Source organism: Trachypithecus francoisi, unplaced genomic scaffold (assembly GCF_009764315.1).
Source record: "Trachypithecus francoisi isolate TF-2019V2 unplaced genomic scaffold, Tfra_2.0 Lachesis_group20, whole genome shotgun sequence".
Lineage (NCBI taxonomy): Eukaryota > Metazoa > Chordata > Mammalia > Primates > Cercopithecidae > Trachypithecus > Trachypithecus francoisi.
In genome coordinates this window covers 65,679,597-65,814,510 of record NW_022681466.1, presented here as the reverse complement: position 1 = coordinate 65,814,510, position 134,914 = coordinate 65,679,597, and the positions used below count along the sequence as shown (strand labels likewise).

General features: G+C 46.4%; 5 protein-coding genes across 15 annotated transcripts in view; 2 read left to right on the top strand and 3 right to left on the bottom strand.

The window, feature by feature from the left end:
• The window catches only part of PITPNM3 (PITPNM family member 3), a 107,896-nt gene extending 96,874 nt beyond the window's left edge, over positions 1 to 11,022 (bottom strand). The window contains exon 1 of one of the 2 annotated variants that reach the window (XM_033184882.1): positions 10,866 to 11,022. In XM_033184882.1, coding sequence (XP_033040773.1) covers positions 10,866 to 10,887 — 22 coding nt within the window. In that variant the 5' untranslated portion in view covers positions 10,888 to 11,022. Of the gene's footprint in view, positions 1 to 10,769; positions 10,840 to 10,865 lie in introns of those variants that run through there. The other variant, XM_033184881.1, reaches the window with a different exon arrangement.
• Positions 11,023 to 30,255: 19,233 nt separating this feature from the next.
• Positions 30,256 to 95,288, bottom strand: KIAA0753 (KIAA0753 ortholog). Of its 6 annotated transcripts, none has more exons than XM_033184872.1 (19): positions 95,153 to 95,288; positions 89,589 to 89,749; positions 82,403 to 83,027; positions 78,683 to 78,789; positions 77,453 to 77,515; positions 76,833 to 77,048; positions 74,658 to 74,868; positions 63,905 to 64,134; positions 62,004 to 62,170; positions 60,369 to 60,485; positions 59,203 to 59,292; positions 58,876 to 58,965; positions 52,406 to 52,484; positions 51,264 to 51,347; positions 48,202 to 48,387; positions 47,014 to 47,095; positions 43,148 to 43,268; positions 42,417 to 42,641; positions 30,256 to 30,854 (listed from the first exon to the last, which is right to left on the bottom strand). In XM_033184872.1, the coding sequence occupies exons 2-19, from the start codon at positions 89,682 to 89,684 to the stop codon at positions 30,836 to 30,838; spliced, it is 2,808 nt and encodes a 935-aa protein (XP_033040763.1). In that variant the 5' UTR covers positions 89,685 to 89,749; positions 95,153 to 95,288; the 3' UTR covers positions 30,256 to 30,835. The 6 variants fall into 6 exon arrangements, with proteins under 6 accessions (XP_033040763.1, XP_033040762.1, XP_033040758.1 ...); XM_033184871.1 differs by lacking the exon at positions 30,256 to 30,854 and adding an exon at positions 31,671 to 32,122; XM_033184867.1 differs by lacking the exon at positions 30,256 to 30,854 and adding an exon at positions 37,887 to 38,576.
• On the top strand, positions 95,278 to 97,665 carry TXNDC17 (thioredoxin domain containing 17). The gene is made up of 4 exons (XM_033184880.1): positions 95,278 to 95,728; positions 96,244 to 96,325; positions 96,738 to 96,813; positions 97,446 to 97,665. The coding sequence occupies exons 1-4, from the start codon at positions 95,584 to 95,586 to the stop codon at positions 97,512 to 97,514; spliced, it is 372 nt and encodes a 123-aa protein (XP_033040771.1). The 5' UTR covers positions 95,278 to 95,583; the 3' UTR covers positions 97,515 to 97,665.
• A 1,095-nt stretch (positions 97,666 to 98,760) lies between these two features.
• MED31 (mediator complex subunit 31) lies at positions 98,761 to 106,107 on the bottom strand. The gene is made up of 4 exons (XM_033184874.1): positions 105,910 to 106,107; positions 105,013 to 105,090; positions 104,630 to 104,726; positions 98,761 to 99,136 (listed from the first exon to the last, which is right to left on the bottom strand). Exons 1-4 carry the CDS (start codon positions 106,070 to 106,072, stop codon positions 98,944 to 98,946), a joined length of 531 nt encoding a protein of 176 aa, XP_033040765.1. The 5' UTR covers positions 106,073 to 106,107; the 3' UTR covers positions 98,761 to 98,943.
• A 29-nt stretch (positions 106,108 to 106,136) lies between these two features.
• On the top strand, positions 106,137 to 115,586 carry CUNH17orf100 (chromosome unknown C17orf100 homolog). 5 transcript variants are annotated; one of them, XM_033184875.1, is made up of 4 exons: positions 106,860 to 107,023; positions 111,667 to 111,868; positions 112,145 to 112,225; positions 112,304 to 112,688. In XM_033184875.1, the coding sequence occupies exons 1-4, from the start codon at positions 106,990 to 106,992 to the stop codon at positions 112,428 to 112,430; spliced, it is 444 nt and encodes a 147-aa protein (XP_033040766.1). In that variant the 5' UTR covers positions 106,860 to 106,989; the 3' UTR covers positions 112,431 to 112,688. The 5 variants fall into 5 exon arrangements, 4 of the variants coding, with proteins under 4 accessions (XP_033040768.1, XP_033040767.1, XP_033040769.1 ...); XM_033184877.1 differs by having other exon boundaries at positions 106,137 to 107,023; positions 112,145 to 112,687; XM_033184876.1 differs by having other exon boundaries at positions 106,137 to 107,023; positions 112,087 to 112,687.
• Positions 115,587 to 134,914: the final 19,328 nt, after the last annotated feature.

Here is a 134,914-nt window from a genome sequence, read left to right as displayed (position 1 = left end):
TACATAGTGTCGCAGTGAGGATTACATGAACCAACACTTTAAAAGGTTCAGCAGAGTGCCTGAGACTCCATCAGTGCTAGAAAAGGGTGTGTTAAATAAAATGATAAATCGTAATTCTCCAAGAGCTTTTCGTTGGTTCTTTCATCCGTGGTAGCTTCCAAGGGCAGGCCCCTCTCCTTCTTCTCAGGCCCCTGGAATGGGAGCCTCTCCACTCCCCAAAGGCTGGAAATGCTTGCCCCTGCCCACACTCATGGGGCCCATCCCTCTCGCCTCCCTCCCATCGCAGCTCCCTGGGGCTTGCCTTGTCTGTCCCCTAAACTTGAACTACTGCAGGCCAGGACTTGCTCTCCCCTCCCAGCCTCTCCTTCCAGCAGCCTGGGCTTCAGCAGCACATTGCCACCAGGAGGGCCTTCACACCATGCTCTTCTTCCTCCCCGGGCCTTTCCTCCTGCAGGTCCTGAAGCCTGAAATGTCTTCTATCTCCCCATCCCACCCCCAATTCCTATTGATGCTTGAAGTATCAGCTGGAAGTCTTTCTTGGCTCCTGAGGCCAGCCTGGGCGCCTGTCTCCTTGTGTGTCCTTCATGTCCAGCATCTGTGTCCCTCAGAGTCCCTATTTACAGACTGGGTCCAGGCCTGCCTGCTCCACTGGGCTGTGGGTTTCCCCTGGGCAGACACCTGGTAGGAATCCTCTCTAGGCTCCTATCCTCCGCCAGGTCAGGGCTGGGCAAGGCTCTTGTCATGCTCAGTGTGGCCCAGCACAGGGGAGATCTTAGCAAGGCCCCCTTTCAGGGGAGCATCCCTGAGGGAACGTCCTCAGGCTTCCTCTCTGGATCAGGGTGAATTTGGAGACCGGATCAGTCCAGGGCCAGCCAGCTCATCCTCAGCCTTGAAGTAGGGCTGTCCAGGGAGAGATGAGAGGCCAGGAGAAGCTGCTTCCAGAAAAAGGCATTATTGAAGGAAACCAGTGCTGGTTGGGGGTTGGTTGCTATAGAAACATGTCCTAACTATCTCCCAAACTGCTATATGTGCTACCGATGAGCTCATGTGCTCGTCTGTTTCAGGGGACACGCCAGGAGCCCTGGAAGGGCCTATCCACCCGAGTACGCAGCATCTGGAGCCAACATCCTGGAGGAGCCAGGAAGAAATCCAGCTTCCAGGGCAACCTGGCAGGTCCATCCACCCACCAGTAACGCGCTTAAAGACTGAGGCTGACTTCAGGTTGCAGAATTGTCCTGAGGGCAGCTCAGGTCTGAGACTAGCCGTGGCCCAAACCTCAACCTCAACCACAGCCTCGACTTCGGCTCGGCCATAGACTGAGTTATGACCATGGCCACAGGCCGTGCCACAACTCCTGTCTCAAACCACACCACGCACCTGACCACAGACCCAGCTTGACTCAGTCACAGACCAACAACACTACTAGCCACAGACCAAGCCCTGACCCTGGCCACAGAATGGCACCCAGCACAATCAAGGACTTGTATCAAATAACGTGAAAGATACGTTCACTGTAAAGTCCGTACAGGGCGGCCACGGCGGCTCACGCCTGTAAATCCCAGCACTTTGGGAGGCGGAGGCAGGTGGATCACCTGAAGTCAGGAGTTGGAGACCAACCTGGCCAACAGGGCGAAACCCCGTCTCTACTAAAAATTACAAAAATTAGCCAGGCATGGTGGCGCATGCCAGTAATCCTAGCTACTCGGGAGGCTGAGTCAGGGAGAATTGCTTGAACCAGGGAGGTGGAGGTTGCAGTGGGCTGAGATCGCGCCACTGCCCTCCAGCCTGGGTGACAGAGCAAGACTCCGTCTCAAAAGAGAAAGAAAAACTCTGTATGGCATTGCATACAGTTGCCTGGGATTTCCACAGCCTCCGCTGCCTGTTGTCATCATGATAACCCAGGGAGGTCAGTAAGAAAGGACTCAGGATTCTTGTTGACAGATGAGAAAACTGAAGCTCAGAGAAGAAAACTGATGTGCCTCCTGTCACGCCACCTGCTTCTAGGGGTAAGGGGGGTCTCCAAGCAGGGCACAGTTGGCCAAACCAGTTGCTTTGGGGAAAATGTGCTTTTTGAAGACCTGCTGGTATGTCATAAATATGCCACTGAAATACCCATTAATTACCTTATTTAGGAGATAATTAGTGATTAATAGCTTTGGCTATCTATTGTACTTTCATTTGCTCTGCCAATTAGGCTCCCAACAGTTCTGAATTATTTGGAACAATTCTCCCAAGGCCCAGCTGTCCCCCCTATGTCCCGCCAGACTCTTGTTCCATAAGGAAGAGGCTCTCTCCTCCCTCTAAAACGAGTTCCCCATAGCACCTGCCACTGTGCCACGACAGGCTCTGCCACCTGCAGGCTCCCCAGGAAGGCAGCCCGAAAGACAGGACAGCGGGAGGCATTCCTTCTGCTCAACCCAGGACCCCCTTGCGGAGAGCTGAGAACAGGGGCTCAAGGTCCAGGCACCTACCCAGGCAACGGGAGGCCAGGTTGGAATCAGACTCCTCAAAGGACGCTGTTTTTTTTTTTTTTTTTAAACTGAGTTTCACTCTTGTTGCCCAGGCTGGAGTGCAATGGTGTGATCTCGGCTCACCGCAACCTCCGCCTCCCGGGTTCAAGCAATTCTCCTGCCTCGGCCTCCTGAGTAGCTGGGATTACAGGCATGTGCCACCACGCCCGGCTAGTTTTGTATTTTTAGTAGAGACAGGGTTTCTCCACGTTGGTCACATTGGTCTCAAACTCCCGACCTCAGGAGATGCACCCGCCTCGGCCTCCCAAAGTGCTGGGATTACAGGCGTGAGCCACCGCGCCTGTCTGGGGTCTCTTTCAAAGACCACCACCTCAATGAAACGGCCACAGCTTTTTGAGAAGCGCATCAGAGGCTGCCATTAGCTTGGAGTGAACAGTAGGAAGGTAGCAGCTCCCCACCCCATGCCAGCAAGGGCCAGCGTGACCCCTGCAGGTGATTCGACTCATACCACCTGCCACTCCTGAACTGCAACTGAGCAAAGATGGGGCCCAAGGTTGCCCCTGCCCCCAGGCCCCTCCATTTGGTGCCAAAGCACAGTGCCAGGAATTGCCAGCCAGAGCCCCAGAGGCGGAGCTCTCATCGCTGCTCCAGATTATACTACGCAAGAAGGAAACACAGAGGCTGTGAGGGATAAACACACACACACACCCGAACTGGGCAGTAATGGCAAAGCTGAAAATAGCTCTTTTTACCACAAGGGATGATTCCAGAGTTGCTCGGCTGGGACTAGCCTCATGGGGGGCAGGAAGTAGGAGCAAGGGGAAGAGAAGGAACCCACAGGGGCGACATCAGGGTCAAAAGGAGTTCTGTTGAGGGTGGTCATCTGCACCAACCCGGAACAATCAGAAAAGGTCAGTGGTGCATGAGTGAGGCGCGGCCCCAGACACTAAGAATCTCTGAAAGACAGACCCTGAAACAAGTGAAAGCCTTCCAGCTGCCAGCCCCGAGCGCTCACAGTCCCACATCCTGCACACCTAGGTCTGTCCCCGAGGAGGGCAGGAGTGCAGGACGTGACGTGCTCTGCAAACACCCAGAGCCAAGCAAACATGGTGTCAGCAGCAGACAGCTCAGAAGAGGCCTCTCGGATCCAGCAGAACTCAACGCCCCTCCCAGACAGAGCCCAGCGCGTTTCTATTTTTGCTTTCAACCCTTGTTTGGCATCCCTGCTACCAGCTAACAGACGGCTACTTCCCCTCCTTCCAGAAGAATGGGTCATCTGGGAAGAGGAACACCTCCTCTCTCGCCTCCCATGTCCCAGGTCTTCTAACAAACAGGCTGACCCTCCCAGAGAGAGACGAGGCTCCCAACACCCCCAGGAACCTTCCCCTGGTAGGTGGTTCGCTCCAAGCTGTCTTGCTCACCAGCCCTGGAGAAGAGTTTCACCAAGACACCTAGAGAGAGCGGCTTCACAAAACCTGAGACGCCTGCTTTCCAGAGGCAGATGCAAACCCCCGCAGCCCTGGCCACACAGACTACACCCCATGGAGCCCCAAATTCACTCACACTGTGCCAACGGCAGCCACAGACTGAACCCCAAGATGCTACACCCTGCACCCCATCTCTAGCCTCAAATCGAGCACTGACAGTTACCACACGGGCTTCCAGCCTGGCCCAGTCTGAGCTGTGGCCCCACGAACATGTGAGCCTCACAAATCCAGCCCTGGGAGAGCCTGGAGGAAGCAGGTTGCCTGGGTAGGGCCCCAGTGCTGGGACCCAGCTCCCACTCCAGAGTCGTGGACAGAGAAGAGGCTCCTGCACCCCTGTCTACCCTCGCCACACACATACCCTGTGGAAGCTGGTGGCCACACAGCTGTGCAGGCCTCCACAGGCACACGTGGGACCCTGGAGGTGGCATTTACCTCCAGAGTGACTCACTAAGCCTCCTATTCCGTTTGCAAAAGGGGGTGCAATTTAGCATTTTCTTTCTCTTTAGAAAACAGGAATTTCAAAAGAGAGAGAGTAGAGAGAGATTTGAGGGAGTGGGTGGGGAGCTCAGATCTCATTTGATTTCCAAACTCACTTGTTATGCATTCTCTCCTCCCCCCTCCCACACCAAGTCCTTCCCCTGGGGACCCTGGCCACCTGCTTCCAGGCTCCTGGCTGCAGACCTGGTGATGGCCTGCCAGGAGGCACGTGCTCTCCACATCCACGTCCTCAGCTCCCCACTGATTCACTGACCCTCAAATCTGGGAGGATCAATGCAAGGTCAGAGTTGAGAAGGGGCAAGGCCTCTTCAGGGCACAGTAAAACCCACAGCCAGGGAGGCCACCAAAAAGGAGAGAGCAGGGATGGAGCTGGAAAGAGCCTGAAGCTCATCCTGACCCCCAAACTCTTCCCTTCCACTTTTACAGATAAGGAAACTGAGGCCCAAAGAGGGCAATTCAAGGTCAACCAGTGCCAGAGCCAGGGCTCTGCTTTGTGAGACAAGTTAGCTCCCAGGAATACTGACTCCAACAGTAGAAGAGACATAAGCTCTAATTCCAGCTTTGCCTCTAACTTTACGTGTGATTCTAGAACTAGACAGTTAACCCTTCTGGGCCTTAGTTTCTCATTCATAAAATGAGAATAACATTGGCTCTACCTCAGACATGCTGTTGAGCCATTGGGCAGAAAAGCATGCTGAGAGCTGCTATAAGATCGGTTCCAGCATGCAAACTCCCAATCCTAGGATCTCAGAATTCCTGGAAGGCAGCTGGGTCCTACCAGGAAGTCCCCAATCCCTAAGGCCTCCGTGGTCTCTGAAAGTTCACTCTCTCTGTCCTTGAAGGGGAAAGGATGCCGGACCTCAGAGAAGGACCCTTGAATGAAAGGGTCTGGTCTCTGTCTCCCAACCTGCTTAACAGGTAGAACTGAGAGATCACCAGGCCACCTCCAGCCATGAAGTCTCATATGAAGATGTACGTGAGAAAACATCACAGCTTCTGGCCAGTCTGACCCAGACATGGCCCAGGCAAGTGGCTGGGGCAGGGACACTGTCCAGCCATGTCCTCGTATTCTGTGTCCTGCCACACTGGACTTCCAAACACAGGTCAAGTCATAGAGGCCTCAAATGAGAGATAAGGGGTTCCAGGCCCAGGGTCACAGGCTTGAGGTGGAACCTCTCTGAGCTGCACCCTCCTTGGCTCAAACAGGGACACCACAGCCAGAACTGAGAGGCAACACACATCTCAGGCTAGGACCTGCCGGATCTGCTGCTGTGACAGGTGACTTCACAGAGGCCGGCGTATTTGCATAGGAACATGAGGCACATCCAAGCTCTAGCACACACCAGACTGCAAAAGAAAGCTTTTGAAAAGCCTGGAGTCTGGACACTGGCGTATGATTTGACCATAGCCTTCCCACTGGGGACCAGAGAAAGTGAGTTTACCATCTCCTTGCAGAATGCAATGCCTGTCCCAAGATACACAGTAAAGCAATCAGTGCCCTAGGCCTGGGAGTTTCTCAGAGTCATGCCTCAAATCCCCTGGCACCTCCCCAAAGATTTAAGAATCCCAGCGTTGTCCAGTTGTGATGGCTCATGCCTGTAATCCCAGCATTTTGGGAAGTCAAAGCAGGAAGGATTACTTGAGGCCCAGAGTTTGAGACCAGTCTGGGCAACATGATGAGACCCTGTTTCTACGAAAAAAAAAAAGTATTAAAAAATGTTAAAAAAAAAAAAAATCTGCACTAGTCCCCTTTCCAAGCTTCCAGATGTTTCCTCCTCTGAGTGGAAACCAAGCTTCCTGATGTTTCCTCCCAGCCACTAGTCCCTGCCCCTGGGAGCCACAGAGTAAGGGGCCCAGGAGAAGGTCTGGCTTTGGGAGGATGTGACAGCACACGCCCCACTCCAGGAGGACCCCAAAAGAGGCTGACTCAGCAGAGCAAAGTCCACACTCTGGAAACCCAGGCTCTGCCGTCACCTTCTTCTGTGACGTTGGCCAAATACCTACCCCTCACAGGCCCTCAGCGACCCATTGTTAAGAAGGACTTGGAACATGAGTATGGAAATGTTCGCTTCCATCCTAACACTGTAGGATCGGTACTTTACTGACTCAAATTACTAGGTTTGCCACATGGAAGCCTGCCAGCTATACCCCTCAGAGCAGAGGCTAACACCTGAGAGGAGAATAAACTGGTTCCTCCGGCCCGGGAGGCCCAGCCCTGTGGCCTCGGCTCTGTCTCTGCAGACATTCCTGCCCCAGCCTGAGAGGTGCCAAGACCCTCTAGGCTGCTCACTCTGCTCCTGCCTAGTCTGAGGACCTGCCCCCACCCCAAAACTCGCATTCTCCCAGTGGGAGAGAGGGGCAGCCTGTTGGGGTGCAGAGGGAGGGGCACAGGGAGGTAGACAGGAAGGGAGGGGCAGTGTGGCTGGCAGGCATCAGAACCAACCCTTCCCAACAAAGGCAGCTCCACCCGGCTGGCCTCTCTCCAGCTTCCCAGGAGCCCTCGCGTCCCAGCCAGAGGGATCTGTCGAAACACCCAAGTCGTACCCCAGCACTCCTGTCTTCACGCTCTTTGGAGTTCCTTTTGACCCTCTGCACTCTTCCACTCCAGCCAGACAGATTTCTTTACTCTTGGGCCCTTCCTGCCCACCCTCCACGCCTACCCATAGCAGTCCTTCCACATTTACACATGTGCCTCCTCCCTTCCATCCTCCTAGCCTTTGTTCAAGCCATTACCCCCACCTCTTTTCTTTTCTTTTCTTTTCGAGATGGAGTCTTGCTCTGTTGCCCAGGCTGGAGTGCAGTGGCACGATCTCGGCTCACTGCAAGCTCTGATTCCTGGGTTCACGCCATTCTCTCACCTCAGCCTCTCGAGTAGCTGGGACTAAAGGCACCCACCACCATGCCCGGCTAATTTTGTTTTTGTGTTTTTAGTAGACACGTGTTACTACTAAACGTGTCTACTAAACACGGGGTTTCACTGTGTTAGCCAGGATGGTCTCAATCTCTTGACCTCGTGATCCCCCCGCCTCGACCTCCCAAAGTTCTGGGATTACAGGCGTGAGCCACCGTGCCCAGCCCCCTGGCCACCTTTCTATCCAAACTCTGCTAGCTTTTAGGGCCCATCTCCCAGAGAAACCCAGCCTTCATTGTCTCAAGCCACTCACTGGCCTCTCTGCTCCATGGGGAGCTTTGTACTGTAAATTAGCCCTTCCTACACAGAGCTTCTGAATCCTTCCCCCACCGGCCCCCCGCCACCTCCCTGTCGCTGGCTAGACCAGGGCCACCATAAATGATGCCTGTCTGTGTAACTGAAATCTCCCCTAGAGATTGAGAACTGATAATAACCTATCTGGATTCATCTTCTGAAGATTTATCTCATCCTCTCTGGGCCCTGATAACAATTTCTCTTGTACCTGGATTTTCCTGGCAGTGTGAAAGTCCTTTCACTGCCTCCCTTTAGCTCTTGTCTGACACAAGCCGTGCCACAAATCTGGCACAGCCATGACCTGCTGCTCAGGCTGTGCACTGCACAACTCCAGGGATATTATTCACTAGACCACATGTGATGACCTAAAGTCAGGTACCATGGCAGCCCTGGGGCCCAAAGCTCTGTCTTTTCTCTCTGTGGGTGATCTACTAGCCAGATTTTAGAGGGAACACCTCGAAGGTCACGGCGCAGACCCCTCACTCACAGGCCAGGTGCCACAGCCTCCACTCCTGGCCTTCAGCCACCCTTTGTTCCCATGTCACCCCCCAGAGTGAAGGCCTGATCATTCCTGCCCATCAGTCTGCCCATCCGAGGCAGGTGGTACTGAACAGCCACCCCTCTCTCTGTTACATGGTCTCCTTGGGCCTCAGTTTCCCCAGCTGTGAAGAAAGAGACAGGTTCCTGACCTCCAAGGGATCCCTCTCTTCTGAAGCTCACCCATCTATTCTTCACAGATGTTGCCAATGCGGAATATGTGATTCTCATGCTCACATTACTATGTGTTGTTTTCGATTCGATGGGCTTAGAAGCCTCAAGAAGAGAAGGTAGGCCGGGCACAGTGGCTCACACTTGTAATCCCAGCACTTTGGGAGGCTAAGGTGGGCGGATCATTTGCGGTCAGGTGTTCAAAACCAGCCTGGCCAACATGGTGAAACCCCATCTCTACTAAAAACACAAAAATTAGCTGGGCGTGGTGGTAGGTATCTGTAATACCAGTTACTTGGGAGGCTGAGGCAGGAGAATCGCTTCAGCCTAGGAGGTGGAGGTTGCAGTGAGCCGAGATCAAGCCACTGCCCTCCAGCCTGGGAGACAGACCGAGACTCTGTCTCAAAAAAAAAAAAAAAAGAAAAAGAAAAAAGAAGAAGAAGAAGAAAGAAAAAGAGAAGGGGCATTTACAAAATGCAGACAAGCCTGGGATAGCTGAGAAGGGAGAGGTAACCAGTCTCCTTGGGGTGACTGCTGAGTGTGGGGGGCAGGAGCCCAGGCACTGGATCCACAGACGTGGTGAATCTGTGTTGCCTGGAGGGAAAGGGCCAAGCGTGAAATTGCAGCAGAAAAAAAAATGTTAGAACAGCACGAGGCATCGATGCTCAGAGCAGGGCAGTTTTTCCACCTGTCACTGGAACAAATTCCCACAGACTGTCAGCCCAGGGACCAAAGGGCCCATAGGCTCAGGCAGAGGGACTGAGACTGGTACCCCCATTTGGTAAGGGGGTCACTTATCAGGGCAGTGACGGAGAGAGTCCTTCAAGTCCAATAGACCTGGCTGTGAGTCCAGGCTCTGCTCAGACCCTCTGAGCCACCTTGAGACTGCTATTTCTCTGAGTATCTGTTTCTAGATGTTTTAAAAGGGGGAGAGTCGCAATTCCTTGCTCCCAGGATCACAGTGCAGTAAAGAGCTTAGCACCCTGCCTAGTACATAGAACAAGCAGCGACTGTTCACTGCTGTTGTGAAGACAGTGTCCTGGCAGGTGACCTGTGCTCACGGTGTCCAGGTGCGTGCACGCGCGCGCACACACACACACACACACACACAGGGTAGGGCAGCAGACAGAACACACACCCTGCTACGGGCCATTTTAAGGAGTCGGGGTGGGTGAGGACCCAGGCATGGTGGAGGGAAGAGGGAGGCAAGAAGCCTTTTTCAGCCTCCCTGGCGTCATCTCACAGTGCCTCCCTCAGGAGGGGAAAAGGGAGGGGAGTGAGAAGGCTGTTTAGCTGTGTTCCATACTGGCTGTGTCTCACACAACCGGCCCCACCCCGACAGGGGTGACTCCTCGGGGACAGAATGGGAGTGCATTCTCAGGCACCTAAATCTTACAGACTCAGTGCCTGCACAGGGAGACGGGTCCCCAGCCCAGGGTCCCAGGCAGCTTTCGTGCGTGGGGGTGGATTGACACACAGCCTGATGGTATTCACGCCCAGTGTGCAGACGGGTGAATTCACACCCATTCCTTCACCGTCGAACCCGGTCCTGGGGGACAGCATGGCACCTGCCAACGTCACGGGTTGGGTGTGAGTTCACGGTAGATTCTCACACACCAGCCTCACAAGAGGCACTGCCGAAACCAGGCTTGCTGCCGCCTACTGTATGGCCGGCCCTGTGGGCACAGCTGTCCTCTATCCGCCTCCTAAGGCACCATCGGGCCCAGAGTGTGCCCGATGAGTCACGGGCCTGGGTCTCCCCAGCATGGGCGCAGCAGGGGGGCTGAGTCCGCCTGAGTCCCGGTGCCCAGCTCAGGGTCTGGCACAGAGCAGATGCTAGTGAATGAACGTCGGGCTGGATGAATGAACGAATGACTAATGCCAGCTCCCTCAAACCACGGGCTACACCGTCTGAGCCTGGGGGAGGCAGAGCCCACGGGACCCCAGAAAAGGCCTCCACAGCCGAGGCTTTGGGTCCCAGGGTCAATGGGGGAGGGGGCGGGGCGGCCAGCTGCCGGGGCGGCGCGGGGCTCCCCTTCTTCCCGAGAAGGAATCTGGGTCTCCGGACTGAGCTGGTGACGGGGGCTGGGGCGGGGGGTTGTGGCGTCCTGGATGGAGAGAGCTGCAGGACTAGGGGCGCGTCCCGGTTTGCGTTGGGGGTGTGAGACAAAGCGGCGGCCGCGGGACATCCCCTTTGGTGCACAGGACTCCCAACGGCGGGACTGGCCCGGGGCGCCGCAGACCTGGCCCTTTCCGGCGGAGCGGTGGAGAGGGGGACGCGGTGTTCCGCGAGGTGACCGGGGGCGCAGGAAGGACTGGGGGCACGCACAGCCCCCTCTCCACGCGCAGGAGGTCCAGCCCCGCCACCGCCCCCTCCGCCCTCCCAGGACCTCCGCCTACCTGCGTGAGGGGCTCACCTGGGCCGGCGGCCCCTCCTCGAGACGCGCGAGTCCCTCCCCCGGGCCCCGGCCCTGCCCTCCCCGCGCCCGCCCTCACCTGCACGGCCCGCCTTAGCCATGTCCCGGGCGGCGGGCTCCGGCTGCGCTGCCCGCGCTCCTCGCGCCTCCCGGGCCCGGCCCCGGCCCCGAACGGACTCCGAGCGCCGCGCCCGCGCCCCCGCCCCGCTCGCCTCGGCTGCCGCCACCGCAGCCGCCGCCGCCTCGCAGCTCCCTCCCGCTCCCTTAAAGGCGCCGAGCGGCGGCCGCGCCCCCCCCCCCCCCCCCCCTCCGCGCCGCCGGGGAGGGACTGACGAAGGAAGGCGCCCAACGCCGCCCCCGCGGGCCCGCACCGCCGCCCCGGGCCGCGGCCGCCGCGCTCCAGCCCGCTCCGCTCCGGCCCGCGCGGCCACCGCAGCGCGCGAGGGGCGGCAGCCCAGGGGCGCAGAGCCGCGGAGACAGCCCGAGACACTGCGGGCCGGACAGAGACGGGGCCCTGGACTGGGAGAGGGGCGCAGAGACTGTGAGACAGCACTGGAGAGAGACGCTCCTAGGGCCGGAACGCCGAGGGAGAGGAGCAGAGAAATTCAGAGACCAGAGACCCAGAGCCCGGCTCCGGGAGAGAGGGACAGAGGGAACGGGGAGAGGAAGGAGGACAGGGACCCAGGGAGGCTCCCACGAAGCGAAGAGGAAAGTCGCTGTGGCACCAGAGACAAGAGAGGGACCCCCTCCATCAGCCCCCACTCCAGGGGCTCTGAATCATTTATAGCGTCTGACCTAACCTCAAAAGAGAAGGGATTCCTGTGATTTTAACCCTCAAGGGGTAAGTAAAACACTTGCACATCCACCTGGGGTTCCAGGCTGGGGCAGGCTTTGTGGACCCCAGTGGCCTGGTGGTGAGCAGTACCCGCCTTCCACTTCCCAAACCGGGATGCAGAGATTCTAGTGGACAGGCCTCGTGGGCCGCGAAGATTTGGGTTACGACCTCTGCTTAGGGGCAGCAGGGATCCACAGTCCAGCCCCAACAGAGGGCAGGAGATGGCCAATCGTATTTGGTGGTGCCTGAGAGGTAGCAACCTTCCACTGAGACGGTGCCCTGCCTCCCCCCGGAAATTGGTAAGGCTGAAGCCCAGTTACCATCTATATAGCCAGGCACCCAACCCACCCTGTCCCACTCCACTTAACAGGGAAAAGGTCAACTGGAGAATTTCATCCATGGTCCAGGCTCCAGGGTCGCGCAAACTCCTCTATGGAAACAGAGCACACATGGGGTTAGATGGAGCCTCTCAGTCCAGAGCCTCCTCTCCTCCTCTGGGGCTTTGACTCCATTCACAAGATTCGTGCTAAGCAGTCCTTCAGCTCCTGGTTGGTTACCTCCAAGGACAGGAAGCTCAGTATCTTAAGAGAGAGTTCTTCCTTTTTTAAATTTTTTAATTTTATTACTATTATTATTATTATTATTTTGGCCAGTGCTGGCCTTAAGAATGTTCTTACTCACTTGAGCTGAAATCTGTATCCATGTCCCATCCATGAGTTCTGCTCTGCCTTCTGACAGCTCACCCAACAAAACCAGGGCTTCCCAGGGCCCTCTACCCAAACTCCCTAGTACGGCTTCACCCAGGGAGAACAACCATCCACATTTGCCAGGGTTCACCTCCCAGGAAACCCAAGAGTTCCAAGAGCTCTGGATCCTAGAGCCAGATGACAGCACCAACTCCAATAGATGTGGAATTTCCGAAGCTCTGGGCTCCTGGATCCAACGCTGTTCACCGGCACCTGCCATTGGTTACCAGCTAGGAGAGCAGGAATGGACTCTGCAGCCTTTCCCCACTACGAGGATGGGAGTGGGGATGAGAATAGCAAGGACTATTGATTGGACAGGTGGTATTTACCCTTATGTACTCTCTCAGCTACACTGCATTATGGTCAGTGTACACATAAGGAAGTGGGGGCTGAGAAAGTTCGGTGCTTGCGGTCATGGGGGATTCAATTTCAGGCCCCTGTGCTTTGTCTGCTGGGCCTCACTAGCCTCACCCTCCCCTGAAGCAGGAAGCACCTCAGAGGCCTGATAGCCTGGACAATGTCCAGGCTTGGCCAGGCTTGGCCACCTGGTCTATAGGCGTGAGTGGTCATGCAGGAGACAGAACACTGGCTGCAGAAGCAATGCGCCTGCCACAGAGGGGACACGCCCGGGCCTGAGCTCCTCCCTAGCCCTGGCTCACAGCAGCAGCAGTGACCAGAGGGCATCAGGGGCCCTCCTGTTTCTGGGCACAGCTTCATGTCGTGTTTGTGTGTGTGCCTGGGTATGTGTGCATGGGATGTATGCATGTGTGCTTGTGTGTGCTCAGGGAAGCATGCATGGGTGTGTGTAGGCACACTTGTACACACAGACACGGGCAAACACCTGCTGACAGATGCTTCCTGGGTGGGCACCCAGACCCCTTCCCCTCCCACCACTTAGTCCTCACAAACCCTAAACTAGTCACCCAGGAGGGCCTGGGTGGAGCGGTTAAGGGGAGGTGCCAAGTTGATGGGAGTTTCAGAAATCGTCTCTCCAGACCACTCCACACCCCATTTCTCAGATGGGAAGACAGTGAGCCAGATCTGTCCCCTGAAAACCATGACTCAGAGGCCCAGATCCATGGTTCCCCTCTTTAAACCTTCACCCCAGCCTCTGTCTGCCCCCAAGGCAGCTCCTGAAGGCACTGACTGTTACCAGCTGCCAAGGAAGTTCCAGCCCAGCCTTCTGACAGAGCAAACACATCAGGACTCAAGGCCATTAGATTAACTGATGGGAGTTAACTTCCTGCGTCAGAAGAATTGTCCTTAATTGAAGAAAGGGATAACTAGCAATTTAGCCACGCTGACCTCTGCTGCCCGGAAGAAAGAGAGGCAGGAGCCAGCCAGGGCCTCCAGGGCCTCCCAGCTCTCAGTGACCAGAGTTACTGTGCCAGGAGTCCAGACCGAATCCCTTCTCTGAGACCTGGCACCCAGGCCCTTTCCTCTGACCATAGCTTGTTCTGCTCCTGCCTTCACAGTGGCCAGCTGCTCCCAGGCCCAGGCAAGCATTCTAACCCAGAGAACCAGTAAAAGTGAGCGGAGGCCATCGTGTCAATGGCCATGGAGGACGTGTGCAGAGATGTGAACAGGTTGGAGAGCTCCAGGCAGGCAGGAAGTGGGAGCTGGCTGCAAGACAACTCCTCGACATGACAGACCCCAGGCCTGGCTATCCAGCCTGGACAGCTGGTGTCAGCACTTGGAAAGCTAAGTGACAGTTCTTAGGAGCCAGCATGGCCCCCCTGAAAGCTAGTCATGCCAGGCAAAGCTCGTTTCCTATTTGGACACAGTTATAACGACTAGTGGAGTTGGGTATTGCCCTGCCTTCTGGGTCTGGGTTGGGGCACAGCTGCTGCCCAGCTCTCTGATGGTAACTTTGTAAACAACAAAGGGAGTCAGGAGCAAGATGATAGCCTGGTCCAGCAGCTTACCCCAGTCCACTCCCTGATGGACTCCAGTGGATGGGGCCTCCACCTCCCTCCAGGACTTGAGCTATGTCAAGCATCTCAGCAAAAGTGCTCACAACAGAGAATAAGCTGCATAAGAAGGATGCTGCTCATGTAGACTGGACAGAAGCACAGCCATTCACCATGGCCTTGACGAGCTGGGACCATGGGCCAAAGTCATTCACCATGGCCTTGACGAGCTGGGACCATGGGCCAAAGTCATTCACCATGGCCTTGACGAGCTGGGACCATGGGCCAAAGTCATTCACCATGGCCTTGACGAGCTGGGACCATGGGCCAAAGTCATTCACCATGGCCTTGACGAGCTGGGACCATGGGCCAAAGCCAAGAGGATGAGATAAACATGGACAAGCAAGAGAAGCCATCCTCCCAGGCCAAACACAAACACCCAGCTAGGAGTGTTCACTCCCACTTCAAAATTTCCACAGCCCCTTCCATCCTTGAGTCTCACTCCCCGGCCAATATCACATCACTATGTCTCACCTGGGCCACTGGAAGCACCTCTTCCTGAGGTGCTCCCAGCCTGACTCTGCACCCTTCTTCACCCCCTCCTTTCTGGTTCCTATGCTTTGTAGTCTCATGGTTGCTGTCCACTGCCACGGGAACCACCTCTAATCACAAAAGTAGTCCCAGACACAGTTGCTCTTCCTTGGAGCCTTCCAGAATCGCTCTGAGAGTAGCTGGTTTCTTCTCACCAACTCCTTCTTGCCCCAGGATGCCCCCAGTTCCACCCAGCATCCAGAACACTGAGTGGAACATGCCCTTCCATCCAGAGCTACTACTCTGCTCCTCCTTCTCATCCTCCCCCTTCTCCTCCTCCTCTTCCTCCTTCTCCTCCTCTCCTCCTCCTCTTCTCCTTCTCCTCCTCTTCCTCCTCCTCCTCTTCCTCCTCCTCCTCTTCTCCTCCTTCTCCTCCTTTTCCTCCTCTTCCTCTTTCTCCTCCTCATTCTCCTTCTCTTCCTCCTCCTCCTCTTCCTCCTCCTCCTCCTCTTCCTCCTCCTTCTCCTCCTTTTCCCCCTCTTCCTCTTTCTCCTCCTCATTCTCCTTCTCCTCTTCTTCCTCCTCATTCTCCTCCTTCTCCTCCTCCTCTTCCTCTTTCTCCTTCTCATTTTCCTCCTCTTCCTCTTCCTCCTCCTCCTTCTCATTCTCCTCCTTCTCCTCCTCTTCCTCCTCGTCCTTTTCCTCCTCTTCCTCCCCCTCATCCTCTTCTTCCTCCTCCCCTCCTCCTTTTCCTCCTCCTCATCCCCTCTTCCTCCTCCCCTCCTTTTCCTCTCCTCTTCCTTCTCCTCCTCCTCCTCATCCCCTCCTCTTCCTTCTCCTCCTTGCTCTACTTCCTCCCCTCCTCTTCCTCCTTCTCCCCTCTTCCTCTTCCCCCTCCCCTCCTCCCTTCCTCTTCCTCGTTCTCCTCTTCCTTCTCCCCTCCTCTTCCTCTTCCTCCCTTCTTCCTCCTGCTTCTCCTCCTCCTCCTCCTCCTTCCTCTTCCTCCTCCTGCTTCTCCTCCTCCTCCTCCCCCCTTCCTCTTCCTCCTCCTGCTTCTCCTCCTCCTCCTCCCCCCTTCCTCTTCCTCCTCCTGCTTCTCCTCCTCCTCCTCCCCCTTCCTCTTCCTCCTCCTGCTTCTCCTCCTCCTCCTCCCCCCTTCCTCTTCCTCCTCCTCCTCCTCTCCTCTTCCTCTTCGTGCTCCTCCTTCTCCCCTCCTCTTCCTCTTCCTCCTCTCCTCTTCCTCCTCCTCTTTCTCCCTCCTCCTCCCCTCCTCTTCCTCCTCCTCTTTCTCCCTCCTCCTCCTCCTCTTCCTCCTCTCCTCTTCTCCTCCTCCTCCTCCTCCCCTCCTGTTCCTCTTCCTCCTTCTCCTCCTCCTTTTCCTTCTCCCTGCTGGTGGCTGTGGCTTATCTAGTGTGTGCTTCTTTTTTTTTTTTTTTTTTTTACTTTTCTTTGAGATGGAGTCCCACTCTGTCACCCAGGCTGGAGTGCAGGGGCACAATCGTGGCTCACTACAACCTCCACCTCTGGGGTTCAAGTGATTCTCCTGCCCCAGCCTCTCGGGTAGCTGGGAATACATGCCCGGCTAATATTTGTATTTTTAGTAGAGACAGGGTTTCACCATATTGGGGCAGGTTGGGCTTGAACTCCTGACCTCAAGTGATCTGCCCACTTCAAGGAACACCTGGCCCAGGGCAGAAAACCGCTTAAAGGCGTTCTTAAGCCACAAACAATAGCATGAGCAATCTGTACCTTAAGGACATGCTCCTGCTGCAGATAACTAACCCAACCCATCCCTTTATTTTGGCCCATCCCTTTGTTTCCTGTAAGAAATACCTTCAGGTAATCTATAATCTATAGAAACAATGCTTATCTCTGGCTTGCTGTCAATAAATAAGTGGGTAAATGTCTGTTTGAGGCTCTCAGCTGTGAAGGCTGTGAGACCCCTGATTTCCCACTCCACACTCTGTATTTCTGTGTGTGTGCCTTTAATTCCTCTAGCACTGCTGGGTTAGGGTCTCCCCGACCGAGCTGCTCTTGGCATGTATGTGTCTGCTGTGTTTTCAAAACATGTCTGGAGACATCTGCAGAATCTGTTGAATTGGACTTCATCAGATTATTTATTTATTTATTTATTTAATTTTTAATTTTTAATTTGAGACGGAGTCTTGCTCTGTCACCCAGAGAAAGTCACCATCTATTTTTTTTTTTTTGAGATGGAGTCTTGCACTGTCACCCAGACTGGAGTACAGTGGCCCTATCTCAGCTCACTACAACCTCTGCCTCTCAGGTTCAAGCCATTCTCCTGCCTCAGCCTCCCAAGTAGCTGAGATTACAGGCGCCCGCCACCACACCCAGCTAATTTTTGTATTTTTAGTAGAGACGGGGTTTCACCGTGTTGACCAGGCTGGTCTCGAACTCCTGACCTCAAGTGATCCACCCACCTCCGCCTCCCAAAGTGCTGGGATTGCAGGCGTGAGCCACCGTGTCTGGCCCAGATTTTTATATGAGATGCTGAAACAAGTTGAGACCCAAGCCTAGATTGCGTTTCCTCAGTTGCTGTTCAGCTTTCTTTTGCCTTATTGAATGGGGTGTGCTGGTAGATGGGATTTTGGAGAGGGGATCTAGAGAGGCTGAGGGGTGGTAGGGTAGAGGCAAGGAGAGATCTACCAGCTGCTAGAAGGAGAGGAATTATGGAGAAAGAGCTTAATCAGGCTGCCCAATAGGTTCTGCTGTGGACCCCTCCTATCTGCCCCCAAAAATGTCAGCAACCATTTATCTCGCTCATGAAGCTTTTGCAGTTGGATCTGCGTTTTGCCCTTGTTGGCTGTCAAGACTTGAGATTGGCCCCAAGCAAGCCCAGTTGTCTTCAAGTTACACTTAGACCAAATTAAAATTAGAAACTGGGTGAAAATCTAAACCTCTCTGCAGGATGGGCTCTTGGTGTCTGCATTCCTGCAAATTCCCATCAGCACCGGGGACCCAGGAACAAGCAAATCCAGAGGCTCTGACCTCAGCCGTGCCCCTCCCCTGCCCCAGCCTCACACACAATATTGTTTGTTTCTGACAGATTCCAAAACTCAGAAAATCAAATACAGTGGTAGATGATAAGGCAGACAGATCAAGGGGGGAAAGCTGCCCAATTACTAACAGTGTTGGACAAAAAACACAATCAGATCATGTAAAACAATGATATAATAGATGATGGCCGGGCACTGTGGCTCACGCCCATAATCCCAGAACTTTGGGAGGCGGAGGCGGGTGGATCATGAGGTCAGGAGTTCGAGACCAGCCTGGCCAACATGGTGAAACCCCATCTCTACTAAAAATACAAAAATTATCTGGGCATGGTGGCAGGCACCTGTAATCCCAGCTACTTGGGAGGCTGAGGCAGGAGAATCGCTTGAACCTGGGAGGCGGAGGTTGCAGTGAGCCGAGATCACAGCACTGCACTCCAGCTTGGGTGACAGAGCAAGACTCTGTCTCAAAAAACAAAAACAAAACAACAACAAAAAAGGGTCATTCTGTCCTTCCCTCCTTCTCCCCGATTCCGGACTTTGTAAAAACCTTCAGACCTCTGCTGGCTTAAAGCTTGTAGGGGAGAAACCCCTTCACTTATTAGGCCATTCCAGTTCTTTAACTCTACCAGCTGAGAAGCTCTTCCTGCTGACTCTACTTCTCTCCTGCTGTACCGCAGCAAGCTAAGAAAAATACCAACCAGAAGAATAACAGGAATATATATTCGCTGAGTGACTATTATGTGCCTGGAAGTGTTTTAAGTGCTTTTCATGTGTTTCCTCTTTGAATCCTTATAGCAACATTAGGAGCGGAGGATTCTTAGAACCATTCCCATTTTACAGATAAGGAAACAGGCTTAGAGAGGTCTCACAGCTAATAAGTGGAAGAGCAAGTATTTAGGTCACACAGCTAATAAATAGTACAGCAGGTATTCAAACCCCCTAATGTCCACACTCCTGCCTTAGCCACGAGAGAAGAAGAAGACAGGAAAAAAAAAGACAAAAACCAGACACAGAAAACCAAGAGGCTGAGGCTCTGCCACTAAGTGCTGGTGCAACCTCAGGCAGTTCACCAAAGCAAGCCCCTCCTTTTCTATATGGTGAACCTGCTAGACTCACCAGTGTCCCAGAGCCTTTGCGGCTTGGCTACGATGCTATGGTTTTCCTAATCCCTGTACGAGGTGCCCTGGCAAGTAGAGGAGGCAAGGGAGGAGCTGAGTTGGCAGGATTCTCCAGGGCCCAGAGGCAGCTGCCTTGGCCTGGGCAGGGCCTCCTGAGGCTATCAATGCCTCCCTCCTCTGTGGCTGCCAACTTAGTATCCCGGGCAGATCACTCAGTGCTGCGGGGGCTATCTATTCATATTGCAATTTGAATGCTTCTGGTCAGAATGACTAAAAGGCTGAATTTTACAAGGGTTTTGAAACTGAATTGACTCCACTTATTAAAGATATACTAGATTACACGCTGAGTGAAAGGACACTCTGGGGACTCCAGGCATCACAGCCTTTCATGAAGATGGAAACGTCCCTTTCTGGGCTGCTCCTGGTAAACCACAGTGGGAGACGTTGCACCAAGCAGGTGCCGATTAAATTACCGGCTGAAGGCCACAGTCCATCAAGGAAACCTCTTGGCCCAGAAGGGCCGCTGGTGAATGAAGAGGCAGTTCCAGAAATCGACTCTGGTTGTTTTATGTAAATCGATTTCTACAGGCAGGAAGGCAAAGGCGAAAAGGAAAGTATGCCTGGGAAGCCCTGACCTTCAGTCATGCAAGAGAGGGAGAGAGGTGTAAGGGGTAGAGAAAGTGATGGACCGGGAGGGGCACACAACTTCTCTCTGTTTTCAGGTTCAGAGCACCTGGGGAGGGAGTCTCAAATGGCTGGGGGCTTCCTTTGTGCAGATGAGGAAGCAGAATAGCTGGAAGGATTTCCTGGACTTGGAACCTGGCATGGAGGAAGGCCCTCCCGAACCTGCTCACGGGATCCAACCCCAGCACCTCACTGTACTGACGGGGAAGCTCAGCGCTGGGTAATGGGGGTGGGAAGGTCAAAAACAGGGCATTTGGTGGTATAACTGGGACTGAAAGAGGGTTCAGGCTCTTAACTCAAGGCTCCCTCCTCCCACCCTCCCATGGAGATGTAGGCAGCTGTCCCTGGCTTGTGTCAGTAAGTCTTTTCTTTCTCTCTGTGTCCCCCTGAGAATCATTCCCTTCCAGCCGTCACTGTCAAGAGAAGGAACAGCATGTAGCGGGTACACAGACCGCAGTTGCTTGCAGATGTCATAGAAGGTCCGGGCAATGTCTATACAACACCGGTTGCTTCCCTTTGTAAGTAACAGAAACAGACTCCGTCTCTCCGAAGCAGAAAGGGAGTTTACTGGCAGGTTATCAGGGTCTCAGAGAATCAGAGGAGCCTGCAGGGATAGGCTAGAAAAGCAGATGGGGCCAGGTGCGGTGGCTCAGGCCTATAACCCCAGAACTTGGCGAGCCCGAGGTGAGCGGATCACTTAAGGTCAGGAGTTCGAGACCAGCCTGGCCAACATGGTGAAACCCCATCTTTACCAAACAACAACAACAACAACAACAAAAGATTAGCTGGGTGTGGTGGTGCATGCCTGTAGCCCCAGCTACCCGGGAGGCTGAGGCCAGAGAATCGCTTGAACCTGGACGGCAGAGGTTGCAGTGGGCAGAGATCACGGCACTGCACTCCAGCCTGGACAACAGAGCAAGACTCTGTCTCAAAAACAACAACAACCAAAAAGAAAAGCAGATGGGAACTGAGGCTGCTGGAGAAGGCCAAGAATTTTCTAGAAAGCACAGCAGTCACCTTTTAGCAGAAGGACTTTAGTCTGATGGCCATTCTCTTCACTGTAGACACCAGCCCCTGAATGAATGGGTTCTAAAGAAACATCACTTTTGGCCGGGCGCGGTGGCTCAAGCCTGTAATCCCAGCACTTTGGGAGGCCGAGACGGGCGGATCACGAGGTCAGGAGATCGAGACCATCCTGGCTAACACTGTGAAACCCCGTCTCTACTAAAAACTACAAAAAACTAGCCGGGCGAGGTGGCGGGCGCCTGTAGTCCCAGCTACTCGGGAGGCTGAGGCAGGAGAATGGTGTAAACCCGGAAGGCGGAGCTTGCAGTGAGCTGAGATCCGGCCACTGCACTCCAGCCCAGGCGACAGAGCGAGACTCCGTCTCAAAAAAAAAAAAAAAAAAAAAAAAGAAACATCACTTTTGAATCACTCATTCCAGCCAAGCATGATTAGGCAAAGCTGGGACATGCATGCCCCAGCTTCCAGGTGTGGGAGACAAAGATTGGAGGGTCCTGTCTTGGGAGGCAGGGCCCTGTATCCACATAACCATATTCCAAGGGCATGGAGAGTGCAATAGACTTCTGAGGGTTGGACACTTCTCGTGAGGGATTGCATCATGAATTCCAAATGGCTTCAACAGTAGGGGCTGTGTCATCACGCCTACCCAGGAATTCCCCCAGAACTCACCCCGAGACCCCGGCCAAAATTAAGGGTTCCAGAAACTTCCAGAAGGGTGCAGCTGCCTTTATTTAGGGGTGTGTGAGTGAGGGACTTTTTGGCCAGCTGTGATGAGCAGTCCTCCGGGCATGAGGATGTGAGAACATCCTCTGCAGGAAACTGCACAGAAGGGGTTGGGGGGTCTCCCATATCGATCCCTCCCCCCCTCCCGGGGAGGAAGAGGCTGCTGGTCCTCCCGTCGTGCTTTTTTGTTGGGGCTGCCGCAGGCTGTGTGCTTTTCAATGTTTCGACATTGCAATATTTCATACTTGGGAAGTAAGAACCACCATTATTTTCAGAGTTCTATTTCTTGACATTCTATTTCAAGCTGCAGAAAGTAATACTTAACAAAAGCCTTCTGAGCCTAAGATGCAGTGAGGCTCCACTTGGGGAAGTGGATTTCTGCTCCCCTCCACACACACTGGGGAAGAGTTACTGGACATTCCTGGGGTGGGGGGATGAGGTTTTCTGTTTTGGTTTGTTTGGGGTTTTTTTCATGCATCAAAAGGGAACACAGGCTAAAAAAGCAAGAGGAAACAGTGATGCAGCCCAGTGAGCACCAGACTGGGAATCAGAAGACCTTAGGTCTAATCCCAGTTTTGCTCCTGATTTCCTGTGAGACCTGTTTCCACTTTGGGTTTTTGCTCTCATTCACAGAAAAAGGGGTAGTAAATCCTTCTCTGCCTGCCTCAGAGATTGGAGAGTGCATTGTGACGGGGACACTGCTATGTACATGAACTGTTGCAGATAGTTGTTTTTGTTTTTGTTTTTTTTTTGAGATGGAGTCTCGCTGTGTTGCCCCGGCTGGAGTACAATGGTGCGATCTCGGCTCACTGCAACCTCCGCCTCCCGGGTTCAAGTCATTCTCCTACCTCAGCCTCCTGAGTAGCTGGGATTACAGGCACGCGCCACCACGCCCAGCTAATTTTTGTATTTTTAGTAGAGATGGGGTTTCACCATATTGGCCAGGCTGGTCTTGAGCTCCCGACCTCAGGTGATCCACCCTCCTCAGGCTCCTGAAGTGCTGGGATTACAGGCGTGAGCCGCCACCCCCGGCCCCTGTGTGTGTGTCTTTATTGATCCAGGTTTTTAAAGGGGTCCTGACCCTTCAAAATAGCAAGAACTCCAGTTTTAGTCAATTCCTTTGTTCGGATGGGAAACAGGCCCCCTAAGTCAGTGTGAGGAGCCTGGGGCTTGTTCATGCCTAAAGCTGTGAACAATTATCTGAGTTAATTAAAAGCTCTGGCAGCCAAGCCAGCAACTCCCCCCACTCACGCCCAGGCAGCCTCTGTCACACATGCTGCAGGTCACAAGTGATGCATGCCAGCCCGAGGCCCCAGCCCGGAATGGGGAGTCCACTACTTGCTCCTCCAGAGGTTAGACCACGATCAACATGGACAGAAAGAGCCCAGGTCCCCAGGCCCTGCCTGAATTGTCCTCACAAAGACCCAGCCGCCCAATGGGCCCCATATCTGTTTCAGATCCCATGCCTGGGATTTCTTCTTGACATTAAAGTAAATGTTGGCCAGAGAGCCACCTACAAGGGTGATGAAGGCTGCCGGCTTCTCATTGGAGGGCTGGGAGGAGATTCTGTAGGTCTTTGAGAACTGCCAAGACTCCTTCATCACACTGAGCAGATATAAAATCCATTACCAAGAGCTAATAAAGGTGGGGAGGCCGGCAGAGGACGTGCCCGGCTTGCTGGGAGGGCACATACTCAGGCCAAGAACAGCAGGCTCTCCAGGCACAGCCGCTCGCCTTCCGGTATTTGCCCCTCCTGCACGCACCTCTCTCAGAGTCCCATTGTTCTTGATTCAGTCGTTCGGGCCCCAATGCTGCTTCTCTTTGACTATAAAGCCCATGCTTGCAGACCTCTCTGCACATGTATTGTGCGGCTGGAATTTATGACGGATTGGATTTCAGAGGAGGGATTGATTAAATACAGATGGAGCACTTGGCAAGGGCCTGGGGCTCCCGGTAGACTCCCCCATTTAGAAACAGAATAAAAATTAGAAAGCGTGAGCAAGGGCAATCCGAGGTAAGTCTTGCTTTCAAAGGGAGGGAGGGAGGACAGGATGGGGGACGCTGTCTATTCCTACTCAAGAGCATCTTCTTGAAGCTGAACAAAATTCTTTGCCTGGTGGAGTAATGAGCTGTTGAGGCCACTCCTCACTGCCTCCAATGCATTCAGCCTCCTCGGGTACAGGGTGCTCTCCTGCTCACCTGTGTAGGGCTGAGACGGCTGTGTGGACCTACCAGCTCTGGTAAATCCCACCAGCGCCTCTGCTGTCTCATCACACTGTGTTCACACGTATGTCCTCCACTTTCCAGACTTCATGCTTTGAAAGAGCATCAAGTATCTTTCAAGGCCTAATTCAAATGTTACCTCGTCCATGAAGACCATCAAAACCACAACCCTCACTAACAGTGACTAGCGCCTTTCAATGTACAACCACAGTACGCTAGCTTCCCTCTCCTCCCGCTTTGTGTTTATGCTGCTTTGAAAAGGTCTGTGTCTAAACTCTCTTTGCATTTCTTTTCTTTTTTTTTTTTTTTTTTTTTTTTTTTTTTTTTTGAGACGGAGTCTCGGTCTGTCGCCCGGGCTGGAGTGCAGTGGCCGGATCTCAGCTCACTGCAAGCTCCACCTCCCAGGTTCGCGCCATTCTCCTGCCTCAGCCTCCCGAGTAGCTGGGACTACAGGCGCCTGCCACCTCGCCCGGCTAGTTTTTTGTATTTTTTAGTAGAGACAGGGTTTCACAGTGTTAGCCAGGATGGTCTCGATCTCCTGACCTCGTGATCCGCCCGTCTCGGCCTCCCAAAGTGCTGGGATTACAGGCTTGAGCCACCACGCCCGGCCTGCATTTCTTTTCTTTCTCTTTTTTTTTTTGAGACAGTCTCACTCTGTCACCCAGGCTGGAGTGCGGAGTGCAGTGACACGATCTCAACTCACTGCAACCTCCACCTCCCAGATTCAAGTGATTCTCCTGCCTCAGCCTCCTGAGTAGCTAGGACTACAGGTGTGTACCACCATGCCAGGCTAATTTTTGTATTTTTAGTAGAGACAGGGTTTCACCATGTTGGCCAGGCTGGTCTCAAACTCCTGACCTCAAGTAATCCGTCCGCCTCGGCCTCCCAAAGTGCTGGGATGACAGGCGTGAGCCACCGCGCCCGGCCTCTCTGCACTTCTGTAGTCTGTAGTGAACCTTAAATGAATGGTAATGCAAATTGAAAACTGTCTATGACTAGGCACGCTCTTTTTTATATGTGCAGTGGCAGTTTGTGCCTGTCCAGCGTCAACTCCCTCCGCTTCAGGTACAGGGCCCCCATCTTCCTCGGAGGAGCTGCCTGCCCCTTGTTCAGTAGCTAAGATGATGCTGATCCGTCCCCTTTTCCGGGGGTGGACATATGACTCCCATGTGACCCATCAGAACATAGGGATTCGTTGGGAAATGGGCTTGTTACTCAAGTTGGGCTAATCAGAGGCAGAGAGCAGTAACCCAGGGGCATTGGCTGGCCCTCTTGGGGATCACGGGTTCTTCTTTTCTACTGTGATTGCTAAATAGAAAGAACATCAGGCTGAGGCTGCTGGGCCCATTTTGCCACCACATGGGGAGAGGCTGCCTGAGAATGCTGCCTTTGGGAGGCAGGGGAGGAAACTAGACAGGAGCACTGGGGATGCTGGCTTTGCGGAGGCTGGCCTGGGTGCAGCAGAAAGTCATCTGGGGAACAGCACTGCATGGGCACAGCCGGCCCAGAGACAGCCCAGGCTAGGGCTGGTACTGGCACATCCAATTCACAGTCACCTGGCCCAGGTGGGCAAGGCCACAGGTGAGACCACAGCACAGCATGCAGCCGCTAGTTGACTTGTGCCTTCAGAGCAGAGCCCCAGCTCCTGGCAGGAGACTCTGAGAAGGGCGGGCCTGGCCAGCAGCAGGCTGGATGCCAGGGCCCAGGGAGCAGCACTGAAGTATGCTGGGAAGAATATCAAATCTGTAACGAGAGCCGGTGACAACCACTTTCCAGATGGGAAAATCTGCACTTTGCTTGGTTTTCGTTTCATCCGTAAAATGGGATGATACTCTGTATCTCAATACTAGTGTGAGATTCAGATGAGGTGATGTAAATAAAGCACCTAGGACATAGCACCCAAGCAGTGGGGTGATCGCTACTCTGTGGGCAGGGTTTCTAGCCCCAGCAGGAGTGTAGGGGCTCAGGAAAGCAGACCCTGATGGAGTGGCTGGAAACTGAGCCTACAGCTCAGTTCTGACCTGGTCACTGTGCTAGGCCGTGTTAGGAAGTGAAGCAAGGGTGTGGTAGACGCCTGTAATCCCTGATACACAGGAGGCTGAGGCCAGAGAATCGCCTGAATCCGGGAGGCAGAGGTTGCAGTAAGTTGAGATCACACCACTGCACTCCAGCCTGGGGGACAGAGCGAGATTCCATCTCAAAAAAAAAAAAAAAAAAAAAAAAAGAAAGTGAAGACAGATATGTCAGTCCTCTTTATACGCCCAGAACTAAGTACCATCGTGCCTGGCAAAGAGCGGGACCACAGAAAATATTTGCTGATTTTTTAAAAATTGGAGACTGCCCTTATGTTTGACATCTGCTAAGATTTCCTAGGCCATCTAAGAATCATCTACTTGGCAGAAAGATCAAACTGTGTGGCAGAATGGAAAGGCTACTAGACTTGAAGTCAAAGGATCCAGGTTGAGTTCTAGCCCTGTCCCCATGTCTGCGTGACACGGAGCAAGCCCCTTAATTTCTACAAACCTCAGTCTCTTCATCTGTAAAATGGGGCTAATACTTCAACTACTCCATAAGGATGTGGTCCAGTTTAGAAAGTTCTGGTGGCACCGGAAGCCCTAGAGCAAGGGCGTCCATCTGAGGCAGCCCAGGCAGACCAGCTGGAGGGGGGGAAGCCAGGTGTGTGTGTGACTCAGGGCAGCCAAAGGCCAGGCCAGGAAAAGTGTTGCCGAGTGTCCGGTGTGACAGGCGAGACGAGGAAAGAGACAGGATTGTGAGCAGGAGAGAGAACGCAATGGGTGGAAGAAGGCCAGGGACACACTTCGGAACCAAGCCTGTGGGAACAAGCTGAAAGGGTCCCTCTTATGAGGCTCTCAGCGGGGAGTCTAATAGGTAACATTTATTGAGCACTTACTGTCTGCCCAGCGCGATTCTAAGTGGTTTCATGGGTGTTTCCCTTAATCCTCACCAAAACCTTGGGTGGGTGCTGTTTTTTCATCCCCATTTCACCTATTAGGAAACCAAGGCACGAAAATCACACAGGAGTTTAACTTGCGGCTCCAGTTCTTAATGAGCCGAATTACTGTTGCTATATAAAACAGGAGTGGTTACAGTGATGTCAGGAAAGAATACATGTAAATGCATTTTATACATTCTAAAGTGCCAGCTAATAGGTGAGCTGTTGTTCAAAGCATTCAGGGAACTTCTCTTGACCTTCAGTAGCTCTCCAGAAGCAGTGCGTTGGCTAATTATGGTTAAGAAAAGCCACATCTCTTACTGAGCCTGGCCCTGGAGAGGTCACTCTCCCCCTGGAGGTCTTTAAGGCCATATAGGATGGTGGCTGCACAAGTTTGGTGGCCAGTTTGATCTCCATGGCTCCCTGGACTCCCTGCTTCCCATGTGCACTTGAGAAACGAGTGTCAAATTCAGCTCAGGCTTAGGGAACTCTGGGGCTGTGGGGCAGATGGCAGAGCCCACATGTCTGGGATCTGAATGCTCCTGCCCCTCGTGATCACAGCATTTCAGAGCTGAAGGTCTCCCTAGAATTCTCACCAGTCTGCAAGAGTTGCCAGGCATGGATAGAGCTATCTTGGAGCACTGAGGGCCTCCCTGTGGCAGGTGGCAGGAATGTGCTGTGGGCTTCCGAGACACAGGCCCAGTGACCTTCTGCAGGGCTCCACAGCCCAGGAGTGAGAGGCCTCAGGCTGACCTACCCAAGACCCACAGTGAAGACAGAGGAACGATGTGTGGGTGGGAGATTCTGGGGGAGCCAAGCAGAGCAGAAGGGAAATGCGTGACTAAATTCAGGGAGGGAGGCAGAGAGGAAGGGTGGGGGTGGAGGAGGCCACAGAGCAATATAAGATGAGAGATCCCAAGTGGGGAGGCTAAAAGGGGACAGGATGGAGGGCTGCAATGAAAGCAAAGGGCCAGCAGTGACCAGAAGGGGTTTGAGAGATGAGGACATGGAGGTGGACGGGGTCTCACCTGAGATAGTGTAAAGATGCTCCAGAAATGACTGGGTAAGACCTTTGAAGGTTCTCCAGAAAGGATTTTGAGGTGTTGGAATGAGTGGAGGGAGGGATAAAACTATGAGACCCAGAGTGTCATGGAGAATAAATGACACCACCAGGCAGAGAGAGGACAGCGTATGCAAGTGGCTTGGACTCCCCAAGGGGAGTAGCCAGCCGTGACGAGGTTGGGGGCTGGAAGGCAGCCTCGGTGGTGGGAACGGGTGGACCTAACTCCAGGCCACAGGCAGAAGTCCAGTTGGATGGATGGAAAGCGAGCCAGGGAAAACAGTAAAAAACTGGAGGTCTGGTTTAAGGAAAGGATTTCCAGGTATATGAGGACAAGAAGAGCCAAGGGGACTCTAGGGAGAGCAGCAGGTCAAGGATAAAAGGGTCATCTGGGAAGGCAGGTGCAGGCTTGGGGAGAAGACTGGGGAGGGCGGAGCAAGGCCCTGGGCAGGCTGGCAAGAGGGGAACCCAGCACTGCAGCTGAACTGGGAGGGGAGCCCTGACTCTGGAAGCCAGCTGTGCACTCCAGGTCGGGGAATGGCCCTACTGGGTCTGTTGCCTGAGTTCACTTGGGCCTGACAACCAGCCTAGGGTCCCTATGTGGGGTTTCCTGGGGCCCTTACTGAGGACTGATAGGAAGTACACAGGATGTCAGGCAGAAGCCCCTCCAATCCAGGCCCCCATTATTGGGCTCAGGCAACACGCCAGTGTGGAAACAGATCTGAGATCTCGGCTCCTGAACGAACGGACTGAGAGGGGCAAGGCCACTGCCCTTCTGTGGCTCTCCAAGAGCCCAGAGAACCGGGAGCCCTTTCACGGGCCGGCCCCTTCCAGAGGGCACTTTTGTGGTGATAACAAGCCCATGATGATGTGGACACCCCTGATTTACAGGCTCTGCAGGGAATTCTCACTACTGTCTCACGTTGCCAAAACAAAGAGAGCTCCTCTCACAAACACAGAAGTGTGATGGAAACCTACACAGCCACAGAGAGCGCAGGGGACTTTCTGACTTGGACCCTTCCCCTTGCTGTTGGCCCTGGGGCTTCCCTCAGGCCCTTCCTCCTGTCTTTCAGACCCACTAGCCACAGTGCAGTTCATGCCTCCACCTCCCCTACTCCCCCAACACACACACACACACACTCAGACCACCTTCAGGAAAGCAGGAACCGTGAGCCCAGGGAGGAAGTGGAGAGAGGAAAACCCTTCTCTCCTCACCATCTTTCCTCCAAACCCCAGCACCAGCGGGGAGAGGGAGAAGGGATCACAGTGCTGAAATAGTAACAGAACATGAGAGGAAAGGGGCTCCCATGCACATCCTCCTGTCTTCTTCTCTAGTCCCTGGGCCGCCCCAGCCTAGTCTCCAGGAGCACTCTGGCCAAGGCTCACTCAAGGTCAGGAGCAGCCTGAGGTTGAGGCCCATCCCCTGCTCTAGGAGGAGGAAGTAAGTTCTTGCCATCTGAGCTGGAATTGCAATGGCAGCAGTACCTCCAAAATGGAATTATAGTTCTCAACGGTATTCTATCTCGGGATCACAAAAGGACAACATAGATTTCTATGGACTATATGTGACAGACCCCCCTGTATAAAATCAATCAGTCTGCCCTTCACCTTTCATTAATTCATAAGAATTTACTGAGGACCAACTACAAGCTAGGCAGGGTCCCTGTCCTCAAGGAACTAAACGGTCTAGAGGTAAGCACAGAAACAGACAGCCCGCCCGTGTGGTCAAGCTGCGGCGGTGGAGTGCTTGGAGTGCATTTTCACGACTCTGTACATTGGGGATGGCCTATGCAACACAAAAACACTGAACTCCTGTGTTTCTGCTTCTGAAAATAGTACACGAATAGTTCGGCAGAAAGCTGAAGGGAATTACAGAATGATGTACGGTCAGCCCTTGTTCATGAAGAACAAAAATTCTAGATGTCTGGGTTGGCTCCAAGGCGATAAATGGGAACTTTTATATTTTAAGGATTTAGCTTCCATTTTCAAATAAAAATGTTTATTTCTTGCAGTATATTTTTGTGTCTTTGGAGAATGCTCTGGCTGCAGATGTTTGCAATGGGCTAGGGATATAAAGTCAACACCTGGACACTGGGGCTGGTTGAAGCCCCACCCGTGAGTCACAGAAGGGCAGATCCGCCTGGTGGGAGGAGCAGGAGAGAGAATGGGAAGATCCTGAAACAAGGCAAAGCCTGGGCTCGGTCTTTCAGGACATGGGCTGCAGCAGGAAGTGTGAGGAAAGGGACTGTTCCACAGGACTGTGTCCAGCACACGCTGGGTGGGGATAGGGAAAGGCAGGAAGATGTGCTCAGGTGAACTCAAAGTTTGTTTGGTCAAATTATCTCCTCCTGTGCCTCGCTTTATTCATCTATACAATGGGAACAATGATGCTGTCCACCTCACAGAGATGAGGTGAGGATTAAGTAAGTTACTACATGGTGGGCCTGGAGAGCAATGCTCCAGCAGGTGCCCAATAAATGTTAGCTTTTATTGTCATTTGTTTTTTTTCTCGGTGGGAAGGGGTGGCAAATAATCCACTATATTCATATCACATATAAAAGTATTCTCAATGGTTTCTGTAAATCACATTTCACTTTGCCTGTGGGGAAAAAGGGAGATGTAAATTATTTCAAATAGACAGGCACATACTTTAAAATACTGGGTTTATTTTTAAAAATCAGCACAGTACAAACTGCCACACAAATTACTTTATACTAGCAACGACAGGTGCTCCTATTAATTCAAGTGTACACATTTAACTCCCCAGTTGAAAGACCTTGTAATTTACCTTGAAGCTCTTTACATTCTGAAGTTATATAAAATTAAGCAGGAAAACATTAACATTAAATGAAAATCAATTTTGCACAAATAAGTGTGATCAAGCAGCTTAAATCACCTGCAATTCTTGTACTTCAGAGAAAAATCCCAGGTGACAGCACTGGACGGGTTATAAAGAGTTCCCTTACCCCCTGGGGGCATCTCAGGCATTCTTTCTGCACGTTTCCTTCACTGAGCCTCAGGCTATGAATTGAGAGGAAGTCTTCCCAGGCAGTGGCCTGATTCTTATGCACATTCTGTTTCTTTTTCTGAATTCAGAGTTTCTGAAAACACAGGCTTTTCTCTCGGAAAACATGATCTGTAAGATGTCGGAGGACCAGGCTATGATGGTTAAGTTTCTTCCTTTCTCTGGGGAGACGCAGAGGTCTTCGCGCCATCTGTCTGTTCTCTACTCCCACTCGGAGTTCCTTTGTGGTATGAAATAGAGACACTTCTGACCTCGTATCGGAGACACAGCGAGCTCTGTACCTTCAGCCAGGCACAGAGAAGGCCTGGGCCTCTCCTGATTCCTCAAACTTCCTCTGAATCCAGAGAAAGTTTTTTATACCAGATTGTGTCAACACACAGCAATAAAATATGCTGAGGAACTAAAAATGTGAAAATCACCTAGGAATGGAACATTGAAGAAATGTGTGTTTATTATTGTGCACTGACAACCGGGGGTGGGGTGGGGGGCTCCTGCTTGTAATAAGCTGCAGCAGAGCAGAGGTTTGGCAGCATAGCCAAACTGTGCTCTCCCTGAGTCTGTAGCCTAGTAGGGCCAGAGGTCCTGACAGGAAATCGCGAAAGATGCAAAACAGGGGCCCGGCGATGGGACCAGCTAGTAGCTGCACTTGTGTTGGCATCAATGCCACCAAGGGTTCAACAGCAACCTGAATCTGTGTGTGAAATATACGTATCGATTATCTTTTTTTTTTTTTTTTTTTTTTTTTTTGAGACGGAGTCTTGCTCTGCCACCCAGGCTGGAGTGCAGTGGCCGGATCTCAGCTCACTGCAAGCTCCGCCTCCCGGGTTTACGCCATTCTCCTGGCTCAGCCTCCTGAGTAGCTGGGACTACAGGCGCCCGCCTCGTCGCCCGGCTAGTTTTTTGTATTTTTAAGTAGAGACAGGGTTTCACCGTATTAGCCAGGATGGTGTCGATCTCCTGACCTCGTGATCCGCCCGTCTCGGCCTCCCAAAGTGCTGGGATTACAGGCTTGAGCCACCGCGCCCGGCCCGATTATCTTTCAAAACATTTTCATCACCAAACTGAGCCAGAGGAACGAACATCGTATTTCAATGGGAAAAGTGCACATTCTGAAAATATTGCCATAATCAAGTCGTGTTTCCTGGGCACCGGTAAGTGTAAAACATTGCATCATCCATTTCTAGAACCATTGCCACAACAAAAGAAAATGCAAAGTGAGGATGACCTCCCTGGAACTGCCTTCCTTTCAGTGGGCAGCACCTTCTGGGCCTGGATGGACAGCTGAGGATGAAAATCTCCTGTGGGCCAAAACAAAGGGTAGTGCCATCCCTTCTCCAGTGTGAGACAAAGGGCCTCGCCTCGGAGAGCCTTTATGTAGCAGCCTCTAAGAATTCTGAGGTGAACACAGCTTCTGCATAATCTTCACACATATCCTGAAGTTCAGCAGCCACTGCACCCAGAGCTTCATCTACCAGCTCTTCTGAAAAGCTGGAAGACAAACAACACAACCAAAGGTATGCACAAGGCCAGGTGCAGTGGCTCACGCCTGTCATCCCAGCACTTTGGGAGGCCGAGTTGGGTGGATCACCTGAGGTCAGGAATTTGAGACCAGCCTGGCCGACATGGTGAAACCCTGTCTCTACTAAAAATACATAAAATTAGCCAGGCGTGGTGGCGTGCACACCTGTAAACCCAGTTACTCAGGAGGCTGAGGCAGAAGAATCACTTGAACCTGGCAGGTGGAGGTTGCAGTGAGCAGAGATCACGCCACTGCACTCCAGCCTGGACAACAGAGCAAGATTCCGTCTCAAAATAAATAAAATAAAATACAGTAAAGGTATACACAGCCATGTATGGGAGTCATTCTTTTACTCAGCAGTGGAAATTAACAAGTCAATTCTGAAATCTAAATGGAAATTTAGAAGGCCAAAAACAGCCAAGATTTTTTTTTTTTGAGACGGAGTCTCACTCTGTCGCCCAGGCTGGAGTGCAGTGGCGCGATCTCGGCTCACTGCAACCTCCACCTCCCAGGTTCATGCCATTCTCCTGCCTCAGGCTCCCAGGTAGCTGGGACTACAGGCGCCTGCCACCATGCCCAGCTAATTTTTTGTATTTTTTTAGTAGAGATGGGGTTTCACCACGTTAGCCAGGATGGTCTCGATCTCCTGACCTCGTGATCTGCCCACCTCAGCCTCCCAAAGTGCTGGAATTACAGGCATGAGCCACCGTGCCCGGCCAAGATACTTTTGAAGAAGAAAAACAAGGTGAGAGGTCCTGCTCTCCTAGACAGAAGGATGCGATGGTGCTTAGATCCCAAAATCCTGCTAGAGGGACGGGCCTAAAACATACACAGGATGGACTTCATCCTCAATGTGTTTGAAACTAGAGGCGACCAGAAACGAACCAGCTGCAACCTAGCCCCACCTCTAACAGCTGCCTGACTGCCCGACGGAGGAAAGGGGTGTGCCTTCTTGTAGGAGACAGGAGGACACTAAAGGACTCTGCACGGGTGCTCCTCTGCACACACACACACACACCCCTTTATTTTCTGAACGGTGCAGGCTTCGTATCTCCCAGGTAGTCCTACAAACAAGGACATTCTCTTAAATAACTATGGTACAATTATAACAATTATAAAATTAACATTGATACAAAACTATTATCTATTCTACAGGCCTATCTATCTACAGGCCTTATTCAAATTTTGCCAACCATTCAAATAATGTCCTTCGAAAGAAAATTTTCTCTAGTCCAAGATTCCAGTCCGGGATTCCATGTCACATTTTGTTGTCACAGCTCTTTAGTCTACGGTAATCTGAAATAGTTCTTCAGTCTTTCTTTGCCTCTCATGACCTTAACATTTTTTAAAGAGTAAAGGCCTTTTTTTAGGGGGGGTGGGGGAATGTCCCTCAATTTGGGTTTTTTCCTTAAGATCAGATTCGGCCATATGTTTTTGAAAGAGATGCCCCGGAAGGACAGTGTGTCCCTTCAGTGCACCATGGTATCTATTTGATATGCATTAATGATGACAGTGAATTTTGCATTACTGAGTTATGGTGATGTCTGCCAGGTTTCTCCCTTGTAAAGTTACTGTTTTTCCCTTTGTCATTAATGGTATAGTGGAGGGAGACACTTTGAGACTACGTAAACTCCTATTTCTCATCAAACTCGCCTAAATCAATTATTACAGGGTTGCCAAACACAGATTTTCTACTTCCATCATTCCTTCTCCATTTAATAGCTGGCATTCTACTGTAATGAAAGCTTTCCCTTCTCCTTTACTTATGTATTCATTCCTATCAGTTTGGCCTTATAGTTTGGTCTTATTTTATTGTAGAGTTTGTAATCCATTACTATTATTACTTATTTTGATGCTTGAAAATGTCCTGGATTTGACCACTAGGCGCTCTTGTGAACTCCTGTGAACTCCTGACATGTCCCCATCCTTTGAGCACTTCCTTTCTAGCACAGTATGTCTGAGGCTTATCTTACATTTTTCCAGCCCCAGCCTTGTAAGCAGCCATTCTTCCAAGAAGCCAGGGTACCTCTTCATGGAGAATGGTATCTAGAAACCAAGATGTGGGTACCAGCTGTGCTCATTGCTACTGGCACCTCTGCTTCTGGGCCTTCTCAGCAGACAAACTAAGAAACATGCTGTATCTATTTCTACATCTATAAAAAACCATATATTCATCCCAACCTTCCCCTAGAAACCCTGCTCCCATTATTCACAATGTACTTACTTATTGGACCAATCCTAAAATATAAAGTAGTTTTAGACCTGTTAGCCCATGCCACTGTGTAAAAGAAACCGACAAACTAGAATCCAGTTATGTGTTTACAGTTCTTTTTGTCTTTAGCCAGAGGTATCGAGTCAATATACTGTGTTCACAAGTTATTTAGGCTTCATTCCATTAGTGTGATTATATTACTTATTTGAAATACAGTTAGGTTCATGTTTCTGTTTGTATTCGGCTTAAGGGTCCCTTCCCGTCCCTGTTGATTAAAGGGGATGTATAAGAAACATTAACACGGTTTCAAAAGCCAGAGTTACACAAAAATGGCAAATGCAGATAAGTTTCACTCCTCATCTCCTATCCCTTCTACCCCATTCCCACCCAGTTGTTTTTGTTTTTTTGCTAATCCGACAATCCTTTGTCTTTTAATTGGCATGTAAGGTCATTTTGCCTTTAGTGTTATTCTGATATATTTGAGTTTATGCTTCTAAAATAATAGGTATTTTCTACATTTGGCTCTTTCTTCTCTCCTCTTTCTTGGTTTCTTTTAGATTTTGTAATTTTTAAACTACATTTGTTCTTCTCTACTGACTTGGACATTACACACACTTTTATGATTCTTTAAGCGGCCGCCCTGGATTACAAGTATCTATGACTTGACGTCTAACATTAATTGACATTCTTACCCTTTTTCCCATATAATGCAAGAACCTCAGAATATGAAATTTATCCCCTTCCTTACATTCTTACATGCTATTGTTACTGTATATTTTAAATGTGTGAGTACATATACACACGCATCCATAAAACATCAGTATTGTTTCATACAGCCAATATTCACTTTAACCCACCTATTTACCTATTTTAAAAATTCATGCCTTCCCATATTTCTGACCTTCCATCTGTGACTGTTTTCTTTCTGCCCCCAAAATACTCTTTTAATATTTCCTACAGTGAAGGTCTACTGGTAATTCAGCTTTGTTAGGAAACTCTTTTCTCACCTTGCCTCTTGATGTATCTTTCACTGGGCTTAGAACTCCGGACTGGTAGTTCTTTTCGTTTGGAATTTTAAAAGATATGCCAGGTCTTCCGCTTTCCACTGTTTTTGCTTATTTTGATTTTTCTTCCTCCAGCTGATTTTAAGATTTTCTCTGTCTGAGATCTTTCAGTAATTATTACATACGGATTTCTTTTTATTTTTCTTGCTTGGGGTTTTTGGAGCTTCCTAAATCTATGGCTTGATGTCTTTTGCTACTCTGGGGAAGTGACGGCCATTATCTCTTAGGATGTTGTTTCTGACTCATTTTCTCTCTCTCCTGTCCTGAGATCCCAACAACACGTTAGACCTTCTTACCTCCTCTATGTCCCTTTCCTTGTCTTCTTCACTTTTCATCTTTTTTTGTGTGTCTCCGGGAATCACTCTGGATATTTTCTTCTGTCCTATGCTCCAAGTCTCTAATTTTTTCTTCTGTTGTGTCTAATTTGCTATTGAGCCCAACCAATGAATTCCTCATTTCAGAAACTTTATCTTTCATTCTAGAATGTCCATTTGGATTTTCTTTAGTTCCCAGTTCTATGATGAAGTTCTAATTCGTGTCTTTTATTTCTGTGAATGCACTAGGCACGGTTATTTTAATGTCTGTGAATGCACTAGGCACAGTTATCTTAATGTCTGTGTCTGATAGCTCTAATATTTATATCTGCTGTAGGTCTGTTCTTGTTATTGTCTTGTCTTTCTGTTGCCTGGTTATTTTTCACCATATACCAGACTACTGTATTTGACAATCGTAGAAATAACTTGATTCCTAAGATGATGTTATTTTCCTCCAGAGAAAATTCATGTTTTCTAATGTGTGGTGCCTGTGGGGCAGTAACAATCTAGAATCACCTCAATCCAGTCTGAGATAATTTGGAGCGAGTGGAGTCCCTGAGAAGGCCTATTTATATCCAGGTCACCTGTACTTCCAGAGTGCAATCTTTTGGGAGCCCAATTAAAAGTGAGGAAAGTTCACTAGGACAATTCCCCCACTTTGGCAACCTGTGAAATCCAACCTCTGTCCTCTGATTCCAGCCTCTGTCCTCTGTTCTGAAAAGGCTGTCAGAAGTGCCGCTCATCTCCCTCCAAACCGGCTATCCAGTGCTCAACAAAGGGCTAACCTCCCCAGGGCTCTGTCTTCTGCAGGACCCTGGCCCAGTTATTCTTCATTACCTAGTTAACTTCTTGATGCCTTCAAGAATATAGGTTTTATTTTTAATACAGCTTTTCTATTAACGGTTATCCTCAGTGGGAGAGGTGGTCCAGATTACCAAGTGCGTCATCACTAGGAGCAGAAGTGATTACCTCGTTTTTATAGTTGCTTCACTTTCTATATTCCTATCACTAATTTATACCTAAACTGCGAGAGAAATACAAGGGTACTTCTGCTACATTCCAACACATTAGGTAAAGTACCTGTTTTTCTTCTTCTTCGTTTTTAAATCTTCCCTGTTCTGCTTTTCCCCTTGTGGAACCATCCCTGCTGGAATACTCTGTCCCACTACTCTCATCTGGATTAGTTCTTGTCTATGCTCACTGAAAAATCTTATCCTGGAAAGGCTTTTGCCATTCTTCTGGAAGTTCCACTGTAAAGTCTAAGTTTACTAAAACCCAAGTCTTCCTCTTTCTTAATGTACATCTTGCATTAGTAATTTAGATCTTCCAGTAGCATGGGAACTAAATTTTTAAACAGTTTGCCCACCTGAAAACATGTTTTTGTTTTTTTTAGAGATGCGGTCTCTGTCTGTCACTCAGGCTGGAGTGCAGTGGTGCCATCTCAGCTCACTGCAGCCTTGACCTCCTGGGCTCAAGCAATCCTCCCACCTCAGCCTCCTGAGTAACTGGGACTACAGGCACGTAGCATCATGCCCAGCTAATTTTTTATTTTTGTAGAGATGAAGTTTCACTATGTTGCTTGGGCTGGTATCAAACTCCTGGGCTCAAGCAATCCTCCCGCCTAGCTTGAGGCGGGAGGGATTAGATGTGAGCCACCATACCCAGCCCTAAAAATGTTTCTGTTCTATCTGCCCTTATCTTTAATTGATAATTTATCTGAGCACATAATTCTAGGTTAAATCTTGGAAGTAGGCTCTAATACCTTCTAGCTTCTGGTGTTGCTACTAAAAACAATATGCCATTCTCATTTCTGATTATTTGAATGTGTACAGTTTTTACCCTCTGGAATCTTTTGTCATCTTTCTTTTCCTTATATTGAGATGCTCAAATTTCCTTTTCATAATGATGTGCCATGGTGTGTTCTGTCCTGTTCTATTCATTTATTCCTTCACTCACTCACAAGAGGACAACTGATGAACCCTTTCAATCTAAAGACAGCCTTCTGGGAAATTTTCTTATAGCATTTCTCTGATAGTTTCCCATTGCTCCTTTTTCCCTTTTCCCACATTCTGGAACTCCAGTGATTCAGATGTTGAATCTCCTAGAACAGGCTTCTAATTTTAAAAATATTTCTTCTCTATTACCTAGTTTCTTGTCTTTTTATTCTACCGCTTGAAACATTTGACTTTTTTCTTTGGATCCTTCTAGTGAGTTTTACTTGAGCCATCATGTTTTTAATTTCTAAGAACTTTCTTTTCATTCCCTGAAAGTTCCTTTTTTATAGTATCCTGTTCTTGTTTCATGATATAACAGTTTCACTTAGCTCTCTGAGAATATTAATTCTAGCCTGTTTTTAATGTTTTATTCTTCTCACTGTATTGTCTGCTTTGCTTCCTCAGAGTGCTTATCTGTTATAATAACCTATGTATCTTTTATCAAATGCCTGGTCATCTCAGCTGTCTGCTCATTTTCAAGAACAAGAATGTCAACCAAGCCTCCTATTTCCTGGCTCACCTGTTGATACAGTTTGTATAATTTGTTCCTGCTCAAATCTTATGATGAACTGTAATCCCCAGTGCTGGAGGTGGGGCAAGGTGGGAAGTGTTTGGATCACGGGAGAAGATCCCTCATGGTTTGGTGCTGTCTTCATGATAGTGGGTTCTCATGAGACCTGGTCATTTAAAAGTGTATGGCATTCTCCCCCACCCCTTGCTTGCTCCTTCTTTTGCTATGTGATGTGACTGTTCCCCACTTCGTCTTCTGCCATGACTGTACGTTTCCTGAGGTGTTCCGAGAAGCCAAGCATATGCCAGCACCATGCTTCCTGTAAAGCCTGCAGAACTGTGAGCTAATGAAACCTCTTTTCATTATAAATTACCCAGTCTTGCGTATTTATAGCAATGCAAGAATGACCCAATACACCTACATCCATGCATTCACAAGCATCTGATGCTTCTAATTCCTGAGTCTCAACCAATGTTCTTTACAGATAAACTTGGTTCTTGCCTTCCTCCTCATTAGGCACGTAGCTTTCTCTAGCCTGCTAAGTCAGTCACCATTTGTCTAACTGCTTTATGGCTTCCAAATTCTTATTGGTATTTCTTGTTTGCTGTCATTGATGGTTTCATGTCTTTTATTCATTCTTGTAGTGACATATAGTGGGATAGAGATATAGGAAGTAAAGAGAAATATATACATTCATTTGTCCTTTTCAACCAGAATTCACTTGTTTTTCAAGCCAGGAATTCTTAAGAATTTGCTTTTAGGCCGGGCGCGGTGGCTCAAGCCTGTAATCCCAGCACTTTGGGAGGCCGAGACGGGTGGATCACAAGGTCAGGAGATCGAGACCATCCTGGCTAACACGGTGAAACCCCGTCTCTACTAAAAAATACAAAAAATTAGCCGGGCGAGATGGCGGGCGCCTGTAGTCCCAGCTACTCGGGAGGCTGAGGCAGGAGAATGGCGTAAACCCGGGAGGCAGAGCTTGCAGTGAGCCGAGATCGCGCCACTGCACTCCAGCCTGGGTGACAGAGTGAGACTCCGTCTCAAAAAAAAAAAAAAAAAAAAAAAGAATTTGCTTTTAATAAAAGCACTGTCACCTTAAGCCTTTCCTTTCACATCACTCTTTCATTTGCATTCAGTTTACATCACCTGCTCATGCTAATCACTGGAAGTGCTTTTCTTCAGGTATAATAAGGAATAAAGACATTAAAAGAAAGGAAAAAACTCAGCTTTCTCTTTACCCAAGAGGCTTTAGATGAAGTCAACTGTCTTTGGATGCTTTTTAAAGATCTGATCAACATAACTCTCTTCTTTGGAATATTCAAATCATAAACTAAAAAAGAAGAGATAGAGGCTCATGCCTGTAATCCCAGCACTTTGAGAGGCTGAGGCGGGTGGATCACCTGAGGTCAGGAGTTCGAGACCAGCATGGGCAACGTGGTGAAACGCTGTCTTTACTAAAAACACAAAAATTAGCCAGATGTAGCAGCCAGCACCTGTAATCCTAGCTACTCGGGAGGTTGAGGCAGGAGAATTGCTTGAACCTAGGAGGTGGAAGTTGCAGTGAGCCAAGATTGTACCACTGCACTCCAGCCTGGGTGACAAAGTGAGACCCCATCTAAAAAAATAAAATAAAATAAAATAAATAAAATAAAAAAATAAAATAAAATAAAATAAAATGAAGAGATAAAAACCAAACAGAGCTAGACTGTTCACATGCACTGTCACTTGGGGTCAAAGAACAGCAGAGGAAAATACTGTAAAAATCCAGGCATATTTTAATAGCTCTGTCGTCTACATTTTAACCTGTTATTCCTTATAGGCTGAGAGATTTTCCCTACATTTACCTAACAACGGTGAACAAAATGTATCATTTGATCAGGTGGTAAGAACACACAAGGAACAGTCTATCTTCCTTGGCTTGCTTTTGGATTTCCCAATATCCCGGTTGGCCTAAGCAAGTTGGACAGGTTACAAGAAAATGAGTACATATGCCACAGGAGCATGTGCTAACAAAAGGAAGCAAGTCGAGTTTCCTTCTCTTCTCCCAGATCATCCTTAAGAATACATGTGAAGACAAATGTGCGTCTCTACCAGAACAAAGCATCTTATATACTTGGAAGGGTACTATCATATATACCAAAGAGAAGTCTCAGGACTTCAGGGTCAACCTGAGGGCTTAAACACAAGTGATTATCCCTGATCCCACCCAAAATCCCACTTACATACAAGAAAACAGATACACAAATACATACATCTACAAAAAGAGACACAAGTGGATGAGAATGTCCAAGATTTTCAGAAGATAAAAGCACAGAGAAGAATCATAACTGATTTAGCAGCATAGAGGGAGCTGAAACCTAAGAGTCTGTCAGTGGGGGGTGGGAGGGATGACAGGCAAAAACAAGCCGGTTTGTCCTATAAAATATCATGAAGGCCCAGGAAGTAAGAGTGCTGAGAATCATGAAGGCAGAGTGCAGTATGGGGTAGAAAATGAGGAGACTGGCTGAAAATTTGCAAAACAAGCAGTTGGACTGACACACTCCACCCCTATTCTGGCAGCTAAGTGAAAATCCCTTCTCCACCCCCACAAAAGAAGGAAGGTATATTCTTTGGAAAAAATAAACCAGTAATTTTAAATTCAGCCAAGTCGTCAATCAAGTGTGAAGGCAGACACTTTCATACTTGCAAGTTTCAAGAAATTTCCTCCAATACACAAAGCAGGATATGCTCCATCAAAATAAGAGAGTAAACCAAGAGAGCAGAAGACAAGGGCATCAGAAAACAGGGCATCTATTACAGGGAGATGTAACCGAACATGAAGGGTGATGAAAGCCATCTAGTAGATCTGGACAGCAGCCGCCCGGACTCGGGTAGGAGGAAAAGGGGTCTCAGGAGAAAACGTAAGGGTGGGGCCGAGTCACAGAGATTAACTGATAGCTTTGATCCAGACAAAAATTATATTATTGAGAGGGTGGCTCCTGTGTAGGTAAAGTTAACAAACATATAAAATAACTAGCAAATAAAAAGAAATGTAATCATAGTATACTACTATTTTACTACATAAATGTAATCATAGTATACTACTTAGCTCAGTGATGAAAAATATCTTGCATGTTTGTAATAAGGTGATAACTTGCGAGGAATTTAAATGTGGGCCCTATTTTAAAAGAATAGATTTACACATATCTTTTAATTAAGTATTTGTACATAAAAAAAGGGCTACCCATTCTTCAACATTTAGTAGCTACAGGATCTTGTTTTGTGACTCCACAAAACTACCTTACCCACATAATGAAAGAAGGAGAAGGGTTAAAGAAAATACTGCAAAATCAGAGGCCTGCTACTGATAAAAGCAAATTTGTCCCCACCAAGAAGATTCCACAGTCATGGCTGTTTCCTGCCCAGGAATATTTTGTGTTCTCTGATGGGACAACATTAGCATTAACAGCAACAGGAAATCAGTACTGACTGACTCCTGAGTATTGTACTTCTATTGGGGGCTGAATGTCCGTGTTTCCTCCACGTTCGTATGTTGAAGCCCTAACCCCCAGTGTGGTAGTATCTGTGGTGGGGCCTTTGGGAGATAATTGGGTTTAGATGAGGTCATGAGGATGGAGGTCCCTCAATGGGATCAGCGCCCTTCTGAGAAGAAGAGACCAGAGTTCCCTTTCTCTGTCACGTGAGGACACGGCAAGAAGATGGCCATCTACAAGCCAGGAAGAGGGCCCCCAACACTCGATCTGCCAGCACATTGATCTTAGACACCCCAGCCTCCAGGACTGTGAGAAATACATTCTTGTTTAAGTCACGCAGTCGATGGTATTCTGTGATGACAGCCCCTGCTGACTAGAACCCGATGGTATTCTGTGATGACAGCCTGAGCTGACTAGAACCCGATGGTATTCTGTGATGACAGCCCGCGCTGACTGGGACCCTCTGCCTAGGAAAAGAAGGCCGCAGAGCACCCCTGTGGATGGCACCACCCATGCTGTTTTATGGTTCCCTGTGTCTGAAAATAGAAAGCCTGTCTCCTAGCCCAAGAACAACCACTGAAACTCCAGGGCCCCAAAGCAGGGAATAAGACCTTGGCTAATCCTTTCTCCAGCTTTTTCTAAGTCAAAAATTTCGCACTTGGTTCCTAAACAGAAGACCGTAACATTTTACTGACCTTTCAGCTATCAGCCACGGGTTGAAGGAGCCTACAGCCTCATGAGATATGATCCGAAGGTACTGCTCAAAATGACTGCAGTAGTCGCCGATGCTGTGCCGCATAGCGGGTGGGACAAAGAGGGGAGCTCGGCCTTCTTTCTGTTGAGAATCTTCTGCAAGGGAGAGCAGGGGGGCCTCTCTTTTCTCTGATCCCTCCTCTGTTCCCACACTTTCATCCAGGGAACTGAGAACAAATAAAAGTGATGAAAGCATTCAAGATCATCTGTAAGCAAGGCTAAACTGTTAATTTACCCCATGGTTTGATAGCCAAAGGCTCATCTTGATTTCTCTTTCTCACAATGAACAAAATTCAACATCCTAACACCATATATTGCTCCCCCTTTTCAATGAACCAACCCTCAACACAGTGGGAATACCCGTTCCTTTGACAACAGCATTCTTAAAGCAAATCGTGCAGTGAATATCGCTACAACCTACATGTACTGATGTGATGCTTTCCACATTAAAAAAACAGCTAAATGTTACTGAAGACGGAAAAGCTCTTTAAGATGTAACACATTCAATGCCCATCTTGTAAACATGCTATGTACTCAGCCATCCTGGAGTGTGGCAAGATCTTGCTCAAAGAAAGAATTTCTCTCTGTCTTATGGGAACTGCAGGAATTCAAAATCTAATAACATCAAAGGTGACCAACTAGAATGAAATCAGAAAGTGTCTTTGCCACTTACTTGCCATTACAGGGCCTTTCTAACATGATGTTCACGGCTGGATCCTTGCGATCCACTGTCTTCGTGATTCTGATTAGATGAGGAGACAGAGGCTTTTCACTTATTGCTGAGATTTTTTGGTCTAGAAAAGGAGGGTCATAAAATCACTGCATATAAAGAACAGTTGGTGTCCACTTTAGAGCTGTCCTAGTGGCCAAGAACCTGAGAGCAAGTTACATGGACATCTCTTCAGCATGATAGGGTTGGCTGGTAGTGCGATGGGAAAACGCTCATTTTCAATGCAAAGGTGAATGTCTATGTTACAAAGAAACCAATGCGGAATCAGTTTTAAGAAATAATGAACTTGCTCTGAGGAAGGTTTCTTAAAGGAGGTGTATGAAAAGCCCCAGGCTAGATGGCTTCCATTGGGACCCAGCCACCCACTCAAGGAGTCTTAAGCAATTGGGTTTTTTAACCTTTAAATGCTTTGATTACTGAAGAAGAAGAAAAAAAACCCACTCACACCTGAACACTTAATTAGTTGATTTAATTTGTCTCTGGGCAATGCTGAAAAAATCTGCATGATGATAGTCAAAACATTAATTTATTAACTATAACTTGCAGGCTTGACAGCTCTTCTGAGTTTCAGATTATTTATAATTTTAAATGTATTTCAAGTGTAGGAAGAAAATTTGTCCTTCTCTGAAGTAGGGAGCATCTATATGTCAAGCAACTTGGGTCACATTTACATGCTTATGATTTCTTGCTGTCAGACAGAAGTATGACATAAGTCAGCTTTTGTAAAACTATTACTGAGAGTGCAATCCAATTTTCAATTGTTCTCAGAGGCGACAAGAGACATAGATACTGCACAACGCAAAGATCACTTTAAATTGGGTTTTGTGATGAAGTTAAACAAACAGAAGAACCAGAAACGGGACTTACAACAATTCCATGATTCCAGAATGTGTCCAAAACCTCATTTCAGTTCTTAGTGTCCTAGAGCGCTCCTTTTAAATGCATACCTAGACTCTGGGCAGAGTCACAGATAGTGACTAATAATTTAAATCATCCTTGAAAACAGAGAACACTCAGTTCTCTGTAAGACTGTCTTCTACATGATGCAACCTAACTTTGTGGCCAGTGGCCAAACCATCAGGGAAACGAATTGCCCTCCAACACTTTCCTTTCCTCTGCTTCCACAGAGAAAGACGCTAAAATGCCCTGGGCTGACTCAACAATGATGAAAAGGGCCCTCGCCGGGCCAGTCCCGTTCTAGGCACGGCGAGGAACACACAATGACAAACTCTCTGCTTTCAAAGAATCTGTGGCTTAGTTGAGAGAGACCAGACCCCTTCACAAATACCTTGAACACATGGTAGGACACGCCAGAAAGTGCTATGGGCGTTCACGGGCCAGGAAGGGAGCTAAGTTGCAGTGCAGACATGCCAGGGAAAGCACAGGCCGAGTAGGATCATTGAGCCTGGCCTTGAAGAATGGCTTGACTATTATATGCGGATGAAAATGGAGGCTGGAGGAGGATTGAGGGGAAGAGAGAACAACAGGAGCAAAGCACAGAGCACTTGAAAATAGAGAGCACACAAAAGGTAACACATTAGTGTTTTGTTTAGATGGCTTGTCTTTTGGTCAGAATTTGAGAGGGAGAGTACTCTTTCTAACACAATACCTCAAAGTCCTATTTTACATGATGACATGTGACACAGGCTGCTGTGGTAAACCTTCCATCCCCCATTTCCTTTTGTCTTCATGAGGGCAGTACTCAGGGCGCTTACATTCCTTAGAGGTAATGTTTAACCACACTTTACTCTCCTCCTTTTCTTGAGTAAGGCAGTAACCGATAAGCACAAGTCAAACAGAATTTGAGTAACATTTCCCAGCCAAAGTGGTGACAGTAACCGAGCCATTGCAGCCTAAATACATATGTATACATTTTGAAAAGTGGAGGAGAAAAGCAAAAGTCTTTTCAGTAAGTGGAACTAGAACACATGGATATCCATTAGGAAAAAATAAAATGAACCCCAACCTCTACCTCAAATCATAGGCAAACTTTTATGCAAGATCAATCATAGACCTACACATAAAACTAAAACCATAAAGCCTCTAGAAGAAAACAAGAGACTCTATTCTCCACTTAAGAGTAGGTAAAGGTTTCTTATGCCATACAAAGCAAAAACCACTCAAGAAAGAATTGATAAGTTAGACTTCATCAAAATTAAAAATGTCTGTTCATAATAAAACATTTTAGAAATAAGCAGCTGAGCCCATTTTTTTTTCCATGGGAAAAAAATTGTTTTGTAAAACCACTATCTGAGTAGACTGGTGGCTGCCAGGGTGGGAGAAAGAAGAATGGGGAGTGATGAAAATGTTCTAGAATTAGTTGCACAACTATGCAAATATACTAAAAACAAAAGAATTGTACAGTTAAAAAAGGTGAGATTTAAGTATGTAAATTATCTCCTTAAAATTATTTTAGAGAAACAACAAAACAAACAAAAACATGTATCTGGAAAAGAACTTGTACCATACATAAAGAAGTTCTATGACTCAAAAAGACAAGCAACCCCAAAAAAAACCTGACAAAAGATTCTGGATGCTTCACAAGGGAAGATATACAAATGCCTAATAATCACCTGAAAAGGGGCCAGGTGAGAGGCCTCACGCCTGTAATCCCAGCACTTTGAGAGGCTGGGCACGGTGGCTTACACTTGGAATCCCAGCACTTTGGGAGGCCGAGGTGGGTGGGTCACCTGAAGGCAGCATGGTAAAACCCTGGCCAACAGGCAAAATCCTGTCTCTACTAACGATAAAAAAAATTAGCTGGGCGTGGTGGCGCACACCTGTAGTCCCAGCTACTTGGGAGGCTGATGCAATAAGAATCACTTGAACTCAGGAGATGGAGGTTGTGGTGAGCCGAGATTGTACCACTGCACTCCAGCCTGGGGAACACAGTGAAACTGCATCTCCAGAAAAAAAAAAAATCACTTGAAAAGGTTCTAAATATCATTATTCACCTTCACCAGGATGGTTACCACGAAAAAGACTGATGACACCAAATGCTGGCAAGGATGTAGGAAACTGGAACAAGGCTGCTTTGGTAAAGATTTGTCAATTTTTTATAAAGTTAAACACAAACTAATTTTACGATCTGTCTGGCAAGTTTGCTATTAGGTATTTATCCAAGAGAGAAACTTAAGATATACACACAGATTATACACATGAATACATTCATAGCAGATTCATTCCTAATAGCCCAAAATTTAGGAGCTGAAAGAAACAAGGAATAGATCCTTCCCTGGAGCCTCCAGAATGAACTTGCCAACACCCTCATTTCAATCCCCCCAGAACTATAGGAGAATCAATTTGTGCTTTAAGCCACCAAATATGACTGCATTTCTATGAAACTCTAGACAATCAAAGCTAACTCAGAAAGCATAGTGGTTGCCTACGTGGCGGGGCATGAGGGAACTTTCTGAGGTGATATGTTCTGTATCTTAATAGGGGTTTACATAACAGACGTGTTATCCAGTTGTCAAAAACCACCAAATAGCACAGTTAGGATCTGCGCATTTTATCATCTGTAAATTTTATCTTGAAAAAAAGAGCCATAAGTAAATATTGAACTCTAGCTGATAATAAGCACACTTTAGGGGTAAAGTGTGCTACTATCTGCAACTCTGAAATGCAAAGATAAGATGAACTGATGGATGGAGGGATAAACATACGTGACAAAGCAAAGAGAGTGAAATGTTAATTGTAGAATCTAGAAGGTGAGTATATGAGTGTTTATTTTACAAGTTTTTCAATTTTCTGTATGTTTGAAATTTTTCAGAATAAAATGCTAGGGGAAACATGGGGGAAACACTCACCATTGTTTTCTTCCTGCATCCAGAGACGAGGATCAGCATATGCGATTTTATTATATCTTTGACGAACGGACTCCTGGTATTTCTTTAAAAAAAAGAAAAAAGTTTAATTTATGAGAAAAAATGAGTTTCATTACAAACCAGAACTGGTAAAGATGTAAAAGTTCAGCAGAAACAACTGATACTGACGTATTGCCAGACATGGGCATCTGTCAGGCTAGGAAGTAATTAGCTCACGAGACAAAGTCTAAAATAAAATGAAGCAATTAGCATAAAGGCAGTCTAGCCCAGCAATGGCCACTAGAAGCTGCTGCAGTGAGGAGATGTTCTGTAAGTGCCCTGTCCAATACAGTAGCCACTAACTACTGACTCCTTAGAGTGTGTTTAATTTTCATTAATTTGCATTTTAATAAGTGCCTGTGGCTAGTGGCTACTGTTTTGAGCACCCCAGGCCTAGACAACTATTGCCAAGGGGAGATTTCAAGACTGGTGTAAACTGAATTCTTGAAACTTTCAAATCTCCCCCCAGAAAAATTGTTTTTTCCTCTAATGTTTCTATTTAGCAGCAAAGCAGAAATTAGATTTAATCATGGTGCAATGAAAAAGAAAATGCTGAATTGAGAGTCAGGAGACCTGGATTCTCGTTCTGGCTCTGCCAGGATTTTTTTGTGACCTTGGCCATGTCACTTACTTCCTTATTGTACCTCATTTTCCTGCACTGAATAATCCAGAGGTTAGAGTGGGTGAAGCAGTATCACGGAAACTGAAGAAGATAAAATTATCTGTGATCTGACAGGATCACACTACAGCTGGGAAGAGGAGGCAACTGAATAGTATGTACAAGCTGACAGATGCAAAAGTCTATGATTCCATTTGTGGGCCCGGGCCCTGGTCTCAGAGTTTCTGGAATTACACATCAGTGATATCAGGGGGATAATAACAACGGTCACTTACTGGATTACATGGCAAGCAGTGTGCTGAATCCTCTATGCCTCTTTTTATCCTTAAAACTCCCTACTTATCAGAGGGGTTGACAATACCAAGGTCATACAGTTAGTTGGCAATAGAGCAGGGATTTAAAACTGGGACTATGTGACTCTGACAGATGAAGCTGCAGAGGCATGAGGAGAAACTGCACTTGGCAGAAGCCAGGCCCTAGCGGCGAACCAGACCCGGGGCCCCAGACCTTACTTCCATCTCTTCCATTCTGCGCATCATGATCTCCAGATCTGGGCTATCCTTGCTGTCCTCAATGGTGGCTAAGGTTTCAGACCCCAAGATCTTAGCATGAGTCACAGCCCAGAGCTCATGGGCAGAATCTTCCAAAAAATCATCAAGCCGACGAATGTTGCTGGATTCAAAATCAACAGCGGCAACCTACAAGATGGGGTGGGGAGGGGAGGAGAGGCGTGGGGTGGATTAGGGGTGGGAAGGCAATATAATACAAACAGAAAAACATGAAAATTATTGTTAATCATAATAAACGAACAGCACACAGATCCAAATGGCAGAGTTTCTACGGTAAAACAAGATTCTCCTAAGTCAGTAAGTATCAAAAGCAATAACATCAGAACGATTTTTATCACAGTCATTTAAATGATAGCATTAGCCAAGTAATACCGTAATTGTCCATGTAAATTATCATTATCATCTGTTTTTCCAGTTGGTAGAACAAATATCTTTTTTTTGCAACATTCAGGAGAATGTCCAATATTTTACAGGTCACACATTCCAGAGGATGTAATGATTCTCTTTTGGTGCAGTGCTTCTGTGAAAACGTCTGTTCATAAGGTATCACGAAGTTCAGGATTCTTTGTCTTTGAAACTCCGTACCTATCATCTGGGAGAGCTATACCAGCCTTTCTTGACCTGCTATGTTGTACATTCAAAAAGCACTTTCCAGTTTCCAAAGCAATTTTACATGCTCTGTATTTCTCTTGATTTGAATACATGTTTATAATCAGCCCTGACAGAGGTTTTTGCAAAGAATGTTTGCTGGGGGAATTAATTATGTCAGGCAATAGGATGAAATATTTCTAGAATTAAATTCTGGTTCTGCCCACTCATAAGCCTGCAACTTTGGGCAAGTTTACTCGACCTCTGGGGGCCTCAATCCTCTCATGTGTAATATGGAAATAATCTTGTATTTCAGAGCTGTAGGGATTTCATAAGAGCTTGCATGTTGAGACACTTAGCATAGTGCTGGGCATGAAATAAGACACTCAATGAATGGTTATAGCTACAGCAATTTAAGAAACCTTTAATGATTCACAGAAGAAAATGTTAATGGCCAATAAAGATATGAAAAAATGTCCAACCTTTGTCAAAGTTAAAGAAATAAAAATCAAACTCAATAACCAATATAATAAAATTACAAAAAAAATCAGAGACAACCAATAATGCTTGCATGTATATATTTTCCATCTATAAAGAATGGACCACCAAAAATACTATGTCCCATTAAAAAAGATAAGGAAGGTCTCAACGCAATGATACAAAAAGAGCACAAAAACATATTATAAATAAAGAAGCAGAGAAGAGAACAGCATGCGGCACCTGCTTGTGGGGAGGTGTAACTTTTCATATACTTCTTCTGAATTATTTTAAATTTGGGCCATATGCATGTATAACTTTTCATTCTAACAGAACTCATACATTTTGGAAAAATATATATTTCATGTGCAAGTTTAGTTAATGACAACAGTAGCAGCAATAGACAGATATGCTACAACGGTACCTTTACAAGAGCTTTTTCCGGATATGAGAGAAAATCTTGCCTATAAGTAAATCTACAGGAGCTGTATGTGACTTGCAAATGTCTCCTCCATTTTAAAGACGAGAACACTCAGCATTTGTGTTCGAGGTCTCCCAGCTCTTTTGTAAGTTAACATAGTAAAAACAGTTTTCTCCTTCACCATGCCAACTTTGATGAGTTTGTTTGCTTTTGTTTGTTTTCATTCAGTTTGTAAACACTGACTCTTGACAGTGCTGCCTGGAATACTCTGCAGTGAAGCTATTTAACAGCCCAGCATTCTAAATACTACAGAGTTACTTTTCTGTGTCAAGAAATTGTGTTAAACATCATGTAATGCCTACAAAATAATTCTAATATACAAGGCTGATCATTCCTAGTATACTCGAACATGTCTATTTCACTGCCAGCATTCATAATCACTTCATTTTCCTTTCATATGAAAGTGCAGTATGGAGTGGCCTCTCTGGGTTAAATGTTAGCCTCACTATTCCTCTAGAAAAAAAATATATATCATTTAGTGGCCAAGCTGCATAAAACACCAAGCCGTAACACAGTTGAATTTGTAATGGCCAAATGTTGACTTTTAGCTTTCAGTCTTAGAAGCCTCACCTCACATCAGATTGTCATAAAACCTTGGAACAATAGAGTCATAATCACAGAGATTATGAAAATATGGTACAGCTGAAATATTGCTTAATAATCAGAATAGGGACACATTCTTGAAATCTACCTTCTTCCTGCCCCTAAGGTCACTGGGCCAATGGAGCTTCATTCCAATTTCCTTCTGCTCTGAAACCTAAGAAGGAAGTTGGAATGAAGCTTCCTTTCCTTGCTCTGGGCAATTAAAGCAATAAATATCTTTCTAAACTCCACAAAGATTAAATGGATGCAACCTGCACCTTCTGCTCTGCAGCTCTAAGTCTAGGCAAGGCAGAAACACTTCTACAAATATTAAAAACAGGTCCTCCAGAGGAAGAGTACAGAGTGGACAACAAGAAAATGTGTTTTTATTTTTCTCAAATGTTTTCATTTTTTTCCTGGGCCACCTTTTTCTCTCTACTAGGCCAGATACTGGTCACATATTAGGCACTCAAAATGCTTGCCTAACAATAAATATTAGGCCCCACATATAAAGAAAATTAGGACAGTAATGAGCGAAACTAGGCTGAATGAAAGGAAATGAGAGCAGCCATTCTTCTGCCGCAGGCCATCAGCATTCAGGGCCACACAGGGCACCGACACTCTGTGATCCAGAGGGACAGAGCCACTAACACAAACCTGTGGCTCTAAGATTTCTGTGCCCTGTTTGCAAGGCTAACCTAAGTCTAAATACTAAAAATACACTGGAAGAATTAACATGCCAAATGTGAAAAATAATATTCATACTTCTCGAGCAGGATAATCGAGTGTTTGTAAAGTAATCTGTATTTTATTTCCATTACAACTAAAGACATTATCAAGCAATAATACCAGAATGCCAGCACCACACAACGCATACCTCCTGTGCAGGCTGGGCTGTCACTGTGTTTACTGACGAACCATCCTTCAAATGAGTATGTGCTTCTGCAGCAGAATTGACTCTCTATTAAAACAGACAAATACATTCATGGAGTATAAAAACTTACGGCTCCTATTAGTACAAATGAATTCTATTACCAGAATAACTTGTGTGGAACGATTCATCAGCTTTAGCTATATTAGACTTTCTGCAGCAATTCCAAGCACTTTGTCTTCATGGAAACAAATGTCACGTGTTAATCTTGGCTTTCCAGCCTTTTTCTTCCCTCAACTCTGTAAACACTGTCAGAATAGCTGCATGCTTTATGCAAGTCATTCAACTTCTCTGTTCCACAGCTTCCTCAATGATCAAATGAGGAAGATGAACTACTTGATTTCTTTTCTTTTTTTTTTTTCAGCTAGTCTACAGCTCAAGACTACTTGATTTCTAAGAGTCTTCCTAGTTCTATGCTACTGAGATTTCCATGGACTCTAATACAAATTTAACACTTCTTTAACTAAGAATAGAGAAGTCAGTGGCCTGTTTAGGGATCCCAAATGTCATTCATCCCATTTAAATTTACAATATTCTTCTGTGGCCTCATCTAGTCATACACACATGTTTGTTTCTATTTACAGGGTGGATCTACAGGGTCTGGCTATAGAATTGAGCTTACTGCTTATGGGAGGATGGCACAACCTCTTGGTGATACCATCTATAATTTCATCCTCAAGAAAGTACTGGATTGTGCACAGAAGCTGTCCTAACATCTCTCTCCTTTGGAAAAATAGAGCCCATCATTCCAAACCATTGAGGTGAAAAAACACAGCATTCCAGTGAAAGCTGCTATTGGAACACTGACTTCACCAACAGATCTATTTCATTCGGAACAGGGATCACAATCCCAATTTGTTTCCCAAACTAAAACCTCAACTTTCTCAAAAGGAGGACTTTCCCCCTGTCCCTTTATCTCTATCCCTTCTCCACAATGGAGGGTACATCAGTAGTGTGTGGTGGTCTGGGGGTATCTTCCAGCTGCCACAGAGACACTTAGCCCTATAAAGGATCAATGAAACCTCTGTAGCAACTCATTTTAAATCTAGAACTTCCAAAAAGCAAGCAAATGAAATGAACTAGATTACCTGGGCCTTGATCAAGAGAGGCTTCAAACGATCCAGAACTGCCTCCTCTACCTTGTCTGCTAACTGGGTGGCAGAAACACTATTTAGAAATAAAACTGAAAATTAAAATCAAAGGCAATAAAATATCCTATTTTGCATATTTATTTACCACTCCAGGTGAAGGGAGATAAAATGACCATGAGCTTCTCTAACCCTTCATGGCCACACCAATCTCCTGGGGATCTTGTGAAAACGCAGATTCCAATTCAGCTGGTCTGAGTAAGGCCTGAGAGTCTGCATTTCCAACAAGCTCCTAGGTGATGTGACAGTGCTGGTCCTAGGCCTTACTTTTTGCACAAAGATTTAGGTAACATCTGAAGTGTGTTAGGCACTGAGTACACTTTAAAAAAATAATGGTTGCCATTAACAGCTAAAGAGGATAGTAAACTGAACAAAAGAAACTAATTTTGTTCCCTCTCCAAATTCTACTAAAACAACCGTAGAGTTAGCTTTACACCCACAAGGATAAAGAAGAAAAAAATGGTGCTGGAAAACAAAGGACAAAAGTGATAACTAACTTAGCTGAACTGAGGAAGTTGACTTCTCCCATCCAAGTACTAACCAGGCCCGACCCTGTTTAGCTTCCGAGATCAGACGAGATCGGGTGCAGTCAGGGTGATATGCCCATAGACAGGAAGGTGACTTCTAAGGCCAGTAGTGGGAAAAACTAGAACCCACATAATTTGTACTGCTGACTTAACCAGGCACACGACTGGTAGTACCAGGTACATCTAGGCCTGGGCTAAGCTGGGAGGGGGTGGTTTAAAAACTGACGAGAAAAGCCAAATGATGTTTGAGAAATTACACTCCTAGATGCCTTTCCCTACTTCACACAACTGTACAGCCGCCTCTTTCCAACTCTAGGAGAAGTCTGATGGCTCATTCTCTGTGTGAGAGTCTCTTGACTAGGGGCACCCAATCACAGTTGAGGCTGTAGGCACCATACTGAAAAGAGGCGGGGGTCACGTATGCAGGCTGAATGCTGTGTTATTAGACTCATAGCCCCCTTCCCTAGCTTGACTCCTAGGATAGCAACATCCTGATTCTTACTCTCTGGGCCAAAGATCAGAAAACTTCTCTGGGCAGTCTGACTCAGGCCAAAGGAAAGACCTGAAGACCAACCTAAGTGTCCTTAACAAATAGTCCAGGTGTTACTTTCATCAGACAGTGCTGGAATAGCCAGATATCCATTAAAGAAAACGAATTTTGATCAGTATTTCATCTCATAAACAAAAATTAATTCTAAATGAATCATAGATATAAGAAAAATGGTAAAACTATAAAGCACTTAAAGGAAAATATAAGAGAAAATCCTTGAGACCCTAACATAGGCAATGATTTCTTAGCTAGTTCACCAAGAATGACTAACCAGAAAAGAAAAATTGATAAACTGGTCTTAATCAGAATTTAACACTTTTAGTCATCAAAAGACACCATTATGAAGATCTATGGGTGAGCCATAGTATTGCGAGAAAATATCTGCTGCACACATATCTGGCAAGGGGCTCATATCCAGAAAATACAGAGAACTCAAATCAACACTTAAAAAAAACTCTAATGGGAAAAGACTTGAACAGACACTTCACAATAAGCGCTAGAAAAGGTGCCCAACATCATTCATCAAGGAAACACAAATTAAAATCACAAGGAGATACCACCACATTCTTACCAGAATCACTAAAAGACTGACAAGCTCAATTGTTAGCAAGGATGTGAAACCAGCAGAAACGAATTCGCATGCACTGCTGATGGGAGTATAAAATGCTACTACTCTGGAAAATGTATATGGCTCGTTTAATAAAATTAAACAACTGCCTATCCTATTACCCAGAAATTATACTCCTAGGCATTTACCCAAGAGAAATGAAAGCATATATCTACAAAAAGCCTTGTGCAAGAATGTCTGTAACAGCTTGATTCATACTAACTAGAAATGGGAAAGCCCAAATGTCAATCCACAAGAGAATGAACAAACAGAATGTGGTGTATTCCCACAATGGAATACTACTCTGCACTAAAATGGATGAACTATGCTGATGCACACACAACGTGGATGAATTGCAAACATTTTCTTGAGCAAAAGAAGCCAGACACAATGGGGTAGATCTTGATAATTCTACTCATATAAAGTCTGAACAGGCAAAGCTACTTACAGTAAAAGAAATAAAAGTAGCTGCCTCTGTGAGGGATGGGGGTGTGGAGTAGAGAACGACCAAGAAGGACATGTGGGAACTTTCTAGGTTGAAGTACAAATTATCTATCTTGATTAGTGTTTTGGTTACCCAGGGACATACATTTGTCAAAATTCATCGAACTGTACCTTTAAGTTCTTTGCATTTTACTATATGTAAATTATACCACAATAGAAACAATTATTTAAAAAACTAAAATACAAATGGCAACCCACATACTCTGTTTTTGATCAGTAATCACTCCCCCTACATTTAAACATGAGAAGATAGCCAAGATTACTAGGTATCTGAGGAAGGAAAGAAAAAGATTATGTAGGTCAAAAGTCAGTGGAAACGTGTAAATATACTCAGAAAGAGAACAGCACTGTATCCATAAAGAAGGACATGAGACTCCTGAGTAAGAGATATTTGGAGAATATAACAGCACTCTCAACATTTTTTAAATTTTAAAATTTAAACACTGTGGCAGAAATCACAAGCTCAATAGGTTAAATGTTAAAGTTGGAGGAAATCTCCTACTGAGGGAGAGTAGGGGTGGAGATAGAAGAGGAGAAAGAAAGAAAACAGGAAGAAACAGATAAGAAAATCAGAGGACCAATCAAGGAAGTCCAATATCAAAGAACAGGAGTTTCGGAAAGAATAGAGAAAACACAGACAAGAAAAAAAAAAGTACAAAACAAAGCACGAAAACTTCTCAGAATTAAAGGAAATAAACTGCCAGACTGAAAGGTCTACTGATGAATGAAAACACACCCATAATAAGTCCTATCATTATGAATTTGAGCTACCCAGGGGAGAAAGCAGAGTCTGTGAGTCTCTAGAGAAGGATCAAAAGCAATTCCGATTTCTCATTGGAAACAACACAATGAGCAGAAATGCTCAGATTTTTGCTTCTGAAGAGGTTGAAAAAATGTACTTTCCCCTCTTCCCCCTGTTAATTACAACTAAGAATCCTGGACATTAAATATACGCAAACCTAAGAGGATTTGGAGAGAAGTAGAGAAGGCACATCACCTCGGGACACTGGGACCAAAAGAATGACAGAGCAGTGAGTTCTCTGGGATTTCTCTTTGCCTCATATATCCCAGAGTAGGTAATGGAGAAGCCAGCAACCCAAACACCAATAGGCACAGACAAAAAAGAAGTCTCCAGTGCAAATAAAGCCTGCTCACTCTACCACAAGAACCAAGAAAGGGGCAGTCTAGAAAGATGGAAAACTTAGAAAATAACTGCTCGACTGCAGCCAAACACTGCAGAAAAACCCACGGCCACATGCCAGCAAAGACTGAGTGGAGAGCAAACAAGTACATGCAAAGATGTTCAGAGGTCACTATACACCCATGAAAACGCCTACAGGAAAGCAGAATGACACCACCACGTGTGGGCAGAAATGCAGAACAACTGGATCCCTCCAACACTGCTGGTGGGAACAGACAGAGCCGCTCTGGAAAACAGGATGGCAGCTTGGAAGAAAACAAAACAAAACACCACTAGCACACAACCCAGCAACTGCCCTCTGGGCATTTATCCAGGAAAAAAGGAAAACTTATGCTCACACAAATACGTGTACACAACTGTTTAGAGAAACTGTATGCGTAATAGCCCCACACTGGAAAGAACTCAGGTGTTTTTTTTTTTTTTGAGACAGGGTCTTGCTCTGTTGCCCAGGCTGGAGTGCAGCGGCATGACTGTGGCTCACTGCAGCCTCGACTTCCCAGGATCAAGTGATTCTCCCACTTCAGCCTCCCAAATAGCTGGGACCACAGGCTCAGATGTTCTTGAAGAGGTACATGGTTAAACTATGGTTTGTTTGTATCCACACCATGAATACTACTCAGCAACAAAAAGGGATGAACTCACACTGATACACATGATGCGCTCCATGAATTCCCAGAGAATGATGTAAAGAAAATAAGTCCCCAAAAGTTACATACTACACAATTCCACTTATAATAACACTCTTGAAATAACAAAATTATAGACAGGGAGAGCAGATGAGTGGTTGCCAGGAGATATTTAGCCAAGCAGTGAATGGGGGTAGGAGAGAAGTAGGTGTGGAAACATGAGGGCTCCTTGGGGGTGGGAAGGTTCTGTACCTGGACTATGCCAATGTTAATATCCTGGTTGTAGTACTGAGATGTATTTTCCCAAGAGGCTACCATTTGGGGAAACTGGGTCTTCGTGTGACTCTATGATTACCTCACAGTAAGAAAGTTTAATTAAAAATTTCCAATAAAAATAATCTTCTATACCCAGTAAGGCTACCAGCAAATATGAGAGTAGTAAGGTTTATCAACAAAGACATTTCCAGACTTGAAAGGTCTGAAAGGATTTATTCCCATTATCCTTTCTCAAGAAGCTAAATTAAGCAAAGTGTGGTGCCCTATGCCTAATCCCAGCACTCTGGGAGGCCAAGGCAGGAGGATCGCTTGAGCCCAGGAGTTCAAGACCAGCCTGCGTAACATAGTGAGACCTTGTCTGTAATGAAAAAAAAAAAAAAAGAAGCAGTTACATTAGCACGTGCTCCATCAAAACAAGCAAGTAAATTGAAGAAGATTACAACACAATATGGAAAATGGGAGGTCTAAGCCTAGATTCCTGGCTTGTCTTGCCTTTTTGCTGATGAAGTTTCTGCTACTCCCTGCAGACCTGCTGCCTGCTGAGGATACTCATCCCATCCCCACAGTAGCTGACCAGAAAGAGCTGAGAAGCCGTGTGTTACAGCGCAGCCCCTCTCCTGACAAGGCTTCCTCCCGAAGTCCAATGGACCTGGCTCACCGACAGGCCCTCCAGATGGAGGACGCCCTGTGTGTGCAGGACTCACTCCTGACCCTGCTCCGTGACCTCCTGAGTGGGACACCTACAAATTCTCTTGAGAGCACAAATCAGATTAGGATCCAGACTCTGTTCAACCTGTCTTCCCCTAGGAGTCTTCATCTGATACTACCAGCAACACTGCCCCTTTGCATGTTCAGTTAGATTTGTGCCTGTTTCTCAGTTTTCAAAATTAAACAATATATTGTTAGGGATACACACATAGATGACAGATTTAAGACGACGACTAATGAAAAAATCAACACAAGAATCAGGACAGTGGCTGCCTCTGGGGGGAAAGGGGATACAACTGAGGAGGGATATGCTGGAAACTTCTGTAGCAGTGGCAATGGTTGATTTCTTGGCTTACGATGGTGGTGCGTGGATATTCATTCTGTAATATTTTGGATTCCATATGTGCATTTAGTATGTTCTTCTATATGTGTGATATGTTTAATTTTTGAAGTAAAAACACACAGAGGAATAAATGGGACACAGAGGATGAAGCTTTTGCTATATGGCCCAAACGACAAGTGCGTAAGAGTCACAGAGAATCAAATTTCAGCACAGCGTAAGGTCACACCTTCTTAGCTATAAATGACTACGAAATGGATTCCCTCAGACAGTAGTGACGATCCCATCACAGAGGGTGTGTGTAAATACACTGGACAGTTCTCAGTGGAGAGAGTAGAGAGGAGCCAAAAGCATCAGCTCGGGGGAAAAGATCCTTCAAATCCCAAGATTCTGGGATTGTATGACTTGAAGTCTTTACTACAGACAAAAAGTCTTGGCCTTCTAACGATATACCCACAGCCCTTCTAACCTGAGACTGAACACTACATCATGAATGGTGACAGAATGCACACAGGTTTCAGAGAGTATTCTGTTAATGTGACCATAGGGTGAATTACCAGAGTTGGAAAAATGAGGCAATTGCAGCAGCAGCTGGACTAAATCTTTTAACAAGCTTCTTTACGCCGATAGTGTCTACAGTTTTGAAAACACTTATGGAGTGAATAGAAAAAAGTGAATAGAACCGCATTTGAAAACCATAGCCTGCATTCAAACTAACACATGAAACTAAAGTAGCTATATGTTGACTCACATGAACAGAATACGTATATGCATCACACTAATCTTCTGCCCTTGGAAGGGCTGACATCTGGCTAGAGAAAAGTACCTTTGAGGGCAGTCCAAACAAATACACACAAGACTCTGATCTTTCAGACAGAACTTCTTCACAATTACATATTTTTTTTTCAGTTCTCCTCCAAACTCCACACAAAACAGGCATTTCCTAGCAAAAAATATGGTATAATATACAGGTAGACAAGCAAGTATTCATTCATTCCAGGTTGGTTGCCAGATCTCGATCAATTAGAACAGGGAAACATCCACTATTCTTCCTAAGAAGGAGACACATACCTCAATTTTTGGAGTCTATCCATTTCTTCGGCTTTGAGCTCATTCAGTTCCTTTGTTCTTCTAGCAGTTTCAGCATCAAGCCAGTCAAGCCTAGAGAACAGTATCAAGAGTCACCCCAACTCACCTCAAGGCAGAGTAAGGACTCCCCTGAGCTCCAGTCTCGGCTCCCCACTTGGCTTCCTAAGTGACTTCACAGTCTTTTAAGGAGGCAGAAAGCCAATACACATAAGAAGTGTAGCTAGGCCTAAATAATCTCTATTTATCATAATGTACAGAGATGTAGAACAGGCCTGCTTACCTTTTCCTGCCTCAGGAGCAAATATTTACCTCTGCTTTTGCATGTTGTCAATTTCCTTGGCTTTTAATTCTTCCAGTTCCTTCAATCTTTTGGAAGTTTCAGCATCAAGCCAAGCGAGCCTAGCAGACAGTCAAGAGTCAAACCAATTCTGCCTCGACACTGCAGGGTGCCATCATCACAGAAACAGACCAGAAGTCAGGACCCCCGCAGAGCACCAATCCCGGCTCTGTGAAGGTACTCAGTAGGTAACATAACCTCTCCGTACCCCTGAAGCTCTCCAGAACGTGTTCCATGTCAAAAAACATTGATGCACAATGCAATGAGAACCTGTCTCAAAGGTTCTCAAGAAAATTAGCTATCACTTGTACTTAGGGTTTCTTATTAGACTCAAACAAAACCCTTGCTGTAGCTTCAAGTTTAGACAAACAGTGAGCCCCCAGGAGCCATACAGGCATAGTGAAGTCAAATGAAAACAAAAAGGAAAAGTTAACTGTGAACAACTCTGTTGTATGTAAAAGTGCTTTGATTCTTTTGGTTTAGGATATATGAATATTGTCAAATTATTTAATGGACTGCTTTCATGTTTGCTTTCCCATAATTGTAAGAACAATTTCAGCCAAATGAATACAGAGAAACCTGTTTTCACTGCTCTCTTCCTATGGAATGTTCTCATCTCATCTCCCATATTGAAACCCTGCCTGTTCTTCTGGTCCTAGTTTAATTTCCATCTCCATCCATGAAGCCTAGACCTCTGCAGCAAGAAGTAACGCTCTCTCCTTTCTAAACTCTCTCAGTTCCCAGGTTACATACCATGTTCTATCTTAAATTATAGTTAATTACATAACTTCTCTATTGACTATAAATAAGCAAGGGCTGGGATTATGGCCTTTTTGCCCTTTTTAAAGTCTCCATAGAGCTCATAACAGTGTCATATACAAAACTAGCAACTGATATATAATTGACACATATGTAATTTATGAATGAATAGGAAAAAATAGAAGAGCTCACTATAAGCTATATAGTTTGACTGAAAACTTTAATAAACTACATTTTACGTATTTATTCTATTTTAAAAAATAATCTACATTTTAAATAACCAACTTCAAACACAGGAAAGAGAAGAAAGGGATTACTTCCAAGTCTATGTAAAAGGAGCTCTTTAATTCTCAAAGATCTGAAAAATACCAGCACAAACCTGGCTGCTTCGTGCTCAACAGCACCTGTCAGGTGACTTTCCTCTTGAGGATCTTCTGGCTGGAGAGGCTCTTTTGTGGCATCTCTGGGGCTAGATTTCACCTTTAGCCATGCGGCACTGAAAAAAATAGAAAAGTATACCTTTGTCATCATTCGCTCCGTATCCAATGACTCATCCAAGTAGATGCCAGCTCAGAGACAACAGCATTAAATTAATGGTGATCTGTAGCACACGGCCCTACAGTAGAAGCTGAATGTGAAGAAAAGTAAGATCCTCCTGCACTCAGGCGCAGTGTCAAAGGGGAGAAATTCTCCTTTGCTTCAAAGAAGCCATCACCAGTTTAAATGAGAAACAGTGATCAATTACAGAATATTGGGTGAGTGTCAACAAAACTCTGTTACAATATATAGATTTGGATCACTAATTACATTCCATATTATAAGGCAACTCTGTATCTTCATAAGGCCTAACAGCACTGTGAGCCTGGAAGCCTCACCCAGCCTCCTCTACCCACCACACATGCACTCTAAAAGACAGTCCATTGTATATTTGGTCTGTAACACAAACTTCAACCGTTGAGCTTACCACCTGAATGTACATCTCCATATTAATACTTGTATACAAAAATACAGAAAACAGAATAGAGTAATAAAAACAAAAAAAAACACATTATGAAATCAGAAGACCTGATTTTAGGTCTGGCTGTTACATGAATAAGACATTAAATTCTCTAAACATTGTTTCCTTAACTTGAAAATGAGAGTGGATGGATGAGCACAGCCATTCCTTCACATTCATTTGGAATCTTAGGGGGCTTCTCTTCCACCGGGCTGCTCACCCTGACTTCTGATGGCTCCAAAGACAGAACCCTGCCATCACCTATCTTCTCCCTCGTTCTCTCCTGACATGACTACTTTTTACTTCTTCCTTTTTTCCATCCCACCTCCTGGTCCTTTTCATTGTGTTTTCAAGAACTACTGTCTCACGGTAAACAAGCTCCCCTTTATCTTCAACCGATCCCCCCAAAGATGATTTCTACCTAACCGGACCCTGCTCCTCTTCTCTCTAACCCTGTGGAATGGCAGCTTCTTATTCTAATGTGCTATGAACGGGGATGACAAGACAGTTACGTCAACATCACCCTAATTGCTCCCTGCAGCTAAGACAGTGTTGGTGAGATCTATATGGCTTTATAGTTCATAAGTATCTTGACTTAGGAGTTAGAATTATTTTAATATATTTATTTACTCAGCAAAGATTTACTGAATGCCTACTATGTGCCTAGCACTGGACATTCAAATATAAAAAAGACACAGTCCCTGGCCTCAAGTAACCAGAATCTATTGGCAGAAGAGACAAGTGAAGGGAAGCCCATCATCTTCCGTACAATCACACATGTCCCGGTGTTGGGGTGGCCCATGGAAGGGTGTTCCAACCACAGTCAGGCAGAAGGAGGAACCAATAAGCTTCCGGTCAAAGACTTCTCATGTATGACTCACCCAAAAGAGTATTTCTGTTTAATGGAAAAAACTAAGGCTACTACTTCATTTGCTCCTTATAAGCTATAGGTTGCCTTTGATATCTGAAGGAAAAAGAGAATCACACACACAAATGGTCCCTTGAGTTTTCACATACCGTTTAGGAGATGCTGGTGGGGATGTGGAGTTTGGGGGTACCCATGGTGCCTTGCGGTCTTTCACAGGCTGCCGGTTCATTTTTAATCTGGATGAAACTGTTGTCTGCTGCACTCTGCTTTTACTGTGAGGTTGGCTTTGTCTACTTCTTTCCGCTTTGCGGAGTCCCTGTGAGAGATAAGGAAGAATTATAAAGCCAAACAAGTATCAAAGAAACTATGGTTTCAACCTCTGACTCACCGAAGCGCCAAGTTCTCCATGTTATTCACGTATCCATTGAGAAAACCCTGAGTAGACAGCACTGTGGCAGAAGTTTGAAACCACCATGGTAGGGGTGGGGTGGAGGGTGTGGAGTTGAAATCCCTGGCTCTGCCTGACACCTTTAAACATATAAACAATATATAAAATATATTTTTATTTATTTACAATTTGTTTCCTAACCAAAAACATTAATATCATATTGTTAAATTATTTTTCTTTTTTCTTTTCTTTTTTTTGTTTTTAAGAGACAGGGTCTCGCTCTGATGCCCAGGCTGGAGTGCAGAGGTATGATCATAGCTCACTGCAGCCTCAAACTCCTGGGTTCAAGTGATTTTCCTGCCTTAGCCTCCTGAGTAGCTGGGATCACAGGTGTGAGATACCATGTGAAATAACAGGTTTGGCTAATTTTTTATTTTTTGTAGAGCCAGGGTCTCACTGTGTTGTCCAGGCTCGTCTGGAATTCCTGGGCTCAAGTAATGTGTAAAACATTCTTCGTTAAAATACTTAACCTCTCCTGGGCCTTAGGTCTAAATAGAATGAATACAGCTACTTAAACAATGTTATCGAGAATGAGGCTCTGTCTCTGGAGAAGAGCACCCATTTGAATTCTTACAGGTTCAACCTTGACATCTCGATGATTCATAGCCGCCACCTGCCATAGAAGTTTGGGAAGAAACAGACTTGATCCTAATCCATTATCTGTCAATAACTTGTGATAAGTGTTAACTCTCCTTTTCTGGAGGCCACCTGAACATAAACGGATTTGCTACAGAAGCCTTTGGGCAAAGCCACCAAATGTCACTAATACAATAAGGGTATTCGACCAGGAGGTGGTCTTTTGGCCAGTTTTCCACCGATAGGGCCATACGTAATTTTTAAACAGAAGCTTAAAATATAACATAGTTTTAAACCAAGTTGTACCCTGCTGGCTCCCAAAGCCGTATTAGAAAGCATTCACCCTAGGATGCCCTTTTAATATGCAGTAATTATTACTGATCGATATTTATCTTCAGCAGGAACTAATTTTTTTTTTTTTTTCTTTAAGACAGGGTCTTACTCTGTTGCCCAGGCTGGAGTACAGTGGCTCGATCATAGCTCACTGTAGCTTCAAACTCCTGGGATCAAGTGATCTTCCTGCCTCAGGCTCCCAAATAGCTGGGACTACAGGCATGAGTTGCCACACCTGGCTAATTTTGTTTTTAGTAGAGACAGGGTCTCACTATGTTGCCCAGGCTAGTCTTAAACTCCTGGCCTCAAGCAATCCTCTCGCTTCCCAAAGTACTGGGATTATAGGCCTGAGCCACCACACCCGGCAGGAACCAAATCTTAATCCCCTCAAATCTCACACTTCCAAATCAGAAGTGGAAAAAAACTGAATTTTAAAATCTCCTGCCCAATTAGGATATTGGTATCATATTAGTTAGGATCTTACCAAACCAGGAATAGAAAGAATTCTCTATTCTAGTAACATTATTAAAAATTGTTATTTTTTTGTAAAATATACAAACAACTTAAATAGCCAGACTCAAGGACTGCTAGCATCCAACTGCCTGAGAACTGGCTCCACCGCATACCAGTTTCTGTGGCCTTGACAATGTCAGATTAATACAAATGGGCCAAAAGAAAGGAACAATTTCATACTTGCTGTCGTGCTGGCGCCAGAGTATCTTTCTTCCTAAATGGCACATTCTCAGTCACAGGCTTCCTTTTCACTGCTTTTGTTTTTGCCACGGCTAACACCTCGTCTTTGAAGCTTGCACTTTGGTCTAGAATAAATGGTCCTTCTTCCGGAAGGATATCCGCATCTAATACATCAAGCTCACTCTGCAACCTCTGGGTCTCCGGAAGCTCCATATCAGGCTGATACTTATCTACATGGAGATTTTTGAAGAACAAACTGAGGAAAACGCTATTCAAATCAAATCGCTGAGAATGATTATCTATACACAGATAGGCTCCAAATATCTATATCCTAGCCCTGCTGAGAAGCAGATGTTTTGTTGTCAACACTGTTCCTCCTCCTATGAATATTACTGCAGGTTTATAAGCAGAAACCTAGGTATCATGGTTGACTCCCTGAATCTTCGCTCTCATATTTACTCATTTACCTGGTCCCTTTGATCCTAATTCGAAAATAGCTCTTACATTTATCTCTGCCTTTCCTTCCCTTTTGCTATTACCCAAGGTTAGGCTTGCAGTATCTTGTGACTAGAATAACAGTGTCTCCTAACTGATCTCTTGTTTATCTTCACACTGTCTTCTGGCTACCAAAATTGTTCTTCTCAACTATAATATTTAAAAGTCACTTCTGGCCAGGTACCGTGGCTCACGCCTGTAATCCCAACACTTTGGAAGGCCGAGGTAGGCGGATCACCTGAGGTCAGGAGTTCGAGACCAGCCTGGCCAACATGGTGAAACCCCATCTCTACTAAAACTACAAAAATTAGCCGGGCGTGGTGGCAGCCACCTGTAATCCCAGGTACTCGGGAGGCTGAGGCAAGAGAATCATATGAACCCGGGAGGCAGAGGCTGCAGTGAGCCAAGAAGGCGCCATTGCACTCCAGCCTAGGGGACAAGAGAGAGGCTTCATCTCAAAAATAATAATACATAAATAAATAAATAAATAAATAAATAAATAAATAAATAAATGTCACTTCTATACTCAAAACCTTCAATGGGTCCTAATTTGATAGAGAATAAAGTCTGAACTCCACATAAGACATTCAACCTGCAATGGGAAAGGAAATAAAGCTGTCTTTATTTGAAAATGAGACAATACAGAAAATCAAAGAGATTCTACAGAAAAACTATTACAGCTGAGAAGAGGGGTCAGCAAGGTTTCTGGATATAAGACGAAAACAAAAAATCAGTATTATCTACATATATCAAAATAACAGAAAATATAAGAGAAAAAAATCTCATTAACATGACAACAAAAACTATAAGGCATGTTGGAAGAAATCTAATGACAGAGGTATCAGGCTTTTACAGAAAAATTTAAAAGGTAAAGGACATGAAAGACAATCTAAATAAATTGTTTTCATGAATGAATAGACCATAAAGATATCAGTTCTCCCCCCAAATAATCCATAATTTCAAACGCATATTCAATTAAAGCCCTAACAGATCTTTTTTCAAGGATCTAAATAAGTTGATCCAAAATTCAAACAGAGTAAAATCCCAATAGCCCAAATAATTTTGAAGAACAACCAACAAAGTGGGGAGTTGGTGGAGGCAGCAGTCTTACTTGACCAAAGATAAAAGTCTTAGTGAGAAAACATTAAAGACAGTGTGGGAGTGATGCAAACACAGGCAGAAATCAATGAGACTTCACGGATGTGACAAAGACAGCATGATAACTCAGTGAGTATGAACTAGATTATTCAAAAAACAGTGCTAAGACCACTAGCATCCATAGAGAAAAAAAATAAAACAGAATCCTTGCCTCGCATTGGACACTTAAACTCTAAATGGAATGAAGAGCTCAATGTGGAAAGAAAACTTTAAAACTTTAATTAGAAAATACACGAGACAATCAGTGTGACACCAGGGCAGAAGTGACTTTCTTAAGCTCAAACGTAATACTGACATATTTGAACTTAATTGAACTAAACTACAACTTCCATTGGACAAAAAGACATCCTTAAAGTCAACAGACAAGCCAAAGTCTGGAAGTAGATCTCTGTATAATTAACATAGGACCAATATCCAGACTATATAAAGAACTTCTACAAAACTATAAGACAAATAAACAATCCAATAGAGAAACAGACAAAGGATAGAAACTGGCAATTTAGACAGAAAATCTGAATTGTCAATAAAAATATGAAAAGATGATTGACTTCACTAGAATCAAAAATATTCAAACAATGAGGTATTTTAAATCCACAAAAAGATGTGGAAAAACAAGCACTCTCACAGACTATTAGCATGGCAGTAAATTCCCCAACTACTTTGGAAAGCAACTTGATTGCTATAGTAAAGTTGAAGATTCCTGTACACTGCAGCCCAGCAATCTCACTCCTATGTATATACTCAGCCTAACGGAACTCTCACACGTGGACAGAGGAAGCCAGGAACACAGATATTCACTTCACTTCATCATTGTTTATAAAAGCAAAAAACTGGGAAGAACCAAAATATCCATCAATAAGAGCTGAGAAATAAACTATGGTATATTCATATAAGGGAAACCTACCCAGCAGTAAAATTAATAAATTAGAATTCATGTGTCAATGTATCAATACAAAAAAAACCTTACAAACGTAAGTGGAGGGGGTAAGCAAACTGCAAAATGATACGGTAAGATACTTACATAAAACAATACTATATATGACAGATATACAAGCAGTACAAATGTAAAAACAGAACAGGTCTATAATATAATAACAATGGTAACTTCCAGTGAGGGAGAAAGAGAATGGAATGAGGAGAAAAATACAAAAGGGGCCTCAACTGTACTGTCATCTGGTTTCACTTTCCTCAATTTCAGTTACCCCTCATCAGCCCTGGGTCCAAAAATATTCAATGGGAAATTCCAGAAATAAACAATTCATACGTTTTATTTTTACTTTTTTATTTATTTATTTTTTTTTGAGACGGAGTCTTGCTCTCTTGTCCAGGCTGGAGTGCAGTGGCACGATCTTGGCTCACTGCAACCTCCGCCTCCTGGGTTCAAGCAATTCTCCTGTCTCAGCCTCCCGAGTACCTTAGATTACAGGGTGCATCATCACATCCAGCTAATTTGTATATTTTTAGTACAGACAGGGTTTCACCATGTTGGCCAGGCTGGTCTCAAACTCCTGACCTCAAGTGATCCACCAGCCTCAGCCTCCCACAGTGCTGGGATTACAGGTGTGTGCCACCACACCTAATTTTTGTATTTTTAGTAGAGATGGGGTTTCACCATACTGGTCAGGCTGGTCTCGAACTCCTGACCTCAGGTGATCCACCCACCTCAGCCTCCCAAAATGCAGGGATTACAGGCGTGAGCCACCGCGCCCCGCCCATAAGTTTTAAACTGTGTATCCATGCTATAGACGCTCCTTGCCTGTTAGTCACCTAGCAGCTGTCTTGGCGATCAGAGCGACTGCCTCGTATTGCAGTGCTTGTGTTCCAGTAACCCTTACTTGCCTTCATAATGGCCTCAAAGAGCAACTACAGCGATGCTGGCAATTCAGATATGCTGAAGAAGCTGGAAAATGTCCCCGTTCAGTGAAAAGGTAAAGTTCTCCACTTAATAAGGAAAAAGAAAAAAAAAACATATGCTGCTATTACTAAATCTAGTAAGAATGAATCTTCTATTCGTGAAATTGTGAGGAAGGAAAAAGAAATTCAAAGCTAGTTTTGTTGTCACACCTCCAACTGACAAGTTATGGCCATAGTGAGTGATACTTAGGATGGAAAAGGAATTAAATTAGTGGCTGGAAGACACGAACAGAAATGTGTTCCAAATGACAGCAAACGAGTTAGGTGCTATCCTCAGTTTTGGGTATCCCACTTTGGGATAAGTTTTGAAACGTAGTCCCTTGGATAAGAAGGGACTACAGGTTGAGCATCCCAAATCCCCAAAAATCCAAAATCCAAAATGCTCCAAAAGTGGAAACTTTTTGAGCACCCACATAATGCTCTAGGGAAATGTTCACTGGAGCCTTTTGCATTTCAGATTTTCGGGTTTAGGATGTTCCATCGGTAGGTAGAAAGTAAATATTCCAAAATCCAGAAAATGTTTAAATCCAAAGCACTTCTGATTCCAAGTATTTTGGATAAGGAATGCTCAACCTGTGCTGTATTTTATTTCTAAGAAACAAAATTCTGAAGTAATTAAAGCAAAAATGTTAAAATTTATTAAATTTAAGTAGTGGATATACAATATTATTCTTTTTATTCCTTTCTGTATAGTTTAAATATTTCACAACAAAGGAAAACTACATTCGGACTACTTTAACAGTCAAGGGTCAGATTTCCTGTCACTACATCCTTTAATTAGGTACTTTAATTAGGTACTTATCAAAGCTACAGAAGTTACATAGGGGCCGGGCTCAGTGACTCACGCCTGTAATCCCAGCACTTTGGGAGACCGAGGCGGGCAGATCACGAGATCAGGAGTTCAAAACCAGCCTGGTCAATATTGTAAAACTCCGTCTCTACTGAAAATACAAAAAAAATTAGCTGGGCGTGGTGGTGTGCACCTGTAGTCCCAGCTGCTCAGGAGGCTGAGGCAGAAGAATTGCTTGAACTCAGGAGGCGGAGGTTGCAGTGAGCTGAGATGGCGCCACTGCACTCCAGCCTGGGTGACAGAGCGAGAGTCCATCTCAAAAAAAAAAAAAAAAAAAAAAAAAAAGTTACACAGCAAGGAAATATAAATCAGAAGAAAAGAATGGTAAAACTAAATCCTTGGAGGCAGGCAGATCATGAGGTCAGGAGATCGAGACCATACTGACTAACACAGTGAAACCCCGTCTCTACTAAAAATACAAAAAATTAGCTGGGCGTGGTGGTGGGCACCTGTAGTCCCAGCTACTCAGGAGGCTGAGACAGGAGAATGGTGTGAACCCGGGAGGTGGAGCTTGCAGTGTGCGGAGACCGCACCAATGCACTCTAGCCTAGGCGACAGAGCAAGACTCTGTCTCAAAAGAAAAAAAAACAAACAAACCAAAATCGTTGGTCTGTAATTTATTTAACTCCCAAGTTTATATACATCAAAGCAACTCTGACTGTAGGTCCTGATACCTTTCCAGTAATGATTTGCATAAATCAGCATGTAAACACAGCGTAAGTTTTAGGAGTGAGTTTGAGGACACTGCTGGTAGTGGGAAGGGAGCCACCATCCTCATTGCTGACAAGTTACACTAATGGAATTAACCAATGCAAGAACAGTTCAGAAGCTGCGAAAAAACTGCACCAGCCAACTCTCATGTAAATCACAAGATAGTTGATCAAATCAGGCTCAGGCGTATATTCCAAATGAAGAGTACACGGGGAGGGTTTTCCATTGAGTGGCTCCCTAGGGTATTTTTTCAGGGGTGGGTGGGGAAGAGAAGACCTTAGAAAATCAGAATGGAAGAAATGGGTAGAGTGATACCTAAGACAGAAACAGGAAAATGTAACCTTCTGAAATCCAGAGAACAAGAAAAAACAACAAATATAAAATAAAACTAGGAGGGCTACCACAACCTTAAGTGTTTTACTCAAGGTTACCAAGGAGTGGCAGAGCCAAGTCTTCTGGCTTTCGGTCCCAGGTAAGTCCCATTCATTCTGCCTTGTCAGGGACCATAGAGCTGTTCCCCATAAATACATTTTCCAGAGAACTGAAGTTTACTTCTCTATAGCCACGCAAAACTCCTTTGTTTTTTTCTGAGACAGAGTCTCACTCTGTCGCCCAGGCTGGAGTGCAGTGGTGCGATCTCGACTCACTGCAACCTCCGCCTCCCGGGTTCACACCATTCTCTTGTCTCAGTCTCCCAAGTAGCTGGGACTACAGGTGCATGCCACCATACCGGCTAATTTTTGTATTTTTAGTAGAGACGGGGTTTCACGTGTTAGCCAGGATGGTCTCAATCTCCTGACCTCATGATCCACCCGCCTCGGCCTCCCAGAGTGCTGGGATTACAGGCATGAGCCACTGCATCCGGCCCAAAACTCCTTTTAAAATAGCCACCAAAGATTTGTTTTCTTAGTTAGAAAATGCCTAACATAATCTAGCCTTTTCTTAATAACTTAGTGCTATTATTAAAACTAAAAATGCTACCTTAGATTTTTACAGCATTTAGCAACTAATTTGCCACTTAAAACAACTAAGTCAGTCACAAAACACAAAGACTATCCTTCCCATTTTATAGAGGAAAAAATTCAGATTCAGGCCGGGCACTGTGGCTCACACCTGTAATCCCAGCACTTTGGGAGGCTGAGGCAGGTGGATCACCTGAGGTCAGGAGTCCAAAACCAACCTAACCAACGTGGTAAAACCCTATCTTTACTAAAAATGCAAAAAATTAGCCAGGCAGGGTGGAACGTGCCTGTAATCCCACCTACTCCAGAGGCTGAGGCAGGAGAATCGCTTGAACTCAGGAGGCGGGGTTTGCAGTGAGCTGAGATCATGCCACTGCACTCCAGCCTGGGCGACAAAGCAAGACTATGTCTCAAAATAAATAAATAAATAAGATTCAGACAGATTAAGTCAACCCAGATTCACAAACTGGCAGAGGTGGGATTAGAATCTAGGTCTCCTTGGTCCAAATTTCCCCCCTCTGCCTCCCAGCTTTCCTGTATTTGTTCCTGTAATGAGTTTTAGGTTAGCAGGTTTTCCAGCTTCTCTCTGAAACTGGTCTCCATTTTTCACTAGTCAGCTGATGAGCACCTCAAATCTTCTAACTCATTTAGCAAACACTTCTCTGTGTGCAGGCCTGGAACGTTCTCTCCGTTTCCTCCAGTCTATCAAAATGAGCTCCCTAGTACCCAGAACTCAAGTTACTATGATTTGCTGCTCACAAATCTTTTCTTATTCAATTACATTTCTTCATAGAGTCTTTCAACAAGCACTTAAGTGCCTAACTATGTGGCAGATGCTGGGCTCATCATAGAAGATATAAGGACAAATAAATCTGACACCCACCCTCAAGGGAAAGGCTGGCAAAGGCAGACTTCTAAATTAGAAGGAAGACACTCTATTAGTTCTACCTGCCTACCAACGAAGGAGAGCGAACATCCCATTAAAGTGAATAAATATCTAACGGTAAATGAACAAATTAGGTTTTTATTGTAATATAATAAAAAATAAACATCCGGTCTCGAGCCCAGTTTCTGGCCCAGAGCTCCTAAAACCCTTCTAATTTCCCTAGCACTAGGGGCGCTAGGTTCATCTTTTTTTCCTAATATTTGGTCTTTAACCCCAGTTCCTGACACAGAGCTCTTATCCCTCGGAATTTCCTGGCTAAGGAAGCATTTTTCTTTTTTTTTCTCTAATGAGGTGACTCTTGGAGAACTCCTGGACGGGAGCTGGTCACCAGAAAGACCATGCCATGATTAGAAGCTTGGAACTCCCAGTCCCATCCTCCATCCTACAGGAAGGGGAGAGGGGCTGGAGATTGAGTTCATCATCGATCATGCCTATGTGATGAAGTCTCCATAAAAATCCAAGAACTAGCTGGGTGCGGTGGCTCATGCCTGTAATCCCAGCACTCTGGGAGGCCGAGGCGAGTGGATCACCTGAGGATGGGAGTTCAAGACCAGCCTGACCAACATGGAGAAACCCCGTCTCTACTAAAAATACAAAATTAGCCAGACAAGGTGGTACATGCCTGTAATCCTAGCTACTCGGAGGCTGAGGCAGAAGAATCACTTGAACTCAGGAGGCGGAGGTTGCGGTGACTGAGATTGCACCACTGCACTCCAGCCTGGGCAACAAGAGCGAGACTCTGTCTCAAAAAAAAAAAAAAAGAAAGAAAAAGAAAAAGAAAAAAACAAATCCCAGAACTGCAGGGTTTGAGGAGCTCCCAAGATGGTGAACATGTGGGGGTTCCTGGAGGGTGGCTCCCCTGGAGAGGGCATGGAAGCTCTGTGCCCTTCCACATACTATACTTTGTCCTACACATCTCTTCCATCTGGTTGTTCATCTGTATCTTCCATAATACCCTTTATGATAAATGGGTAAACATAAGTAAAGTGTTTCTCTAAGTTCTATGAGCCATCCTAGCAAACCCCAGGAGGGGGTCAAGGGAGCCCCAATTTTATAGCCTGTCGCTCAGAAGCATAGGTCACAACCTGGGACTTGTGACTGGTGTCTGAAGTTGGGTTGTCTTGTGGGACTGAACCTTAACCCGTGGTATCTGACTCTAATTCCAGGGAGACAGTGTCAGAATTGAGTTGAATTACAGGATACCCAGTTGGTGTCCCCTGGAGAATTGTTTGGTGTGGCAAAACCCCACACATTTGGTGTCAGAGGTGAAGTATTGACAGTCTTAAGTAAGTAGGAAAAACAGTTTGGTTTTCCCTGTCTCTTACAGTTACATTTGGGGTAGAAGTGGAACACTCGATTATTAAGGTTCCACAGAATAGTGGCCGATTGAGAAATAAATCAACTGAATTCTGGACTGATAAATGTAACTTTCAAATCAATGAGGAAAAAATGAAATAAAATTTTGATTAATGTAGTAAATTACAACAAAGAAAAAAACTTTGGCAAATGAAACATAAAATCAGGCAGAAAAAAGTTCAAATATGTCATTAATCTCATTAAATGTAAGTAGATTGAATACAGAACTCTAAAACAATTAAAAACTCCAATAATAGGCCAGGCGCTGTGGCTCATGCCTGTAATCCCAGCACTTCAGAAGGCTGAGGCAGCTGGATCACTTGAGGTCAGGAGTTCAAGACCAGCCTGGCCAACATGGTAAAACCACATCTCTACTAAAAATACAAAATTAGCTGGGCACAGAGGTGCGCACCTGTAGTCCCAGCTACTCAGGAGGCTAGGCAGGAGAATTGCAGTGAGCCGAGATCGCATCACTGCACTCCAGCCTGGACAACAGAGCGCGACTCCACTTCAAAAAAAAAAAAAAAAACAGAATAATCTGGGGAAAATGAAGAAGATAAACATTGGAAGGGGTAAATCAAAGGTGAACTTCTTAGATGCTGGTAATGTTCTATTCCTTGACCTGGATAGTAGTTATACAGATGTTTTTGTTTTCTGGTAATTAATTGAGCTATAAATCTATATTATTTTGTGTACTTTTCTATCTGTATGTGTCACCCAGGCTGAAGTGCAGTGGTGCAATTTCACTTCACCGCAACCTCCACCTCCCAGGCTCAAGTGATCCTCCTGCGTCAGCCTTCCAAGTAGCTGGGATCACAGACGTGAGTCACCACTCCTGGCTAACCTTTGCATTTTTTGTAGAGACAGGGTCTACTTATGTTGCCCAGGCTGGTCTCAAACTCCTGGGCTCAAGCAATCCACCTGCCTTGGCCTTCCAAAGTGCTGGGTTTACAGGTGTGAGCCACCGCCCCCAACTTGTATGTTGTACTTTAATTAAAAAAAGAAAAAAGAAAAAAATAATAAAAGTTTACTGGATTTGTCCATACTTATTTATAGATGATCTCATCTATCTAGAGAAATACAAGAGTTAACCAACAAAGTCCCATATTTCATCAAATCTAAAACATCAATTATAAGACACATCAGTATTTTATACCTCACCAGGAATTTTTAAATGTTTAAAATGTTTACAATTTTAAACTGTTACAATTAAGTCCAAGTTGTCATCAATTAATAATGATTTCAGGAGCATTCAAATGTGTACCTCAGACCAACAAAATGCAGTATCCTAACATACACATCCATAAGCAAAACACTTAAAACCGAGCAGGGAGATGGATACAGAATATGAACAGGCAAATTATAGAAGAGGAAATAACACGGCTAAGGAGCATGTGAAGAAACGACAGCCCTCACCAGGAATCAGGAAATGCAACAGAAAACAAGAAGATGCCACTGTCCACTGAGACTGGAAAGCTTTCAAATTTTTTATATAACATACTTGGTGAAGATACGTGGAAATACATACTGATGTCACTGCTAGTCAAGACATAAATGTGTGCCCACTTTTAAGGGGCAAGTTGGCATTATCTGTTTAAATGCACATACTGTATCACCTAACAATTCCACTTCTTAGAATAACAAAAACTTATCTGAGGAAAAAAATATATCTATCTATATATAGATATAGATATATATAGAATGTATGAGTGTGTCTCTGTGTGTGTATATATCTCTATCATTATAAATAAACTTATTTATTTTTTTATTTTTTTATTTTTTGAGACGGAGTCTCGCTCTGCTGCCCATGCTGGAGTGCAGTGGCCGGGTCTCAGCTCACTGCAAGCTCCGCCTCCTGGGTTTACGCCATTCTCCTGCCTCAGCCTCCCAAGCAGCTGGGACTACAGGCGCCCGCCACGTCGCCCGGCTAGTTTTTTGTATTTTTTAGTAGAGACGGGGTTTCACCATGTTAGCCAGGATGGTCTCGATCTCCTGACCTCGTGATCCGCCCGTCTAGGCCTCCCAAAGTGCTGGGATTACAGGCTTGAGCCACCGCGCCCGGCCTAATAAACTTTTTTTTAAAGTAGGGTTCTAACTTCCAGCTCTATGGGAATTTGCCTTGGGTAGCCCAAACACTATGATGTAGCAAAAGGAAATGTTACTTTCTCAACCTTCCTCTATAGAATATTCCAGCCTCCAGCCTGAGGAAGCATCTTGGTTGCTATCTACTGATCCTACTTAAAGTTCATCTGTTGTGGGCTAGGTCCTAAATCCTGACTTTCCCCTCAGTGCAGTGACTGTTACAGCACAGATAATTGTAATGAATAAAATATCTTGCAATAAACACTTTAAGACACATACCAGCAAGAAGCTGCTTTGCCACGGAAGGTTGACTTGTTTCCTGTGGGCATGTGCCCTTTGCTGTGAGGGGCCTCCTCTCACCCTTTGGTGATATACTTGGCCATCTCTCTAAGGCCTTTTGGCTACCCACAGGAAATCTGCTCCGAATTTCACTGAAACATTTTTTCACCTTTTTTGGTGACAGTTTCTTTTCCAGGAGAGATTCCAAAGCCTGCCACGAAAACAATCAATTATTCTCTTAGTTTATCTCACAAAAGTATGACTTTTAATCACAAAACTGAAAATAAGGACTCCAGGGAAATGTGTCATTAAATGGCTATCTCTAACAGTTAATACAATCTTAATTTTAAAAATGTTATTATTTAGGATATCTAATTAATAACAGTTTCTGTGAGTACTTTCAGATGTGTAGCTCACTAAAGCCAATAGCAAAGACATAATGAATATGACTGCTTTTAAAGGCATCCAAATCTTAAAGGATCATCATTTTAGAAATTAACAACTGTCTTCAGAATATTATCCCATCTGCTTCAAAAGCATTTTAATCATCAAAAAAAATCTCATAAACTCAAATAGTCTTTCAAGTAGACACACGTACTATATCTAACATACATTTTCATGAACTAAAGAATACTTAACAGGTCAATAAGAGTAGAAGATCTGTGTCTCACCTTCCTAAAAAGAGGCATATCCTCTAATAAGTTCCCACCCATTCATTACTGGGAAGTCAGGGCCCAGTCTCCACCTGGTCAGTACAGATTAAGGACAACTGAACACAGTCAGGAAGATTTAGTTCAGAGAATAGTAACATAGTAAGACAATACACCGTGAGATGGTGTAGGGCCACAACAGGAAAAATAACCCATTTCTTGCATTTTGAAAAGCAGGGGAGATAAATATTCTGTTGAAGAAACATTATGTTAAAGGTACTCTTATTCAAGCTCAAAATGTAGGAGAGGAACTAGAGAGTCTCTTCAGATCCTTTCTAGGATTATGAAGATGTGTACTCTAAATGAAGTTATTTCGGCCAATAAATGTTTCTTATGGATACGTTAAAAAAGCATCACACGACTTGAGATGCGGCCTAAAATTCTAAGGTCTGCATTTGACAACAGCATTCCTCACAGTGAGTTCTATATACACAAATGCAGCCAATGAAAATCACAATCATATTTGCTTGACAATGAAACTGTGAAGGCAGAAGGGGCCTTAAAGACCACCGAGAGCTGGTTAGTGGTGGTAGAACTGGAGTGTCATTTAGTCTAGAATTCTCTCCGCTATCCATCTTTCTTCTACAGCTAACAGCTTACTATGCCACACTAACATAAAGATCACCTTTCTATTTGTGGATGAAAATGTATGGCGTAGGGGAACTAATACTAGTATGGGAGTAGAAGACAGAATTTGATCTCTAGCTCTCAAGAAAAATAACTGTCATCTCTCCAACTTTTGCTTTTCTAAAAAAGCTTAATCTGTACAACAGTAGTAAAACCCACTGCAAAGCATACTGCCATAGAAAGGTTCAAATGGCAAAATTACATGGTAACACCATGTAAACTTCAGAGAGCTATAAAATTGAGGTATCTTTGTCACCAGTGAAAAAAGAAACAAAACAAAGTTTACTGGATTTGTCCACACTTATTTACAGGTGATCTCATCTATCTAGAGAAATACAAGAGTAAGAACACTATCAATTCCTGTCTAATACATGCCAGTTGTGATTTCTAGAACTCTCTAGCTGTATCACAAGATTTAAAGTTCTGATTCCATATACTGTACCTTTAAGTGTTTCTTCTTTTCTAAAATCCATCTAAATTAAACACTGATATTCTAATCTAAGAATTCTTTACTGGTTTCCTTTTCTATGCTAATACATTTTTTTCTCAAATGGCATGGGCCAGGGAATGGGACATTCCGTTTAGTTAATGAACCTGGTTTAAAGTTGTTATATGTTTTATATTCAAGTCACCAACTTTTGAAGTAGTGAAATACGATAACATAGACTAGACTGTAAAAATACAAAATAAAAATAAGTGTTTCTTCTGCCCTCTGCAAAGCTTTTAATTCACTAGGTAATGGCTTTGTCTTGTATTCTCCATAAATCCTAACAAAACTAGGTAATAGTAAGCATTACTTCTGATACACCTCTAACAAAAATTGGAATCAATTCCATACCTCAATTTGTTGCAGAATATCTATAACCACATCAGGAACAGAAGGGTCCGCATCCAGCTTGGCAGAACAAAGTGAAAGCTGGCGAATAAGGCTGCCCAGTTCCCTACACCGAGCAGGAAGTGGATGCTCCCCTCGGTCAGTAAACTGAGTGACAAACATCTGTAAGGCCCGAATGGCTCCTCGATGAGCAGCCGCCAGCTTAGACATTGCCCATGACTGGTAATAAACAAGATGAGAGAAGTTATTTCCATACTCAGAACTTGCTATCACCCAACTTCTAAGAATATGTATAGCCTGTCTTCTTTCTGTATAAAGTGCTTTCTATTGTGAAAACCTTTTCATAGTAAAGTGAGTTTAAAGTTTAAAGTTTTCCAGTGACAGTCTTTTCCTTACGATTCCCAATTTCTTATACCAGCAGCAACAAACATAAAAATCTATTTTTTAGAACCTGTTCCTTGGAAGGCAACCATATTCAGAATATGTAAAGTGCTCGCTCCCTCACTAACAGGTTTCTACAGGTACTGAAAATAACATTAGTGAGGAGGGCCCTACACAATACTAACAAAACACTGGGAAATGTGATTTATAAGTAATTTATAAATAATTTAATTGCAGCATACCTTCTTAGTGTGTTTAATTTTATGTGGACTCAATTTATCCAATTCTTCCTGGATTTCTTTTACCTGTTTTGTAAAGGGGAAAAAAGAAAACTTCATACCTTTCCATGGACCTTTTTTGTAGAAAAGGATACATCGATATATCTCGTCTTGTCCAATTATAACCATTATTAACTCAAGTCACTTGAAAATGAAAAAAGGCTCTTCATTCATGCACCCAAAAAACAGTTACTGGTTTCCAGTTCAAGATGGTAAATAGGCAGTGTTCACCTTCCATCCCTTGGTCCCCAGTGTAATAGGAATTTAACATGAAGGAGTGAAGGTGGAGGTGACTCTGGAAATGTAGGCGGGCTGGATCGTGAAGTCTTACATGCCACGCTGAAGAGTTTAGCTTTCATCCTCTAAGTGACAGAGAGCCACTAAAGTCTTTTAAGCAGAGGTCTGACATGGTAAGATTCATGTTTTAGAGCAATCTCTACGGCAGCAGTGTAGAATAAGAACTGAAATAGAACCCAAAAGAATACAGTGCAAAACCTAACTCAGGCATGTTCTTTTCAACGAAAAAGTACAGTTTTTGGTTCAAGCAATAAGGCTAACATGTGACTTCAGTGACCAGAAATGAGTAAAAGGCTTACTAATGTATAAGGCATGGAAGTCACAACAAACGCTTTTTAAAAATCCATCACAACGTAAAGAATGTAAATGCCTGTGTATCAGCCACTAAAGGTGTCCTCAAAGACACTTAACATGGTCTTTACTCTTTGCTGTTTATCAAATTATTTACTACTACAAGCTTCTATACATTATAAACATGAAATAGATGGGAAACTAACAAGGTCCCTTTCCTCTAAGACTGGGGTCCACAGCTAGGACCAAGGGTTCAGGGTAACTGATTCACCTGACTTCCTATGCAAAAATATGTGCTACATAATGTATAAGCATCTTGGGGGTGGGGAGGAGAGGCTTTTAATAGATTCTCAAAAGTCTATGACCTCAAAAAGTCAAGAACCACTGTTTAAGGAGTTTGGCCACACCCACACCCACACACCCACACACACACACGCAGATTACAAAAAGAATAAGAATGATTTGCCCATGTGTTCAGGAAATTGAGCCTCACAAATCTCTCAGAACTCATAGTGCTAATCTTTCTGAGACAAAAGGAAAACGGAAACTCTCTAAGGGAGCAGTACACAAGGCTGACTGCCCTACTTCTCCCTGAACTTTTCACACCTGCTGCTGGAGCACGTAGAACATTCGGGCAGAGCGAGCAGCTTGCTCCTGTCTCCTGACACGGATTCGACGTTCTTCATCTGGATCCAAAGCTTCTTCTAGTCTATCTGAAAATATTAATAGTTTTCCCCAAAAGTGGATTATAAACCACATATTAAAACTTACAAAGACTTTGATTACTTACAGAAATAATAAAGTTGAAGATCTCTGGTTTTATCCAGAAAAAAATGAGGCTATCATAACACAAAATTTCATTTTTCATCAGCCAAGAAACCAGCAGTAAGTGGACCTGTGTGCTGACTGAGAGATGGAAGGGATATGAAGACACTTACTCCATCAAGCTTCCCTCCAGCCAGAACTCCCACTGGACAGCGATTTCACTATGAGGCAACTCTTACTATTTTAACATTCTTTATATTGAGCCAAAATCTGTTATTCTTGCTATTTTTTCAAAAACTTTTTATTGGCCTATTGTTATGTTTAGCAAGATTAGTTTTACAATGTAAAGAAGATATTAATAAATGCCTATTGATCAGCCACTAAATATGTCCGGAAGGACACTTAACATGGTCTTTACTCTTTGCTGTTTAATAGAGAATAATCAAATGCTGAATTCAAAAGAGGAATCCCGGCCAGGCATGGTGGTTAACCCCTGTAATCCCAGCACTTTGGGAGGCTGAGACGGGCAGATCACCTGAGATCAAGAGTTCGAGGCCGGCCCGGCCAACACGGCAACACTACACGGAGGTTGTAGTGAGCTGAGATCGTGCCACTATACTCCAGCCTAGGTGACAAAATGAGACTGTCTTAAAAAAGAGGAGGAGGAAGAAGAAAGGAAGAAGAAGAAGAAAGGAAGAAGAAGAAGAAGAAGAAGAAGAAGAAGAAGAAGAAGAGGAAGAGGAAGAGGAGGAGGAGGAGGAGAGGAGGAGGAGGAGAGGAGGAGGAGGAGGAGGAGGAAGAAGAAGAAGAAGAAGAAGAAGAAGAAGAAGAAGAAGAAAAAAGATACTAAGATAGCATCTTATCATAATCTTTTGTTTTCTTTTTCTTTCTGAGGCGGAGTCTCACACTGTCACCAGTCTCACACTGCAACCTCCATCTCCTGGGTCAAGTGATTCTCATGCCTCAGTCTCCTCAGTAGCTGGGATTACAGGTCCACACCACCACACCCAGCTAATTTTTGTATTTTTAGTAGAGACAGGGTTTCGGCACGTTAGCCAGGCTGGTCTCAAACTCCTGGCCTCGAGTGATCCGCCTGCCTCAGCCTTCGAAAGTGCTGGGATTACAGGTGTGAGCCACCATGCCCAGCCTTACTCTTGATTTCAAAAGACAAGTCCTTTCTCTAACATATTAAGATAGCAAGTCTTAAAATTATTTGTGTGCCTAGAGTCTTCATGCATTTCTCAGGAAGCATACCCTTGTACACACTGGTGCTCTACATCTTCAAAAGACTGGTTCAAAGAAATTGTTTCTGGAAAACTGCCTGAAGGAGATGCAATCTCTCTATTCCTTCTAGGCTGTGGTTTCCAAATACACTTACACAAATTCTTATACAAAACTCCAATATAGTTCAATTATCAAAGAAAAGGGAATCTTCAATTAGTAAAAGTGTATTTTATAAGTTCAAATTTTTCATATTTACTCTTTAAAACATCAAACAATGCAAAGAATGTAAGGCTGTTTTGAAGAAAGCAAAAATCTGAAGTCAGAAGTTGTACATACAGATGTAGTCTCATGAGACCTTCTATGTCTAATTATTTTCATCTCATTTGGGCTGCATGGTAGGGAGGAAATCCGGCTTCACATACTTATATGAACACAAATGGAACGGGCTTAGGTGGGGGGTTTGAAGGCTCACTGCAGACGATTTCTGATGCAGCACTTGCAGCTGTCTACAGAGCAGCATTGGGAAGCACAAATGGGCCTTCCGGGCTACTTAAAAGGGGGTCTGCAGCCAGGGGCCATCGCAAATTATTATTAGTCCATGAAAGGTTAAGTACAGAAATTTAAAGCATACATTTACGTGTTTCCATAGCAGTTTGCCACTACTGTGACATTTTTATTATAGTTCACAAAGTACTGACTTATGACACACTGAAAATTTATGTAAATAAAATAAACCAACCCAGTCCTTCCCCACAGAGGCTTTGAAAGCTCTGTTCTAACAGTTCCCCGGTATTAGGCCAGATCACCGGAGCAGTGGGCCTTGTGGCTTTGTTCCCCTGCTCGCAGGGCTTCCAATCAAAGCGTGTGGCGGGCCATGCCACAGACTGACACTAAGGAATGTCAAGAGAAACAAGCCATAACATTTCTGTTATTTTTATACTGGAATGTTTTTGAATTGTTCGTGATATTATACAGCACACTCTTGAAGAAGACCTGCAGCAGAAATTTCTTTCTGGCCTTAATATGTGGAATCACTGTTTTCCTTACACAATTGTTTTTTTCCGTCTTAGACTTTGTAAATTCTCCAAGTGATTGAAGTTCCCTCTTTAGCTGGCTCCTAGGAAGCTCGGAGGCAAATCTGTGACTCAACCCTAGTAAATGTTTTTCCTTTCCCTTTGCTTCCTTTGCCACAATGCCATTATGTGCATTTTTGTTTTATCTCATTCAATCACAGGTATTTCTTAAGGTACCTTAAATTCTTTACATAAGATGCATATATGTACATATGCATAAATTAAATTGAAAATGCAAAAAATAATTCTAGACTATGTACTACCCTAGCGCAACAGTTTCTTTTGATGCTCAACTCCATACCCCTTGCAGGCTGAAAGCTGGGCTTGATTCCCTACTTGTTAGTTATGGTAACCCCAAATTCTCCACAAGGAACCAGTCTTCTACTCAGCAGGGAAATGCAAGGGCCCTGAGAACACTGCAGAACTGTAGAAAACCATATACGATGATTAAACTTCTTCCTTCCTACCCTGTGCTCATTTTACACATATACCCACAACTTCCCTTGTCACTGGTGTGTACTCACCTAAATACTGCCCAAGTGAGAACTGGTTTTACGTATAATATAAATACATTATGTTCTTTTTTTGAGCAAATTGAAAAATAATTTTCCCAGAAGAAGGAAAACATTATAGGATAATTTGCACTCAGGTCCCAGAAGACCTAAGGTTCAGCCAACATTAACGCCACCTCCTAGGCTGGGCCCTCAGTCAGTGCACATTCGAAGGGCAGCCACAGTGAAAAAGTTCTTTTTTTTTTTGAGACGGAGTCTCGCTGTGTCGCCCAGGCTGGAGTGCAGTGGCCGGATCTCGGCTCACTGCAAGCGCCGCCTCCCGGGTTCCCACCATTCTCCTGCCTCAGCCTCCGAGTAGCTGGGACTACAGGCGCCCGCCACCACGCCCGGCTAGTTTTTTTTGTATTTTTAGTAGAGACGGGGTTTCACCGTGTTAGCCAGGAGGGTCTCGATCTCCTGATCTCGTGATCCACCCGCCTCGGCCTCCCAAAGTGCTGGGATTACAGGCTTGAGCCACCGCGCCCGGCCTGAAAAAGTTCTTTCATGTCCCTCCGCTGGAAAGAGGAGCTGGGGCAAGACACTGTTCAAACTCTAAGCCTAACTGTCTTGTCCTGAGTGCTCACACTCCAGTGAACCAACTCACAGAAGGAAGAAATGAAATTGCTGTGGGGGTTGAGGGTCCTCAAGGAATGCATTTAAACTACCCCATACTCACAGCCTTAAGTCGAAGAAAAGAATCTAATTTTTCTCACCTTTTTTAGTTACCTCTTCAATTCTGTGGATACAACTGCTCAGTTCTTTCTGGAGTCGCTGGACTTCTAGCAGGCTTTTCTGTTCACTTATGCTTTTGTGGTCGCCTGTCCTGGGATGAGGCTGAAGTCCCAGATCATGGGTGGGTGGTGAATTTGGCACAGTGAGATCTGACTGGCCTGGATGAGATGAGTAAACGTATACTTTGGCACCCGAGCTGGAGATTTCTACTTTGGACGGCTGGTGGCTGCACAGACAGGCTGCTTGACTCTTGGATTCCTTCCTTTCCACCCTGTGGTCAGGTATTTTACATTTAGTATGTCCACACTTCCGAGAGCTTTGAGGCTGACTTCTGAGATGATGTTCTTTTATATGTTCTTCAAATTGTCTTCGTTTTACATCTCTTCTGGCTAGGTGGACAGCATAACTAAGTCTCTCTTCTGATATGACAGAAAATGAAACAGAACTGCCTAGGTCAGGACCAACTCTACAATCTGCATCTTTACAATGGTATGATTCATTGTATGAGTGCTTCAGTTTTTCAATTCTAATGGCATGCGGACAAGAATATCGGATTGCCAAGTTGCTTGAATGTGTAGGAACATTCCTATTAAACCGCAGCTGGTTCTTTAAAAAGCAAATAAAAGCAGACATCAGAAAAATTCCATATTGTACAGTTGGTACATGTCTATAATCAAATTTCTAAAATTTCCCCACCAGATCATTAGTGCTAAGAGGCATTTTTCTATTTTACCGATAGACACAGCCACTCTCCTACACCCTTGGGTTCATCACATACCCCTGGTTCTGTCCTACAATCATCCAGTCCCATACTATTATCCTTCTGTTTACTAATGTCATACTGGGACCCACTTCTAAAAGTCAACCCAGAAAGTTTCAAGCAGCAATCACCTAAGTCCTTCAATTTCCCAGTTATGGACTTCTGTCCTATTTCAAAATGTCAGGCCCCAGCAAGTGACCAATATAACCCATTGGAGCTTTCTTAAAATGTGTTCCATGGATAGACCCAAGCCATGTGATAATACTTCTTCGTAAGTCTTCCTGAAACTTCATTTGGTGGCTGGATCCATCTTTTACCCTGCCCCTAAGTGTCCCTCACTTGAAACAGTCTGCTTATGCTTTCTTACACAGCCTCAAGTTTTTGTCAGTTTTCCTCATAATAAATACAAGTTTTGTTTCATTTTGCACTTAAACACAAGCATGTTTCCATATCCCTACAGTTTTTATTTGTCATTGTTGCATTTTCTAAAACCAATGAATGGTCTTTTCATGCTTAACTATAATGTTATTATTAAACATTTAGATTGTTCCAGTTTTTCCACTAATAGAAATATTACCTCAATTAATATCTCCATGCATTTAGTTTTTTAACCTTTTAAAATTACTTCGTTAGGATAAATTATCTGTTCTGGGATTATCAGTTTAAAAGAAAGAAACAATTTTATGGCTTTAAATATATACCCTCCTTAGGCCTTCCAGAATGAGCCTGTCAAAGACAAGTCAATAGCCTGAGGAGAATCCATGCCTACAAATTCAATGAACCCAGTCCTGTGATGCCTTGACCTTGGAGATGACCTCCTCAGCTCTCACAATCAGTGTGTTTATATAATCACAGCCATCAAGGGTCACTTAAAAATAATCCATTGTGACAAAACTTCAGGAAAGTATTTCAGATTTTTTAAAAGTAGTTAAAAAGCTCACTAAAGAGAAAACAAGTAGTTACCATCTGAAAGGTACATAGACTGATGAACAGTGCTTGTCATTTGAGGTCAGGAATTTGAGACCAGCTTGGCCAACATGGCAAAACCCCATCTCTACTTAAAAAAATACAAAAATGAGCTAGGCGTGATGGCGCACGCCTGTCATCTCAGCTACTCAGGAGGCTAAGACACAAGAATTGCTTGAGTCTGGGAGGTGGAGGCTGCAGTGAGCCGAGATCGAGCCACTGCACTCAAGCCTGGGTGACAGAGAAGACTGTCTAAATAATAATAATTATAATTATTGAAGTATAAAAAGATCAAAATTCAATAAAAACAGGGAAAAACATATGAGTAATTTACCAAAAAAAAGGTCCTTAGGTACGTATAAAGATGTTCAATCTCATAAGACAAATTAAAAATACATGGAAATACCATCTCTTACCCAATCGATTAGCAAAAATTTTAAAGTATAGTAATACACGCCATTGGTGAGGCAGTGGGAAGCAGGCACCCTCACAGAAGAGGTGCTGGTGGTCATGCAAATTGGCATAATTCTTATGGAGGGGAATTTGGCAATCGCTAACAAAAACACACGCATTCATCACTTTTTTTTTTTTAATTAAAAAGCTTTAGAGCAGGAAAGAAAGAAAAGACACTTGAAAGAGACCCAAGCAGGCAACTTGGAGGACAAGTGTCACATTTACCTTTTGACCCAGGAGTCTCACTTCTAGGAATTTACCCTGCAGATACACCGCCAACAATACACATGTATAGGGTTACTCTGTGCCATATTGTTTGTAATTGTAAATTATTAGAATCACTCTGAGTCCCCATGGAGGACGGTGGCTAAATAAACAATAGTCTATCCACAAAATGCAGTAAAACGAAGATGTAAAAAAAAAAATGAGGAAGATCTCCATGACACTTCTATGAATGAATGTGGCGAGATTGGAATATATTGTTTGGCAGAAAGCACTAAGTGCAAAAAGTATATTTATAATATACAGGCCAGGCGCGGTGGCTCAAGCCTGTAATCCCAGCACTTTGGGAGGCCGAGACGGGCGGATCACAAGGTCAGGAGATCGAGACCATCCTGGCTAACCCGGTGAAACCCCGTCTCTACTAAAAAATACAAAAAACTAGCCTGGCGAGGTGGCAGGTGCCTGTAGTCCCAGCTACTCGGAGGCTGAGGCAGGAGAATGGCATAAACCCAAAAGGCGGAGCTTGCAGTGAGCCGAGATCCGGCCACTGCACTCCAGTTTGGGCGACAAAGCAAGACTCCGTCTCTTAAAAAAAAAAAAAAAAAATATATATATATATATATATATACTACCCTTCATATAAAAAAAAGACACAAGAAAATATATATGCGTCTGAATGGCTTGTGCAAAAAGAAACAGAAAACAAAAATCAGAGACTAATGAGACTAGTTATCTACAGGTAACCGGTAGAAATAGGATAGAAAGGACAGAGGGAATGGGGTAGCAGATAACTTTTCTGAATATATTGTTTCGTATATTTGGAACCATGTTAATGTTTCACATATACACGAGAGATAGGAAGAAAGAAATGAATGAATGCAGGGAGGAAGAAGGAAAGGAAGGAAAAAAAAAATCCATTAAGGATAGTGAAAAACCCTCAAATAAACACCAACAGAAACCAATGAACCAAACTGAATCTCAGATAGATAACATAACCACGCTAAAAAGTGAACATGACAAAAATTAACCCCAGTAACTTTTGAACATAGTATTTGGACTATATGCCGTCAGGCTAAATTTAGACAAATGTACTCTAAACAAATACTGAACTCTAATTTTGCAGGCTTCGTTTTGAGCAGAGACACAGATTACAATTCAGAAATGACTTTTTGTACATTCCAGAATTGAGCAAAAAAGTAAATATATTGTGGATAATGAGAGCCAGCTTTTATGCTCTTGGACACGGGAGTTGGAAATACGTAGTGTTGGATTTGAATTGGAGGTACTTGTGTGAACTTGTGAGTTTTAATACAGACATCTAAGGCAGACAGACACAGAAAGATACATAGACAGAAACAGAAGGAAGAAGGGAAGCGAAAGAAAGAAAGAAAGAAAAAGAAAGAAAGAAAGAGGGAGAGAGAGAGGAAGCAGATGAGAAGGTGTACATACAGATATGTGAGTATGGGTGTGCATGTATGAATGTGTGCGCATGGAGGTACACGCACACAAGTATACATCGATGTCCTAGTTCTGTCCTCTGAGAGGGCCTAGAAACAGTGACAAAACAGTATCAAGGAGCACATCCAGCCCCAGATAGTGATTTTTTACATTTCATTCTCCACTGAAGAATCAAAGTCTCCTTGGATAAATGGTTAATTCCAGGGCCAGGACAAGGAAAAGACAAGCTAGGCCTGGAATATCCTTTATTTATTTATTTATTTATGAGACGGAGTCCCCCAGGCTGGAGTGCAGTGGTGCAATCTCGGCTCACTGCAACCTCTGCCTCCTGGGTTCAAGTGATTCTCCTGCCTCAGCCTCCCAAGTAGCTGAGATTATAGGTGTGCACCACCATGCTTGGCTAATTTTTTGGTATTTTTTAGTAGAGACGGGGTTTCACCACACTGGCCAGGCTGGTCTTGAACTCCTGACCTCAGATGATCCTCCTGCCTTGGCCTCCCAAAGTTGGGATTACAGGCATGAGCCACCACACCCAGCCTTGGAGTGTCTTTTTACACCATGAAGTGGTCAAAGACTGATGAGATCATGTCAAAGAGACACAAGGACCAACTCGAAGTGGCTCTCACTGGCTAAATCAAAGACCATTTGAACATCAAAATAAATATCTGCACAACAAAATAAATAATGGGAATAAAAAATAATACTGAGTCTGTGCTGAAATAAATAAATAAGTACTAGGAAAAGAAGGGAAAGTTCTTCCTTATAGTAGTAAGGCAACAAGTAAATGTAGAAGGAAGGGTAAAATTAGAAATCCCCATTTGCCAACCATCATAATAAAAAACTGATTCAGGCAAAAATACTAAAAGTAGTTGGTGAAAGTTTGAAGTGTCAAAAAGACATTAACATAGTCTCCAAGACAAATAATTACAAAAAGCAAAGGAGTAACTTTACAATAAAAAAACTAGGCAGATACCACCTTAATCAAATGATGGAAGTCAACACCGCTAGTGCTGGGACTAAGCTGGCAGCATGTCCTTCCTGATAGGGTGCACTGAGAAGCACTCAGTATCATTCAGTGGTTCTCCTGCCAAAAATGCATTACCTGAACGTAATTGTGAGAAGACATCAGGCAAATCTAAATTGAGAGAAAATCCACAAATAACTAGCCTATATTCTTAAAAAAATCAATGTCACAAAACATAAAAACAGACCCAGGAATCAGACTAAAGGAGACTACAGAGGCATGACAATGCAATGAATGTTATGATCTTGGATTTTCATTTGCTATAAAGGACACTATTGGGACAATTAACAAAATCTCAGTAAGGTCTGTAGATTACATGATAGTATTCACTTAATGTTAATTTCCCGATTCTGATAATTGTACTATGGTTATAAAATAGAATTCTTTATTTTTAGGAAAAAAATACTTAGAGGTAAAAGGGCACCGTGCCTGCAATTTACTCTTAAATAGTTTAGAAAATAATATATGTGTGTACAGAGATAGTGAGAGAGAGAAGAAGGGAATATGTAGCAAAATGTTAGCATTGGAGGAATCTGGGAGAAGAGTATCCAGGAATTCTGTGGACTATTCTTGCAACTTTTCATAATTTAAATTTCATTCTGAAATTTATGTCAAAAAATTACGTTAAAAAAAATTTTTAATTTCTTTGTACACCACGATAACATATTATTGAACACCCACCAGAATGGCTAAAAAGACAACAAGTGTTGGCAAAGATGTGGAGCAACTGGAGCTCTCATACATTGTCAGCAGGAACGTAAAACAGCACCACCACTTTGTAAAAAGGTCCAGTGGTTTGTTATAAAACTAAATATACACCTACTCCATGACTCAGCAATTTCACTGTTAGGTATTTACCCAAAAGAAATGAAAACATATTTATAAAAAGATCTGTATAAGAATGTTCATAGCAGCTTTATTTATAATAATCCCAAACTGGAAGCAGCCCAGGTATCCATTAATTGGAGAATGGATAAACAAACTGTGGTATACTCACACTATGGAATGAGAAAAAAGGATTAAAAAGGAATAAACTACTGATACATGCAATAACATGGATGGATCTCAAAAACTTTACAGCTAGTGAATTAGTCTTAACACCAAAAAAAATAAATAAAATCCCATTTATATAAGGTTCTAGATCAGGGAAAACTAATCTGTGATGGAAAAAATAAGAATAGTGGCTGCCTCTGGAGGGGAGGAGTGGGGATTGACTAGGAAGGGGCATTTAGAGAACTTTTTAGGATAATAGAAATGATCTGAATCTTGATAGAGGTATGGGTTACACATATGTATGCATTTGTCATAACTCGGCAAATGTGAAAAGATGTACACATTGTAATGCGTACATCTTTCACCATATCTGATGTAATATGTATATTGAAAGAAAAAAATCAGTAAATGGGGTGAATTCTTTTCTTCTTTTTTGAGATGGAGTCTTGCTCTGTCACCCAGGGTAGAGTGCACTGGCACAATCTCGGCTCACTGCAACCTCCGCCTCCCACGTTCAAGCGATTCTCCTGCCCCAGCCTCCTGAGTAGCTGCGATTATAGGTGTGCACCACCACATCTTTTTGTATTTTTAGGAGAGACAGGGGTTTCGCTATGTTAGGCTGGTCTCGAACTCCTGACCGCAGGCGATCCGCCTGTCTCGACCTCCAAAAGTGCTGGGATTACAGGTGTGAGCCACTGCACCCGGCCCTAAACAGAGTGAATTCTAATGTACAACATGCATGCGGAAGTAGTTCGGGTACTCATGTCTGCAATTGACTTTGAAATGTGTCAAAAAACAAGATGGATTGATGGATGGATCTCCAGAGGGATGACTGAGTGACAGATATGCAATGAAACAAATGAGTGAAATATAATGGAATCTAAGTGTTCATTGTAAAATTCAACATTGCTGTATTTTATAAGATTTTCATAATATAATGCTAGGGGAAAAGACATTTTTGAGACAACTGAGTAGAGCTGAATAAAGGCTATTATTGGATAACAGGGAATTTTTTGGGTCCATTTTCTAAGGTTTAAGAATAGTATTATGAATAAGTAGGAGAGTTCATTTTTAGAAGAAGTATTCTCAAATATTTAGAAGTGTCATGACTGCAACTTACTTTGGGGTGGTTGAGACAGATGGTTGAGTAGGTAGAAAAACTGATAGAAAAAATTGTCAGCAATTGCTGAATCCAGGAGGTGATTTCAAAAGTGTTACATGGTCCTTTTCTCTCAAATTTTCTTTATGTTTGAAATATTTAATAATAAAAATCAGGCAAAAACAGAACTACCTGGGTCTGAAGAACTGTGGGATCGCTCCTCCCATCAAGTTGGGTCCTAGGTGCTAGATGAACACAGGTGGAAGCTGGCTGGCCTGGTCCCATCATGTCAGGTAGTACACAACAATAGTGACAGCCTTGTCATCAGGCAACAGTCTTCCCTAAAACCATTCCTAAAACGAAGCAAAGCCACTTCAGACCAACAGCGTTCAAACAAGGGAAGAGAATAGATAAAACACAGTGCCATGTGCCTGTAGCAATATACTAGAAGTAGCCAATAGCAACCTCATACTGAGAGTGATTGCTTAAAGACAGGTAAATGATAGTTTCTTCCATTTATAAAAGCAACCACACTTTGGAAGTCCCCAATTTCAAAAAAAAAAAAAATAGCGGAACACTTACTATTTTAATAATAATCTCTTGATCCCTTTCCATGCCAAATTTCAAATCTCAAAGGTCTCCAGCAAGACATTATTCCCAAAACAGAGCTTTGCCATGGTAAACTAGCACGTTCCAGCCGGGTGGTTTCTGGACACGCAGTCTACATTAACAAGTCTTAATACTAGTCAGAAAGCAGTATGCTTCACTCTACTGGGTGGCCCGAAGGCACACAACGCTCAACGACTCTAAGTAAACCTGTAGCATCAGAATTCCTTGATTCAAGCCAGGATCTGCCATTTGGAGAACTGAATCATGTCTCTCAATCTTCACTTCTCCCCATCTTTCCCCCACCCTACATGTATGTATACAAGATAACAGATACGAAAGCACTCGGTAAGCTGTCAAGGGCTATACCCTTATCATTGCCTTGCCCTACTCTGAAGGCCTCATTATAGACTTTACTATCCCTGCCATTCACACACTGATCATGTATAGTGTTGTCTCATACTGTTATTTACCTATTTCACATGTGTATGCCGCATCTTCCCAGCCAGACAAGGCGCCTTGAGGGGAAGGGCCTTGTCTTGCTCTTCTATTTCCCATCACAAAGTGCTTTGAGCATAGCACACGATTTAGCGTTTGTTAAGCCGATCTTCTGTGAACTGACTAGTTTTAAATCCCTGCGGAATTTGTTCTCGCAAAAAAATCTGATAGTAAATCAATTGGGAAATTCAAGGTTTAAAAAAAAACCCTAATTTAAGCTTTTGAATAAATCCAAAATTTGCAGAGTAGATTTGCTTAAAGACAGATACTTCTCAGGAATATAAAGACAGCTTCTAAGAGTCCTTATTTCTAAGGCTGTAGACACACGGTGAAAAAAGCAGATGGGAGGAGGCAAACGAGCGAGGCAATCCCAACTGGCTTGACACCGGCACAGGTTGCGGGGCTGGAGTTGCAGAATGAAGTCTGCAGAAATGGGGCCCAGGGATCTGCAACTTTTGAATGGTCAGTACTTTCCCTCTGGCTGCTTCTAGGTGCCAAGGGCCAAACAGTCCATTCTCCACTAGAAAAAAACTAGGTGATTCCCACAGTTCCAGGATGCCTCAAGTGATGCTACATACACATACACACACACACACACACACACACACACACAGACACACACAGACCACACACACACACACACACACACACACACGAAGTCCAGGGACACCCAGCCCTAAACTGTCCCCCTATACAAAGTTCTGGGACTCTCCTTGCAATCTGGCCCTTTCCCTCTGCTCCAGGAAACTTCCCAATTTGTCCCTCTACATACCCTGGTGCATCTCCACGAAAACCCTCTCTCCCCCATGCCGAGATGCCCTTACAGCCTGTGCTTATCCACAACCCATGACAAACCTCCCCCTAACCTGTTCCCTCCCACAGAGCCCCAACTTCTTCCCTACACACATTACTGGAACGCCCCCCTCAATCTAGCCTCCCCCACATAACTCTCTCCCAAATTGCTCCCTCTCACTCTGACTGAAGACACTTCTCCAGCCAGCCTCCTCCCACTTGGCTGTAGGTGGTCTCTGAAACGGCCAAGGCCTATTTCCTCTCTTGAAACTGGGGGTACCCCCACAGCTGTTCTTGTCCCTGACATGTCTAGAGCATTCTCAAAGGCCGTCCCTTCCCCCACAGACCTTGGACAACTCCATAACCTGGTCCCGGGCACACAGATGTGAGATGCCCCCACAGCCTGGCTGCTCCCGGCCAGTCCCGGAATATTCCCACCACCTGTCTCACCCTCTGAAGCCCCCACTCCCCCTGTGGACTGTCTCCTCAGCACCGTCACACCTGAGACACCCACATCCGCTTCTGCTCCCGAGGACCCAGTCACCCACACCGCAGCAGGTGTGCGCCCTGCCATGGGAGCTCCTACAGCTGCAAGCACCCCCAGAGGCATAGGCACCCTCCCGGCCTCGGGAATGGCTCCACTGTCTCTCCTTCTCCACAGGCCTGAGACACCTTCAGAGCCTGTCTCCCCTTCCACAGGTCCAGGAACCCTGGCAGCTGTGGGCCCCTCAGTGGCCAGTCTCCTTGCCCATATGCCTGAGCAGTCATCCCCAGAGCCGGTATCCCCTACCATCTGCCCAGGGAGCCCGGGAGCTGTGGGCACTCCCATGGCCATGGAACCTCTAGCAGCCACAGGCCTCCCAGCAGTCTGCCTTCTTCCAGACAGGCCAGAGACACGCTCAAAGAGGGTCCCCTCCCCCACAGACCCCGGAAGCCCCACAGCCATGGACACTCCTGTAGTCTGTCTGCCTCCCAACGAGCCTGAGACACCCCCAGAGCCAGTCTTCTCTCCCATGGGCCCAGGCATCCTGGTCGAGGTGGGCACTTCCATCCTTGTGGGACCCTTGGCATCTGCAGGTCCACCCACCGTCTCTCCTTCGCCCCACAATTCTGAGCCAGTTTCCTCTTGCACAGGCCTAGGCACCCTGAGAGCCACGGGCACCCCACTAGCTGCAGACAGCCCCACAGTGCCAGCCATTCCTGCAGTTTGCTGCCTCCCCGACAAGCCTGAGAAGCCCCCGGAGCCAGGCTCCAGTTCCACAGAACCAGGCGCCCTGGGGGCCAGAAGCACTTCGGTGGCCACAGGAGTCCTTACCCTCTGTCTCCGTCCCCAAGGTCTTGGGATACCCCCAGAGTCAGTCTCCTCCCCAAGCCCAGGCCCCTCAGGTGCCACAGAAACCCCAATAGTCTGTCTCCTTCCCCATGGGCCCGGGAAGGCCCCAGAATCACAATCCTCCCCACCAGACCACAGCTCCTCCGGAGCCACAGGTCCCCCTGAGGCCAGAGGTATTCTGGCAGCCTGAGCCCTTTCCCACAGGTTCAAAATGTCTCTAGAGCTGCCTTCTTGACACACAGGGCCAGACGCCCACACAGCAGCAGGCACTCTGGCAGGCACCTTTCCAGAGCCGGGCACACCCATCGCCATGGGGACCCCTGCTGTGCCACACCTGTGCTGGGGCACATCTGCTGCCCTGGGTATGCCCACCGTCTCAGACACCCCCACAGCCTGCCTCCTCCCACACAGACATGAAACATCTCCACAGCCAGCCTCCTGATCCACAGACCCAGAGACCCCTAAAGCTGGAGGCCCCAGACTCTCTGGCTCCCCCACAGCCTGCCTCCTTTCCCACAGGCTCAGGACATTCCCACCACAGGTCTCCTCTCCAAGTCCAGGCACTGCCTCGGCTGGGGGCCCCGCAAGAACTTGCTGTCCGTCCCACAGGCCCAGGGCCCCGCTGGGGCTCAGCTCTTCTCCCAGGGCTCCAGGTACTACCACAGCCTGGGGCAGCCCTACCACCTGTCCCGCTCGCCACAGCCCTGGGACACTCACACAGCCCGTGTCCTTCCCCAAGGCCCTGGGTACCCCTGTAGCCTGTTCTATCCCCCACAGGCCTGGGGCACCCCCAGAACCTGCTGCCTGCTCCCCAGGACATGATGGCTCTGCAGTCTGTGCAGCTCCCCGTGACCTTGGATCACCCCCAGAGCCTGTCTCCACCCACACAGGCTGTCCCCTTTCCCTGAACCCTGGGTCACCTCCACATCTAGTTTCCTCTTCAGTGGCACAGGGCACCCCAACAGAATGTCCCGTGCCCCACGGGCCGGGCCTACCCACAGAGTCTGTCTCCTCCACAGCCTGTCTCCTGTAACACACACCCGCGGCACCCACAGAAGTAGGCTCCTCCTCCACAGCATCGGACACTCCGGCGGCCTGTCCCCTCCCCCATACGCCAGGGGTGGCCCCACAGACTGCTTCATGTGCCACAGCCCCAGGAATCTGCGGGGAATGTCCTCTCCCCCACAGCCCTGCACCACCCCCGCAGCCGAGCTCTCCCTCCACGGCTCTGGGCGCTCCCACAGCCCCAGGCCACCCCACGGTCCCAGGCTCGCCCACAGCCTGTTCTTTTTCACAAGGGCCTGGGACAAGCCCATAGCCTATCTCCTCCCCAGTCCCAGGAACCCCCCCAGCTTGTCCCCTCCACAGGTGCGGGGCCATCTCAGAACCTGACGCCAGAGCCCCAAGCACACTCACAGGAGGAGGCACCCTCCCGGCATGTCCCTGTCCACAGAAACCTAAGATTCTCTCGTAAGCTGCCCCTATGCCCAGAACTGTAGGCCCTGAGGGGGCCCGAGGGATCCCCCTTGCCTGGCTCTTCACCCAGGGCCCTGTAAGACCACCACGGCTTGTCTCTACCCAGGAAGCTCGGCCACGAACACCCCTTTCGACAGGCCCCTCTCCTACAGGCACGGGATGGAGCTCGACTCTACTTCCTTCCCCACATCCCGAGGCGGCCCTCATAGCCTGCACCTTCAGCCACAGGTGCAGAATGCTCTCATGGCCCAGAGATCCTGGGCGACCTTTTCCCTCGCAGCCCCGGGGACTCCTATCTTCGGCATCCTCCTCCCCAGACCCGGTCACCCACACAGCCCCCGCAGGCCCAACCACCTCGGGCTCCCCAACAGCCCCATTCACCCACACAGCCCCAGGGTCCCTTGCAGCCTCGACGGAGCCTGGGGGCCCAGGAGCTCCCAAATCCTCATTCGCCCCGGCGGCGTCGGCTGTGTCCGCCGCTTGTCTCGTCCCCCACGGCCGCTGACAGCCCTGCGGCCTTTCTGCACTCACACAGCGCGTCTCCCACTCCAAGGACCTTGCCCGGCGCCTTGCTCCACGGCCTCGGGACGTCCCTGCGCCCCGTCTCTTCCCCCACGGCCGCCGAACTCCCCGCCCCGACCTGCAGGGCCCCACGCAGCGACCCGGCATCTTAGCCGTCTGCTCGCCCCGGCGCAGCCTGGGCAAGGCCCCACGGCCAGTCGCCCGGCTCATAGCTCCAGGGGAGTTCCCTTCCTCCCTACCGCGGCCCTGGGTTGTCTTAGCACCTCGCTCCCTAAGCTGCTCCACACAGGCACTCATACACTCAGCTCTGGGCCTCGCAGCCTTTCTCCCTCCCAGCCCCTCACCCATCCCACCCCCGCCCAGTCTCGGGAACCCGCCCCCAGTCCCAGGCCCCCCTAAAGCCTAGACGGCAGAGAAGGTAATTGGGGGGACAAAACAACAAAGGCTTTCCGAGTCAGATCTCCTCTCCCCCAGGTCCATGACTCAAAGCAGCTTCCCAGAATCCCCCCTAGCCCCATCCCGAACCCACCTGGCGTGGGGCGAGGCGCGGCTACCGGGAGGCGGGCAAGGGGGGCCCCAACTAGGCCGCGCTTCCGGCCGCCCGCCCAGTCGCCATAGCAACAGGCGCAGGGTGGCTTGGGAGCCGTTGAGACGCTGAACTACTGAAAGATCCAGGTGTTGCCAGGCGTTAAGTTTTGCAGCCAGTGTCCATGGGGTCGGCTAGATTAAGGTAGAGGCCTGGGCTTGGGAGTGCAGCGAGCGCAGAAATATCTGAGAAACTAGAGCATAAAGCCATGCGGACGAATTGTGGTCCTCAGAGGCTCCCGTACTCTTCAGCGGCGCTGGCTTCCGCAAGCCCCGCCCTCTCGCCCATCCGGAAACAGCCTCGCCCCGCCCACGTGGGACCTGCCCGCAGCAGCGAGACGTGCACTCCTCCAGCAGCAGCTGCATGTCGTGCCAATGGCACGCTACGAGGAGGTGAGCGTGTCCGGCTTCGAGGAGTTCCACCGGGCTGTGGAAGAGCACAATGGCAAGACCATTTTCGCCTACTTTACGGGTTCTAAGGACGCCGGAGGGAAAAGCTGGTGCCCCGACTGCGTACAGGGTGAGGCCGGGATTCGGGGGCTGCTAACGGAAATGGCAGGAAGGCCGAACCTACGACCAGAAAGGGGGCTTAGCGGAGGCAGAGTCTTGGTTCTAGATATCCGCGGGGCAATCTAAGCTGTCCCCATGTCAACTCCTATTAAATCCTACCCCGTCCTGCCAAGAGCGCTCTTCCTTTTACCATTTTACCCGGATGATCTTGGAATCTAGTTCCTTAAAACTTCCCACTCTCCCAGTACCATTAGAGTCTTAACAGCAAACGTGAGTTGGTCGGTAAATACATGTGCTTTCCATTGTTATGGGCGCGGTGGTGCGGGGGCAAATCGGGACTGGGATTTGGTCCTTACCCTTAACGTGGCTCTAAGACCAGAAGTGAACACCTGACTTCTGTTGACCTCTTCAGTTAGCTGCAGGTTAAAGTCTGAGTACTTACCAAGACTGGGGGAAGGGGAAAAGATTATCAGTGCCTGATTCTAGAGTTGACGTGCGATTATTTTATCTCCACTTTTTTTAAAGCTGAACCAGTCGTACGAGAGGGGCTGAAGCACATCAGTGAAGGATGTGTGTTCATCTACTGCCAAGTAGGAGAAAAGCCTTAGTAAGTGGCAATGTATCATCTACTGCACAGACATGCACACATTGCACACTGAGGCGGGAAGGGCCTCAGGGACGCACCCAGTTTCTGTGTTATAAGGCAATGTCTGACAAGTTAAACAATCAGAAGCTATTAAATACAAATTTAAAATTCCCACCTGAAGTAAGTAAGGGTAATTTAACGAATTTGGTCTGGTGTAAGCCCAGAACTTAGCTGGCTTTACTTTTATATCTTAGTCACACTTTAAAACTTTGCACAGGGTAATTAACAGATTAAGCCATAGTCCGCAAGGTTTTTTAAGTGTTTGCAAGAACAGTGATTACTAAAAAATTAAATGTAGGAATATGTCAAATATTAAGCACACTGTAATAAACCAAGTAAATTTCTTTCATGATCACTTTTTCTTTTGGAACAGTTGGAAAGATCCAAATAATGACTTCAGAAAAAACTTGAAAGTAACAGCAGTGCCTACACTACTTAAGTATGGAACAGTAAGTATCTTTAAATATGCTGGGTCTGTAATTCACTGTCAAAACTTATAACTTGCTGTGGATCCAGATTTGAAAAGATCTTGACATTTCATCTCAATTCCATTGCTGTTGAGAGTGCTGCTGAAAGTCCATTCCTATGGCCAATCCCAATACACTAATAATGTAAATATCTAGCTATTAGGTCTTTTTCATGTTAAGTCACTCTTTAAAAATTCTATAGCCACAAAGTAGGTTGACTCATAATTCCTTAAAACACTGGCATCAACAGTTGTTTTCTATTTAATTCATAATTCTGGTTAAAAAGTAAGGGCACCTCTTCTAGTTCAGTCATGCCCCTGGGATCCTAAATTAAAGAGTTGAGGGGAAGAAGAGGGCACTGGGCTTGCTGTTTCCTGTTTTAGTCTGTGGAGCTTCCTGGTATTTGGGGTTTAAGTCTCTTCAGCCAAGTATGTTAGTGATTCATCTTACAGCAAATATCTTGACTCTTTCATAAAACTTGTTATAACTAGTTGATAGTTTCTGAATTGCATAATTTCTGTGTTCAAAAATTAGTGTCATTGAAGGCAGAACCCATTCCACTCCTAATAACGTTTTATAGGAGTAGTGAAGATTTGACTCTTCTTCTCTTACAGCCTCAAAAACTGGTAGAATCTGAGTGTCTTCAGGCCAACCTGGTGGAAATGTTGTTCTCTGAAGATTAAGATTTTATGATGGCAATCATGTCTTGATTTCCTGATTTGTTCTAGTATCAATAAACTGTATATTGCTTTGAATTCATGTTAGCAATAAATGGGGTTAAAAAACTGGCATGTGTCTAAACAATAGAGTGCTATTAAAATCCATGAACCTTTAGTTTGCCTGTAATATATGGATGTTTTTAAGATATAAACAAGTCTTCAGAAGTAGCAGTAAAGGCTCAAAGGAATGTATCATTGAAGGTGACGGAAATACCTAAAAACTCCTAAAGGCGCAGAGCACACCTTCCAAATCCTTCAAAAGATCAGGATCTTTTATTTTAAATTCTCTGCATCTGCAAAGCAACTGATATTCCTGAAACCCCTTCTTTGATTTTGGAATGTAGAACCTAACTTCACCACTGAAGGAAAGCATATTATCTCTAATCCAGCCTCTGCTTAATTCAGGCAGTTTTGTTTTGTTTATGAAAAAACCGACTCCTGAGCACTAGAGGCAGTTTGTTTTACGGCTATCTCAATGTGCTTTACTTGGGATAAGGCAGGTGGCGGAGAGGGGCTGGAGAGACTATATAACCCAGTGGTGGGAAGAACTCCAAGCTGAAGTCAGTCACACTGATTCTACCACTTACTAGCTGTGTAACCACAGGCAAGTTACTCGCCCCATCCAAACCTCAGTTTTCTCTTCTATAAACAAGGTTCTGAGAATAAAATGAGAATTCAAGGAAGCACTTAACATAGCACCTGGTTTGTGGTACCTCCCAAATCAATGTTAGTTTTCCCAAATGAGCAAAAGTATTTGAGGCTCCTCATGTTTGTTCTAAAGTCAAGAGCCCAGTTAGTAATTAACCACTAGTTGTCCTGCCATGACTAGGTTAAATGAGGCCACAGTGATTCTTAAAGCCACCTTGCAAAGCAGGTAATACAGGTATTTCCTGTCCTGCAGAATTTAAGAACCTTTATGTAGTTCCTATCCTGTGATTTAAAGAGGTCACTGACTCCGCTAGTCTCACTACGTAGATAAGAGTGGTAGAGTAGTTGATCTGAGGGACAGTAAGGTTCCAGGAGATGGCCTTGCCCTACTATGTCAGGAAGAGCTAGCCTTAGGATTCAGTATACGTGGTGGCCCACCCCTACCCCATGCCCCAGTGCCTCATTTGGTCTAAAGCACCTAACTTTTCCATTCTTAATCAGCTGATTATGCTAAATGCATTAAAAAAAAAAAAACCTTACAAATCCACAGGGAAATCAAAGTAGACCAATTCAGGTTTAACAGAAATAGTCTATTAACAATAAAAAGTTGGATTAAAAAGCACACTAAAGGTTCTAGGGGCTACCATAATAAAGGTAGATAGGAAGAGTTTTCATTTTTTGTCTTCACTGTACAAAAGAAATACATTATATACATGTATTGAGAGCCTCATCTGTATCCGGTTTTTCATTTTCCCGATGTGTTATTTTGTTGTTGCTGCTCTGCCAAGGCTTGTTGAAGGCGCATCCGCTTCCGGGAATAGTGCTGCCAATGTAGGATCTGCTGTTCATCAATGAATTTCGCACACTGAGCATTCACCAGCTCCTTTCGGAAGTGTTCATATTGGAGCAGCTCTAACATGTGTAAACACTGAGGGTACCTGGGTTTAAGTTTATAAGTAAATGAGCAACATAATTTAAGTAAATAATGCCAAGGTCTAATTAAGTTATTCTCTTAAAAATGATCTTGTAGCCTACCATTTCTTTAACAGTAACTTAGTACACTCTGGTAGCATAGGATTTTTTCCCTGATTGGTCATCCAAGGTCAGTGTTCAGCAATATTTTCGAAAGTGAGAAGGTTTAAGTTCAGAAAGATTAAATTTAAACTTGCTCAGGACCACACAACACAGTAACTGGTAAGCAGAGTGAAAATTTAGGGACAAACCATGCTATTCCCTTCTAGTGGTTTCCAACGTGAAGAACATGAACATATTTTACTAATTCTGTGTTTAATTGATAGTTCTTTGTTTTTCCATCAATAGTGATAAAAAGACAACTTTCATTTACAAGTGAGTTGGTTTGAAAGAAAACTATGCACATACATTGTACTCTTGTTGTCCACAGGGATATACCAGCTCTGAAATTAGATATCCTCTAGGATTGGACAAGTAAATATACTGTAGATAAGGACAGCCAAATTTCTGGCTATCAGAAAAGGAGTTATAGACAAGGAAAGGAAAAAGGCTAGAATGAACCCTCTGTTACTAAGCTGGTATTGAAAACATCAGTGTGTACTTACGGCTTTTAATATAGACAGAGGATAAACAGATGTATACATGTGTGCATGTATACACATACACACATAGAGTTCTTGAGCTTTGTGTACTGAGAGGGCCTAGAAGCAATGACACTGTGGTACTAATGAACACACAATGTCCAGATTGTGGTATCCAAGGAGCAGGTTTCCTTGGAGAAAAGGGTGATTCAGGGATAGGACAGGGAAAGTACAAGATGAGCCTGGAACATTACGTCGTGCCAGAAGAAAAAGTGCTAAAAATTATTGGGATCAAAAGTATTCAGGAACCAACTTGAAGGGACTCCCAATGGCCAAATCTAGAATACTCAGAGCAAGAAAATACATAATTCTAATTCACAGGATAAAAATAAGAATCCAAAAGTCCATACTAAATGGATGTAAATTTCTTTAATAAAATAATAAATAGAAAACAAGGGAATGTACTTCCTTACAATCGAATTCCAAACTAATAAATGCAGAATGACAGAATTCGGAAATCACCACAGTAAAAAATGTTTCAAACAAATATCTTCAAAAGATGCTAAAATGGGCATGTAATATGATATTTACATAGTCTCAAAGGATTTCCCCATAAGATACTTATTAATACATAAGGAAAAATAGTAACAATATGGAGAAACCTAGAAGGTACCACCCTCAACCAAGTTATCAAAATTAATGTCACCAGTAGTGAGACAAATAGACTTCATGTGACTGCAGATACATGAAGGATACAAAATCATTTCTGTCATAGTCATGGAAAAGAAAAGACCACTGAGATGAAAGGAGACTAAGACATGACAGCAAAATGCAACATACAGGCCTAGACTGGATCCTGTACTACATACAGCACCCCAGCAGGACAACAGGCCTTGACTGGATCCTGTACTACATACAGCACCCCAGCAGGACAACAGGCCTAGACTAAAGCCCGTACTACATACAGCACCCCAACAGGACAACAGCCTAGACTGGATCCTGTACTACATACAGCACCCCAGCAGGACAACTGGCAAAATGTGAGTGAGGTCTGTAGATTAGGTAACAATATTAATGTGCTGATTTTTGCTGATTGTAGTGTTAGACATTTGGAATATCTGGGTGAAGAAAATATAGGAATTATCTTGACTATTTTTCCAGCTATTTTGTAAGTGAAATTATTTCAAGTTGAAAAGACAAAAACTAACTGAGATAATTAAAATACATTAAAATATAGGAAGTGTGGGGAAAAGAGAGATCAGATTGTTACTGTGTCTATGTAGAAAAGGAAGGCATAAGAAACACTGTTTTGATCTGTACTAAGAGAAATTGTTCTGCTTTGAGATGCTGTTGATCTGTAACTTTAGCCCCAACCCCGTGCTCACAGAAACATGTGCTGTATTGACTCAAGGTTGAATGGATTTAGGGCTGTGCAGGATGTGCCTTGTTAACAACATGCAGGCAGTATGCTTGGTAAAGTCACCGCCATTCTCCATTCTCGATTAACCAGGGCACAGCGCACTGCGGAAGGCCACAGGGACCCCTGCCCAAGAATGGGTATTGTCCAGGTTTCCCCCCACGGAGACAACCCGAGATACGTCCTCGTGGGAAAGGAAAGACCTTACAGCCCCCAGCCCGACACCCGTAAAAGGGTCTGTGCTGAGGAGTAGTGAAAGGAGGGAGGCCTCTTTACAGTTGAGATGAGATGAAGGCTTCTATCTCCTGCTAGTCCCTGAGAATGGAATGTCTTGGTGTAAAGCCGACCATTCCCATTCATTCTATTCTGAGATAGGGGAAAACTGCCCTGTGGCTGGAGGTGAGATACGCTGGCAGCAATACTGCTCTGCTGCTCTTTGCTACACTGGGATGTTTGGGTAAAGGGAAACATAAATCTAGCCTATGTGCACATCCAGGCACAGTACCTTTCCTTGAACTTATTCATGATACAGATTCCTTTGCTCACATGTTTCCCTGCTGACCTTCTCCCCACCTGTTGCCCTGCTACACTCGCCTCACCAAGATAGTAAAAATAATGATCAATAAATACTGAGGGAACTCCGAGACCGGCGCCGGTGCAGGTCCTCACATGCTGAGTGTGCCGTTCCCCTGGGCCCACCGTTCTTTCTCTATACTTTGTCTATGTCTTATTTCTTTTCTCAGTCTTTGGTCTCCACCTGATGAGAAATACCACAGGTGTGGAGAGGCAGGCCCCCTTCAGGAAGTAAGCAGATAAAGCCAAAGTTGCACAAGTGATATGCAAATGACTAAAGTGTGGAAAAAAGGATACTAGAGCAATGATTCTAAAACTTTAATGTGTATATGAACCACTTCTTAAAATGCTGATGGATTCCTTAGGCCTGGAGTGGGGCCTGCGCTCTACATTTCTAAAAAGCTCCCAAATGAAACCAATGCTAATGATGTGAACACCACATTGAATAGAGGGCTTCATACATGCTTCTAAGATAGTAACTTCCAAGACAGGAAAGGTTTGCTGTCTACACACTAAAAATACACAGTTGCTCTAATTGTTGGCTGCTTATGCTAGAATGCTCTATTCACACCTGCCCTGGCTAACTCCCTTTCATGACAGCATTAGTAGTTAAAAGGAACCAGGATGTAAGTTCCAGCCGGGTGGCCTTTAGCAAGGTACTTAACCTAGAAGGTTCAGTTTCTTCAACTGTAAAATAATGTGACAACCAAGAGAATGGTCTCAAGTAGCATTTAGTCAATAACTAGAATTTAAACATGCAGTGATTACATCAGAATACATTAGATGACAATAAAGAATCATACTCAGGCTACATGTCAACAAGATGAAACAGAAGCAGTATAAAAGGGATGTTCCGCATTTGGTGTTTTTAAAAATAAACAAGATAGGGAGAACATTGATGAAAATAAGAACTGAAGGATTTTAATTGACATAATGCTCCCAGCAAATCAACAATGTGATCCTCTCCCCACCCCCACCCTCAAAAGTAATATAAACAAGTTGAATTAATAGAGGTATATGTCCACATGAAGAAAAGAAAGGACCTCTGGCCCACTGTACTCTGACCACACATGAGGGCCTGTGTTTAGTTCTTGGCTGAACTGCACAAAGTACAACTGCCAAACATCCGATGGAGGGAACCTGAACTCCTGGACACCATGGCACAACGGCTGAGAGTAATTGAGAAAAACAGATGGAGAGGGATGTTATAGTGGCACCTACTGGCTGTCAATGAAGCAGGCCAAGTGGTAGAAAGTGTCTCGTCCACCAGGTGGAAAGCAGCTAGTAGTGACAGCTGCTCTCAGCTTCAGCCAGTTGTTGACTTGGGAGAATTAAGATCTATGGTTACTAGATCTTCCGGATTTGAAAGAGTAGTGGGAAACCTGCATTTGTTATATAAAACTTTCTGATCTTCAAATGTTGGCAAGTATTAAAAAAAAAAATTAAAATCTTCTGCAGACTGAATAAAATGCCCAAAAGGGGCTAATCTGCAATCTCTCTTGAATGTAAGTATCTGGAAGGTGGTTGTCCTCAAGAGGGTATAGAATGGTTCTAGCTTAATCCAGGGACAACCAAGTTATCAAAATTAATGTCACCAGTAGTGGGACAAATAGACTTCATGTGACTGCAGATAGATGAAGGATAACACTACAATGAGACTAGAGCTACAAGGAGAGACATTATATCACAATATAAGGAAGAACTTTCTAACATCTGGCTAACAATCGAATCAGCTGTCCCTGACAGAGTAACATGGGCTCAATGAAAATCTGCAGAGTGTAGATGACCATCTCTCGGCAACGTTGTGGGTAAGATTAAACTTGTTGGTGGCTAAGGCTTCCAACACTGAGTCTGTAAATCTACATACATACAACATTCATTGAAATCTATTTTTCTTAAAAGTCTTTTCTTTGGATTATTAAATGGATAAAAAGCCAGAAAAGGTGCAAAGGGTCCTGCAGGCAACATAAGATGTATATGCTTCGTGAGTCAATTGTTATTGGACACAGAAAAGTGACTTCCAAACAAGTTTGAAACATTTTCCTCTCAAACTTTTTTTTTTTAAAGGTTCACTATTGCTTTCTACTTAAGACAAAGCAGGCGTGAGTTCAAGGTGTTTTTTGTTTTGTTTTGTTTTGTTTTTTAAATCATTAAAAGTGAATTGCTTTGTGGTTATATGCTTCTTGCAACTCAGTAAGCCTTAACAGGAAAGTGTCTGCTGAATGACCTGAATGGTAAATATATATATATATATATAAATGAGTTAATGCATATGAAGCATTTAGCACTGTTCCTGGCACATAAAAGGCCTTAAATAAAAGATAGCAACTCTAAGACTCAGGTTAAGATCACCTCCTCCAAATAACCCCAGAAACACCTTCCTTACAGATACCCTCTTTTAATTTCAGCCATGGCTTATGTCACTACATTTACAGATTGTGAGTTCTTCGGGACCAGAAACCTGGTGAGATGGGGAGGGTGGTGAAAGACAAGGTCAGACCAGGCAGGGCCAGATCATATAGGGTTTTAGCCCAAGAAAAGAGACTGGATTTTATTCTGCATGGTATGGAAAGTCATTGAAAGGTTCTAAGCAAGAAAGTAAAGTGTTCTGATTTATAGTTTTAAATGATTAAGTTGGTTTCTGTGTAGAAAGCTGTTTTGCTTGGTTTGGTTTGGGGTGGAGAGAGGGGCAGGAAGGTAAAAGTGGAAGCAGAGATAACCAGGGAGTAGATTACTGCAGTGATACAAGTTAGAGATAAGGGTGTCTTGTATTAAGATGGTGACAACGAAAAGAAGTGGAGAGATTCCAAATACATTTTTGCCAATGTGAAACGAAGAAATCTATTATAAAGTATACACATGCTTAGGATTAAAAAAATTAAACTTACTTTAGATACTTGGCATATTCTGGGTCTTTCCAGTAAAGCAAGTATTTAAGATAATTAACAAAAGCTTTGTCTTTGAAGTAACCTCTTTGGGCAAGAACTGAAAAGCATTAAAAAAAAAAAAAAGTCAAACCAAAGATTGGTCAAACCAATCTTTACACTATGCTTTGTTACCCCTAATGTAAAGGATCTATTTACATAAAACCCCCACCACCAACACACATTGAATTCAAAACACAAATCCCAGTGCACAATTACATCTGTATACCAGCAATGTAATGTCATTCAATTGAGAATGTGTAAAAGTAGATACTATTTTGAATTGCAACTCTTCTGTCACAGATCACTAATAGCTACTCAATTTAATGAGATGCTTAACAACTTACAATTAAGGTAATTTGGGTTGGCTAAACATTGCACAAATTCCAACTCCAACTGAAACCGAAGTCGATTTCCAGCATCATCTAGGAGACAAGACAGCAAAAATCATGGAAAGTAAGGGTCACTGCATATAATGCTGATTTGTAGTAAGGAAAGAGCAATAAAGAAACCTGACTAATGCTGAGATGGTCTTCCTAAACTGGGAGTGGGGGGAGATAAACCTTTCTTCGAAATCTAAGGAAAGCGGAACCCTGATTAAAAGGAGTTAGAAGTTTCTCTAAAATTAAAGAGAAACCATCAAAGAAAGCAGCAACACAAACGGAGAATTCCTACCACTCGTGGGCCACTATGTAGGAATTTTAACAGTGATCACTAAGGTAGGCTGTAACAACCATGGCTTCCCCTATTTTAATAATGCGTTATAACAATTGTTAACAGTGATTAAGTTTTGGAAAAGCTACGTGCTGAATCAGTTAAGAAAAAGTTAGGATGCAAGAGACTGTGGAGAGCCTAAAGATCATGGAGCGTATGCATATAAGAAGCACCAGTAGCAGAATGATACATAAAGTCCGGCGACGATATTTCAAACTTAGGCAAGCTCATGTGAGAAGCAGAAAACCAATTAAGGAGGACACGGTTTAACACACAAGTCCTCTCCCTTAGTCTCACCCACGCCGGGGAGCTGGTGGGGTGGTGTCTGAATAGCAAAGATGTGCGAACAAACCAAATTAGGAAAACTGCAAAGAGTACCTTAGTCTTTCTAGACGCTACAAGAGCCTTCTCACCTCCTCGTCCAAATATTAACCCTGCCAAGAGTAAGGCCTGGAAGGAGGCCACGGGGAAGCGGTCCGGGCCGAGGGGAGTTCCATCTGCGAAGACTCCAAGATCAGAGAGCTACTCACCTGTCTCCATAGCGACGGCAGCGGCCATAACAAACGAAGACACCAAAACGCCACCAGCCTGACCGAGCAAAAGCCCAGAGTGGCGGGCGAAGTTCCGGAAACCACGGCTCTCTCTTCCGGTCCCGGGGCACTGTGGGATATGGGGCCGGGAGGCTCCGCCCATCCCCGGCCAGCCCTGGGATGGCTCCACCCTCGCTGGCTCCAAAATAGCGAGGGGGCGGGGCCCGGGCCGTGGGAGCGCCTGAGGGGCAGGAGCCCAGTGTTTTTAGCCTTCGAAGGACCATGGTGTTTCCACGTCATCGTGTTGTGGCGCTCCCGGCTATGGCAGTACAGTAGTTTTCCTCTCTTCTGCCTGCGGTGACCGTTGGGCAGTGGGGTGCCCCGAGGCCCCCCCGGCCCCCTCACGCCGGCAGAATGGCCTCAGCCCGAGGGGCCAAGCAGTCTTCTCCCCGGGTGGGGACCACCCGCTACACAGAGACGTCCACGGTCCGCGTGGAGACCTCGTCCCACCGTGTGGAGACCTCGTCCCACCGCGTGGAGACGTCGTCCCGGCGGGTGGAGACCTCCCAGCACCGCAGCGAGGGGCCCTCCTTCTCCCCCTCGGGGAAGCGGCTCCCTGGCATCCTCGAGGCGTCCTCCCGGCACGTGGAATCCTCCTCGCAGCGCACGGAAACGACCTCCCGCCACATCAGGGCCGCGTCCCTGAGGGTGGAGACGTCTCTGCACTGCGCTGAGAGCCCAGCCCCGCGGGCCAAGCCGGCCGCCCGCCAGAACGAAAAACAGGCCCGATGAGATGCTGCTTCCCAAAGGCCACCAAGGGGCCAGGGCCCTCAGCCAGGACAGAAAGGTTTCCAGTTGCCAGCCAGCCAGCCAGCTGCCAGGTGGACCAATCATTTTCGGTTTCATGGAAACAAACCATAAATCAATGTAAGAAGCAGCCAAGCCGCAGTTTCTGAACACAGCCAACGTTTATTGACCCTCCTGCGTCTTGGACCAGCCTACTTTTGACCCAGTGAACTATTTTCACTTGAAGCCAGCACAAAAGATTTTCATGCCCAGGATGCTGTCTAAATCGGGTTGATGGACAAAGAGGCTGTTGGAGCCTCTGAGCCAGGTGAGTTTGGGATCCACAGCCCTCAGAAGACCTTCACCCCTTAGGAACAGAGACCAAACTGAAATCATGACCTGTGGAATGATACCATGCCTGCTAAAAACTTGAGGGGCAAGGAACAGACTCATAAATTATGAGTGGCCTTTGTTTATGTTTCAAAGTAACTGGTGGTTTTCTTTATGCTAAGTCTTTGTACCTGGCACTCCCATCCATACACTTTTTTAAGGTAGGTTAGATGTAGTTAAAAATGACAGTAAACCCACCACAGCAAGCAAAAATAATCTTAGATATGTAACAAACCTGCACGTTATGCACATGTACCCTAGAACTTAAAGTATAATAAAAATAAATAAATAAATAAATAAATAAAAGAAATAGAAAAAATAATAATCATCTTAGAAGAGAAAGTGAGAGGAGGCCATTGAAACCTGGTCTGAGGTTTGAAGATGGAGAAGAGTCATATTTATTGAGAACCTGCTCTGTGCCAGGTACTAGATGCTCCTCCACTTACGATGGGGTTACCTCCCATTAAAACTATTTTAAGTTGAAAATATGGTAATTTGAAAAGGCACTTAATATCCCTAACCTACTAAACCTCATAGCATAGCCTAGCCTACCTTAAACATGCTCAGAACACCTAACGTTGAGCAAAATCATCTAACAGAAAGCCCATTTTATAATAAAATGTTGAATATTTCATGTAATTTATTGCATACTGTACTAAAAGTGAAAAACAATGGTTGTATGAGTGCTCAAAGTACTATTGCTACTGAAAGTCGCTTTTGTACCATTGTAAAGTCGAAAAATCATAAGTCAAACCATCTTAAGTTGGGGGCTGCCTGTATTCTGGGAACTTGGGCTATAGCAGGAAAAAAAGCCAAGTCCCAGCTGTAGTGGAGCTTACACTCTGGTGAAAAGGCAGACAAGCAATGACGAAACGAGACAATTTTCTATTGTGATTAGCACTATGAAGGAGATATATGGGTAATGTGAGAGAGAATGGAAGTAAGGGGCTTCTTTTGATCAAATGGTCGGGGAAGGCCTTGCTGATTAGGTAACATTTAATCTGAGATATGTGTGAATGAACAGTGATCTGGAACATGTGCATTCTAGGCAGAAGAACAGCAAATACAAAGGGTAGCTGGGAACAAGCTTTGAATGTTCAGGGAACAGAAAGGCGGCCAGTGTGGCTGGAGGGAGAGAGAGGCAATTATATAGACATGGAAGCAGAATGGAAGGGAGGAGTTAAAAGCAAGCAGGGGCCAGTCCACAGAAGGTCTTCTAAGCCACAGAAAGGAATTTGAGATTTATTCTAAGGTCAATAGGAAAACATTGAAGGGTTTCCAACAGGGGAATGACATGATGCCATTTACATTTTATGTGGGACAGTGGTCCTCAACTGAGTGTGATTTTGTCCCCCAGAGGATATAAGGCAACCTCTAGAGACATTTTAGTTTGGTGGACAAGTTGGGGGGAGTGGGTAGCACATTAGGTGCTACTGGCACCGAGTGGGTAGAGGCCGGGGATGCCACCTCACATCCCACAGTGCACAGGTCAACACCCTTCCCTCTGCCAACAATGAAGAATCACTGGTCCCAAAATGTCAATAGTGCCGAGGCTGAGAAACACTGACAGTTCTAGCAGCTTGGAAAGCTAGAGCATGGTCCATTGGGACAGCATGCCACTTCTACGTAGCAGGATTGTAGTGAGACCTAAGAAACAGTCATGGAAGAGGGTTGACTTTAAAGGTAAAGAGAACTCATTAAAGAAAACAGCAGCACAAATCGGACACAATTCCTACCACTCGCGGGCCACTGTGTAGGAATTTTAACAGTAATCACTAAGGTAGGCTGTAATAACTGTGACTTCCCTTATTTTAATAATGCAGTGTAACAATTGTTAACAGTGATTAAGTTTCGCAAAAGCTACGTGCTGAGTCAGTTAAGAAAAAAACGTAGGATGCAAACTGAACAAGAGACTCCAAAGAGCCTAAAAGATGATGGAGCATATGCATATGTAAGAAGCACAAGTAGCAGAACGATACACAAGTCTGACGACGATATTTCAAACGTAGGCAAGCTCATGCGAGAAGCAGAAAACCAGCCAAGGACACGCTTTAAGACACAAGGAGGACATGCTTGAAGACACAAGTCCTCTCCCTTAGTCTCGCCCATGCTGGGAAGCTGGTGGGGTCGTGTTTGAATAGCAGAGATGTGCGAACAACCCAAATTAGCAAAACTGCAGAGTACCTTAGCCTTTCTAGATGCTACAAGAGCCTTCTCTCCTACGTGTCCAAACACTAACCCTGCCGAGAGTGAGGCCTGGAAGGAGGCCCCGGGGAAGCGGAAGAAGCGGTCTGTGCCAAGGAGAGTTCTGTCTTAGAAGACTCTAGGCTCAGAGCGCTACTCACCTGTCTCCATGGCGATGGCAGCGGCCATAACAAGCAAAGACACCGAATCGGCACCTGCCCAACAGAGGAAAAGCCCGGAGGGGCGTGAGAAGTTCCGGAAACCACGGCTCCCTCTTCGGGTCCCTTTTCGGGTCCCGGAGCAACGAAGGAGTAAGGGGACGGTGGCTCCGGCCAGGCCCGCTCAGCCCGCGCTGGCTCCGGAATGGCGAGGGGGCGGTGCCGGGCTGTAGGAGCGCCTGTGGGGCAGGAGTCCAGGGAGGCAGAGACTTTTACCCTCAAAAGGAATAAGTCCCAGAGCCTGGCACAAAGAAGACAAGTGTGCAAAGTTGGTGGAATGAATTCGGTGGCCTAAATGTACCTTCCTCAAATGCCACGGCTGACTGGGTCTCCTCGCCCACTTCACCCTCTCTTGCAATCCAGCTTGTGAGGCGTGTGTGTGTATCTGTGTGACCGCGCTTGCCTTTAGATGGGGGTTGGCTTCCCAGCCATCCGGGCTTGCATACACGTGCATAAGTCCTACCCCTACCTCGCCTGCCTGCTGTACCAGGCGTTGGTTCCTTCTTCCTGCGTGTTTTCTGGCCAAATACTTTTCTGATTTGGACAGAAAACACGCAGGTGGCACACAGTAAGCGCTTAATAAATTTTCTGGCTACCTGAACTCCTTGGAATTGAGGAGATGCACCTGTGCGCCCCTCACTGCACAGCGCTCCCTTGTCTGGAAACTCAGCGGTCACCGGAGCGCCCGTCGGTCCTCCCGCTTTCTCTATTTTAAAAAACCGTTTCAACCGCTAGCGCTGTTGGATCTCTGACCTTTCGGGCTTTATCACCTGGGGTGGGGTGGGTGATGAGAGGGAAGGGATGGGGAGTCAAGGCAGGAGAACGCTCTCGATTTCCCGACCCACCTCCTGTCATATCTCATGTCACATCTACCTGGTGTTCTACCCGTTCTACCTGTTACTTTTTTTCTTCCGCGAAACCCCAAATTCCATCACTGCTCTAGCCCTCTCCCAGATCCCCAAATCCGGATGTCTGTCTCAGGGAACGTCAAAGGAACATGCCCGAACGAGGTCCTCCCCTCTTCCCACCTCCCAGCCCTCTCCTCCTGCCTACCCCGATGTCACCCGCGCCTCCTCCCTCGCTTCACCTCCCTCTAAACAAGAATCCGGCGCAGTCAGTTCTAGACCCTGAGCATCTCCCGCGTCGCTGGCGAAGGGAGCCAGAAGGAGAGAAAATGCGCACGGAGCGGGTTGCGCCGCAACTCCATGGTGAGGGGACCGGGCACGGAAGGTGGAAAGGCGCTCCCTCCTCCCTTTTTTCCTGCCTATGGTGGGCAGTTGGTGACACACAGTAAACGCTCAATAAATGTTTCCGCTACTCCATCTCCTTGGAATTAAGAGGATGCTCCTGGGCGCCCCTCATTCCACACAGCTCTGGTGTCTGGAAACCGTGGTCGCCGGAGCCGTCGTCAGTCCTCCCGCTTTCTCTATTTTAAAAGCCATTTCAAACCTCCAGCGGCCTCGCCGCCTCTGCTGCAGACCTTCCAAGCCCTTCTGAAGCCAGAATGATTTCTCCCTAATTCACTCCCCCTGCTTAACACATTCAAATGGCTCCCGCTTGTTCTCGGACCAAATCCAAAGCCCTTGGCGCCACCTTTGAGAGCCTCCAGACCTGCCGACTCCCCACACCTGGGCTCTGAGCTCCAGCTCCAAGATGCTGCGCGCCCTCCCGTCCCCGCTGCTCTCTCTGCCCGGCGCGCCTTTCCCCGCCTTCCCTTTCTCTCACTCTCCCTGGCTGAGCCCTCTCAGCCTCCAGGTCTCCGGGAAGGTTGTCCCCAGGCCAGTGGGGCCCCTGCAGGTCCTCAGCCTTGGGCGGGGTGGGGGCAGGGGGTGGTCGCACAGCGGGACTTGCCACCAGCGCGTCCCGGCTTCACAGCGCGCTCGTCCAGGGCGCGGCGCCGGCCCAGCCCAGCGCTTGGCACAGTCAACGACCACAGGGAGGAGAAAGTGAAAGCAGGAGCGGACCTTCCCACCTGCCGTCCCCGTCCCCTCAGAACGGAGTCCTGGGGCCGGCTGCTCGGCCCTGTCCCTCTCTCTCTCTGGCTCAGTCCCCTCACTCTGATACGTCTCCTCCTCTCAGAGCCTCCAAGGAAGGGCGTGGGCGCTGGAAGGAGCAGGGCTCAGCCGGGTGCCCCTCCCGCCCGTCCCCGCCGGGGCTGAGCCTCTTCTGTCGCCCGCAGGAGACAGAAGTCAAGGTGGAAGTACCGGAGTACCTGGGGCCGCTGCTGTTTGTGAAACTGCGCAAACGGCACCTCCTTCAGGACGACGCCTGGTTCTGCAACTGGATCTCCGTGCAGGGCCCCGGAGCCGGGGACGAGGTCAGGTTCCCTTGTTACCGCTGGGTGGAGGGCGACGGCGTCCTGAGCCTGCCCGAAGGCACCGGTGAGCGCGGGGCTGGGGGTGTCAGGAGGCCTCTGGGGTGCGAGAGAAGCTGGGGGGATGCGCGTGTGGCGAAGAGAGCGCAGGATGGAGGTGCTGGAACCTGGAGCCCCGGGGTCTTTGGGGGTGTCGAAGGGGCGGTGGCTGCAGCTGGCACAGAGTGGCTGGAGCCTGGGGGAGGGGCCACACAGAAGGACGGGGTGATGAGGCTCTCCTGGCAGGGGCGAGAAGAGGATCTCACCAAAAGTCACTGGCCAAGCCCTCCCCTGTCCTTCCAAGCCGCACTGTGGGCGATGACCCTCAGGGCCTGTTCCAGAAACACCAGGAAAAGGAGCTGGAAGAGAGAAGGAAGCTGTACCGGTGAGCCCTTCTCCCCTGGCCCCACCTGAGCTGCTGATGCTTCCAGCACCCACGCCTGATTTCCTTCCTGCCCCACAGGTGGGAAAACTGGAAGGATGGGTTAATTCTGAGTGTGGCTGGGGCGAAACTATGTGACCTCCCTGTGGATGAGCGATTTCTAGAAGACAAGAGAGTTGACTTTGAGGTTTCACTGGCCAAGGGGTGACAGCAAGGGGAGGCTGGGTGAGAGGGAGGTGTCCTGGTCTAGTGGAAGCCAAGGGGCTTATGGGCTGTACTGCACTGGACTGGCCCAAGATCGGTGCCTGTGGTGCTCATGTTGGAGTCTCCCAATGATGCTCAAACCCTTTGCCCATGGTGGCTCATGCCTATAAAGACTGAGGCGGGCAGATCATGACATTAAGAAATTGAGACCATCCTGGCCTACACGGTGAAAACCCGTCTCTACTAAAAAAAATACAAAAAACTAGCCGGGCGAGATGGCGGGCGCCTGTAGTCCCAGGTACTCGGGAGGCTGAGGCAGGAGAATGGCGTAAACCCGGGAGGCGGAGCTTGCAGTGAGCCGAGATTGCGCTACTGCACTCCAGCCTGGGCGACAGAGCGAGACTCCGTCTCAATAAAATAAAATAAAATAAAATAATAAAATAAAATTCTCACTTGCTGGAGCTATCTGAATGACTTCAACTGGATTTTCTGGTGTGGCCAGAGCAAGGTGGTTGGTCAGTCCCCCACCCCAATATGTCTCCCAGGACCCTTACCCCCAGATCCCACCCAACCCAGGGGAACTGAAAGAAGCAGGGTGTGGAGACCAGAGACTGGGTCCCTCTGGTAGGCTGGAGTCAAGGGGGCATGGTTGGTGGGGTTGGAAGGACCAAGAGCTCAGATCCCACAACTTGCTAAACAACTGCCTTCCCCAGAGCGCGTGCGGGACTCCTGGAAGGAAGATGCCTTATTTGGGTACCAGTTTCTTAATGGCGCCAACCCCATGGTGCTGAGGCGCTCTGTTCACCTTCCTGCCCGCCTCGTGTTTCCTCCAGGCATGGAGGAACTGCAGGCCCAGCTGGAGAAGGAGCTGGAGGTATGGACATCAGAGCCCTGAGGAGGCTCAACAGTGCAGTGCGGTGGGCTAGCGTCAATGATGCTGCCGCGGGACCCACTGTGGGCCTGGCTTGCTGCCAGCCAGCAAGGAGGGATTCTGCAGGAGAGGTCCTGAGGGATCCTGGAGAAGCTCAACTGCTCGGCCTCCTTCCCACACGAGAGTAGCTGCGGAGGGAGGGCGTGCAAGGTGGAATGGTTGATAGAAACAGGGTCCAATGAAGAAACATAACTGGCCCTTGGTGCTAGGGATTCAAGGAGTGTGCAGAGTAAGAGAATCAGGGTCAGAGTGCTGTGGCTGTTAATCAAGAGGCAACATGGAACAACAGAGAGGAAATTCATGGGATTACAGGGCAGATAGGCTTGGATGTGAATCCTGGTTCTGCTATTTGTAAGCTGTGTGACCTCAGGCAAAATACCCAACCTCTCTGTTTCCTCCTCTGTGCAATTGAGGCTCATTCAACTATGTATAAAAATTATAAGGCTGGGCACAGTGGCTTGCACCTGTAATTCCAGCACTTTGGGAGGTCGAGGCGGGAGGATCACCTGAGCCCAGAAGTTGGAGGCCAGCCTAGGCAACATGGTGAAACCCTGTCTCTACAAAAATTAGCATCTGTAATTTTTGGTGTAGTGGCATGCACCTGTAGTCCCACCTATTTGGAGGCTGAGGTGGGAGGATCACCTGGGCCCAGGGAAGTCAAGGCTGCAGTAAGCTGTGGTGATCCTGCCACGGCACTCCAGCCTGGGCAACAGAGTTATACCCTGGCTCAAAAACAAAAAACAATGATATGAGGCAATAAGCACATGATCCATTACCTAGAACAAAGTAGGTGATGGAGACAAGTTAGCTCCTCTCTCTCTCTTCCCCCTTGGAGGAATCAGAGTAGGAAGAAGATGCTTTATGTTGATAGCAGTCCTTGACCTCTTCCCCCACCCAGGGAGGCACACTGTTTGAAGCTGACTTCTCCCTGCTGGATGGAATCAAGGCCAACATTATTCTCTGTAGCCAGCAGCACCTGGCTGCCCCTCTGGTCATGCTGAAACTGCAGCCTGATGGGAAACTCCTGCCCATGGTCATCCAGGTGAGAGGACTCAGGATTTCTGCTCCCAGTCTCCAGCCTTCTTAGCTCAGCCCCTTATCGAAATTCACTGAGCACTATCTGCAAAGGCGCTGGGCTAAGGCACCGGGGAGACCCCAAAGGAGGAAATGCGCCAAGTCTCTGATTCGAAGGCCTTGCAGTGTAGCTGGAGAGACACTTGGGGCCAGTCTGCAGAAGCTCCGGGACTGAGGAAGTGGACAGAGACAGCCCAGGAGGGGTCAGGGGAGGTGGGATGTCATGAGCCTTGGAGGAGGGCCAGGTCTCAGACAAGCAGGAGGGAGAGAAAGGACCAGTCCTCAGTGGCAAGACAGACTGGGCAGAGGCTGAGGTAGAGGAGTCAGGAGATTCCGAGGGGACAGTTGGACCAGAGGCTAGACTAAGCCAGGCTAAGGAATATGAGGTAGAAAGCTGGAGAAGGCTGTGATGAAACGTGCTATGGGCACGCGGTGTGGGCAGTAGTGTTTAGGGTGCGTTGGAGAGGGGAGATGCTAGAAACGGGCTGGGACCACCTGCCCCAGCACTGACCCCAGGAGGAGGGGAGCTCGGATGTGGGTGGTGATTGTCGGGATGGAGAGGACGGTGGATGCGAGTGCAGAGGGAGATCAAGGAGAGGGGAAAGGGGATCCAGGCCAGGTGCCTGCAGAAATAGCACCAATAAAGAGAACAGGGTGCCCCGGTAGACTTTTGTCTGGCCAAGGTTGAGGTAATGGGAAGACATTTAAATTGTCCAGCAGGCAACTAAGAACGAGATTCAGTCATTTGTGTAGAGGTGGGGCCAAAAGATGAGATTTCGAAAAAACAGTGCGGGACGAAGGAAGCAGGTGGTTTGAATCTTGTTCACACTGCAGGGACTGAAAGGGGAAGTGGAGGCCGGAGGAGGCACCAGAAGAGCAGTTTCTGCAGAATGCTGGAGGCAAAGCAGCTTGCAGGGTGCTAATGCACCGAGCGGGTAGGAAGGGGAGGGGAGGAAATGGGAGCTATAGGGAGTGGCAGCAGTGAGATGGGGAAAGCGAAACATGTTTGGAGAACTAACGAATGGCAAGGTTAACATGCAAGGAGAGGCGGGAATTGCTGAGCGCCCGGCACTCATGCCTTCTCTCCCCACACCTTGTCCCTGCTCCAGCTCCAACTGCCCAGCACAGGATCCCCACCACCTCCCCTTTTCTTGCCCACGGATCCTCCAGTGGTCTGGCTTCTGGCCAAATGCTGGGTCCTCAGCTCTGACTTCCAGCTCCATGAGCTGCAGTCTCATCTTCTGAGGGGACACTTGATGGCTGAGGTCATTGCTGTGGCCACCATGAGGTGCCTGCCGTCGATACAGCCTATCTTCAAGATAACACCTTATTCCCTTCTCTCCTGTATTCAGCTGAATATTTGATGGGGACCTTTGTTTCTCTAGAGTTCTCTTTCTGTACAACACCCTCAATTTCAGCATGCTGCCCTGTGTATTCTAGCTGTATTGGCCTCCCAGTACTGCCAGCTTTCTCTGTCTCCTTAACTCAGGAAGATGATGGGGTTGCTATCCATACTCTGCAGCTGGAAAGCTTTCGCCAGGCAGTAAGCTGGGGCAATTATGGGGCCCACTTTTGTCTGTTTCTTCAGTTATTTCAGGCAAGAGGGTAAATCCAGCTCCTTACTTCACTCCAGCTGGAGGTCTCCTCCTCATTATTTTATATACATATTGTGGAAGATTAACTTTACCATTTAGTTTTTAGATAACAATATTCAGACAGGACTGCAACTCCATTTATGGAGTAATTATCATAGCTCAGAGATGAATATTACTACTCTCTCCCAGAGATGGATGCAGTGACTTTTGGGACTTTGTGTGTCTCTTTTCTCAAGGAGAGACGAATAGCATCTTTATTTCTATGAAGAATAGTTGCATTGTGTTAGATAGAAAAGAACATTTTATTTTACTTTATTTTAGAAACAGTCTCACTCTCTCAGCCAGGCTGGAGTGCAGTGGCACGACCTCGGCTCACTGCAACCTCCGTCTCCCAGGCTCAAGAAATTGTCCTGCCTCAGCCTCCCGAGTAGCTGAGATTACAGGCATGTGCCACCACGCCCGGTTAATTTCTGTATTTTTAGTAGAGACGGGGTTTCACCATGTTGGCCAGACTGGTCTTGAACTCCTGACTTCAGGTAATCTGCCCGCCTCAGCCTCCCAAAGTACTGGGATTACAGGTGTGAGCCACCACGCCCGGCCCATTTTTCCTTTTTAGTATGGAAGTTTAAATATAAATGCTGATTAACCAATAGAACTGACTGTGACAGTTAGGCTTTGCCCTTGGCTCCAACCCTCTACCTTCTAAAATCAGCTTCGTGTCTAAGGCTAGGTCTCTGCAAGTCATATTCCTGCCTTGCCAGCTGCCTCCATGTTGAACTCATACCAGTAACTACGTCACCCTGGTAGCAGCCCTGCCTTCCCTCAGTGGCAGCTGAATCCACTTTGCAACTTTCTAATGTTTGAAAGAGCAGTTTTATTGCATCCCTGTTCAGAATACCAGCACCAGCCAACTGGCACCCCTTATCAAAAGTCTGAGTTTCAGCTCTCCAGGGTCCTTCCTCCAAGTTTCCAAAGTTTTAGTAATCCCAGGTTCTGTTATTTCCTGGCTACTAGTGGGGTAAAGCATCCTTTCATATGTTTACTGCCTCTGTGGGTTTCCTTTTCTGTGACTTCTCTGTTCATATCTTTGCTTGTTTTGCTTCTTTCATGTCTTTTTCTTACTTGAATCCTTTAAATATTCTGAAGACAAATTCTCACTTATTTGCATTGCAAACATATTCTCAAAGTTTTTGGCTTGTCCCCGTCTTTTAAATTTTTTAAAAATTTCAGAAGACAGTTTCTCAGCTTTTACCATGTGCCTTTATCTTTCCTGGTTTCCATCTCTGATTTTATTTTATAATGGCAACAATGTGTTTCTGTCTTTATTTAAGTGGTCCACCAGGATTGCTATCCCAGTGGTTTTTAAACTGCAGTCAAAACATTAAAGACTGGTGAAATCAATTTAGGGGGTCCCAGTCAGCATTTAAAAAAATGAAATACAGTAGAACAAAAAATATCGGTAGAACAATATCAGAATACATCACACTGTTTAATAGAAAGAAAGGAAGGAAAGAGGAAAGGGGAAGAAAGGAGGTGGGTTTGGACAATTTGTTATTTTTTTTTTATTTATTTTTGAGACAGAGTGTCAGTCTGTCACCCGGGCTGCAGTGCAGTGGCTTACTGCAACGTCTGCCTCCCGGGTTCAAGCGTTTCTCCTGCCTCAGCTTCCCGAGTAGCTGGGATTACAGGTGCCCACCATGCCTGGCTGATTTTTGTATTTTTAGTAGAGATGGGGTTTCCCATGTTGGCCGGACTGGTCTTGAACTCCTGACCTCAGGTGATCCTCCTGCCTTCACCTCCCAAAGTGCTAGGATTACAGACCTGAGCCCACCGCACCTGGCCAGGTTTGGACAATTTAATTATCACCCAGTGTCAAAGTTTTCATTACAATGTTGCAGCAAGAAATGAGGCTTTTGCCAAGTCAATTCAACAAGTACCTATAGGTAAGGACACTTTACAGGAAAAGAGAATGACTAGATAATCATTGTTAGACTGGATGCAAGAAAAGAAAGAAAGGAAGTTCTAGTTAAGGATTATTGGATTTATTAAAAGACAGTTAAAGGCCTTGGATTCCTTCCCTCCAGGGTTGACATTAGCTGAGTGCATAGCTAACTGGTTTCTAAGAAAGAGGTCATAATCTCATCAAAATTCATCAGAAAATGGCTTAAGCATTTAATCAGACATACAATTGATTTCCAAGAAGAGTTTTGTGGCTTATATTCCCAAAACATCCCTATCCCCGCCAGCGTGTGGGACAATCTTTTATTTTACAGTGTATATATTTTATGAAAACTTGTATTTCACTACATATGTACCATATCTTGAAGCAAACTTGATTTTTGTCTGTGTGTCACTGTCAGATTTGAAAAACACTGCTGTGTTCTTAAGAGCTGAGATCCAGCCAAGGCCCCAGGAATTCCTGGGGTCCCTAAACCTGTCCTTGCCTGCAGTAAACCTCTCTATCTTTGCAGGCACCGAGAGGAGGTTCTCCTGGATATCTTCACAGGCATCCTGCATAGCTGTTAAACTCAGAAGTCTATCCATCCCAGGTCTGCTTTTTGCCTCATAAGATTTCATTTGTAAAAGGGTCCCAATGCTAAAACAAAATATTTGAACATCATCAAGCTAATCTAATCCCACTGTTTTACTGTGATGAAACTGGGGCTGAGAGTGAGAACACATTGCCAGTTGCATGGCATTTGGCCCACCTGCAGTGGCACTGCCCCCACCAGTCTACCAGAGTAGCAAAGATTTCACCAGTGGAAACTCATGTATTTAGTGTTAATGGCCTGTCCACGTTTCCCTTTAAAAGGACCAGGAGAGGCCAGGCATGGTGGCTCACATCTGTAATCCCAGCACTGTGGGAGGCTGAGGCGGGAAGATCATGAGGTCAAGAGATCGAGACCATCCTAGCCAACGTGGTGAAACCCCGTCTCTACTGATAATACAAAAATTAGCTGGGTGTGGTGGCACATGCCTGTAGTCCCAGCTACTTGGGAGGCTGAGGCAGGAGGATCACTTGAACCCGGGAGGCAGAGGTTGCAGTGACCCAAGATCGCACCACTGCACTCCAGCCTGGTGACAGAGTGAGACTCCATGTCAAAAAAAAAAAAAAAAAAAATAGACCAGGAGAGAAGGGCTAAGTAATTATATTTCTTCTTAGTGTGTATTCATTGATTAGGATTTTTGTTTTTTGTTTTTAACCAAGGCTACTTCACACATTAGTCATGATGGGTATAGTCAGTCCTAAAGCCTGTGAATTTTTCAAGGGCCTGCAAAAATGGTTGAGAACCAAAAAATTGATTGGCTTCAAAATACCAAAAGAAAACAAAATTGAAATTAGTAAGTGATATAGTTTGGATATTTGTTCCCTCGATCTCCTGTAGAAATTTGATTCCTGGTGTTCGAGATGGGACTTAATGGGAGGTATTTGGACCATGGGGGCGGATCCCTCATGAACAGCTTGGTGCTGTTCTTGCAGAATTGAGTTCTCACTCCTGGTTCCAGCGGGACATCGCTGTTAAAAACAGTCTGGCACCTCCCCTCTCTCTTGCTCCTTTGCTCTCTCCATGTGATGCCTGCTCCCCTTCGCCTTCTGCCATGAGTAGAAGCCCCCTGAAACCTTTGCCAGAAGCAGAGGATGGTGCCATGCTTCTTATACAGCCTGTAGAACTGTGAACCAAATAAATCTGTTTTCTTTACAAATAATCGAGCCTCACGTGTTCCTTTATAGCAATGCAAAATAGACTAAGTCCCGATGTGCATAAAGTATGCGTCATAAATAAGATCTCCAAAAATAAGAATGTGTATGACCTAGGAATGTCTCAGAATGGCTCTGTCAAGGTGTCTCTACACTGATATCCAGGCTCCGAGGAGATGATCGCGTGGAGCCTCCTCTCTAAAAGTCCTAAGACTGATAGATTCAACACAGCATTTGGCCAGGAGTGGCCTAAGACAATACATTTCTTTTTTTTAACTTTATTGTTTTGAGATGGAGTCTTGCTTTGTCGCCCAGGCTGGAGTGCAATGGAAACATCTCGGCTCACTGCAACCTCCTTCTCCTGGGTTCAAGCGATTCTCTTGCCTCAGCCTCCCAAGTAGCTGAGATGACAGGCACGCGCCATCACACCCAGCTAATTTTTTTTTTTTTTTTTTTTTGGTATTTTTAGTAGAAACGGGATTTCACAGTGTTGGCCAGGCTGGTCTTGAACTCCTGACCTCAGGTGATCTGCCTGCCTCATCCTCCCAAAGTGCTGGAATTACAGGTGTAAGCCACTGCCCTGGCCCGTTTCTTCCCATTGACTGAGAAATTACTCTGATGAGTAGCTGGCCTCAGATAAGTGAATTATCTCACTGGGCCTTACCGTCCCCACTGTAAAATGAGGTATTTGGACACATCTCCTAATCTGTGATTCCCAAAGTGAGAAATGCAGGCCACTGCTGGTGTGCAAGGTAATGTTCACTGATATAGAAACAAACCTTTTTTTTTTTTTTTAATGGAGTTTTGCTCTGTCTCCCAGGTTGGAGTGCAATGGTACAATCTCCGCTTACTGCAACCTTCCTGGGTTCATGTGATTCTCCAGTCTCAGCTTCCTGAGTAGCTGGGATTACAGGCAGCTGCCACCACAGTCGGCTAATTTTTGTATTTTTAGTAGAGATGGGGGGTTTCACCATGTTGACCAGGTGGGTCTCTAACTCCTGACCTCAGGTGATCCGCCCACCTTGGCTTCCCAAAGTGCTGGGATTACAAGTGTGAGCCACTGAGCCTGGCCGAACATTTTTTATATTGATAGTTAAATGTTTAATTTAGTGTGCATCAGGAAAAAATATAACTGGCCCTCAAACTTGTCATTTTTCCTAGTTGTTTTTTTTTTTTTTTAACTCAGGCTATTTTGAGCGTTTAAAAATGTTTAAGTGAATTGATTTAAAGAGGCTAATTACATGAACAGTTGACCTTGGAAGTGGCTACAATTTCCAAAGTGGTATGGTACACACTGACGTTTGGGAAACTATTGTACTAGTTTAGTATACTAAATTGATGTCTCCAAATCCCAGAAAACCTGAGGGTGTTATATCAGTTTAGTGGATTGCAACATTTTTTAATTAATTAAATAAAATATAAAAATATAGAAAATATCAGAGGGCTCACACATGGTAAGGTTAATTTTTTCTTTTTTCATGCTCTTGTCGCCCAGGCTGGAGTGCAATGGCACAATCTCGGCTCACTGCAACCTCTGCCTCCCAGGTTCAAGCAATCCTCCTGCCTTAGACTCCCGAGTAGCTGGAATTACAGGGGCACACCACCACATCCGGCTAATTTTTGTATCTTTAGTAGAGACGGGGTTTCACCATGTTGGCCAGGCTGGTCTCAAACTCCTGACCTCAGGTGATCCACCTGCCTCCGCCTCGCAAAGTGTTGGGATTACAGGCGTGAGCCACGGCGCCTGGCTGGTAAAAATTATTTTGTGAAACTTTTTTTGTTTGGAATCACAGTGTAAAATATATTTCTGGGGGTCATGGTCAAAAGAGTTGGAGAAAAGTGTGTCTTTAAGGTCTCTCCGGGTTAGTGAGTGCCATCTGTCAAGTGTGTGCCATGACAGACAATGTACAGTAGAGGGCAGACAATCCCCGCACAGCAGCAAAGGCTGGACTTCGGAGGGGTTGGAAACCTCAGGGGAATGCCAAGCAGGACAGAAGCCTGAAGCCAGGCCTGAAGCTTCTGAGAGACAGGGCACAAGTACCCCGTCCTCCTGGGCATCGCAGCACTCTCTGTGTGATATGACCGCAGCCACTTTCCAGTCGCCATTCACAGGCTGGATCCTTTGGATATTTTTCACCTCCCTGGGAATACTTCAGGTGTCTTCAGTTAGTCTAGTTACATTTTTTTTTTTTTTTTTTTTTTTTTTTGAGACGGAGTCTCGCTCTGTCACCCAGGCTGGAGTGCAGTGGCCAGATCTCAGCTCACTGTAAGCTCCGCCTCCCGGGTTTACGCCGTTCTCCTGCCTCAGCCTCCCGAGTAGCTGGGATTACAGGCGCCGCCACCTCGCCCGGCTAGTTTTTTGTATTTTTAGTAGAGACGGGGTTTCACAGTGTTAGCCAGGATGGTCTCGATCTCCTGACCTCGTGATCCGCCCGTCTCGGCCTCCCAAAGTGCTGGGATTACAGGCTTGAGCCACCGCGCCCGGCCTAGTCTAGTTACATTTTTTTTCTTTTTTTCTTTTTTTTTTTTTGAGATGGAGATTCACTATTGTTGCTCAGGCTGGAGTGCAGTGGCGCAATCTCGGCTCACTGCAACCTCCACCTCCCAGGTTCAAGCGATTCTCCTGTCTCAGCCTCCTGAGTAGCTGGGATTATAGGCGTGTGCCACGATGTCCGGCTAACTTTTCGTAGTTTTAGTAGAGACGGGGTTTCACCATGTTGGCCAGGCTGGTCTCAAACTCCTGACCTCAAGGGATCCACCCGCCTAGGCCTCCCGAAATGCTGGGATTACAAGCGTGAGCCACCACGCCCGGCCGTATCTAGTTACTTTTAAACCAAGGTCCTGTAAAACCATCTTCGTCCTGTCGCCCAGGTTGGAGTGCAATGGCGCGATCTCAGCTCACTGCAACCTCCACCTCCTGAATTCAAGCGATTCTCCTGCCTCAGCCCCCTCGAGTAACTGGGACTACAGGTGTACGCCACCACACCCGGCTAATTTTTGTATTTTGAGTAGAGACAGGGTTTTGCCATGTTGGCCAGGCTTGTCTCGAACTCCTGACCTCAGGTGATTCATCTGCCTCAGCCTCCCAAAGTGCAAAGGGATTACAGATGTGAGCCACTGCACCTGGCCTGAAGCTTTAATATTGAAGAGCAGCGAACACACACTGAGCTCTCAGGCTCCCCCAGGCACTGTTGGCAGCACTCTGCATGTACTGACTCATGCACTCCTCGCACCTAGATGAGGTAGGTCAGGACACTGGGGATTGAGAAAGTTAGGTGACTTACCCAGCATTGCTGGCTAGGAAGAAGCAGAGCCAGGATCCAAACCCAGGCCAGCTGGCTCCAGAGTTTATGCTCTTAACCACCAGCCACTGTTGGTACAAGAGGAATAAATGCCTAGTTTTCTACCTACTGTATCTACTACTTCTTCTTCTTCTTCTTTTTTTTTTTTTTTTTTTGAGACGGAGTCTCGCTCTGTCGCCCAGGCTGGAGTGCAGTGGCCGGATCTCAGCTCACTGCAAGCTCTGCCTCCCGGGTTTACGCCATTCTCCTGCCTCAGCCTCCCTAGTAGCTGGGACTACAGGCGCCCGCCACCTCGTCAGGCTAGTTTTTTTTGTAGTTTTTAGTAGAGACGGGGTTTCACCGTGTTAGCCAGGATGGTCTCGATCTCCTGACCTCGTGATCCGCCCGTCTTGGCCTCCCAAAGTGCTGGAATTACAGGTTTGAGCCACCGCGCCCGGCCTGTATCTACTTCTTCTAAGGATACTGAGGGTGTGATGTGGTTAGGAGAAACCCTGGAGGCCATCGGAAGAGCAGGGGATATTCGAGCCTAAGACAGGAAGAATGGGTAGACACCATTCTGCTATCTGAAGGGCTGTCTTTGTCAGAGGCAGCCTCAAGAGCAGAACTAGAATCAAATGGTGAAAAGCTAGGAGGATTTCGGCTCAGGAAAAAAAAAAAAAAGACTTTAAAAAATGTACTATAAAATCTGTCCGGGCGCGATGTCTCACGCCTGTAATCCCAGCACTTTGGGAGGCTGAGGCGGGTGGATCACGGGGTCAGGAGTTCAAGACCAGCTGGCCAAGATGGTGAAACCTCATGTCTACTAAAAATACAAAAATTAGCCAGGTACAGTGGCAGCCGCCTGTAGTCCCAGCTGCTCAGGAGGCTGAGGCAGGAGAATTGCTTGAGCCCGGGGGACGGAGGTTGCAGTGAGCCGAGATCGCACCACTGCACTCCAGCCTGGGTGACAGAGTGAGACTTCATCAAAAAAAAAAAAAAACAACAACAACTTTATTCTACAGACAAACATAGGAAACCATATCCATCAAAGCCCTATTGAAACCCCAACACTGTGCCATGTCTGCGTCAGATCTCCAGGGAAACCATTTCTCGCAGTTGAGCCAGCCCTGTGATGGTGAGCACTCTGTCTTCTTAGCAAGAGCAGACAAACGCTGGGCAACCACTGCGGGGGCAGGTGCCACAGAGGACATTTAGCTTGGCGTTGGACAGGAAACCTGGGGGTCCCAGGTAGCCCGAGTTTGAAGGGGTGGGAAGGAAGCAGTGGGAAGTCCCTTGGTCACATCTTCCTCCTTAGAGTCTTTAGCTTTCCTCTCTCCTCCTGGTCCCTTGCCTAGGTCAACAAAAATGTCTCATCTCCCCTCTGCCCTAACTGGACTCCCTTTTCTCTGCCTCTTGCCCAACCCTGCACCCCCTAAGCCATAGTTCATTTTATTTCCCAGGCTCTTCAAAAAGCGTCCACACTCGCTGCTCACACATCCCCTTCCTGATCATTTTTCCCTGTCCTTGCACTGCAGCCTCACCAGATCTGTCTTTCCCAGTGTAACTTCTTGCAGTTTCCCGTTCCCAATCCAATGGCTTCTTCTCGACCCCCAATCTCTCTGACCTTTCTATAGCGTTTAGCTCTGGAGAAAATTCCCTCCTCCTCAAAAGTTTTTCCTGTTTTTCTCCGTAAGCCTGAACTCTCTCTCCCTCTCCGCCACACCCAGCAAATGTCAATGGTCCCCAGAATTCTTTCCTCTGCCTTAGCTTCTCACTTTGCATACTGCGCCAGCACTCACATGGCAACCACTGCCTGACTGCGGATGTCCCTCTCGCCCAGGCCGCTGTCCTGAGCACCAACTTCTCATGGGCTCAGCATCTTGTTCTGGATTAACTAGTTTCATTGTTGTTGTTGTTGTTGTTGTTGTTTTGAGATGGAGTCTCACACTGTGGCCCAGGCTGGAGTGCAATGACGCCATCTCGCTCATCGCAACCTTGGCCTCTCGGGTTCACGCGATTCTCCTGCCTCAGCCTCCTGAGTAGCTGAAACTATAGGCGCACACCACCATATCCGGCTAATTTTTTGTAATTTTAGTAGAGACAGGATTTCACCATATTGGCCAGACTGCTCTTGAACTTCTGACCTTGTGATCTGCCTGCTGCGGACTCCCAAAGTGCTGGGGTTACAGGTGTGAGCTTCCATGCCCGACTTAGATTTATCTTTTATTCAGAGCATCCAAAATGCCCATCTGCCCCATGTCCCCAGCTCCCCACTGTGACTTTGGCCATTTTCCCACACACATCGGCCTGCATTTCCTCAGTGAGGAACACCATGTGCCCAGTCACGTGGTAGAAGCCGCCACGATCTTTGACTTTTCTCTCACATTTACCTGCTGTCCCCACCATACAAGTCAACCCAGGGGGTCTACCTGCTTTGTCTCTTGAAACCCACCCCAAAGCCATTGCCCTAGTTCAGGGTGTCATCATCTCTTTGCCCAGTCTCCTTTCCCTTCTTCTGATCTATTTCTAAAATGCTTCTAGGCCAAGGCACGGTGGCTCACGCCTGTAATCCCAACATTTTGGGAGGCTCAGGTGGGTGGATCACCTGAGATCGGGAGTTCGAGACCAGCCTGACAAACATGCCGAAACCCCGTCTATACTATAACTACAAAAATTAGCCAGCTGTGGTGGCGGGTGCCTGTAATCCCAGCTACTCGGGAGGCTGAAGCAGGAGAATCGCTTGAACCCAGGAGGCAGAGGTTGCAGTGAGCCGAGATTGTGCCATTGTACGCCAGCCTAAGCAACAATTGTGACACTCTGTCTCAAAAAAATAAAATAAAAAGTAAAATGCTTCTTCTTCTTCTTTTTTTTTTGAAACGGAGTGTCACTCTTGTCACTCAGGCTGAAGTGTAGTGGCACAATCTCAGCTCACTGCAACCTCCACCTGCTGGGTTCAAACGATTCTCCTGCCTCAGCTTCCTGAGTAGCTGAAATGACAGGTATGTACCATCATGCCCGGCTAATTTTTGTATTTTTAGTAGAGCCGGAGTTTCACCAATTTGGCCAGGCTGGTCTTGAACTCCTGACCTCAGGTGATCTGCCTGTCTCGGCCTCCCAAAGTGGTGGGATTACAGGTGTGAGCCACTGCGCCTGGTCAACCTTTTCTATTTCTCTATAGCACCTACTAAAATGGGACTTGATATTATTTATTCATTGCTTCATTGTTTATGATCCGTGTTCCCCACAGGAGGGTAAGGACTTTGACTTGTTTGCTCCTATATCCCAAAACCTGGAACAGCATCTGGCACAGATCCAGCATGCAGTAAGTGTTGGTGGAAGGAACAAATGAATGAACAAAGGAAAGGTCAGGATGAACTTCTTGCCAGTGGTTCACTGATGAGACGCTGGGGAAGGCTGAGGCGAACTTGCACGTGCCCCTGACCTCAGTTGCTCCTTCTGTCAGATAAACTCCTGTTTGTCTTCAAATTCCTGCTCCATTTCCACCTCCCCAAGGAGACTTGCCCAGTCCTTGACTCTGAGCCCACTTCCTGGGTGTTCTCACTCCCCACTGCTGCCGCCTGTTTTTATAGCACCCATGTGGTCACTCCGTGAATAATTCTTTGTTGTTTACTCCTGTCTCTCCCGTGAGATTGAAAGCACATCAAGGGCAGGCCTGTCACAAAGCCTCTTTGTGTCCCGTAGCTATCCGTGGAGCAAATGAACAAGGCTGGGCTTGTCTGGACCTGGGCACGGTCCCTGAATGTTCTTGGCCTCTGTAAGGAAGGGCCTCCCTTGGCAGTGAGCAGGGCAGGCCAAGGGGCATAGCATCCCCAGAACACAATGAAGGGCACATTTGGGAAGCTAGACAGGCTTTGGATAGAGATGGAATTGTCTGGTGACACGTACTCATTCATACTACATGGTCATTATACTACGTGGTCTTAAAATATGTCAAATTCTCACCTTTTCATTCACCCACAATTCACTGAGTTCCCCTTCAGTGCCAGCTTCTGTGATGGATAATAGCGGTGGGGAATATGCAGAACTGGATGATCAAATTTAGAATGAGATCGTGCCTACTGTCGGGGCAGTGGAGGAGGGGTGACCCCAGGATCCCTTCTTCCTTTGCCTTCCATCTATTCTAAATTGTCTTCAGCCGGTGATGTGCCAGCTAGGAGTCCAGACGTCAGCTAGCTTAAACAGACCGCTGTGCTTGCAACTAGCAAGACACTTCAGAACTTGCACAATCACTGTATCCCTTTCTTAAACGAAGATCCAACCCCACCATCTCTTTCTTTCCCTTTCTGGTTTGGCCTCTGTAGGTGTGACATCAGAGTCACGCCTCAGCAGATGTGACTCAGTGAGCACCACTCAGACTCCCCAGGGTCACCCCCAGTGAGCTGGCCAGGTGGGCAGGCTTTGCTGAACCTGTCTCCCCACCGGTCTGAGGTCTGCGGATTAGGCTTCATGACTGGGGCGGCTCCAGATAGGGAGCGGCAGGGCAGGCCTCTCAGTGGGAAGACAGGAGTGTCTGTATGGCCAGCCGGGAATCAAGACCCGTTCACCCTCGACCAGCAAGGGTGGGGCTGCCCTGAGCTTTCGGGCAGCTGTTTTATGGAATTATTCATTTTAATGTAAGATGGTTTTATTTTCTGCTCATTTTCAGATATTCTGAGAACCCTTAAATGTTACACTCTTCTTTTTTTGGAGACAGAATCTTTCTCTGTCACCCAGGCTGGAGAGCAGTGATGCCATCTCAGCTCACTGCAACCTCCACCTCCCGGGTTCAAGTAATTCTCCTGCCTCAGCCTCCTGAGTAGCTGGGATTACAGGTGCCTGCCACCATATCTGGCTAATTTTTGTATTTTTAGTAGACGGGGTTTTGCCCTGTTGGCCAGGTTGGTCTCGAACCCCTGACTTCAGGTGATCCACCCACCTCAGCCTCCCAAACTGCTGGGATTACAGGCTCAAGCCACCACGTCCAGCCTATAGTCTTAATATTCCCTGTTTTAAAAAATAATCATGGTGGCCATACTGGAGCCCACGGGATATAGCAGAGAGCACTGCCATCATCGTCTTTAGATACACATCGTCTGTCATGGTTCTGTTGAATGACTTCCTGACAACACAGTCCCAGGAGCAGAATCACCACATTAAAAGGTATGAACATTTTCATAGCTTGGAAAGCGTATTGCCCAATTTCTTCCCTAAACAGGCGGTGTTAATTTACATTGCCACTGGCAGTGTGTGTAAGCTGGTTTCGCCACAGCTTCAACAGCATGAGACATTATAATTTTGTTAATGTTTGCTAATTTCGTCGGTGTGAACTGAATGGCACATCAGGGGTACTTTAATTTGCGTTCCCTGATGATTGTGAGGGTGAGCCTGTTTGGAGGTGCTGATGTGCACAGTCTGCCTCGTGGGGGCCTCTCCGCCCTGTCTCAGGCACTGTCTGTTTCTCAGCCTGTGTCTCCCCACACCTCTGCCTGCCTCCCGCCGACTGTTGTTCTTACTATCTCTCTAAGCCTGTCTGTCTCAGTGTCTTAGCCCTCTGATTCCTCTGACTTTCTCTGGTTTCTAACTGGCCAGGCGTGGAGCTGATTCCTGGAGGTCCTAGCCAAGCCCTGACAAGCTGCAGTCTAGAGGCTGGGTGCAGGGTTCTGGGCACAGGGCTCTAGGCTCCTCCCTGGGGAGCTCCCTCTGTAAACTCACATGGTGCCCTTCCTTCCACCAGGGCCTCACCAAAGGCCCCTTTCCTTTCTCCAAGTAGCCTCACCTGGGCTGACCTGCTCGATTGGATCCAGTGATTCTGAGATCCCAGCAGTAGCTGGGAGTGAGCAGGCTGTCCATCAGTGGCTCCCTCTTAGGAAGTGTTCCAGATGCCCCACCCTCAGGACAACTCACCAGACAGTGTTGTGTGTCCTGGCCATTGGGGATGTGTGGTCTGAAAAAGCCAGAGAGTGGCATCCCCAAAGTCCAGATGTGTGGACAGCAGAGAGGTCCATGGAGGTGAAAATGGCTCAGCCTGCCTACCTTCTCCAACGAGCCCCTTACCTGAAGTGGCAGAAAGAGCTCACCTCTCAGGCCAAACCTCACTTGGCACCAGGTGGACAGGGGGCCACCAAGTCCCCATGGTTTAGCAGGGTCAGAGCAGGGCTCTCACACTGCCCACTTTCGATGGCATTGAAGAGTCTTCAACACTTGGGAAAGTTTCGGAAAGACTTAGGAAGGCTGCTGGCTTCAAGGGAACTCTGCAGATGTACTTGGTGAATCCTCATGGTCAGTGAGTTGCTGACTCCAGGCTCTGGACCTGCCCTGTTACTGTTTGTCTTTGAGGCAGGCAGGTCTTAAGGGCTCTCTACACTCTTCTCTCAGACCCTGTGGGTGGTCCCAGCCCATTAGAATAGTAGACTGATTATAGCCAGAAGGGAACTCTGACATCAAGTTCTACCCTCTCTTTTTTCTTTTCCTTTTCTTTCTCTTTTTTGGTGTTTTTGAGACGGAGTCTCGCTCTGTTGCCCAGGCTGTAGTGCAGTGGCATGATCTTGGCTCACTGCAACCTCCACCTCCCGGGTTCCAGTGATTCTCCTGCCTCAGCCTCCCAAGTAGCTGGGACTACAGGTGTGCGCCACCATGCCCAGCTAATTTTTCTATGTTTTAATAGAGATGGGGTTTCATCATATTGGCCAGGCTGATCTTGAACTCCTGACCTTGTGATCCACATGCCTTAGCCTCCCAAAGTGCTGCGATTACAGGCCACCACACCCGACCCTACCCTCTCATTTTATTTAACACTTTAACGTTAAGCTTTTAAAAAATTATACAAGTAATGCATGCCTGTTTCTAGGATATTTGGAAAATACAGAAAACTGTAAAGGAGAAAATATTAATCCTCCTATCAGTTCATCAAAGATAACTGCTATTCTATTTCAATATCAACCTTTTCTGTGCTCACATATTTTTATTATCACTGAGATCATACATTATATGTGATTCTGTATCTGCTTTATTTACCTCAGATTATACGCATTTTTAATATAACGAAATATTCTTTAAAAACACTGTTAACGACTGCATAATAGTCTTTTGAGCTGACACACCTTAACTACTATTACCTAAATGGTAGGCATGTATGTTTTCAGTTTTTCAAGGATATAAAAACCACCAAAGTAAACATCTTGGGACAGTCATCGTGGCTCATGCCTGTAATCCCAGCACTTTGGGAGGCCGAGGTGGGCGGATCACTTGAGGTCAGGAGTTTGAGACCAGCTTGACCAACATGGTGAAACCCTGTCTTTACTAAAAATACAAAAATTAGGTGGGCGCAGTGGCAGGCGCCTGTAATCCCAGCTACTTGGGAGGCTGAGGCAGGAGAATCGCTTGAACTTGGCGGGGTGGAGGGGTTGCAGTGAGCTGAGATCACGCTACTGCACTCCAGCCGGGGGACAGAGTGAGACTCCATCTCAAAAAGAAAATACTGGGCATGGTGACTCACGCCTGTAGTCCCAGCTACTTGGGGGCTGGAGTCGGGGAGGCCGAGGTGGGAGGATCACTTGAGCCTAGGAGGCAGAGTTTGCAGTGAGCCAAGATCGCCCCACTGCACTCCAGCCTCAGTGACAGAGTGAGACTCCGTCTCAAAAGCAAAACAAAACATACTGAAGTCAGCATCTTTATGCGTAAATTTTTGTCCACAATTTGATTTGATTTTTCTCTTAGCTTAGATTCCTACATCATAGGGTACAGGCATGTTTTAAGACTTTGCATGTGTATTTTTATTTTACTTTTGAGAAAGGTTGAACTAACACATGCCCATGTCGTCACACACCATCAACTACACCAAGAAATATCATTGAAGGAAACATTGACTAACTCGAAAGTCAGTATTTCTGTTGCTTTCTTTCAGTGATCGGTCAACTAAGATTTGGAGAGGAAAAGGGACATGCTGAGGGTGGTTCTAGGAGTGTGTTATTTCATTCTGTCTTCACAACAACCCCACATCAACAGCAAGAGGTGGAGGAGCTAAAGCACACAGATTAAGGTTAAGGAACTTGCCTAGCCAGGCGCGGTGGCTCACGCCTATAATTCTAGCACTTTGGGAGGCCGGGGCAGGTGGATCACCTGAGGTCAGGAGTTCGAGACCAGTCTGGCCAACATGGTGAAACCCCGTCTCTACTAAAAATAGAAAAATTAGCCAGGCATGGTGGTGTGTGCCTGTAATCCCAGCTACTTGGGAGGCTGAGGCAGGAGAATCACTTGAACCCGGGAGGCAGAGGGCTCAGTGAGCCGAGATCGTGCCATTGCACTCCAGCCTGGGCAACAGAGTGAGACTCTGTCCCAAAAAAAAAAAAGGCCAGGTGCAGTGGCTCGTGACCGTAATCCCAGCACTTTGGGAGGCCGAGGCAGGTGGATCATCTGAGGTCAGGAGTTCGAGACCAGCCTGGCCAACGTGGCAAAACCCCGTCTCTACTAAAAATAGAAAAGTTAGCCAGGCGTGGTGGTGTGTGCCTGTAATCCTAGCCACTTGGGAGGCTGAAGCAGGAGAATCGCTTAAACCCAGGAGGTGGAGGTTGCAGTGAGCCGAGATCGCGCCATCGCACTCTAGCCTGGGCAAGAAGAGGGAAACTCCATCTCAAAAAGAAGAAAAAAGGAAACTGCCTGTACTCACATTCAGTTACTAAGAGTTGGAGCCCGAGCTGGAGCCTGCGCCACTGGGCTCCAGGGCCTTAGCGCTTCATGTCACCTCCATGCCTTAGCTCCTGTTCCCAGCTATGATGCTGGAATGTGGATTGGAGCCAGGTCATAAAGAAACTTGGAGTTTGGATTTACCCTGTAGACAGAGAGAGGCCCTTAATGGGTCCTTAAGCATCAAAGCTGGGTTTTGCAGAAATGTTTCTGGAGGACTGGCTTGAGGGAGACAGGAAACAGGGAGGCGAGCTGGAAAATGCAACATACAGATAATGCGATCGACAAAGAAGGCTCACACAGACACACACGTGCCTGCGGTTGTGGGAAGCGGGCGGTTGGGAACACGAACACTGAAGGTCTCAGAGGCCTCCCACCATGCCCTCTTCACTGAGAAAAGGCCATTTTTATCTGCTACACGTCAGGCAAAACCTGCGCCAACTGCCAAAGCCTCCACCTCAAATCTAGCAAATAAGAGAGAGGACGGTATGGATTACGTTATATTTAAAACAAGCCCACACAATGCCTGTAATTTTTTATTCTGACTCCGTAATTATAGCTCAAGACCAGTCAGATCATAGTTATCCCCACACCGACCTGCTGTTGGGACACATGGAATTAAAGGCTTTGCTCCCTTCAAATTCTATTTTGGAGGCCGAGCACTGGCAGGTAACGGGCCTTTCTCAAGGCCCGTCTTGTTGGAGCCCCTCCCAGGGCAGCCTCCATGAAGGCCAAGTCAGCAGCAGGGTTTCGGGAAGACCACGGATGGCGTGGGAGCAGTTGGGATGCTACCGCTTTGCCTGACCTGAGCCCTGGGCCTCAGGGCTGAGCCAGGGGCCTGGAAGCGGAGGTGAGCACCGTCCTTGGAACAGACCTTGGGCAGGCCTATCCCAGAGCATCTGCACACTCAAAGATTCCCAAATGCTGCTCTCCCCTGGCCCTGACCAGGGTCCCAGGGTCCCAGGGTCTGATGGGCCAAGCCCTGGTTGTTTGGCACACTTGTCACAGACAGGCTGGTATTGCCCAAAGGGGCCTAAATTCAGAGAAGAAGAAGAAGGAAAACATCCAAGGAGTGTGAAGGGGCCAGGCTTACATGGACAGCCTGGCTAACCAGACCTAGGCCAATTAAGGTTTCCTTTCAGTGGGAGCACCACCTCTCAGACCCATGATGGCACCCCAGACAGAGCCAGAGTGGGACGGTGTCCCTGCTCGTGGACCTGGGTTACCAGCAGGAGTCAGGAGGGCCAACTGTCCTTTCTCCACACGGCCCTCCCAGGCCCAGTCCTGCCTCCCCATAGCCTTGCCGGGGAGGCAGAACCGCACCCATTCATCCAGGTGCTGCAGGACCCGCTGTATCCAAGCCCTTCACGTACCGTCTCATTTACTCCTTCCATCACTCTGCCAAGGGGGTGTGGTTAGTGTTATCACAATTTCCAGTTGAGACATGAACAGATGGAGCTCAGAGAGGTGGCATGTGTAGCTCAAGGCGACTCAGGTCATAAGTGAGGGAGTCAGAGCTGGGACTGAGTCGTCCTAACACCCCTGGACCACACAGCGCCTCCACAGGCAACTGGCCCGAGACCACCAGGCCTGCTCCTGGCTGTGCCTCAGTGACCCCTTGGTGGATCCACACCCTTGGGCAACTTGTTGAGCCCTTAGGCCTACGGAAGCTCAGGCCCAGTGCCTGTCTTCCAGCCCCCTCTTCTCCTGGTGCACACTGCACTTCTCTCTTGCCTTAGTCACACCAGAGGACAAGCCCACTCCCTGCACAGGTCCTTGTTCTTACATCCCCACATGGATGGTTCCCTCTTCCAGCCAATGGTACATCTTACCCATGCTTCTGTTTTAACCCTCAAGTCATTGTACTGTCACTATTCTTATCACTGTCTCCTGCTAGACTTCTCAAGGGCAAGACCCGTGTCCTGTCTGTTTGTTGCTAGTTTTATGCATAGCATGCAGTAGGTGCTCAGTAACTGTTCTTGCAAGAAAAAAAGGAAGAATCTAGAAAACTCCTATTTGTCTTTAAAACTCTGCCTAAGATAGATCCAATGAAGACGTTGCTAATTCACACAGACCAAGCTAACCCTGTTTACTAGGCTGTATCCTCAAGGACAGGGACAGAGCCTGATTCTTTTTGGTGACCCCATCTCTCAGCACAGAAGAAGCATCTACCAACGGTCAGTAAATGTAGAACTGAATTGCTCTTTGCAGTTGCAAACACACACACACACACGCACGTGCGCACGCATGCACACACACACATACCACACGCTGCTTCAGCCCCAGATTAAGGGCACTATGACCTGAACCAACCAAGTGTCCATGTTACTGGGCCAAAACCACCCCAGGCTGGCATGCCAGGGATGTTTGTTAAGGAAGAAAGCACTGACATCCTTACTTTAAAAAAAGAAACACTGTGAATAGGTGTTCTATTTATATGAAAATCAGGTCTGTTTTTAGGTAACAGCCCTCCCATCTCACCTCCCTAAGGTGGGTCCTGCCCTTGCACCAGTTCCTTCTACACCCTACCCAGTAATCATGGCCCTACCTGCTCCACCTCCCCTCCCCTGTTTGCTCTCTGGGGTTTCCCTCGATTGCAGGGTTTGAGCTTTCAGACATTACAGGGGCCTGTCTCAGACTGGCCCCTTCCCTCCCTCCCTGATGCTGGAGTTAGTGAGAAGCAGGCCAGAGCCAGGGCCCTGTGAGAGGAGAGGGGGCAGGCTGGGAGTCAGTCTGTCGCAGGATCTGTCGCTTACCTGATCCGAAGCACAGAAGATGCATGGCTGGTGCACAGAAGGAGCCAAGCCCTGCTTCTCCCGGGCCTCTGTCAAGCCAGCAGGGTCCCACTCCCTAGCTCGGATCATGCACGGGGGGCCCCATGGTGCAGTGCAAACAGCAGAGGCTTTCGAATCCGGGTTCCGGTCCTGGTCCTGGCTCCTTCATTTAGACAAACCCCTCTAAGCCTCAGAGTCCTCAGCGGCCAAAGGGGGCATCACCTGCAGAGAGAACCCACCAAGTCACACCGTGAGGCAGGGATGGCACAGGACCAGCCCCTCCAGCATAGGAACTGTTTGTGAAACCCAGCAGGGAAAGAAATTCAATTTTGAGAGCAGCAGCTTTGGCAATTTAGAAATCATTCGGAGGCTGCCTGTGCACACATCAAACCTCAAGCTCCAGGTAGCCCAGCCCTGCTTTTGTAAGCAGCCGGATAGGCCCACCTGGGAT

Bases quoted from the DNA above. Each gene is read 5' to 3' on its own strand.
- KIAA0753 (XM_033184867.1), bottom strand. From the start codon at position 89,684: ATGATGGGACCAGGCCAGCCAGCTTCCACCTGTGTTCATCTAGCACCT. The intron at 60,486-62,003 runs GTATGTGAAAAC...TATTTTTTTCAG, and splicing joins CCACCAGCATCTCCTAAACG to TGCCGCATGGCTAAAGGTGA. The intron at 51,348-52,405 runs GTAATCTAGTTC...CTGTTTTAATAG, and splicing joins CTCTCTTGATCAAGGCCCAG to AGAGTCAATTCTGCTGCAGA.
- TXNDC17 (XM_033184880.1), top strand. From the start codon at position 95,584: ATGGCACGCTACGAGGAGGTGAGCGTGTCCGGCTTCGAGGAGTTCCAC. The intron at 95,729-96,243 runs GTGAGGCCGGGA...CTTTTTTTAAAG, and splicing joins GTGCCCCGACTGCGTACAGG to CTGAACCAGTCGTACGAGAG. The intron at 96,814-97,445 runs GTAAGTATCTTT...CTTCTCTTACAG, and splicing joins CACTACTTAAGTATGGAACA to CCTCAAAAACTGGTAGAATC.
- MED31 (XM_033184874.1), bottom strand. From the start codon at position 106,072: ATGGGCGGAGCCTCCCGGCCCCATATCCCACAGTGCCCCGGGACCGGA. The intron at 105,091-105,909 runs GTGAGTAGCTCT...CTTGTCTCCTAG, and splicing joins TGCCGTCGCTATGGAGACAG to ATGATGCTGGAAATCGACTT. The intron at 99,137-104,629 runs GTAAGTTTAATT...ACTTAAACCCAG, and splicing joins GAATATGCCAAGTATCTAAA to GTACCCTCAGTGTTTACACA.
- CUNH17orf100 (XM_033184875.1), top strand. From the start codon at position 106,990: ATGGACAAAGAGGCTGTTGGAGCCTCTGAGCCAG. The intron at 107,024-111,666 runs GTGAGTTTGGGA...TGTCGCCCGCAG, and splicing joins TGTTGGAGCCTCTGAGCCAG to GAGACAGAAGTCAAGGTGGA. The intron at 111,869-112,144 runs GTGAGCGCGGGG...TGTCCTTCCAAG, and splicing joins GAGCCTGCCCGAAGGCACCG to CCGCACTGTGGGCGATGACC.